At 43.7% G+C, this 139,042-nt stretch overlaps 1 protein-coding gene across 2 annotated transcripts; it reads left to right on the forward strand.

Moving 5' to 3' along the window:
• The first annotated feature begins 35,975 nt into the window (after positions 1–35,975).
• CSRNP2 (cysteine and serine rich nuclear protein 2) lies at positions 35,976–93,593 on the forward strand. Of its 2 annotated transcripts, none has more exons than XM_069230908.1 (6): positions 35,976–36,696; positions 71,564–71,666; positions 74,213–74,387; positions 76,356–76,615; positions 83,145–83,441; positions 91,566–93,593. In XM_069230908.1, exons 2-6 carry the CDS (start codon positions 71,658–71,660, stop codon positions 92,568–92,570), a joined length of 1,746 nt encoding a protein of 581 aa, XP_069087009.1. In that variant the 5' UTR covers positions 35,976–36,696; positions 71,564–71,657; the 3' UTR covers positions 92,571–93,593. The 2 variants fall into 2 exon arrangements, with proteins under 2 accessions (XP_069087009.1, XP_069087008.1); XM_069230907.1 differs by having other exon boundaries at positions 36,559–36,692; positions 71,560–71,666; positions 91,566–92,702.
• Positions 93,594–139,042: the final 45,449 nt, after the last annotated feature.

A 139,042-nucleotide genomic window follows, 5' to 3' on the forward strand; every position in this document is an offset into this window, starting at 1 on the left:
CCCACCTCTAGACTGTGAAGAGTCTTTGGGCCCACCCTCCTGTGCAGGTCTTTGAGGACCCTGAGAAGCCTCTTTATTTTTGTTTCATCTTTCCTTTGGTAGTGCTTTTTGGCCTTTTTCTTTTGGTCTCCCCCACTAGTGGTAGTTTTGGTTACCCTTGTTTTGACCCTGTGGTCTGCCTTCCTCCCCAACTCTTGGGGGGAACGTGTACCTTGGTCTACCAGGTACTGATGTAGCCCCTCATTGTAACAATTACTCAGCAGATTTTCTTTCATGAATAGGTTATAAGGCTCATTATAATCTTGTACCTTGTTACCAGCTAAAACCACCCAGCATTTTTACTGAATAGTCCACAAACTCTACCCAATTTTGGCTCTGGGTTTTTCAAGCCTCCCTGAACTTTGTGAGGTACTCTTCAGTTGTAAATCCAAAGCCCTCAATCATGGTAACCTTTATGAGGTCATAGGATTTAGAATCTGCCTCATTCAGGGTCAGAAGCCAATCCCTGCACTTCCCTGAGAATAAATCCCATAATAGTGTGCCCCGGTGTTTTTGTCACTTTTCCACCCAATGCAGGCTCTTTCAAAGGCAGAAAACCATTTTGCTATATCATCCCCTTCTGTGAAGCGAGGGATAACTCCTTTCGGGAGATTAAGATTGAAAGGTCTGTCTTTCAATACTTGGTTGCTGCCACCAGAGATGGGATCTAAGCTTAACTCTCTTCTCTGTTTTTCAAGTTCCAAAAGCTGAGCCTCCAGGGCCAGTCTTTTGGTCAGCCTGGCTAAGACCAGGTCTTCCTCTGTGGGTGCACTAATGCTGTGGTTAGAGGATCTACCCTCATCCTCTTTTTCCAGAGGGTCCTCTTCTCCCCCAGATACTTCATCATCTATTTCATCTGTGGGATGATTTTTCTTTTCATGCTGGGCAACCAGAAGCCTAAGCGTATCTGCACTGGGGCATTTTCCAGTATGAATTTGATAGAGTCTACAGAGGTTCCTTAACTGGTCTGAGCTATATGCCTTGTGATGGGCCAAGTTGTGCTCCTGGCTCTGGGTCCTTGGGGACTTTTTAAAAATTTGAAACCCCTTTTTGGATAAGGCCAACTGAAGCAAGGACTTTTAAACTTTTGTGAGTTTTGTAGGGACCTAAACCAAGGCCCTAAAAGTTATTTTAAAGATTTGCAAAACATTTCAGCCATTTGGAAAAAAATGCAATTAAGCTAAAGGCAATTTGGAGAATTATTTGTGTGCTCACAAAATTGTCGAAGTGGTATCAGCAAATGCAAAGTCTTTATCCCACTGCTGATACACCAAATGTAGGAGGCTAAACAGATTGGCAAAATATACATTCCACCGGACCTGGCTATCTAGCCAGTAGTGCTTCATAAATGTGTGGAGGGAAGCCCATGTAGCAGCCTGGTATATTTAAAAAACTAGCACACCCCATACCAGCGCAGTGGTAGCAGCTTTTGCTTTGGTGGAAATAGCAAGTAAGTCTTCTGGGTACTGCTTTTTTGCTAGCTCATAGCCCAATCTATTATCAGGTGGATCACATTTGTACTAATTTCCTCTTTTCTGCACCAGAGAATCAATGGTCTCTGTTCCGATCAATGTAAAAACTAACAGCCTTCTTATGGTCAAGACGATGGAGGCAATCCTCCTCCTTATTGAGGTGTGCTGGAGTATAGAAAAGAGACAAGGTGATGGACTGCCCAATGTGGAACGGTATAGCCGGTTTTGTTAGGAAGGCCATCATCCATCAAACCATTTTGTACAAGAAGAGTTAAACTAGCTGTTAGACGAACAGGACCTGGAGTTCACTCGCTCGCTTTGCAGATGTAATGGCGATGAGGACACAGTCTTGATGATCGACGGACTTAGAGGACAGCTATGCATCAGTTTGAAGAGAGTGCCGATCAGGCAAGTGAGAACCAAACTAAGGTCCTGCTGTGGCATCACAAATGCTGTTAGCGGGAACATGTGAGTGAGCCATTTCAGGAAACACAGGAAAGATAACTCCCAACTGTTGCTATAGCAAAGTCTTGCTGGGCTAAAGACAGATAGAATAACAAGATGTCAGACAATTTTGTATTCAAGGGATGGATGTTGCAGAGGGAACACCAGGCAACAAACTTCTAGCATCCAGAGTATACCCTTTTGGTGGATAGACATCTGGCTTCTAAGATGAACTCCAACCACCTAAGAAGGGAGATCAAAAGCCCTCAGCCGTCACAGCTCATTCTCCATGCATGGAGATGCACATTGATTCAACCCTCTTGCTGCCGCCGGAGGCCGCCCTGAATGTGTAGCCTGATTGGAGGACAAGTGCTCATGGACAGAAGTTCTGGGTACACAATGTTCTCTCCCAGTCCAGAACCACTAGTACGACTTACATCCAGTCTCTCTTGATCTTTTTCAGCACTCTGGGCAGGAGAGGCAGTGGTGTGTTCTCTGTAGTGCTGAACCGATCGACCCAGGGTTCTCCCCATCGCTGGAAGATGCCATGTGCCACCTCTGAGTGTAACCACCATTTGTGATTGAATAGGCAACATCGGCTGGTTTTATATGCCCTGGCGTTTAAATATCCCGCTGGCAGTCAGGAAAGTGCCTGGAGAGTTCAGCCACTTCCAGAAAAATACAGCCTCCTGGCACGTGACCCAAAATCATTAACATTTATAAAGCGCGCTACTCACCCGTGCGGGTCTCAAGGCGCTAGGGGAAAAAGGGGGGGTTATCGCTGCTCGAACAGCCAGGTCTTTAGGAGTCTCCAGAAAGCGGAGTGGTCCTGGGTGGTCCTGAGGCTGGTGGGGAGGGAGTTCCAGGTCTTGGCCGCCAGGAAGGAGAAAGATCTCCCACCCGCCGTGGAGCGGCGGATGCGAGGGACAGCAGCGAGTGCGAGGCCAGAGAAGCGGAGGAGGCGGGTGGGGACGTAGAAGCTGAGGCGTCTGTTGAGGTATTCCGGTCCCTTGTCGTGGAGGGCTTTGTGTGCGTGGGTGAGAAGTCGGAAGGTGATCCTTTTGCTGACTGGGAGCCAGTGCAGGTGTCTCAGGTGTGCGGAGATGTGGCTGCTGCGGGGTATGTCGAGGATGAGGCGGGCCGAGGCGTTTTGAATGCGTTGCAGGCGATTTTGGAGTTTGGCTGTGGTCCCGGCGTAGAGGGTGTTGCCGTAGTCCAGGCGGCTCGTGACGAGGGCGTGGGTCACGGTTTTTCTGGTGTCGACTTGCTTGGTCATGGTGAGAAGAGGGTCCAAGATGAAGCCGAGGTTGCGGGGGTGGTCTGTGGGGGTCGGTGCGGTGCCGAGGGCTGTGGGCCACCAGGAGTCGTCCCAGGCGGACGGGGTGTTGCCGAGGATGAGGACTTCAGTTTTTTCAGAGTTCAGCTTTAGGCGGCTGAGCCTCATCCAATCTGCGACGTCCTTCATACCCTCTTGTAGGTTGGTCTTGGCGCTGGCGGGGTCCTTGGTGAGGGAGAGTATAAGTTGCGTGTCGTCGGCGTAGGAGGTGATGATGATGTCGTGCTTGCGTACGATGTTGGCGAGGGGGCTCATGTAGACATTGAAGAGTGTCGGGCTGAGTGATGAGCCTTGGGGTACGCCGCAGATGATCTCGGTGGGTTCTGAGCGAAACGGAGGGAGGTAAACTCTTTGGGAACGGTTTGAGAGGAAGGAGGCGATCCAGTCCAGGGCCTGTGGTAAATAGGCGTCCTGCAAATCCAATGCCACCCACAACCCCACTTCAACCTGTTTGGTGCAATACCACATGGTGGTTGTATTGTCTGTGAGAACATGCACCCATTCCCCCTTGATAGTCGCGAGGAACGCCTTAAGTGCCAGGTGAATCACTCGCACCTCCAGCGGACTGATGCGGAGGTGCGTCTCTGACAGAAACCAGAGTCCGCTGATGTCCAACTCTCCCAGGCGGCCTTTGATGGGACTTGCCTGTCTGGGAACCAAGTTGATTCCATTCTCAAGCTTTTTAAAGACGGCAGGGCTACCACTCACTCTCTGGGCCTTTTGACCCCAACTTGCAACAGTTCCATTGCTCCTTTTGTGGCTTTAGCCGAGGCATCCCTTACCAGCAGCCTCAATGATTTTCACCCCTCCCAGTGACCCCACCAACCCTACAAAGATGCATACATCACACGTTTTAGAATTTGGTGGAGCAAGGAGAAGGGTCTGCTTTGGTCCAATTGTAGTTGAGTAGCCACCACTGTAGGTATTTCTCAAAATGCTCCAACACCTGTATGGACTCTGATAGATCCCCTTGGTGCAGAAACTGCTGATATTTTAGATCCCACTGCAGAGCCCACATGTGCCACCTGGTGTGATCCACTAGCAGGTTGCAGGAGGATGTCTTAGAGCCACTCTCACTGAGACCCCGCTCAAGGGTTGAAATATTGGGATCATAGCCCAAATTGACTCCTTTAGGTGTGAGGGAAGTCTTGGATGGCTCCAATAAAAAGGAGCTGTTGTGAAGGAGTCAATGTGACTTTAGTATGCTGATGGAAAGTCCCAGAAAGCCGTTCATCATCTGGAGGTGGCTTACGACTGCTTGAGGACACCCTGCCTTCAGAAGCCAGTCATCAAGGTCTGGGAAGACTGGTATTACCACCTCTGAAGATAGGCTGCCACCACCACCATCACCTTTGTGAACACTCAAGGTGCATTAATTAAGCTAAAGGAGAGCATGGAAAACTGTCCTACTGGCCTACTTTGAACTGCAGGTAGCATCTGTGGGACTGAGCATGGGATTGTGGTAAATAGGCGTCCTGCAAATCCAATGCCACCATCCAGTCTCCTGGATCCAGGGCATATAGAACTTGGGTCAGGGTGAGCATTTTGAACTTGTCCTTCCAGGTGAAGAAGTTAAAGGAGTGCAGCTTGAGGATAGGATGGAGACCGCCATCCTTTTTTGGCACCAGAAGGTAACTGGAGTAACAGTCCCGATGTCTCTTACATCCCTCCTGTGGGTTGGTAGACGTAGTATGATGGCCCTGTCGACTCTGAAGACCCTAATTGAACAAAAGGGGCTATAGGTCCCATGACTCGACTAATGCTATTACGCCGCTCAACTACAACATGCAGCCTGATGACTGGATCTGGCTGATAATTGGGAAAAGTGCCTGCTGACCAGCAGGGTGGCCGCAGAGCACCTGTCCGAACTCCTGATGGAAGGCGAGGGGTTCCCGATTGATGCTCCCTACATAGTTAAACACAAGGCTATAGGCTATAAGGTGGGTGTGAACTCCGCAGGGATTTATACCCAGATGAGACCTTCATATTGTTTGAGGAGACCTGGCTTGTTTTAATGCTTGGACCCGGACACTTTTTACATTGTGCTGGACTAGCAAACAGAGCTAGGGAAACCTGGCCTTCTTACTCTGCTGCTCTCAAACCTACACACACACTCTTGGAGTACTTTTGAACTGTGGTGCAGGCCGCCATCTGCTCACGCTGTAATATAAGGCAATGCGCTTGGACACCATGGGGCCTCCTCCACAGTCAAGTGTAGCCTGGGGCACTGACTTAGATGCTCCACTTGATGAGGACGACTGGGTGTGTGTCAATGACCTCACACAATTAGTTTTCTGTATTGAACGCTTTAAGCTAGTCCACTACAATTTCTTACACAGGACCTACCTTACTCCCAAAGGTTTGCACAGCATGACCTCCTCTCATATGGATAATTGTCCCGGATGTGGTAATAGTGGGGTGGACTTTTTGCACCTAGCCTAGCAGTGCTTGGAGGTACAGTGCTACTGGATCTGGGTAGTTGCGGAGATACAGAGGACTGTATGTTTGCACCTTGAACCTACACCAAAGTGCTATCTCTTGGGTAACGTCAAGCGGCCTAAGGGCAGGAAGATGGAGTACAAATTCTTACACCTGACACTAGTCCTGGCCAGATGCAGGATTGCCAATACCTGGATGAGGCAGAGGGCACCTGATTTTGACCGTTGGCATAGTGATGTAATGAAATAGTCCCTACCTGAGGAGTCACACATGAAGCTCAGCAAGTGAGATGAGAAAGTAGTAGAGGTCCTCGAAGTCTGGAGAGACCTCTGTGATGTATTTCTAGACCCAGATGCTGATACTGCCACTACAGATAAAGAAGGTTCTGACAATGAAGGGGTTAAGGGGTGGGAGCGAAGAGAGATGGCAAACCCTCTTTGAGGGGTGGTTTTTCATAACATGAATAGGTGTAAAAAAAAAAAAGGAAGTCTCTTGTTTGGTGTCTCAGAAATTGTGTATGGGCTGATTGGCCACTAGTGTATTCTCCCGAAACATCCACGATATTCTGTATATTTTCTTTCCCAAACACTGCTGTTTTGTTGTTTATGATAAAATTGAAAATAAAGGTTTTTTTTTAAATAATAAAAAAACAGTCCCGATCTCTGATGCTGGCACCCTTTCTGTGGTGCCCAAGGCCAAGAGAGCCCCACCTTCTCTTTCACGTGTGACAAGTGGTCCTCTGGGAGGTGTTGTGGAGTGGGTGGCATATCTGCAGGATGCAACGGGGGTAGGGAGTAACCATGTTCCACAATCTGGAGCACTCATTGGTCAGATGTGATGCTCCTCTACCCAGGGAGGTAGAAGGTGATGAGGGATCCCACCGGCGCTCGTGTGCTGCAGAGTGTAAATTGAACTGGGTTTGGGGCACCCGCTGGAGGTGGGTTTGGGGTTGGGGTTTGGTTAGAACATTGTCTGGGGGCCTGGACCCTGTCGGCTTGATTATCAGCCTCCACCTCGAAAGGACTGGGAGTCTTGTTGCTGCTGAGGTACATACTGATGATGCCACTGCTCGTAATCCCTGTCGGAACCTCAAAAGGGGCGAGTTTGTTGTGGGAACTGCTGAAAAGGTGTAGCTAAGCCTAGTGTGGCTTTGCTCTCTTTAAATCTGCCCAATGTTAAGTTTGCCTTCATCCAAAACAGCATAGAAGCATCGAAGTACAGGTCCATGAAGGATTGTTGGACATTGGAAGAGAACCCCATAGAGTGACTCCACGCCTGTCACCAAAGCACAACAATTGCCCCTACTGTACTACCCAGAGCGTCGATCTTTTCCAGGCCTGAGCAAATGGAGTACTTCGCTTCGTCCTCACCATTCAGGAGAAAGATTTGCAGGGTTGGCTGTATTTTATCCCGGACAGCTGACAAGATATCTGCCCTTGTGTACCACAACGCATACGAGTTCCTACCCAGGAGGCAATTGGTATTGACTGACCTAACGGCAAGGCTGGAAGAAGAAAACAGATGCTTGGCGAATGTCTCAATGAGCGTTGACTCTGTCAAGAGAGGTTGTGGGAGACACGTTAGGATTAAAGTCACTAGTGGATGCCTTACCACTAAGCTCTCCAGAGTAGGGTGTTAAAGTGAAAAAAACAGACCCCCAGGAGTGGGTCTATGCCATCTAGTAACCTGCCTATTTATCAGGGGCAAGATCCTGGCGGTGCTCAGGTTCCTGCAGGAACACATCATTAATGGCTTCATTGAACAGAAGCAAAGGTTCTTGGCTTGTTTGGCCTGGGGTGAGCACCTCAGTCACAACATTTACTTCTACCTCTGTTGTGGGCATAGTAAGGTCCAAAACGTCTTCCACCCTCTTAATGACTGTGGCAAAAGAGGCATACTCTTCTGTTGCCGTCGCCGGGTTAGATGAGGAAAAACCAGTGTCTGGAGTGGTGTCCAGTCCACTGGCATCCTGCAAGTCCAAAAATATGTTCTCTTTGCCATAATGTTCATCGCCATCGCCATTGGCGTCATCACCAGGAAGTTGTGAGGTTCTGTGTCAAGCACAAGAATAGGGGTGCAGTGAGTGATCCTGGGTGTGGGGGAGAAGCTGAGTTTCAGATTGCATAAAACTATTGGCTGCGGTTCCCACACTGGTGATGTCGGGTCTGGTGGCGAGGCATTGGGTTTCGGCATTGATCCCAGCACAGTTGCTGGAGCCAGCAAAGCCTGATTTGGACTTGAAGAGAGGTTGAGTAGCACATTTGGCTTTGGGGAAAGATACACTGGAGGTAACCTACTTGGAGGACACCCTGGATCCTTAGAGATTGAAGGTGCTCCGAAGGGATCTGGTGGAGATCCAAATATTCTGTCCAGGTCCATTTTAAACTTGTAGAGTTGTTGAGATGTTGCCAGTGGCCCAGGAAAGTCTGGCACATCGGGATCAATTGTGGAAATGGTTCAGGGTGAGGAGAACAACTCTTTGGCTTGGAGGTCTTGGGGATTGCGCAGGTCTGAATGGTGAGGTTATCAGGACAAAGGGGGCTTGTGCATCGACTTCTTGCACTTCTTGAATTTCTTTGACTTATCTGAACTCCTGGACTTTGAGGATGAGCAGCCCCAGGAGTAAAAGTGCAACTGCACCTTTGACCTCGACTGGGGCTGAGTCTTCTTCCACTCCACTGAAGTTCCATGACAGCAAGTCTGGCTTCACAGTGGTAGACAGCCTTCTTGTTCATCTTTGCGTAGCATTTGCACAGTGCCGAGTCGAACCTGGTGGCAAGGCACAATAGACAGACATTGTGCATATCTATTATCAACATTTGTCAGTTGCGGCCCATGCAAGGTTTAAACTCTGTCATTTTTGGAGGGGACATGTCCCATGCACACTGGAAAATTTGAAGGAAAGAGAGAAAACTGTCAGTCTGACAAGATTCAGTCGAACTCTGGATCCATGTTGGAAGATGGAGAAAGAAAGGAACTGACATCACAGCGTGGAGGTGTTGCAGATATAATGGCAGAAATGTCACACCCAGTGCGGGGTGGACCTCATGTGTAGCCGCACAATGCCACTGAATGATGTACGAGGAAATTGCTATTAAAAACTCTCTGGTTTCAGTCTGGCGCCTGGAGAAATTCAGAAGATGAGGAATTTGCAGTTAGAAGTCAGAATAGCACCAAGACTTTTCATTAGTCATTGTTGCACTCTAAAACGTAAGCCAAATATCTAAATAAATGCACTGGAAAGTTTCTAAATCTGCAACTTTGAAAATGTGTCTTTTTCTTTATTTCAGAATCGAAAAAAACGCCCTACTTGACTGGCCCAACATAGTACATTATCAGGCTCTTCTAGCACTCTTCCTCATTTGCCCCAAAGACAGCTAAAAAGATCTCAAATAGCCTCATCCATAAATCTCACTTGTGTCCAAAACGTTAAAATTCACTAATGTTGAATTTTGGTGGTGTCAGATCATCCGCCGGCACAAAGGCACTCACAGCACGAAAGTCTGGTGTCTCCATCTTCTCGAACCAGCAGGAGAACATGTGGCAACAAGAGGGAATGCAGCAGTTATTCTATTTCAGGACCGGAGGCTCCGATTATGCTGTCTCCTTCTTTACTTACTCCAAACAGCGGCCAATCATTTTACAGAAAAAACAATAACTACAAGCCCCATGAGGCATAAGCCCAGCATCACGTAGCCCAATCACCACCCATACCCTTTGTCCATAAACCCATGACCCTTAACGTCACTTCCTCTTTCTTTGCTGCTCCGCAGCAGATAAGTGACTTTTCTATTTTCTCTTCATAATTGTGTGTTTAGACTGTATAATCAGATTTAGACGTATCTAATTAATGTTGTCAGGTAGCGACACGATTCTGCTTGCGCTAACTCGTGTGTTTTTCCTTACATTTTGTTCATTTATTTAGCGGCTTTCGCCGACTTTTATTTTCAGCCCTGTGTAGTGGGAGCGGGAGCATCTACACGTCCGTGTAGTCCCTTTTCAATTGCGACGCTCGCGCTTCGCGCGCGTTTCGAGCCGAGCTCATCACTTTTGTTGAAACGGCTCAATACTTCTCCTGCTGCTTCCTCCCTGCTCATAACATTTCGGCTCCCTGACGCCCGGTTCCTTGTAGAACTCGGGTTGTAAAATATAATAAGGCTTCACCTAGAGTGTTTTTTCATTACAGGCAGCTCCCTCCACGCTATACTCAGGCTGATGATTGCCTGTCAGGGGCTCACACTCCCCCCTGTTATTGCAATATCAAACCCTTAATCTCTTATTATGGCACAATGGAGTGAGAATGAGACAGGGTATTACCCTGATGATTAGGGCAACCAACTAGAAGTAAACCTAGTTGAAGCCCTAGATATCAGAGTGCAACAGTCTGTTAATGACGCCCTGGTAAAAGCTTTGGGTCCCTTTTCAGGGCAATTATTTGACTTCGCCAAATCCCAGGGTTGGCATAGCGAACATCAATCCTCTTCTCAAGAGAAGAAATCTAAATGCAAAGCAAAAACCAAGAACCTAGAAGAAGTTGAAAACACGATCTCTGGTGTTCATGCTGACGCATTTAACAAATTGTTTAAAAAACATTCCTCCGAACATAATTATAGTAATTCTAAAGACCTAGGCCCTGATTCTTACCTTGGCGGGCGGCGGAGACCGCCCGCCAAAGTACCCCCGCCAGAACACCGCACCGCGGTCGTCAGACCGCTGCGGTGATTCTGGGATTTCCACTGGGCTGGCGGGCGACCGCCAAAAGGCCGCTCGCCAGCCCAGTGGAAATCAACCTTCCCACGAGGACGCCGGCTCCGAATGGAGCCGGCGGAGTGGGAAGGTGCGACGGGTGCTGTTGCACCCGTCGCGTATTTCAGTGTCTGCAAAGCAGACACTGAAATACAAAGTGGGGCCCTCTTATGGGGGCCCCCCACGACACCCCATACCGCCATCCTGTTCCTTGGCGGTATGGGGTGTCAGAATCCCCATGTCGGCGCAGCGAGCTGCGCCGCCATGGAGGATTCTTATGGGCAGCGGAAAACCGGCGGGAGACCGCCGGTTTTCCTCTTCTGACCGCGGCCAAAGTGCCGCGGTCAGAATGCCCTGCGGGGCACCGCCAGCCTGTTGGCGGTGCTCCCGCCAACCCGGGTCAGAATGACCCCCCTAGACTCTTCTCAGTCCTCTTCTGACTCCAACTCTGACTCCAGCGACTCTGACGCATCGGACCCCACTATCCCCAGCAAAAAACCTAGGAAAGAACCTTCTGCAGCTAAAACCCTAGATTTCGATCCCACGCAGATCATGCACCCTAGAGCCTCCAACCGGACCCCATCTCCTGAAGTAGCTCAATACATCCACGACAATGTCAGAAGAAGTTTTGACAAGGAAGTCCACACACGCCTTAGGGCTGAATGCCCTAGACCTGATGCAGATGAAAAGGTTACGGACACTCCAGACATTGACCCCACTATGGTCACATTCATGAAAAAAAAATTGGCAAACACCCCTAAAAAGGTTTGGACAGATCATGGCGGATTTGCCAAGACAAACTACTGGATGTCACAGGCCCCTTGACTAAAATACTGGACATGGCCTACCTTGCCAAACAATCAAATACACCCGTGGATACTGATGTCCTGATTGGCTGGGCCCAGAGATTACTTTGCCTACTGGGCAACGCAAACTGTGCGGTGTCGTCGGAACGTCGCAAATCAATTCTTATGAGAATCGATCCCAAATTAACAGACTTGGCAACCTCCGAAGCTGGCCCATCGGCCGATGGCCTCCTTTTTGGCTCGTCCTTTATAAAGGATCTAGCAAAATTTTGCGCTACTTTCTCTTCCCTGGACAAGGCACACTTATCGCTTAAGAAGGTCTTCAAAAGAAACCTTTTTGCCAGGGCCGGACGTTTTGGAGGGCGTATGCCCGGCCGAGGATCCTTCCAAAGCTCTCAATATTCCTACCCAAGAGGGAGAAGCAACTGGTATTCCGATCAATCGGACACCACCTTCTACCCCACTCGCAACCAAGGTGGACGCCCCAGATACAGATGAGGACCCCGCAGAGGTCAGCAGGGTGCGATCCAAGACTCCAGTTATTCAGGTGAGCATTATTCCTCATTCTCAAGTACGTCTTGGGGGCAGAGTGGGCTCATTCCTAGAAAACTGGAAAAAAAATTCAGGAGACCCCTGGATTCTACAGACAGTTACTGGTTTTCATCTAGAGTTTATAGGAACTCCGGTCCAAGCTTCCCCTCCAGCACAAATGTATTTTTCCCTAACAGATCAGACTTTTATAGACTCAGAGGTACAAGACCTCTTACACAAAGTAGCGGTGAGTTATTCTTCCCCGCACCCAACAGGTTTCTTAAGCCCCATCTTTGTCGTAGACAAAAAGGGAGGAGGTCACCGTCTAGTGCTAAATCTCAAAGAATTCAACTACTGGATTTTGTACAGGCACTTCAAGATGGAGGGTATCCACTTGTTACGAGACATTCTTCTAGAGGGAGATTGGATGGTGCGTCTCGACCTCAAAGGCGCTTACCTGTCAGTGCCCATCTATCACCCTCACAGGAGATTCCTACAATTCTTCTGGAAAGGACACTGTCTGGAATTCAATGCTCTCCCCTTCGGTCTTTCATTGGCCCGTGGTGCTTCACAAAATTATTGAGGCCCGTGATGGAACGGCTGAGATCCAAGGGAGTCAGACTCATAGTCTACCTCGACGACATCCTTCTGATGGCTCAGAACACCCAGACTCTCCTGATACATCTGGAATGGACAATCAACCTTCTGCAGGAATTAGGTTTCCTTATCAATGTGCAGAAGTCATTATTGACTCATCCCAAGTGATAGACTTTTTCGGATTCAGGATAAATTCCATCCTCTCCCTTCTTATTCTCCCACCTCAGAAAATTCGAGGCATCAAGAGAGAATTGAGGGCTGCTTTAGCCAACCAGATAATTTCCTTGAGGAACATTGCCAGAATAGTAGGTCTCCTGGCTTCTTCGATTCAGGCAATCTTCCCGGCCCCTCTCCACTACCGCGCCCTTCAGAGACTCAAAATCAGACACCTTCAACAGGGTCTCAGCTACTCAGAAATGATTCCCCTGACCGCCGAAGTGAAAGCAGAACTTCATTGGTGGCTCCAACACATGGAAGCTTGGAACGGCAGGGCAATTTTCGGCTCTCACCCAGAAATTGTGATAGAGTCCGATGCCAGCCGTTGGGGATGGAGAGCCCGGTGTGGCTCGATAGTAACTGGAGGTCGTTGGTCGACCTGGGAACAGACCCTTCATATTAACTGCCTAGAGCTCCTAGCGGGCTCCTTTGCCATCAGGAGTCTTTCTCCTCAAAAGTCGGACTGCTGCATTCTGCTACGAATGGACAACATATCTGCAGTGGGGTATGTCAACAAACTGGGGGGCACAAAATCCAGGATACTGGCCGAAATTGCCAAAGAATTCTGGCACTATTGCCTCAGCCATCGCCTGACTATCATGGCGGAATATCTCCCAGGGGACCAGAATACAATAGCGGACTGGAACTCCAGGTACCTGACAGACTTCAGCGACTGGAGACTAGATCCGATAATGTTTCAACAGATCTCCAGAATTTGAGGCCCATGCGAAGTGGATTTATTCGCATCTCGTATCAATACTTAGATACCAACTTTCTTCAGCTGCCGCCCAGACCCTCTGGCCCTGGCGACCGATGCTTTTCTTCAAGATTGGTCGAAGTTTCGGGGATATGCCTTTCCCCCGTTCGTAATGATTCCCAGAGTAGTCTCAGATAAGACGTCAGAAAGCGGAGATCATATTAGTGACCCCTTCCTGGAGAGATCAACCTTGGTTCCCACTTGCCCTTCAGTTAACCTGCGCCCTACCTCTTCTCATTCCTCCTCGCCCGAATCTCCTTTTGAACCCGGAGAATCATCAACATCCAATGATTGTTTCACTGAAACTAACATTGATGGCTTGGACGGTTTCAGGGCAAGATGGAACACCCCAGGAATTTCGCAGCAAGCTGCGACATTCATCAAGCAAGCCTGGGCATCAGGTACCCACAAAAGATATACATCTGCATGGCGAAGATGGACTAGTTGGTGTGATAGACGGGATATCAATCCCGTGGAATCAAATATTGAAATGATTGTTAATTTTCTGGCTGAACTAGCTGGCTCAGGCCTAGCTTATAGAACAGTCAACAACTTTAGATCGACCATTTCAGCTGGCCATAACCACCTGGATGGGAAACCGGTAGGTGAGCATCCTCTCGTATGTAAGTTACGTAGGGGTATTCGCTTATCCAATCCTCCCCAAACTAAATATTCTGTCTTGTGGGATGTCAACATTGTACTGGGGTTCTTGGAATCCTGGCCAGACAATGGTTCTTTATCCCGTAAACAGATTTCATCCAAATTGACAATGTTATTATGCCTCATCTCCTGCAAACGCGTATCAGACGTCAAAGCCTTGGACTTAACAGGTAGAGTGTACTCACCCGAAGGGGTTACTTTTAACATTTCCAAACGGACAAAGACTAATTGCAGGTCGGTATCTTACCCAGCATTCTCAGACAACCCAAAACTTTCTGTGGTTCAATGCTTAAGACAATATGAAATAGCTACAGAGCCTCTTAGACAGGATACCTCTGGTCAGCTACTCATAGCTCTACAAAAACCTTTTAGACCGGTCTCATCTGCTACCTTGTCTCGATGGGTTAAATGGCTAATGAATCAAGCAGGCATAGACATTAACGTTTTTGGAGCTCATTCAGTGAGAGGCGCAATGGCATCTAAGACATATGCTCTAGGTTCTCGTCTAGAGGACATTATGAAAGCGGCCGACCGGTCGTCTGAATCCACATTTCGAAAATTCTATCAAAAACCTGTTTTAGACGTTGCTTCTGTGGTTATTAATCAGCTTTAAACTAGCATAATCGGAGCCTCCGGTCCTGAAATAGAATAAAAAAAATTCTAGCTTACGCGTCAAGAATTTTCAGTTCTATTAAGGACACGGAGGCGAGGATTATCCCTCCCTAAGAAACAATGTTGTTAATATCAAATGATTGTAATTATGTTTTGATTGTATAATAGACATTATTTCTTCCCACCCTGAATTGCTATTATCATTGAAATATTGTTTCCCTGCTTTATTACGGGATATTACCTTATGTATATTTTTTTCTCAGGGTCTGATCAGAAGAACTCTTGAGATCGCATCTTTCCTACTCGGAGGACTTTGTTCACGGACCTGTTCTTCGGTCCATTCAAGAAGTTCGGTTCCAGAGAAGTTCGGCTCACACCAAGTTTGGAGTTTGAGAACTTTTGATTTTGACTGTTTGTGAAGGGACCTAACCAAAGAAAGAGGAAGTGACGTTAAAGGTCATGGCTTTTATGGACAAAGGGTATGGGTGGTGATTGGGCCACGTGATGCTGGGCTTATGCCTCATGGGGCTTGTAGTTATTGTTTTTTCTGTAAAATGATTGGCTGCTGTTTGGAGTAAGTAAAGAAGGAGACAGCATAATCCTCGCCTCCGTGTCCTTAATAGAATTGAAAATTCTTGACGCGTAAGCTAGAACATTTTTTCTTCACTGCATGATACTCCACAAGAAGGGAATCAATGAAAGGAATCACACTCTGCTGCATGAACCGCATTGTTTCCAATGTACTGGTTGAAAGAATACTACCAATGACAAAATGAAACAACATGTTTATGATGGCATCAAACTCATACCAGCAAAACTAACAGATTCGGGTGGGCTTTATGGAGTGGCACAGCAAGAACTTTCCCAGGTGTGGCTTCACTGTCAGAGGCTGTGTGGGGCTGTTTTGTTTCACCTTTAAGGTTCCACCTTCAGCACCCTCTAAGGACAGTAAAAGACATGTGACAACACTAATGTATGTGTACATTAATTTTTGCTGATCTGCTTTGCTGTCACCAGTTTCTGTTTAATTAAAAGTGGTTTCACATTATTTAATAGGATTTTTTTTGTTGCTCTTGAATGTGGCGCTTCTGTTTCTTAGCGGTACACTAAAAGCAGTACTATTATAATACAAAACATACAATATTTTAATAAAGGAAACTCACCATTAGAACAAGTCACTCACTAGTCATGCTCATATTTTGAGGATTTCATGGTTCTCCTGAGGCGAAAAAAAGGCACTCTTCAAATTCTTTAGTTGTCACCGCAACAGAGTCAGGTTGCCTTAGCAACAACAAATGAATACATCATAAACAACTTAACTATGACATCAGAGGAAATCCTGTTTGAAAACCAGACACAAGGCTTTCAACACAATACAGTCTGGTCCTGCATTTGAGAGGATATTACTGGCACCACGGAACGAAACTGCAGTCCTTACTGGGTTAGTACCGCTACTTCTTTGCAGGAGTAAGTGACTGTCAAATCGCACGTATCTGTGTTTAACTCAACAACTCTCGTAATACCGGATAGTTTTATCTAGTTGAAGCTGATGGTGATTTTATAACCAAAAGACGTGCAGTGTCATCTTCTCTAGAGTTTATTGTATCCTTTTATTTTTTGTAGCTGTCATTTTCGAAAGGTATTCCTTTTATATTGTCTTGTTGATAGAGTACGCAAATAGGAAGGTTTTCTTCCTTTTGGTTGTACAGCGATTTGTATCCCGTCTAATAAAATTGATTTTCAAGAGTACTATAGAGTTGCTAAAAATGTGATGACAATTTTGATAACTGCTCTAGTTGTAAACATTTTTTACTGTAATGAGGTTTCCATTTTAGCGATCGCTTTGGGCATGCAGGCAGATTTTTCGGATGTAATCGGTCAATGGCAACGGCAACGGCAAAGAATGAAACGACGCGACAATTCTGTGATCCACAAGATTCTACAGAGGTTCAGGGCAGATAAAATAACTTAGTAATATTGACAGGGCCGGCAAAGAACACTTTGTTTCTTGGTCTTCTGACCTAATCAAAAATAAAACCACGGACCCCGCTATTCATTAAGAGGTCCAACCAAAACTAGGAAGTTTAAATCGCCACGTATTATTGAAAAGGAAACGCAGAAGTGCGGTAAGTAGCTATGTCGAAGTAGCCTTTTTTCTACTGAACAATGCCAGCATTCTTCGGTTCAAGATATTATACTCTGGCACTGTTTCTTCAGCATAAAAGAAGTGCAGGTACTTCCCTCCTGAAAATATTTATCCATGTGATGCACAGCTGCTACCTTTAATGAATTTAAAAATATGAATCGAGCAGAACTAGCTATTTTTGATAATGAAAAATGCCAAACAATGCAGATTAATGCAGGCTTCATTAATTGACCTCTGTTCAAGTTGACTCATTTTTCCTGTGTATCGCACTCGAGAAGTTTGGAACGAAACAAATATGCCCTCAGACGTACTTAAATTGAAAGTTCGCCGTGCTGCAGCAGTTTACTGTAGATCTATGTTCTGGAACAGCAAGGAAGACTGTTAACTCACTCTGAGTTGAGACGGGGTACTTTCAAGCACCAGGCCTCTCCAATTTGTATATTAATGGGTGGGACTGGGCTTTCTTTGGGGACGGGGCACAAATATTGCACGTATTTGTCGGATTCAACTGAATCTCCTATTATATGCGATGATGCAGTACTCTTAATATGCCCAAGGTACTTGCAAATACTTATTTTAATATACTTTTTAGACATATTATTTGAATTTTATAGAAAATGTAATGCACTTACAACACACAAGACAATACAACAATCCATAACTAACACACTGATATTTTTGGCTTCAAACGTGCAAAATTAATATTCTTTTCATACAATTTCAAATCTAGTCCATATCGTCTTACTTTTTTCACAGATCTGTCCTCATATCATAAAGATTCATATATTCAAATTCTAATCATTTCATACCACCACACCCTGACTTGGGGATGATGTACTGATTTTGCTATGACTTAGATAACGTCCTGTTTTATATCTCAGGTATCCCAACAAACTGACGACTTGGCGTAGGTCGGTAGCTATTCCAAACCATGGCCAGATTTCTGCACATATTTAACACCAGTAAAGCAGTGATTGAGGTTATGTGCTAGGGGTTCAAATCACCTATTTTTCTCATTTTTACATTTTAGGTATTTATCTGGTATATGATAATTGGCATTTTACATTCAACTGTATCCTACTCGGAATTGCTCCCCTAACACTAACTAGACATAGTCAACTTACCTCCCACCACATTTTGAACTTTATATTGATTCCAGTGTCTTGTTGCCATTTTTGCATTATTAAGTTCAACAATAGAAGCAAGGTACGGTTTTTCAACCATCTATGCCATTTGCCTATATCTTTTAACTGTCTCTTCAGGGTGAATAGCTTGCTCATTATGACTGCAGTTATCGAAATTTCATTCAATGGTAAGGAGTTCATCCTGATTGCTAAATGTAAAAATGTGAATGGATACTGTGCATCTCACTCAGTTATTCACTGCCTAATCACATCACATATGATCAGCTGGCAGTATATATTGAGAACTTTCGCAGACAACACCATATCTGCCCAGGATGAAACCTAGGTGTGGAACATAAAGGAAACAACAGCGTCCCAATCTGATAGTTTGAGCTCTGTGTGGATAGTCTGTTTTTCAGTGTACAGTACACGAATGTTCTATTTTTGATTGCCTCAATTATGATCTTTCATCTAGTTAGTTTTGGGTGCTTTGGAAAGGAAAATGGAAATGGAAAAGGGATTTCTTTTGAAACCTGCTTTCTAACATTATCTTTATAATACAATTGTCAAACTTTTGGTCAGGACTAGGTAATAAATAATGCGTCTGATAAAAGTCAAATGCATCAGTGTGCTACATTCACCAGTTGGGGAGAGCTAAATCTCACTACTACGTAGACAGGCAGAGATATTTCATACCACACTGTGGTTTTCACCTGCGAGGATGAAATTGACAATCACGCTATCTACTTTTGAGAACAATTTAGATTGTAAATGACAGGGTAGTGTATTAAGCAGAAATGGAAACAGTGAACAAATTGACATTTCTATGGCTGCAACATGTCGGAGAGAGGAACTGGGGAGAGCATTACATCGCTAGAAAAGGTCAGCCATCATTGCAAACATTGATTGATGCCTTTGTGATGTAGACTTTTGGGCAAAAGTTCAAAGTCAATATTGGTAAATGCCACATGTTCACTGTGAGAACTCAATTTCTCATAGAAGGCAAAAAAGATCTATAGGCATCCCATTGGTATCATCCTTTCCTTCTTGATTCCTAGTCTCTAATTTGCGTGCATAAACAGAGGAAGCAGCTAAGCCAATAGTCCAGTTCAATTGAGAACAATGAGGATCATGCAAAAGGCAGGAGGGCAAACTATCAAATTGTCACTAAAAAATATAATGTCAAATTTAAAGATTGTGACTCTCTACAGGAATAGAATCTGATGCCATTAGAAAGCTCACCAGTCATGAAAAGGAAACAAAACATCTAAAACAGTTCAAAGTTTATTTCAGTGGAAAAAAATCTATAAAACATACACAAAATATAAAACACAATACGACCATCCATAAAATACATTCCACATTAAAAAAGTACATGTTAAAATACCTAATTCATCTGTAGTTCTAAAATATTAAAATGCTTCATTAAATCTACTTTTTTCCATCAGCTATACAATAAATATCTGGAAACTGCAAAAACAATCTGCTCCGTGTTATAAGTTCTCAAAATCTGAATAACATCTTACAGCCAACAGGTGAGATACAGGAATTAACCAAGCCTTCCTTAGATGGTAATAAGCTGGACAAAAGAATAAAAAATGCTCTTTGTTTTCAGGACACAAGTTACATGTAGAACAAGTAAGTGGAACAGACGACTCCTGCCATCTATTACATAATGTATTGACAGGCATAACCCCCTACCTAAATTTAAAAAATCAGGATCTTGCTTATAGTGGTTCTATGCAGTCCATAAACATTTTGAATTCCTGATCCTGTTTAGAATTAAGAAATCTATCTGGCAACCTGCCAACTGATGACTCCTCATGTGTCTGTAGCCAATACCTTGTTTTTAGCTGGCCCAGAATTCCCTTGGTTATCTGTTCTAGGTTATCCCAGACTATGTTCATGTCCAATCTATACATCCAATACTTTATGTAATTAAACATAGTAATGCATCCACGCTTCTCAGGGTTTTTTAGATTAGCAAATGCATGTTTATAAGGTGTCATAGATTTGCTGCTTCAAAGTCTAATCCAATAGACCAGAGGCTTGAATTTGACAAAATCTGCTATATTCCTTAGACCCAAGTCTAGATGCATAGGTGTTAGTGGAGTAATTTGTGGTATCTTAAGGATAGATCGAATAAACCTATTCTCAGTTTTCTCTTATCTCTGCGCCATACAATACTGTGCCAAGACCTCTTGTACGTCAGATATCTAAAGCAGGAGATATTCATCAGAAATTAGATGTATTAAATGTTATCACATTCATTGACCCCAAGTGCTGCAGTGCCATTTTACTTTTCATTATTTGAGGGACCCATGATAGTGTACTTGCAATCTGGACTCCCAGATAATTAAACGCCCTGATTTGTTCTAAGTAAGAAGATCCCATCTTCACCTTCCCACTGAGGGACCTAGGAGGATGAAAAACCTTAAAGTATGTTTTCAAAACATTGATTTCCAAGTATTACTGTTTGTAGGTGATAGAACGTAATTGATAGATTTTCTGCCGCCCCATGGGAGTTTTCAAAATCAGTAACGTATCTTCTGCAAACAGTAGGGCAGGGATAGTATGATCAGCCAGTTTGTGAGGATTTCCGTTACAGTCATATAGTGTGTTAATTACCCCATAATGGTAGAGTGTAAACAAAGTTGGAGCACGCACACAACCCCGATGGACCTTTCTCTCAACCCTAATGAGGTCCGTCAGTTCATCCTCTCTACCCCATCTCACTTGTGCAAAATGATCAATGTACAAGCACATTAACTGGCATCCCCATATTTCTGTGAGCAACCAATAGTTTTGCCTGAGGTGTCAGTAAAAAGGCTGCCTGTAGGTCAACAAACACTACATACAGGTGACCTTTGTCTAAATTATTGGTCTTCCAGAGAATCAAAATAAAGTGAAGCACCTGATCAGTAGTGCTTGTGTATGACCGAAAGCCTGCCTGAAGGTGTGACAACATTAATTTCCCTCCATCTATGTTTGAATTTTTGCCAATAACTGTCTACTAAATATTTTTGGGTTTTCTCTATCAAACTGATTGGTCTGTAGTTAGCTGGGTTGTCTTTATCCCCCATTTTATAAATTGGGATGATCTCTGCTCCTCTCCAGGATTCCAGTATCTCCGCTCCTCTAGCTATGGCATTCGGCAAGATATTTAATATCAAACCCCATACAACTAGTTCTGATCGATAGAGAATCGCAGGAATCTTGTTCAGTCCTAGGGCTTTCCCCATTTCCATACTATTTATATGGCTGCTGCTAGAGTCACTTTCATAGAAAAAGAGACTAAAGATGTGCTCTCTAGGTCACACAATATGTTCACCTGCTGTCCATTTGTATCTAAGCTACTCTCTCTTGTTCTGAACTGTATAAAGATTGTTAAAGTTATTTGCTCAAATGTGAGGCTGTATAGAAAAGTCTTCATCTCTAGTGATATTAGTGGATGCACTTGTGTGTCATCCCATGTATTTCCTTCTCTAGGACGTACTCCAACAATACCTCAGGTATTTGAAACCTGATTCCAATAACTTCCCAGCTAAACTTGTTGCTCCCCCTTCCCCATCTGTGGGTCAGTCAACCCTGCCAACATTTGAATCATGGTTTACCTTCAGAATAGTATGAGTGTTTGTCCCCTTGTCAATGATCTGTATGTCCCTAGATCTCCCCTCAGATCCACTAGCTAAATACTTGACAGGAGGGCGATTAAACGTGAACCTAATCCTCGAGCCCTTTGTAGGATAAGTATGTTGGCCGATACTTGCAAGTCCAGTCACAAGATCCTCATTGGCCATTTTCAGTTCTATATAATCAAATCGCTCATTAGGTAGGGAACAATGCTTAACAACGTAGAGATCTGATCTTATCAAAGAGTTGCAATGTTGGTAGTGCCTTATCCAATGCATTACTTTTTTTTTTGTGATTCATTACCTTCTTTCTCCCCTGGAGCTAACCTGGGTACACTAACCATGAACAACATTTTCCCCATGTCATTTCCCCCATTTGGGTCCTTGACATACAAATTATGCCCATGGTTAGGAACCTTTTGGCCAATTGTTTGCTCCCTCCTTTGATATTTCCCACAATACTGACAAAGGGTGGGGGTTCAGATAGTGTGTTAGAAATATATCTCTTCCCCCAGACTACTTTGCCTATAGACACTCCTTTTGTCCACAGGACCTAAACATTCACCCTCAGGGGGTAGTGTTTTGTGTCTGTTAATGGTTATATCTTCTACACATCCCATCTGGTACTCTCTAATCGTACCAGTCACCTTCTCTTTCGGCTCATTTTCCTCTTTTGGCTCACACAATTCATTTGATTGCGATCTGTCTTGCCTAAGACTTAAAACCAGAGAACATAGCTGGCCAATTTCATCCCTCATCAGAACAATTACCTCCTTAAGGCTCTTATTATCATCATATATCATATCAAATTTCTCTAATATCTAAAGCATCTCCAGCTTGAGTTGCTCTGTATGGAACCTGGCTAGTCAAGAACGAAAACATATATGACTTGAATTGCCTTCCTTCTTTGTCTGGTACCTGATCCTGTCTGAACTAAAAGTGACCTAGCACAATCAAAAAGCAACAGATGTCATAGGCAGCTGCTGAGAGGCAAAAATGTTGTCACTTAAAATATAGTAGAACTGCCCAAAGCTGTTACGTATGACTGTTACCTTTCCCTATAAGTTCCCACTTAGGATTTAAGAAAGACTAGAAAGACCAAGGGCCTCATTATGACTTTGGCAGTCTGACTGTAAGACCACCGCGGTGGCGGCTGCCAAGAGACCGCCATGTTGGTGGTCATCCGACCGCTCTATTAAGAATCACACTGTGAATTCAGCACAAAAAAGCCAAAATTCCGAAACCGCCAGGACACTGGAGAACAACAAAAATCCCCCCCATCAGCTTACAATCCACAAATCACGCCAGCGGTTCTTCCATGGCAGAAAACCACTGGCGGTGCGAACGACGGCAGTCTGAACTCACATCAGTCAGAACACCACTCAACATTGGATAGTTCGAATACCCCACACCTGACACACAGTCACACACCTGACACTCTGCACTATAACACACCCCTACACAGCCTACAAACCTTTGCAACCAAGACGCAACACAGAGCCATTGAGAAGCAACATTTTGCAGAGAAACAAAAAGCAAGACTAGGCACTAATGCACATCTCACCACGTACACATCCCACACCTGCACAACATACACAACACAAAATTTACTAACACACACCCAATACAAAACAACCACCACTCACTCACATCACAGCCCCTACAACTCATCACTAACATTTCATTCCACCTCTTTTTGTCTACACTACCTCACTGTATTTACCACCACTACCATGGCTCCACAAAAACACCCATGTTTCACTGATGATGAGTTGGGGGTCATGATGGATGAAATGATCAGGGTAGAGGCACACTTTTTTGAGGCAAAGGTCCAGCAAACATCAATAGCCAGGAAAATGGAGTCGTGTGCAAAGAGTAGTCGACAGGGTGAATGCTGTAGACAGCTATCCAAGCACAAGGGAGGACATCACGAAGAGGTGAAACAACCTCAGAATAGGTGCTTTACGTGGCATCCACGCACCAGCTGGTGGTACTCAAGACTGGTGGTGGGTTCCCACCTCCTCCCCCACAGTTCACATCATGGGAGGAGAAGGTCTTGGACATCCTGCATCCTGAGGGCCTCACAGGAATACCTGGGGGAGTAGAGTCTGGTAAGTCCCCACATCATTCAGGTCATCAAAACGTTTTGTCTTGCATGCTCCCTCGCCACCTTTTCCCACCTCAATTACCAAACCACTCACCGTCCCTCTGTGCCAAATGTACAAATACCACTCTCTGGCATGCCACATGTCTACTAAACTCACCTGGGTCCACAGTCCTTTGAAATGGTATGTGAAGTACTGGGACCTGACAGCACTGCAACTCTCAGAAGGCACTATTCTACCATAAAGAAAACCAGTACAGTGCTCTAAATTTTTTATGTCTTGCATGTGAAACTAACAAGTAATGTAACCCATCATTAATGCTCTACTATGAAACAGTTTATGGCAATGATGGCAATGCAATGACCCACTACCATTAATAGCAAAACACAGCTACAGCTGAGTGCCCTATCAAACTGGCCTCAGAGAACGTTTCTCACGATTGACATTGACTCACCTATAGCGGAAAACTAGATACCAAACTGGAGGCACTTGCAGTACATCCAGATAGAGGCCAATGTCAACTGCTAACTCCTGTACTGTGTGCCAACTCTGACACCATTGTCCAGGTTTCATTTGGATATATGATGGCATACACTTTACTAGGCAACAAATGTAACCACTTGCGCCATTAGTCAGACAACATAAAAGGGTATCAGCAGTCATCAAACTACCAACATAGTCAAACAGCTTTGAGCATGGTGTACCGAATTGAAAAATCTGACTCTCGCTTTGTTCGAACTAAGAATTAGTAGCAGCTGTCATTGTCATTTCAGAGGATCATGTAAAGGCAGTGTGTGCATCTCACACAACATCACTAGTACTCAACCTTAAACATCACTTGTTGCATCACTCACACAAACTGTGTGTTCCAGTTTTCTCACAAGACCCTTGCCAATGTCACTATGGAGAGGACACCAGAGACTACCACCACCCCTCTGGATAAAGGCCCCAGTGAGGACAACACCCCTGGATGTTTTGACACTGTCATGAAGCTGGCCCATCAGGGACACCTGCTAAGTCTACAACTGTCAGCCTCACCCTGCCCACATTGACTCCTCCCATCCTGTTGCATCAACATCATAGGCAACCAATCGCCTCCAAGCCTGTGTCCCAAGGACAGTCTCTACCACTGTGTGCCCCCAGTACAGGTACCGGAGTCACCTCTTGTCATCCCTGACAATGATGGTCCTGCCACCAGTGGGAGTGGGCACACTTTGCCAGGGGCACATGAATGAAGCGGTAGGGTGCGTGGGAGGGATGGTGTTGGTCAGATGAAGGAGGCTCAAAGGGATAGTACTGACCAGGACACCATCTCCCAAGTTTTGGGAGCCTACCAAACTTCCCAAAACATGATGGGCCAGGTACTCACTTGATAGGGGAAATCCAACAGCTGCGGAGGAACCACCACCAGGAAGCCATGCAGCAGTGGCAGGCCCAAAATGCCATCCTGACGTCCATTGCAGAGGTGCTGTGGGACATCAACACTACCCTGAGTTGGTCTGGCACCCAACATCAGGCTCTTCCACTAGCAATGATTCATCAGGCCCTTCAACATCTGCAGCTGCTAGTGGAATGAACGCCATGCCAGGGGAAGGACATGCCTCAGACACCCCACCCTCTGTAGCTGAAGAACCCCCCACAAACGTTGACATCCACCCAGACATCCAGGAGGAGCAGATGCCAAGACCAAACCCACTGCCAGGAAGTGAACCTATCCTGATTAGTTCCCCTTGTGTGCCACAGATACACCCTGTTTACTGTTCTGAAACCTAAATCCATTTTCCAATGGTTCAAGGACACTGGACTTGTGTCTCCAAAAGGTGTAGCAGCTACCCAGATGATTTCATCCACCATAACTGACCCCTTCACTGTTTTCATTGTGTTATTTTATTTTTCAATTACTCATGTAGCTGTACAGCCGCCAATAAATACCACTTAGACACTGGTCCTGTGTAAGTGTGATGTATCAACCATGTACAACTGTCATGTATGACAACACTTTTACCAAAATGTTCAGCTCTAATGTACAACCTTTGTTAGGGTCATTAAACGTCTACTCTATAACAAGGATATATTTGACATTGGGATTGTAATACAGACATGATAAAATTCAGCTGTAATGTACATCTCCACACATTTATTTGTAGATTGTCAATCAGTTGGTAGAGGAGCACTGCTGGTGACTTCAGAATGTCAGCTCAGGTGTCATACAATACTAACCCACAGGATTCTGAAGTTAGGTACATCTTAGTCCTACTACAACCCAAGAGGCAAAGAGATGGGTTCCATGTATCACTAGGTATAGCCTTATCACGTACCCATACCTTTGCTTCCTAAGAACCATACCGCATGATACACACAGAGATCAGTACTGATGTACGCAGACCTGGAACATTTCACTTACCATGATCAGACAACTGTAGGCTTGCCACTCACCTATATCAGTCCTCAGAGACATGCACATTGGTCTGCCAAATTAGTAACACACTGACAGCATGTACGAGGTAGGTCACGTACAACAGAAACCAATGTGATAGAAGAGGCCCTGGATTCCCCTTTATGACATGTGCCAGACACAAGTGGACACAAACATGGCACCATTTGTCCACCTCCAGTAACATAAGGGTCTTCTTGGTGGAAATCTACACTGCCAGCCCACAGTTCTGACAGTCAGGCCATGTAAGTCGCACTCCACAATCTCATGATAAACTGTACTTGGTTTCATCCATGTCCACTTCTCATGTCTGCCTGCAAATCCCATCTGCATGGGACACTGTCTGAGATCTCCAAACGAGGATGAGCCAAACAGAAACTCAGCTAACCTGTGATTGACAAAGATAAGGGATAGGACAGATTTGTACATATACATCACTTTGCTAGTTCATTAGGACAAGTGTGACTTTGCTTGTGCTTTTACAAATCATTGCACTGTATACCTAACTGTTCTCTACACATTACCAAGTAAAAATGTGCATGCATATCGGAGTCATTGGTATTGGACCAACCTTAGACCTCACAGATGGTGGTAAATAGGAGATGACATGCTAGGCATACATTAAACAATACACCATGGACTCCCATTTGTAAAAACACATCACATACCTTTAGTCAGTTGAAGTACAGATTGATCAGATCTGCCCTGATGTCTCCAGCTCCATCTTCATCATGCTCATCCTCACTTGGCAAATCTACATTTGCACCCCCAGAATCTGCTGGCACACCCTCATCTGGTATGAATGGTATCTGATGTCTCAGGGCAAGGATGTGGAGCATACAGCAGGCAATAATAATTTGACAGAACTTGCTGGATGAGTAGAGGAGGGACCCTCCAGATTTACTGAGGCTGCAAAATCTTGCCTTCAGGAGCCCTAAAGTCCACTCCACAACATGCCTTGTTTTTCTGTGGGCCTCACTGAAACGGACTTCCCCTTGCATGGTTGGGTACCTCACTGGTGTCAACAACCAAGGATGGATTGGATAGCCAGAGCCACCTGTAAGGAATAGGTACAACAACACAAACATATATCTTGAACATGCACATTTGTGATAGCACGAGAAAAACTTTACAGACACACATGACATCTATGACTTACCAACCAGTCGTGCCATCAGCAGTGGGATACTGCTGTTCCGCATGATGAAGGAATCATGGACTGATCCAGGATACTTTGCACATACTTGTGAAATGTACAGGTCTGCCAGACAGACCACTTAGACATTGATGGAGTGGTAGTTTTTTCTGTTCCATTATACCTGTTCATTGGCACTGGGGCGACCAGGGCTACATGGGTGCCATCTATGGCTCCAACCACATGTGGAATGTGTCTCAAAGCATAATACTCTGCATTCATATAGGGCAAATCCTCATGTTGGAGAAACCTGATGTAGCTGACCAGGTGTTTCGAAAATGCAGACAGTGCAGCATTCAAAACCAGACTGAACATGGGCTGAGACATCTCTGCAGTTAGGTATTCTGAAAGGAACCAGGAAGTGTGGCACTGACATGACTTGAACAATGGGAGGTATGCTTTTGGGATTGCGAATGGCAGGCATCAGATCTGGCTCCAACTGACAACATAGATCCATGATTGTATGCCTATTTTGGCGATAGATTTTCTATTGTGTGTCTCTCCTCCATGGTGTGCAGGTCTACTAGTGGGGCGGTACACTGGAGGTTGTCTTCCTCTCCTCATGTCAGGGTAACTAGGTGGTACAAAAACATATTCTAGGGAAAGGATTCAATCTATATATCATTACTATATTCACATGCATGTCACACATATCTCGATATGTCAGATGAAAAATATGAAATTTGATTTACAGCACACAGCTATGCATTTTATGACTGTTTCCCTGAATCAGATCCCCTAAACCCTCAGATGTACTTTACATGCATACATATGTGACAAGCAGGAATGGACTTATCTACCTAGTTTACATGTAAGACATAGTTGTTGCACCTATACTCCATTTATGTTGACAATAGGATGTTGACAATAGATTTTCATGGCCATAACCAGCCATACCTCTTTTACACAGCCTTTACAACTCACATGCACATTGAGACTAGTAAACATGAAGGCAGCACTTAAAACATGTTCGTAGAGACTAGTTAAAAGTAAATTTTATTTCTATTACTTTTCCATATATATAATTGCCTCAAAATGTCAGCTGCCTGACCTACTGTACTGGACATGAGGCAGTGACTTAACTCCGCCGGTGCATGTTGTCATGGCTATAGGTGGTTATAACAGTGGTGGACATTGCCAGTGGAACACATTGCTGCCTTTGGTGGACTTAGACCAATGGCAGTGTGCGCCAGCAGTGAGTGTCCTGTACTTGGCAGTCATGACTGCCATCTTCATCAGTATTCCTCACATGACTCCTGCCACTGCTGCCAACAAGACCTCCATGACCTGAGATGCTGTGTACTGCCTCTGGGAGCTATCATGATACGTCCTGCAGATGATAGGACCCCAGCCTTCACTCCAGAAGAGCTGGACAAGCGTGGATGGAGTCCTACCCCTGTATGAACAGCTATATGGTGCACCAGAGGAGTAGGTGAGTCCAATGGCATACCAATGTGTGAAAGGTGGAGCGTATGATGGTGAACATGAAATGTGCAGGACTGAAGGATTCACTCATCAGGTGTGGGTGTATGGACATGTGTACATGTGCACAGACAGACATACAGTACTGATACACAGTAGATAGTGTGTGATCTATCTTCCTTGACCCACAACATATTTTGCAGCATGAAGATCAATAAGAATATGAGAAACAATTGTAGACCCATTCCATGTAATGGGCAATCTTGTGGCCAGGTCATATGTTTCTAGTCAATACCTGTTACTGATCATGCATGTTGTATGGCTGATTTCACTTCACACATGGCCTGGCTGCTGATGGTAATTTGGTAAGGAGTTTGAACAGAGAGTAAGGGTATGTTTGCTTACTTGCTATGACTGAAATTCTTTTCACCACCTGTGGTGGGATGGTGCATGTTGGCATAACTTTCTTGTCTTGTCTGTGTCATTCATGCAGGTCAAACCCATCAAAAAACATGGGGCCTGCCTTTAAATAACTTATAAGTGCAGTTTCCCTTTGGGAGCAGATAGAGATATGGAGTTTGTGGTCTCTGAACTCACAATTTTAAAACACATCTTTTTGTAAAGTTGTTTTTTAAATTGTCTGTTTGAAAATGCCTCTTTTAGAAAGTGGCCATTGTTTTGCTTAAACCATTCTGTGCCTCTGCCTGCATGTGTATTCCACGTCTGGGTCAGACTGACAGATGGACTGTTGTGAATTTCCTCTAGACAGTGACACAAAGGGAGCTGGGGTGTAGCCTGCATATCCTGGTGAGTCTCCTGGGCTGGAGTAGGGAGAGGGGAGCCAAAACTTAACACCTGAAAGGGCTGTGCCTGTCCTCACACAATGCAGTCTCCAACCGCCGGTGTGTGTCTGGTGCTAGGCCTGGGCAAGGGAGGATCTTGTCAACCACAGAGACTTTCCTTAGAAGTTTGCCTACTTTAAAGGCAGAAAGGGGTAGTAGAAGTGGACCCAAAACCACAGATTTTTCGAACACTTCTCGATCAAGACGAACCTCTGCCATGGAGAAGAGCTGAATAGCTGGAGGAGGAGTACTGCCCCTTTGCTGTGTGTGCTTTACTGGGTTGGCCTGCAGTTGCAGCTTCTGCCTTAAAGAGGGCAAAGACTGGACTTTGCTGTGTATCCTGAGTGGGAAGTTTCGCCAAGGGTTTGGAATAGAGCTTGCCTCCTGGTGGAAGTCTCAGGGATATCAAAGACTTCAGCTTCATCTGCCTACAGCACTGGGAACTGTGTGTTTTGTGCTGCAACAGAAGAAAAACCACTGTGGCACCGTCAACGACGTCGCTTACTGCACTGTGACCTGACGACGCCACACTAAGCCATGCCTGATGTTGCACTGCAACCCTGGTCTCACCGACGCCGCCACCTGACGCCATCACCCAGCTGCTGCTTGCACCGTGACCTGTATGCCCGGCACTCCGCATCACCTTCCTCACACCGCAGCCTTGGCATCCCCAATGATGCCACTCCACGCTGACACTAGCGTCGTTGCCTGCACTGTGGCCTGTGGACACCACTAATGAAGCACACAAAGCACCGTCCCATTCCTCACTGCAGCCCCAGTCCACCGACACCAGCATCATCGACTCCAGTGTCGTCAACAGACGCCCCTGTCTGCACTGTGACCCGTGAGCACTGCACGGAGTCCGCCCTGCGCCACTGTCTTGGGCCTACCGACGACAGTGCTTCAGGAATGACAACGCCCGCTGCTTGCACCGTGACCTAGAGACACCGCACGTCACACCGCAGCCGTGGTCTCCCTGATGCTGCAGGATGCCGCTGCCTGCACCGTGACTTGTTGGCATTGTACGTCGCACCACAGCCTCAATGCCATCCACGCCAGCGCTCCTGACTTCATCACCAGCCCAGAGTACATTCTGGAATGCGTGCAACTTCAAGGACCCAACGACCCCCACACCGACCTCTGGAACCGACGCCGCACTCCAGAACTCATCTCGAGGATCGCGACGCCCTACAATTCCAAGGTACTGTTTGCGGGTCTTTCCGATACCATAGCTGGCCCGCAATGCCGCGGCCGGCCTGAACTGTTGGATTTGTTGTTCACGACACTGTGATAGCACCAGACGAAGCTATTGACTTCAAGGAACTGTATTTTTAAGTTAATTCTTGCTAAATTCATATCTTTATTACTGTATGTTGAATTCCTCTCGTTTTGGTCTTGTTTTACACAGATAAATATTGGCTATTTTTCTAAAACTGGTGTAGTGTCCTTTTGTAGTGTTTTCGCAGTATTACTGTGTGTTATGTGCTAATGCTTACACATTACTTCTGAGGTAAGCCTGACTGCTCGTGCCAAGCTACCAAGAGGGTGAGCAGGGGTTATTTCAGCTGGGTATCTCCCTTATCCTGACTAGACTGAGGGTCCCTACTTGGACAGGGTGCAAACCGAGTGCCAACTAGAGAACCCATTTGTATTAACTAGCATAAATTGATCAGGCCAAAAGTAATGTACAGAAATGTATAATCTTACAGTGCATCTATGAGACCAGTGCATTGTTATGGCATAAGAGAGCGTAGGAACAAAGAAGAAATTGAGTACACAACAAAGAACACTTAACGAACGGTCAGGAGAATTAAAAAATAAGTATTTATTAGCTGTGGTATGCAGCATGGACAAGACCCAAAGGGTGGCAGTGCACTCAAAATAATAATCAGTTATGTACAACAAATGAAAAATTCGGTAAAACCCAATAAAAGATATAATGTAAAATATATTACACTCTCCAATATAGAACATAATAGCATAGTATAACAAAATATGCAAAATAGTACAATCAAATATTTATTTAAAAAATTATAAATTATGCTGGGTGAGTAGTATACAATGTGACCAAAAAAAAGTTTCGATTGAGTGATCATGCTGAATCAAAGAAAGACCAACCTTCACATTGGAAAGCGATACCAGAAGAGCGGGCTTTTTAGATTTTATAGGTTTTTATTTTCAAGAACTCTGGCACTCATTATCTTTAGGGAAAACATTTTCAGATATAGCTGGGATGGATCAACTCATGTTATAGAGAAAGCTGACATTTTTAAGTATGATTTAAACCCAATGATTATTGTACAAGTCAGATCCATTCTCCCTTTGAGGATTTACAGGACCGTGGTGTGGTTCACAGTGTTTAAGCCTTAGTGCACCAACCTGATATAAAGCCTGCATGATGAGCCTATCATGTAGGTAATTTTCCTTTTTGTACCAATAGAGTGTCCAAGTACCTCTCTAAGACTTTAGACAGGAAATCAAGATTAGAGATTAGGTGAATGTAATTAAGATCTGCCTGGTACGCTACAGATTTTATTTTAATAAAAGCTACAACAGGCTTATTTTAAGTATACCCAAACTGGTACTTGGGACTAAATGGTACTGTTGAAACCAGTTTAGGAGTCAAAGGGCACACATGAGGTTACTGGGCTACAAGGGAGGAAATTTGGTCCATTTACCTGGGATGTTCTGGGCTGATTTATTGTGTGATCCAAACACAGAGTATCAAATACATCTCTTTAGCATTTTACTTTCAGGGTATTGAGAGGATCAGTCCAAGGCTCACTCAAGGAGGGGGTGTGGGATGAGGATCAGGGATCAGTAAATCACAAACTAATTATTAATAAATTGACCGCCAAGCCAGTGATTTCGTTTGAATAGGAACATATAGTCTATTATACTCACAAGACAATACTATACAAATGAACCTGCTACAGGTTTGGGAACATGCTAACTGCATTTTGAGATGTCCTGTTTATGCTTATAGGTGTAACACTAGGACCTGTGTTTGATTTCCCTTATACCAGTAGTGCCCTTATTCCTATTGGGAAGCACTAACAGCAGATCAGTATGTGCACATTGAAAGTCTTAAGCCACTACAGGTCTCAGCAGGACCTTTTATTTAAGAGTGTTGTGCAAAGGCCACCACTGTTTCTTCTTTGCCTATGCAGTCCCGCCTTTTTCCAGACACCTCTGCGTTTCACAGAGCAGCTGAAGTCCCAGCAGCTGCAGTCACTAGCATGGTCAGACTGGGACAGGAAAGAGGCCTGGGGACAAAAGTAAAAGTGGCCCTCATTAGTGAATCAGATAGCTAAAAAGGTGTCCCATGTAAGCCAATTGGGGCACTTTTTAACTTATAGACACGCTGTATAAGCATTTTGCAAAATATGAAGGATTGCATTGATTTGTGCTTGCTGCCAGCAATGTTTGTGGTAATATCAGGGAAATCAAAAGTATAAACCAGACCATAAAAAGGCACAGGAACAGCCACAAAACCGATCCACACATTGACCTGTCAGATCAGCCCTTGGCGTACTGCCTGATTGCCCAATAGGCCATCCCGAAACAACCCCCACTGTCTCAAAGGAGATGATAGCACACCCAGGTGTCACTTGGCAAGTGGAGCAGCTTTGCAACGAGGGGAAGCTGGAGTTGATGTGGGACTACAGCTGTCTTTGGAAGCCTCGCTCCACAATCACCAAGCTTCTTTTTTTTAGGGAGCCAAGGTCAAGGGTACACAGAAACAGTTTTGACAGATTGTTGCTTCTGAAAGGACTGAAGGATTGGTCAGTCACATGTTATGCCCAGTGCCTGACATGTGGCTTTCTCTTTCCCAGCTTTGGTAGCCTTTCCAAGGTATGAACCTGTTCTTTCTTTTAGGTATTGTAAGGCGAGCCCTGAGCATCAGGACTGGATTCTAAATTTGACTATTCACTGCTATGACATTAGTGGGAAACAAAAGTTGTTTTGCACTCTTGCTGTGTTATAAAGGTAATTCGGGCAAAGCTCATAAGACTCTTTAATAGCCTATGAGCATTGCACGGTCTCTCTGCCCCAATGGACAGCAGAGAGCACAACTTTGTATGTGGAGCAGAGAAGGCGCAGAGGATGGTTGGAGTGGAAGGCAGGAAACCAGGCATTATTTTATAAAATTTTGGGCGGGGAATGTAGATAAAGGTGAGAGGGGTGTGGGTGGAAGGACCACACCTGTTTTTTCCCAGGAGGAAGGGCAAATGCAGAGGGTGATTACTGTAGGTTAAGTTTGCCTGGATTGATTTTTTTTTAACAATTGTAGAGGAAACAGTGGAATTAGAATGAGAGTGTATTGTCGTTGGGTGGCAGTACACCTGATGCATTATTTTATATTGTGTGTTTGGGCGGGAGGATAGTGTTGAGCTTGGTGAAGGACTGTTGTGGGTGGCAGTTTATGTTTTTTAAATTTTTTTGGTGGTGGGAGGGATGACCATATGGCCGTGTATTGCTGCAGGATACTAGTTTTAATAAGAGCCAAGGCTGGTACTGGTGAGACAATGTTATGTATAGCCAGTACAGGACTCCTTATCTACATAATTGATGGCTGCAAATGGAGATTAAATGGAGGGACCAAAGACAAAGAAACATTAACAGGATTTTTCAAAGCCAATAGAATTTGCCTTTTCAATCTACTGGCTTTACCAATGTTATTTGGTGATGAAGTTTAGCATTGTCAAAAAAAGAATCAAGATGTTTTGAACATGTGCATTCGTCATGTGCATGCATCATGATGCTACAACAGCTGGGGACATGATTGGTGCGTGCACATGTCCCCATGCATGTTCATGCCTACCTAATGGTGTGAGTGCCATTTTGCTTTTTTTTTTTTATTTAGCGTTCCAAGATAGTCGAAGCCAAGAAGCAAACCTTAGAGCAGTAAATAAAAAACACATTGTAAATGTGTACAAAAGTGCATCAAGAAAAAGGAACTGTCAGGCTGGAAATGTCAGCAACTGGGGCATAAAAAATGTTAAATGAGTCTTCTGCTGGTTTCTTTTTTAAAGGCTGCCAAGTGAGCGTAGAGGAGCAGCAACAAGAAGAAGGGGACCAACGGGGAACGGGTGGTGGAAGCAGGATGCAAAGGTGGTGCTTGGGTCTCGGCTATAGGGGTCAGAATTTTTTTTTAAAAGGAGTGGTCTGACAGTCAAAGGCAGTTGCCAAATTGTACAAAAATATTAAAAAGAAACTTTTTATTATTTCAAAGGCTGCCACAGGAGTGGAGGAAGAAATAACAGGCAGTGGGTGTGGGAGCTATGGAGGCGCATGAGGCGGGGCTATGGATGGAAGAAAAAGAGAAATTTAAAAAAAATAAGCCAGGGAGGTGGTGGGGAAAGCAATGGATTAATTGGGTGTGGTGAGTGAAGAGAGAGCTAGAAAAAACATGCACTCTCATAGAGTGCTGAAAAGATAAGGAAAAAGTAGTTATCTGAACGTGAACAGTAGAAGGATGCAAGTCATCCATTTAAAAGGATGGTAAGGAAGCTATGCTTCAGAGGAAGTACAAACACAATAGGAAGGACAGCCGTTGAATAAGGAGAAAGCAAATGAGAGTGACAAGAAATCCAACCAGAGCTAAGCAATGGGTCTGGACTAAGCCCTCTATAGGTTTTTGGAATGGTCCACAAGAGATCATCAGGGAGAGAAGGGAGTACTGCTTTTGGTAGAAACTTGTCTAGGAAATTGCATATTTGAATGGCAGGTGGACACACGCCAAGAAGTGAGCTTTGATGGAATCCAAAGGCCTTTTGGAACCTGTTCATCTTCAGAGTTTTTCTGTATCTCGGAAAGTCTAAGTGAGGCTGAAGATGTTAGTTCTAGAGATTGGAGCTTAAGATGTGTTCGTCCTGAGAATCTTGTGGACAAGAAATTATTTAAAAAAGGAACTTTGCACTCTACATAAACTTCTGATTTGACCTTCCTCGTTAGAAAATGATACTATAGTTTTATGTTGAGGTTGTTAATGCTAATTTTACACGTTAATAAAAACAATAAAATATGTAGCCAAATCTATATTTTTCATTATACAAATTCTGTAATGTTTAAACGAAAAAGTACAGTCGTTGCATTACCGTAAATTTTTCTAAATAAATTAGAATTTAAAATTAAAATGGACAGTTTTACCAAAATATATGCGAGAGAGATTAGATGGTTTGCCTTTGGCTTTCCTCGATACTGCACGGGCTCGAAGTGGAAGCCCTGTGGACCATGGAGAGAAACGTCACTACGAGCCCAGAATCTCCTCTCACTTCCGCCTTTTGTATACCACCCGGGATCCCATAACCCCCTTCTCCCAGCTGGTGGGGTGCAATAGACTACATTTCCCGCCATGCCACTGGCTGCGTATTACGTCACCATCACTATAAGAGCTGGCAACGTAAGCCTTCGATCGATCCCATTGTTACATTGTGTGGAGAAGGGAATGATTTGGATGACTTGCAGAGGCAGGCGATGAGGGTTGCTTTTTAAATGATTGTATGTTTATTTTTCGTAGCCATAGGAATTCAGTCCGGAACGTCAGAGGCTTGTGCGTTCCGTCAAGGAAAACAAAAACGCCAAATTAAAAAAAAGCTCGTGTCTTTCCCCTGGGGTGACAGCGACCGAGGAAAAACAATTTAAATAAAAGCAGCACGTTGTACCAGGAAAAGGATGTCGGCATCAGACGTAGAAATCTGGGGAACATAAAGAAAACAAACGAGGGTTTTGCATAATCATCCCCTGCCTCTTGAAACATTTTAGATTTTTATGCCCTGTCTGCAATCTCCCGCAAATGGTCCTTAGGAACATATATGTCTATAGAGTCGTTCCAGAGAAAATATGAAATCTCTGGACCATGTCTCCTCGCACACAAGTAAATGCGATATATTTGTATTTATTTAAATACATGGCGGTGAAAATATCCCTGCTTAGTGCTTCTATGCGGACGCTCGGGTATGTTCAAAGTTTCTCCTTGCATCGCCACCTCCCCGGCAGACAACCCCGCAAAGAGGCTGTTTTCTGTGTTCCTGGACTCGCCCATGAAGAGAGCACCCCACCAAGCTCGTGATTTTCGAAGGCTTTCTGTTAAAGCAGCTCCAACATCCTGGGAGAGATCGCTACGAAAAACAAGTAGGTGCAGGCATTGGATGTTCCGTCCTTTCTGTTTCTTTGCAAAAGCTGCATTGGAGCGAGGCTTTGAGTTTCCTTTTAAATCCCACAGATTTGTATTCTTTGCACGGCGTTTATCTGTTCACGCCGTTGTATCTGGTGTAAGTAATTGGATGGTTTCGTTTTTACGTGGTCTCTTTTTGTAGAAGCCTGTGTTTGTGACAGATGCATGAGGTAACAATTGCAGCGAGGTTATAAAAAATAACCCCTATGTTGGTGCAAAGCAGTGAGGTAGAAAGAAATGCAGTGTGTGGTGGAGGAACACGCAGGCATTTCCAGTGCTCAGAGGCTGGTAAAACCAAAGGGGGCTCCGAAAAACGCAGTTTTGCACGTTGCACCCAGACATTACAGTCATTCTCAAAGCATGTGTGCTAAACTGATCAATATGTCTCCGCTTAGACTATGCTATAACATTGATCAGACAAGGATAATTAACGGTCCTCCGTGCTGGAGATAAGGACAGGTGTGTTTTGTGTGAGTTATCTGTGTCATTTGGAGATGAAGTGTGCATTTTACTCCCTTGAGTATCAGTAGGTTATTGATGGATAGTGTTTATTGTAACCTGGTTACATAATTTATTTAAAATCTCAGTTATTGGAATCCATTTAATACCCGTAAATTACTTCCCACACTTTAGCGAATTGTGAATTTCAACAAATAGGAAGCACCGATTTTTTTAAAACTTATATTATTGATGTTCTGTATAAATATCTAATGGACAATGAGTATTATGGTCCACTCGTTCTATCTCAGACTTGGGTTTTAATGACCTGTCCAAAGCAAGCACACATACTTTATGCTCATGTTTACTACCTACCGTTACTTTTTTCATTTCACTGCCTTGTGGCATGAAGGTATAATGTTAAATCATTGAACAGTGCTCGTAGGTTCAAGCAGTATATCCCAAAGAAGCAATTCTTCAATGGAATTTCTACATTTTTGAAAACTTTTTTTTAAAATTTCTACTCATTTATTGTTTTTTTAATGTGATATATATCACTTTTTCATGCTTTGTTGAGCTCTGTCAAACTCTATAACAATAACCAGCTGAACTAGAAATACTATCGTTTGTGTACGTATAAATACATACACGTATCTCTACTTATTCCATATATATATGTGATGCTTGTATGTATTTTCGATATAAGATGGTGTGTGTATTTTTGTTCAAAATAAATACCAGCATAAACACTGGATCTCCACAAGTAACTCCTCAAAATCCAAGAGAGAAAGAAAAAGAAACTGCAGTCAACACCAGCCAAGCAAGAGCAGAAAAAGCAAACGCTCAAGGCAAATCCATCAAAACCAACAAGGAAGCAAAGAGAAGTTTAAGAGCAGAAAAGTAAAGATTCATCAGTGGTCTTTCCATAGTAGCCCAGGAAGCAGCAAGCCATGGAAAATTGAAAGACCTCTACAACATAACAAGGAAACTCTCCGGCAGATACAGCAAGCTAGAAAGACCTGTTAAAGACAAATTATGGAAGACAATTATGAGTGATGAAGCCCAACAGCGAAGATGGGTGGAGTACTTTAAAGAACTGCTGAACCAGCCCATGCCGCAGTCTTCCCCCGGGCATACAGCTCGCTGACAAGGACTTGCCAACTGACTGCAGCAGACCAATCAAGGAAGAACTACGGCAAGCCATAAAACATCTGAGAAATGGGAAGGCAGCAGGACCCAACACCATTCCTGCAGAGGCACTGAAGGCAGACATTGAAACATCAGTGGTAATGCTCTACTGCATGTTTGAAAGGATCTGGGAAGAGGAAAGGGTGCCGTCAGATTGGAAGGAGGGATATCTTATCAAGATCCCCAGGAAATGTGATCTGAGTAACTGCACAAACTGCTAAGGGAAACCCTTCTATCAAACCCAGGTAAAGTGTTCAACAGTGTCATCCTGAACAGAATGAATGAAAAAGTTGATGTGCAGTTACAAGATCAACAAGCTGGCTTCCCCAAAGATAGATCTTGTACTTGGACAATGAGAAGGCATTCAACAGCATGGACAAAGAGACCCTTTGGAAACTCCACCACTACGATGTGCCAGATAAACTCGTAAGAATCATCAGAAACCTTTTTGATGGAAGAGAATGACCTGCAAGATAGTCCATGCAGGACCACTCACTGAGCTGTCCTATTGAGAATTGGAGTCCGCCAGAGTTGTTTGCTCTCTCTCGCCTTTTCTCATCCTGCTGGCCATAGACTGGATCATGAAGACATCTACAGCGAGGAGAAGAACTGGGATCAAGTGGACACCTAGGACACAGTTTGACGACCTGGACATTGCAGATGACCTGGCCTTGCTCTCCCATACCATTCTTCAGATGCAAGAGAAGACTGACAGATAGCAGCCACATTGGCACAACTTGGACTCAACATTCACAGGGGAAAAAACAAGATTCTAAAGGCTAACATGGCCAGCACACATGCCGTCACTCTTACATGCAATGCACCGGGAGAGGTTGAGACCTACGCCTACCTGTGCAGTGTCACAGAGAAGCAGGGCGGCACAGATGCAGGCAAGAATCAGCAAAGAAAGGGCTGCCTTCATTCAGCTAAAGAAGATCTGGAGTTCCAAAGACCGACCGTTGCAAACCAAGATCAGGCTTTTTAACATCAATGTAAAATTGATCCTTCTATATGGAACAGAATCTTGGAGGACAAAAGTGACCCCCACCAACAAAGTCCAGACCTGCCTGAGGAAAGTCCTCCTAATCCGATGACCAAACACCATCAGCAGCAGTGACCTGTGGCAGCCGACTTTCCAACTCCCTGCTCATGATGAAATCATGAAAAGACAGTAGGGCTAGATGGATCACATCCTCAGCAAACCAGCATAAAACATCATCATTCCTGACCTGGAATCCTTAAGGGAAAAGAGGAAGACCAAGAAAATCCTGGCACCGAGGCCTCAGGCTGACTGCAAGAGATGGGTTACACCTAGAGTCAGATTGAAAGAAAAGCCCAGGACAGAGGTGCCTGGAGAGTCCTGGTTGATGACCTATACCCCAGGAGGGGTAGTAGGCATTAGTATTTAATGCCTACTGACCAATACCCCTTTCCACATTAAATAGCTTTTTTTTCGTGATCTGAGGACCTCTGGAAGCATTTTTTAAGTTCATAGCCATTCTTTTTGGCCATTCAGTAAGGAAGAGAGGAAGGCAGTTCACCTATTTCATTTCCAGATTTCAAACCATTTTAATAGTGTTTTGCCTTAAGTTTCACTGCCCAAGAGACATAAATATATGCTAAGTTCTGTAAAATTGCTGGCAGTGAAAGGGACCCACTATGTCCCCACATGAGCCTAGCAGTATATTTGAGGTTTAAATCTGTTTATAGAACAAAAGCTTAATGGGGCAGAATTGTAGTAACACCATATCCGTGCATAAGTAGTTTCTGCTCCACTGGATACACTTATCTGAAAACCCGTCACACCAGTTACCTCAATCCCTAGTCCCTGGCCAGTTATACGTTTTTTTTATTTTTTATCTCTGGTACAATTCTGTCAATTCATGGCATAATAGTACCAATGGCATAATAATGGTAATCCTTGACTATTTTGGGCATCAATGGTCTAGTTATATACAGGCAGCCACCATTGATGTATTAAGAGCATGACTGGCCTACTTTTAGCAATCCTTGGCATAATGGTGGCCAACCCTCGCATAATAATGGCCATGTCTGATATATGGTGGCTACCCTGTCCACTATGGTGTTTATCCCTGGCACAGTGGTGACCCTGGTATAAAGGTGGGCATTACTGGCACAATACAGGCTTCCTTTTTGCTATTGTGAGCATCCATGGCTTATGATTGAAATACCTGGCCATTTGAAGTAGGTCTGTCCTCAGTCCGAGGAATCTTCTGCAGAGGTCCAATGTCATTATATCTCATGCGTGTTTCTCAGTTTACAGTGCAGCAGAGCTCTCCGAAATGTTGAAGGGAGGGTCATCACTGTATCACATGCAATATATTGCATGGTAATAATATCACTGCCTCTGCGTTGACTTACCACTACATTGTAAAGTAAGCATTTAATTACTATTCTTAATTCCACCTATGCTTACCTCCCAAAGATAAGTAGAGGCAGAATAAAAAAAAAAAAAGTCATTATGTAATCACCTTACATTGTGGTGGTGGGTTCATGTAAATACAATATTGTTGTTGTCTTTTAAAGTTAATCTCCACATAGAACTGCTCCGAAGGACATGACTATTTACATCCTGCTTGTGCTCAAAATTATAAAATACACAATAAGAATAGTGTTGAGTTTTTGAATATAGAAATGTGTTAAAATTTAATGCAGTGTTTGGAATTAAGTCCCTTTTAAAAGGCCCTGGAACATTTCCATTACACTGCTGTAATTTCTGTAATTTTGTGTTATGCTTCTTCAATAGTATTCCTAAAATTGCACTGTTATACCTTATTTTGAAGATTAGGTGCTGTTCAGAGCAACCATTTAGTGCAATTGCATGCAAACAACCAGAATACGAGCGGCTGCTGTTTGCGTGTGGCGCTTGTGTTGTTTGTTATTTTTAGCTCATAATGGATCCTTGGTTCTAGAATTATCACACCATTCATTTTGCAACCATTTATGTTTTTTTAAATACATTTTGTATATGGTACACTCGTTACTCCCCTGCATACATTTGGAAGCAAGGGCTGATGATTTTTAGGGAAGGACGATATAAAACATAAAATTGCATATTGTTAACAAGTAAATAATAAGGTTGTTTTTCACCTTTAAGTGATATCCTAGACAACTCAAGCTTCTCGCTGGAGTTGTCTAGGTTGTTGTTCAGAACCTATTGGTGAAGAACATTCCTGTTATTCAGTAAATCTTTATTTTGTGGATTACAGGCTTTATCTCATAGAAGCACTATATTCAGGCACCAGTCTTTTTTGTTGTTTGTTTTCCACTGTAGCGCTCATTGAGATGATTTTTTTGCAGGGCTTAAATTGGAGGCCATAACTATTTCCCAGTGCTTGCCTGTTTTTAGGTCGAGCATAAGCGCTCGACCGTGTGTATACTTTTAGTATACTTCTTATGGCTTAAAGCAATTTCATTCTTTTTTTCAGCATAAAATCTCGGGCATCTACTCCGCCTTCCCTACGGGCACCTGCTGCTCCCAAGCTCTTTGAGAGGAATGTCTCAACAGCTCTGCGGTGCTCTCACAGCTCTCGCCTCTCTCTCTGGAACTAGTCTCTAAATTACTTGCTACCCTCAAATGTGGCTTCCCCTTGACCCTGCCCCCTGCAATTTTAGCGCTAGGATCCTCTGTTATAGTTCCAGTTCAGACTGACATGTTGAATTTGTCGCTGTCTAGCAGCACCATCCCACACCAGTGGAAACATGCTATAGTTAAACACCTGCTTAAGAAACCCAACCTAGATGCATCAGTGCTTAATAACTACAGGCCCATCTCCTTGTTGCCAGCCTTCTCTAAGATACTTGAAAAACATGTCAGTGTTCAACTCTAATTTTCTTCATCCTTCCCAGATGGGCTTTAGACCTCTACACAGTACTGCTTTCTGCTTTGATTGGAGTTACTGAAGAGGTCAGGAAGCGCCTTGATCAGGGACTGGTGTTCGCTATTATTCTTCTGGATCTCAGTGCCGCATTTGGCACTGTCAATCACAACATCTTACTTTTAAGAATGAGGGAGATCGGAGTTACAGGGAGTGCACTGAGCTGGTTCTCCTCTTTCTTAGAGGCAAGACTGTGTCAGGTGCTAGATTGATCTTTTTTCTCCAGTTGCTTTAAGAGCAGCTGTGGAGTGCCACAGGGCTCTTCTCTTATCCCCACTTTATTTAACACCACATGTCTCCAATAGCAAAGATAGTGGAGCCATATGGCCTTTCACTAGTATCATACGCTGACGACACCCAGCTGGTGGTCTCATTCTCTACTAAGCATAACTCGCACGAGTCGTCACTCTCTCCCTGCCTTCAGGCAGTGTCGGAATGGATGTCTGAATGTAAACTGAAGCTAAATGGAGATAGGACATAGGTTATGATCTTAGGCCATTGTTCTCGCCCAGATCTTAATTCCCCTTTGTTTCACTCGCTAGGGGATTTGCCCCCTCCTAAGGGACATATCAAGAGCCTAGGTGTTTGGCTTGATCCATGGCTGACCACGGATCATCATGCTAAGAAAATTTCCTCCATTTGCTTTGGCACATTCAAACTCCTAAGAAAGGTGTTTAAAATTCTCCCACCCATTGCAAAGAGACTCATCATCCAGGCACTCATTATTTCCCGTCTAGATTATGGCAAAGCCTTGTATGTCGTTGCCCCTAAACATGTGAAAAAGAAGCTACAGATGGTACAGAACACCGCCGCCCAACTCCTGTTTGATTTACCCTGGCATGAATCTGCCAGATCGGCTCTGCATTGGATCTCAGTGGAACAAAAAATAAAGTTTAAAACCATGTGTTTTATCCACAGAGCACTACATAACAAGGGCCCCTCTTTTCTGCGGGCCTTTGCCTCTTTCCATAAGCCCTCCAGACATCTTAGGTCCCTTCGGCTGCTTTAGCCTCAGTCCCTCTAATAAAAAATCTAAATGGGGCAGAAGCTCTATGGCTTATCTCGGGGCCAAGTTGTGGAATTCTCTGCCTCTTGGACAAACCAGCCACGACCTCTCCTTCTGTCGCTCACTCAAATACTTTATTATTCCACTTTGGTTTCTTTGTTTGTTGCTGTGACTGACTATTTTTGTTATTTCTCTGGCGCTCCCATTTCACTGTGGGTGTTTTAGGCTAGTAGCAGTCTGCGTTTTATTGCAGCATTCCGTCACTCACATCTCCTCCCATGTCACAGTCATTTGTTTTGGCTTCATTCCAGTGCTGCCCTCATTTGCCTCTGGATCCTAAAATAAGCTTATTTTACAAAAGAAACACCCGGTCATTTAGCTCACTGCTCGCAAAAGCCACAGTATGTCCTTTCTGGTAGAATGTAGCTAAACCTAGAAACAATGATGTGAAACTTGCTTAGCCTCACATCGCATCTTGAGTCTCTCTCCAGGGCCCCTCGCTGCCAGCACTCATGACATCGCACACAGGGCATTGCTTATCTCCTTTATTGGTGCCATAAATCTTCTCAGGCTGCCCTGTTCATTAAAATGTGAGGCAAGAATGCTTGTTTTGTTGGTTCAGAGAGCTCTGCACTATGTGCCATTTTATTTGCTGATATGTTTTCCTGACACAGACAGTACAGTGCTGGTGATGAGGTGTGCAGTTTGTGACATATGTGCTAAGACAATTTCTTAAAGGGAATGCCATGGCTTTTGTAGGGCAGTGCTAGTGCAGAGAGACCAGTTTTTCTCCCCACCTGTCATAGTATTTGCCCTGATATACTGGTGTTAGTTCATGGCACAGTGTGGATATCCATAATACCTTGCCCATTCCAGATATAATTCTGGCTCTAACATAATGGTGGTAATCCCTGAAACATTATTAGCATCCATGGTGCATGCCACAATGGTGCATGCCACGCAGAATGTTGCTAATTGTTTGTAGGGTGGGTGTGTTTACCTGTATTGGTTCTATGGCATTAGGGTGCCCACCAATGGAATAATTCTGACCTTGGCATAATGATGGAAATTCCTGATTACACTTACTAATAAGGGTTGCCTGGGTCTTGTATAAGGTGCCAACACCATAGGTGTCTACCACACACCAGGCCAGCCTCCTGACAGTACCCAATTTTACAGGGTGTGATTTTTACCATCTCCTGTAAATCCAGGTACTATAAGATTGCACCCGTATTTACCTGGTACAAAAAAAAATCATACCCGGTAAATACAGGTGTGTTGTTTTTTGCCCCTATCTTTTAAGTGTATAGGGCATATTTAACACACAGAAATGTAGCAAATCAGCTGTGCACAACTGGTAGTGAGGGCCTAAGGAGTCTGTATGTATTACTGTAAAAGTGGATTGAACACAAGGAATTTACTGGTACAGGCAGAGAGAATAGGTATGCTTCAGAGAGCAAAATACTTTTCACAGTCACACAGAAAACCCCCACACTACGCCAGCCACTTTAGGGCCGATAGATAAGAGGACCTGCACAGTAGTTACACTTCCAGGTCATATGTGGAAATTGGGAGCAAAAGAAGCTAGTTAACTTGTTTGTGTGTCTGGCATCAGGCATTGATAATGCTCCTTTGCCTTTTTAGGTCGAGCGTGCAAGCGCATTTCCCTGTTGTAAGTATTGTGGGCTTTTAACCATGCCCATCTCACGCCCATCACTTTCATTCGTTCTTGGGCTTGCCTTTCAAAAATCTCTTGAAGTCATTCGTAATTGCTTTATGTGTATCCCACCTAGATGTTGTTTTTGTCACGCCTTTCAGACTGCCCCTGTTACATAGATTATTGCATGGAGGCCGATATACTTAAGTGAGGGCGAACTATTTCTTTTGTCTCTCCCCTTCGTGCTGCATAGCGACCATGGTGCGCTCAGCATGAACTCGATCAGTGGTATTGAAGAGCTGGTCATATTGCTCCCAGTTATCTAATCAGAGTTAGTTCTTGTGGCTCTCCCCTTAAAACACTTGAAATTGGGAACTGCTTTACATAAAACAGAAATCTTCAAAGGGAGCTGATACTACAAAATTCACTGCACTTGGGAAAACTCAACCCATAATGCTTTGCAAGCATTCTTTTTCACAACATTTTTCTCCATAACTCAGCCTTGTGGTGGTCCTAGGACAAAGGGACTGCCACCAAAACGTTCAGCGCGATGCACTCTTTCTGTCTAGGTCATCCCTGCGTTCTCACACTAGACTAGTGGGGACCCTTAAATAATAACCCCTCCTACCATTCAGTCTGTTTTTAAGCATTCTCACGGCTGGGGCTTTTGTTTTCTAGCTGGTAATAGCTTGTGTGTTTAAGGGCCTTTTTTTGTAATATCATTGCTATAGACCTGTTACCCCTGAAAATACGTAACACACTATGCCCTCAAAGGGCTATGTATATGGTTATTATGCATTATTTGTTGCAATTTAAAAAAAATATTTATTGCAATTTTCTTTTCATATGGTTATGCTCTCTAGGGGATAACTATGTAGCATCATGACCATGTTTTTTTATAAATGCTATTTTCATTGTGGTATCCTCTAGGGGCCGTTCTAAGCATTACAATCATATCTGTATATTAAAATATATATGTGGCTCAGAAACGTGCCCCACAATGCTTTGCAGGGCATTACTTTTACAAAACATTTGTGCTCATAACTCAGCCTGTGGTGGTCCTAAGACAGTGGGGCCACCTTCAAAACATTGATCATGATGTGCTCTTTTTGTCTACATCATCTCTGGGTCCCGACACTATGCTAGTGGGGTCTCCAAAATAATACCCCCCCCTATTCAATATCTTTTAAGCTTTCGTTTGGTTGGTTCGTTTTATAGCTAAGAGAAGTTTTGTTTTAAGTCCTTGGTTGTAATATTGCAATAGTCCTCCTAGCCCTAAAACTGCTCTCTAGGGGATAAGTATATGGTTACACCACATTATTTGTTCCTATTTTTTTTCATGGGGTTATGCCCTTTAAGGGCTAACAATGTGGTTACATGACCATGTTTTTTTTACTAACAATATATTTTCTTATGGTGCCCTCTAGGGGCTGTTTTGAGCATTACAGTCTAATGCCAAAAGTTTCTTTCTGATGAAGGTTTATATGGTAATTGTATATGTTTCAATAATATCTCCTTATTACAATTATGACCATAATTCAGGCCAACTTAACATCCTTATTACACTAGTACTGTTTTCACACTCTTCATATGTTTGGGTGACCCTTCTAGTTTACTTCTCTGTGGCTGTCTTGTATTTTTTTAAGGGGATTATTTTTAGCCAGCAACTCTGATGGGGGTGGTGAAAGTGGTATTCTATTGGAATTAGCATGGCAGAATTAAATTAGGATGTTAAATGGCAACATTTTCATTTTTCGATGCAGATACAGGATGAAGGTGAATGGAAGTGCTTCAGTTATGTGCAGGACCACTGGAATTATATGGCAGGAAAAGACAAAGTTATATGGCAAGATTGAACAATTTATGTGGCAAGAAAAGTCCAGTTTTGAATTTACAATGCCAATAGCTATAACTCAAGCAGATCCGAGACCTATTGCAATGCAAATACTTTTTTTTTTTTTTATGGCGGAAGGCTCTTGTTCATGGCCTCCAAAGCACGCCAGAACTGTTGTCTTTGCCAGTGGTTGATTGCTGGTATAATCACCATTTGTTTGAATGTGTTACATTTTGTCTCAAAAATGCCCCTTCTGAGTGTATGCCAAGTCCTCCTAATTTGCAGCTTTTTATTTTCACAACCATTACCTAGTCGAGAAGAGTGCAGACATTTACATGTCTAATGCTGCAAAAACGACACAATAAGAGCATATAATAAAGTGCTGGGTTACCCAAAGTGGGAAGACATAAGTATGTTTTACACTGTTTTTTAAAGACATCAGGTGGAACGTCTAGTTCAAGGGAAACTTTGAAAAAATACACTTGAGTTGTGCATAGATTGCTTTGCTAATTATCTTGAGTCCTACATCACGCTGCTGCTTAATTTCAATGTGTTTTGTGTCTCAAGGTGGAATACAAGTCTTGTCTGTGTTGTCACTCCCGAAATTTTCAAACTGGACCTGATCTCTACCACCAATCAGATTTTGACTTGATCTTTGAGTAAGATAAATCCCAGAGGCCGTGACTGTGCTTCTAGCGCATGATGTATTTGCAACTGATGCAAAGGAGAGTTTTCCATATGTATATTTGTGGGTTTTGCTGTCATTCAAAAATAACAGGCTGTGAAAGGAAGCATACATTGCAGCAGTGTTGACCGACCAAGCCTGTCCTCTTGGTGAGTGGTGCATACAAATAATTAGTCACCCATTTCCCTTTGAATTGAACTATACAAGTGGAGAACAAGTTGTTGCTCTGTCTTTATTAATTTGGGACTAACCCAAAAACAGACCTGGGCAACTTCCTGGTCAACATATCAGGCTTCCATAAACATAGAGAGTATATAGATTAATTTAGAATTAAATCAGGAATGTTTTTACAATGAGTTCATATTAAACATTAATTACAATATTAAAGATTATTGCTAAGTAACTTCTGTAATTGTTTCTAGCTCACACAGATCAAACATTAAAAATGTGGCTACATTTATTGTGGTGCACCGGAAAGCCCTTCACAAAGATTGACTCGTCACTTTTTAGTTTCTTATTGTTGCTTATGTGTTAAACTGGTAATAATTATGTCAAACCCTTGTCCATAGAGTGTTACCATGTAGAAATGATAAAATAATGAAGGAAAGCTGCTATAAAATGTACCACACTACGCCACATAATTTGCCTTGGTGCATAATTCAGTCATGCCTGGTGAAATAATTGGGTTCTCACCTGTTGCATAATTCTAGTGGTCCACTGTGCACAAATGTTTTGTTGCAAGTGCAGCTGGGTGTTTTAGCTCAGATATCTTTAAACCGGGGATGGGCCTGAATGGATTCTGGGGTGGAGAAGGGGCAAGGCTTTGCCAAGAGAAGCATTTATTATGCACAGAGGGAACATTCTTAAAACAGTGATGTGCTTTTAGTGAAAGAAAGCTACTTGTTCAGACTGGAAGAAGAATGCCTTTGTACAGCTCTTAGTTTAGCCAAAATTAATAGTTTGGGTTTCTGGAAAACAGATACAGTACAGACACTTAATCCTTGGTTTAAAGAAATGTTTACAGTAGCACAGTTTGAAAAAAATGACTTATAAATTGAATTATTATTTACAACATTTTGATAACATATCAGGCCCTTTTCTATGATTTATATCTGTTATATTGTCAATATTTCACTTATTGAAGATGCTTTCCCGAATTAACACTGAAGTTATTGCAATATTCAAATTTGCAGACAAAATGTTTTATTATTTTATGTATGCAGAAACAATTATTTAGTTGAATGTTATTTCTTTTTCCCTCTCATTACATCTACATACCATTATTAATGCATATTTATGTACACTTTAAGCTCATGTAATAATATCTATATTTGTTTTAATGTTAATCATGGTTATCTCTTTTCTATTTGAAAATGTAATAAAGAATTGATATTTTAAAAAAAAACAGACTGGGGTTAGGTGTGATAGTGGGGTCGGGGGTCAGGCTCAAGATAAACTTCAAAGTTTCACCTTCCTGCCAAATACTCATGTTTAAGGATAACACTGTGAGTACCTAAAAATGTGGGGAGTCTTGGTTACCACTAGCATGTTCCAATTATGTATTTTATGGCATTGTTTTTAAAGGTATAGCTGAACATAACTGCACTGTTTGAACTGCTAAATATGATCAGAGCGGCGGAGCTGCGCGGAGTACCGCCTCATCTGACTCCTTAACACGGAGGTTAAGATTTTCTCCACGATTCTGGCTGCCAAGCTGAGAAAAGTGTTGACCTCACTAATACATCCGGGCCAATGTGGCTTTATGCCGAATAGGAGTACTAAGCATTGTATCAGACGACTACATGTAGCTCTGGCTAGCAGGGCTGTATAGGCCGCTCCACTGGCACTCCTTCTCGTGGATTTCGAGAAGGTGTTTGATACGGTGGATTGGTCTTATCTCTGTGGGCTACTGGAGAGGGCCGGGTTTGGCCCGTGGTTTCGGGCATTGGTGAAACTCCTCTACTCTAACCCCACGGCCCGATGCAGGTGAATGGGGTGGTATCAGATCCTTTCCCTATCCGGAGGGGGACTCGTCAGGGCTGCCCTCTCTCCCCGCTTTTGTTTGTGCTGGCGATGGAGTTGCCAGCTTCCCAACACCTTTGTATATTTGGCTGGGCACCCTCGCGCTTCAAAAATCAGTTTCTCCTGCTGAGCACACCAGTCCACCCCACGACGCCATTTGGTCCTGGCCTTCCAGTTCGCTGCAGTGTCTCTCTTGGCCACCAAGCAGGCCACCCCCACAAATGTCCGGAGTGCTCTGCTGAGACTCACCCCATCAAGTACCCCCAGAAGAACTGTTAACGGAGCAACTTCAACCTCCATTTGTATCACTTCCGAGATCTCTCTGAGCACTGCTCCCAGTAACTGGCTTTCTGCGGACAGAACCACACCATGTGAAAGAAGTCTGCACTGGGGCCTGCACAACGGGGACAATCCGCCTGGGGCGATACACCCGCTTTATGCAACTTGTCGGGTGTGAGGTATGCCGCATGTAGAAAGTAAGTCTGCACCACTCGGAGCCGGGCGGTCATGGTCAGGGATCGCGGGGCCATCAATGCAAGGAATCTAGCCTTATCAAAGGGGGGGGGAGGGGATGTGTAGCCCAGCGAGTTTGGCGGTGGTTCCAATGTGTGCTTCAACCTGTTCTGCCTTGGACCTGCCTGATGTGTTATAGTAATGGTGCCAATTGTACCAGTGACCTGTTGGTTTTGTTTGTGCTGTTCTATATAATACTAATAAAATTTAAAAAAAGTTTTATAAAAAAAAAAATATGATCAGAGCAGCAAATTTTATAGAATAATTATGGGAAAAACTATATCATTATGGAGGACCTGTTTTTTATGTAGTTACTTATTTTTACTCAGCAGGCAGCACAGAATAAAAAAGTTTGAAGACCATTGCTGATATTTAGTTTAATAGGAAATTGGCAAATTTGCTATTTCACTGCCCAGTAAGTAGATTAAGATGTCTGTTGTGACCTGATTATTGTACTACAGACTTTAACTCCAACTTAATTTCTCCGAAGAGGTGTGCAGCATTCGAAAGTGCACCCAATCCCTGAGTTAGGTTAAAAACTCTAAGGTCCTGATTCCGCCCTCCACGGATGGGAGACTCTATCACAAACGTGACGGATATCCTATCCGCTGTATTGCAAGTTCATTATATCCTATGGAACTTGTAAAGCTGCGGGCGGGATGTCCATCACGTTTGTGACGGAGTATCCCATCCGCCAAGGTCGTCATCAGGCCCTAAGTTTTAAAGGTCAACATGCTGCTGTTTGAGATGTCTATCCCTTTGAGCATCCTCCACCGAGTGCGTGTAAATGCAGAAATTAGATTTCACTAATTTTTTTTCTTGGTCTCCCTGTTAGATTGCCCTGTATAATGTTGTGTATGTTCCTGCATAGCCTTTTGAAGTTGCGTGGTTGATGTGGTATTGGCTGGAGTATGGGTTATGGGGAGGTATGAGGTGAGATCCAAAGGTGTGCTTAAAATATGGTATGGGGATGCCGCTGTGTGTAAGCATTGGATGTTGCAAAGTGTGTGAGAACAGACACAGTTGCTCAGAGCTACCCTTTTTGTCATCAGAGTCATGCCATTATGTGACTGGAAAGATACCGATTTTTAGTGCTATTCGAAATTCATGGTGGTTATCAGATCTTATTCATATGTAGATATAGTTCCAGACCTTGTGGTCTGAATGGTAATGACCTTCAGCTAATTTGTGACTTTTTGGAGGAATGAATGGTCAGAAGAGGGGCTAGTGTAGAGTTTAGTGGCCTGGGTTTGTTATAGTGATTGAGGTGGTATGGTTTAAAATATGTACTCCCAATCTTGGTGTGCTCTTCTATGTGTAACAAAGAATTCAGCCCAATTAATTAAGTGAAATTTTCTCTATTATATAAAAGCTCATATTTGGCTGCTTGAGTGCACAATTCAAAGGCCCAGCCACATTTACTAGGCAGCTTGCTTAAGATGACTGTTTTAACGATCATTAAAACCCTGCAAAGAATTTGTCCTGTCAGGTTTATAATTAACTAGCAGATTTCTGGATATTGGGTTCCTTTTGCAGTTCGATTTTATGGGAGCTGGGTAGTGGAGGAACTAGTCTCCATGAATGTCTGATAGATTTGTGGAGCGTGAGCAACTCTGAGTCCAGGCATCCCTGCACTGAAGAACAAGGATCTTTGAGCAGTCAGAGAAGAAATTACTAAGTACCTAACATGTATTGCACTGACACGTTTTAATGTGCTCGTGGGAATGAGCCACCGAAGAATCTTATCATATGAGCATCTCGAAGATCGGGATATAGAATGTTCCAGCGCTTGGGGGACGGAATTCTAAAAGATCCTCCACCACACCAGGACCTGACAAAACAGAACATGGCTATCAGATTTGTGCCGAATTCGCAAAGGAACATAAAGTATAATCAGATTATGCAAAAAAATGGGTGGCCTGTTTCTGTCTGGCTTTGTTTGTAATAACCAGATTTGATTTTTAAATTGGACTCTGTTATGTATAGGAAGCCAGGAAAGTTGACAGAGTTAAGAGGAAAAGGGATGTGGGGGTAAGATGTTCTAAATCAGGTAAGCTACTGGATTTTCTTCCTGCAGAAGTCTCCTGACCATGGATTTGGAGCCCCCTAATAAAGGGAATTTGCATAATCAAGGCAAGATATGCTGTAAACTTGCACAGGAGCTTTGTGAGTGGAAGATGGCAAGATGTCTAATACTCCTAAAAAGCACAGAGGGGCAAAGCAGTAAGCTGAGATTGCAGAAATCTTCTGAACCAATTTGATCCTCAGGTTTCTGGCCATCTTCACTGGCAGCGCAGGTACTCAAAGTTCAAAAGGTGGTTCAGTAAGTGGGAAACAATAGATTGTGATGTGCCAAAAATAAGTTATTTATTTGGGTCAGCTTTTGTTATTTTAATTTCTATTCGTGTTTGTTTTTTTTCTTTTTGTATGTTGATTTGTTTTGTAACATTGACCGAGGCCTACTTAAACCTTTTGTCCTGATGATGATCCTACAATTATAGTTAATTAAAACGATATTAACTTTTAATACAGACCCAATCACTTTTTTGAAACTTTGAAAGAGATGGACTGTTTCTATATGTTGTACACAATGTGTCACTTCTGCCTGAGCACGTTTTCCCTCACATGTTCTCACCCCACTATTATTTATGTATTTATTGTATAATTTACATGATTTATTATGAAAATATTATGAAAACATTGTTTTGAATCTATACTCAACATTCAGTGAGTTTCACTGCCATCACAGGGAACACTATTCCTTTGAAAGTTCCCTTTGGAATCCATAGTTTCCATGGTACCATAGAATATAGTATGTGAACTGGTGGAAAATGCTGACTTGATGTGCCAGGGTCTAAAACAAATTACCCAGAACTGTTTTCATTTAGTTTAAACATCAACATTTGCAGACTCTTTAACTCTTGTTATCCTAAAGTCTATTCAACAAAAGCATTGACAGGTTTTGGATTCTGTCAAGTTAAAAATTAGCTACATAATGTGTATTGCCTGAGGGGGCCAATGTATAAATGCATTTCACACTTGGTTAGTGGGTGCGGTTTATGTTTTGCGGTGCTCTAATTGCCATAACTTCAAGCCTTAATCAAAATTGAACTAACAGGGAGATGCCCATCTGGTTAAATGCTCAGTTTCCTTTTTGGCTCTCTGTTTGTACCCCTGTTCAGACCTAGTAATAACATTGTGCATTCTAGCTCAAGAAACATTGCGCATGGTCAGATCTTTGCCTAACAGCTGGTGACTGTTTAGTCACATTAAATAAGTGTACTCCTGTTATTTTTTTTCCTGTTCACGTTATGAAAGCACTCTCAAGGATTGAAATCTAAAAGAATGTAGAGAATATTAAGTGGAGGGTGGTACGATCGTGGCTATGGAGTTCATTTTATTCTTTTTGCTATGTTTTTTCATGTGGCCACTTCGAATTCCTGGCAGGAAAAAGTTGAAAGTCACCAGGTTTGTGTTACAGATACTGGTGTGTCTTTAGAAGAATTTGTTTTTAGGTTACACAGCAGGTACACAGTTGTAATATATCCGTGCTGAGATGTTCAAATATGCCAATCCCAGGATTATAACCTATATGCACCAACATCTCCAGCAGTTAGCACTCCTCCTTGTCATCCTTTTCACTATATGAGGCTAGTATGTAAATGGACAGTTACTATATTATGAGTACCAACAGCGGACAGCATGGTCTGTCTCTTTGCAAAGGAAAACGTCCAAAAAACGTGAGACAGCTGAGCTGTTGAAAGCAGTTTCTGTCCATTAAACAAAAAACTGGACCCACACTAGTTTTTTCAAATTGAGTACAAGTCCACTCTAACAATAAAAGGCTTCACTACATAAGTAGGGAATTAACAGGTAAGACTTTGTTGTAGAAATGGCAAAATATTTTGTCCCTTTCTAGCTTGGTGGATAGTACTGTGCTAATCCTGTCCTTAACTTTGCTAGAAAAACAGACATTTGAGGTGAGCAGATTAGGAGTGTCGCTGGTGTTGTAGGGTGTTCAATACAGGAGCTGCTCTCCACCCAAACTTCAGAATGATTTCTATCTATCTATGGCCTTAAGTTAACCTAGTGACCGAAATTGCTATGAGCCCACTACTTGGGTCACTTATGGAAATTCCATTCATACTTACCATAAACTCCTAAATGGGTGGCATGATGAGGGACTGCTTGATAACAATTAGTTCAGTTTTCTGAAAGAGGATCACCCTAAAATTCCATGCATAGATCCCCCTCGCACCCCCAAGATACACAAAAATCTGGTATCACCATCAGGGAGACCCATAGTGTCCTCTAACGGTGGCTTAGTAGAAAATACAACTATCTTCTTGAACCATTTCTTATCCCCATATGTCTTAGGGTTGAGATCGTACTGCCAGGATAGTACTGATTTCCTTAAACGAATACACATTTCATGGGAAGAATGTTATCATATCTACACTTGTATAGACCAAAACAAAGGGGTTGAGGCATGTCTTTATTTTTTCAGAAGCCGACCAAGAATGTATTTCAAGCATATATCTATGCTCGAACATATGATGTTGTTCTGTTTAGAAAATAACATTTTCTTGTTTGTAGACACGGTGTGGACAGCAATGGGTACCTGCTTCTCCCCTAGGCTTGCAAATGTATTCCTGGGCTGGTGAGAGAAGCAGGTAGTCTAGACAGAGTCCAATGAGAGGTATAAACAGCATATACCTATCTGGATCAGATACATTTGCGATTTATTCCTGATCTGGGATGGGGATGTTACACTTGCTATTGAGTTTATTGGGGTACTGGGACAATCAATCTAAATCTGGCCTTTACCTACAAGAAAAGCAATACTGATTTTGAGTACCTGGATATTGCCTTACGTATAAAGGACAGCAACCTGGTTACGTCCCTACACCATAAAGAGCAGATGGGAATAGCATCCTACATGCTAGGAGCAATCACCCCTGACCATTAAAATGGAGTATCCCCTATGAGGAACTCTTGAGGGTGAGACGTAATTGCTGTACCCATGAGGATTTCACAAGGGAAAGTGCTCTCAATTTGGAAAGATTTTCTCAGAGGGGCCGTCCATATAAAATTCTTAGGCAAGCCCTTAATAACATCAAGGATACCACCCAGGAACAGGCACTGTTTGGCAATAAACCCAGTAGGAAAGAGTCTAAGGCTATGACCGCAACCAGATTCATCACCACTTTCGTACCAGGTCAAGAATCTGATCAACAAACATTGTAATCTGGTCAAAGTTGATCATGTTATTGGGAGTGATTTGGGGGACGTCCCTGCCATCACATACCGAAAGTCTAGATTGAAAGGGGACATGGTAGTACACAGCTACACCTCCTTGAGAAGAACCAATTGGCTATCTCCAAGCCAGGAGTCTATAAATGTTGGTCATGCAAGGCGTGTGGCAGTAGGAAGAGCTGCAACTCTAATCTAATACCTACAGACAGGAAGCAAACCATCACAAAACAAATCACATGTACATCTTAGTTTTTGGTATATGTACAATAATGTCCATGTAACCTGCAGTAAGTTGGTAGTACCAAATTGCAGGTTAAGAAGAGAATACTAGAACCTAACAATGATCCAAGCTACCCCATAGCAAGGCACTTCTATCAACACCATGAAAGTAAGAGCAATCACCTAAGATACTTTGGTATCGATAGAGTGACCGAAAACATGAGCTGTGGCTATCGAGAGAGGGCTCTGGGAGTAATGGAATTGCGTTACATTATTAAGTTGAGTTCTAAATTTCCACTCTGATTGAATGAGAAGGAAGAATTGGCTGTACACATAGGCGATTGAGTCATTCATGTGGTCTAGTAGTATCTATTGTCGGTTTATATCCATAGTCACTATTCTGCACTTTTTACACCCACTGAAATACGGAGGGGCTTCTCTATTGAGGGCGGGTTCTTGTGATAAGAGATACGACTGGCACTCAAGATAATAATGAGGCATTATGACACCATGTACAACTTTGGGGTTCCCTGTTTCAGGCCTAGCTTTTCCTTGGGGCAAACATATTGGAACATGTTACCACATTAAGAGGCACTTGCCCAGTATGTCCACACAACAAATATTATTTATTGATATTGACTTGACATTTTTTGGTATTGACGTGGACCATCACTCTTGTTTGGTTATGGACATGAATCATTGATTAGGAAATGCATTATGAGAGACATTTTGATGAATTGTATTATGTTTTGTATTATGTTCTACTATTACCACATTGGTGGCAGGCTTTTGATCACATTATCAACCCCTTCACTGCTAGGCCTTTTCCCCAAACCCCCAGTGCTAAGCCTTCTTTGGCTAATTGTGGTAGTTTGTGCTTAGGCCCCCCATAACCTTTTGTCCACATAAGGTTTCCATGCCAAATTTGTGTCCCCCTCCCCCCCTCCCCAAAACATCCTGGGATTCTAACTGTACCCTGGGGTTGTGGATCCCTCTGGAGCGGACTGAGAAAATAGCCTAAATACAGCTAAATGTGTGGGGTTTTGGGGAAAAAAGTGCTGTTGAAGAAAGTGTCTGTTTTGTTCCCTGCCAATGGCATCAACAACGGGTTTGCTGTGCTAAAATAACCATCGTTCCAGCTTTCAGGAACAGGCAGACTTGAATAAAAAAAAAAACATTTTTCAGTCAAGGTTTGGCATTTTACTGGCCCGTTTTCCCTATTTCTGTAGTTTCAACCTTCTTGCAGTTAGTGGTAGAAATCGGTGTGAAACCAATGGTGGATCCCGAAAGCTATACATTCCTGGAAAGTAGACAAAATTCTGAATTCAGTAAGGGGTCATTGGTGTAGATCCCTCAAGGTTTTCCCATAGAAAGTAACAGTTGAAATTAAAAAATATTGAAATTGAGTTGGAAAAAAACAGTTGTTTGTGTCTACATTTTCATTGATAACTTCTTCTGACTATGGCAGATTTTCAAAAGCAACATATTGTTACATCCGCTGGAACCTTGTGGTGGTGGGGTTACATAGGGCTTGTAGGTTCACCTAGAACTCTGTGTACCAGGAGGCAATAACTGAGCTGCACCTTCCAATGGTTTTTTATTGTGTATTGGGTATATAAAAATTTATTTGGTAAAACATAGAGAGTGAAAAATAAGTGTCAATGAAACATATGTATTTCCGAAATTGCCACAAGATATGGAGTTTAGACGCAGTGGTTATTTGCACATTTCTGAATTTGGGGATACCTATACCAGCATGTGAATCACAGGGCATTTCTCAAAGTGACTTCTTTCTTACACACTATCTTATATTTGGAAGGGACACAAATTCAGAGACGGACAATCGGTAGTAACAACTGTCATACTATCCTGTGTTCCCCTAAATCGTCCAATTAAAATGGTACCTTACTTGGGTGGGTAGGCCTAGTGCCCACGACCGGCAACGGGCCAAAACGCAACATGGACACCGCACATTTTCCCACAAAAAGTGAATCCTTTTTTGCAGTGTGCCTAGCTGTGGATTTTGGGTCCTAGATCAGGCGGCACCTAGGGAAACCTCGCAAACCTGTACATTTTTGAAAACTAAACATCCAGGGGAATCAAGGATGGGGTGAATTGTGTGGCTGTCACCAGGTTCCGTTAACCTGAATCCCTTGCAAACCTCAAACGTTGTTTAAAAATACACATTTTCCGCTCATTTCTGTGATGAAAAGTTATGGAATCTGAGGGGAGCCACAAATGTCTTACCACCCAGGGTTCCCAATGTTCTTCTGATAAAAATGTTATCCCACTTGTGTAGTGGGCCAAGTGCCTGCTACAGGGAAGGGCCAAAAATGTGTAAAAAGTAAGGGGGAACCAAATGGGTCCAAGAGGGCAGTTTTATTTTCCATGCGTTTTTAGTCTGACTCCGCTTCGGGCACCCCCACAAGTGGGGCAGAGATTTTATCAGTACAGATGGGGCAATGCTGGGTGGTAGGAATTTTGTGGATTCCTGAGTATTCCGGAAGTTTCCCAGCGGCAGAAAGACTGTTGCCCCCTTCAGTTGGGGTGGAGCATAACCATGCCGATGGTGGCAGGCAACTCCCATCCCTCTTTTTTTTTATTTTTTATATTCTCCTCTGGCGTCTAGTGGGTCTTCCTCCCCCCCCAGGTCAGATCAGGGGTTGTTACCTATATGCCCCCAGAGGGTGGGGGCAGAAAGACTTTGGTCCCTATTTATGTGGGGAGCCCCACACCTCTTTTATAAAAAAAAAGAAAAAGTTCATGATGTCGAGTGGGCTTTCTGCACCCCCGGGGTGCGGGGCAGATTGGGAGTAATAACCAGTGCCTATTTTTCAGGGGAAGCAAGAGCATTACGGTGCCTGTTCCGGGCAGCCCCCACCCCTATACTTTGAAGAAAAAATAAAATAAATAATCCTTAATTACCTAAGGTAATTATAACTTGTGCCTTCGCCATGCACAGTTTGTTACTCCACATTTTGTGGTTTTATGCAAAGAAATTAAGAACCTAACTATAACGTCCCTTTGTTTTTTTTTGTGTGAATTTCTATGGGTCTTTTAACAAATAGTAAATATAACTAGTACCAATGGCCTGGCCAGGCCCAGCAGTCAACCCTCCTGAATGCACTCACACCCAAGTTGCGCATTGCTTTTAGCCTTGCGTAGCATGAGTTTGGATGCAGTGGGTGTTGGGTTTTTAAAAAAACTTTTTCTCAGGATCCGTGCTTCCACCTGTGGATCTGCAGATCCACAGATTGGATGAAAAAAAATAATTGGGCAATTATTTGCCCACGAGGACCCCTCTGAGTCCTATGGGATCAGGATATCTGTATCCTGTACTTTTAGACTCTTCTTTTCCCAGCCCTGAGCTGATACGACAAACAAAATGGCAACCGCAACTTTTCCGTCAGGTTGCAGCCAGATTATCAGGGCCTTGCTTTTCGTCCAGATCTGTGGATATAAATCCAGATTTGTGGATCTGCAGAGTTTCCACGGCCCTATATATCTATATTTTTTTTTATTCTAATATCTCAGACTACAGAACAGATTTACACCAAATCACAAGAAGCGTGCTTTCTGTACCAAGCACTATTTTTCTGCCAAAGTTGGTGTAATTCTGTTCATTGGATCACCCCAAAACTTTCCAGACAGCAGCTGAAGTCACTACCATTTTTGGCACAAAAATCATTAGGAAAACAAAAAACGATTTTTCTGTAGAAACTAGGTCACTAGTTCACTAGAAACTAACTATCACTACTTAGTGGCAACAGCCACTAGGTAATGTGTGTGTATATATACAATATTCAATAGGAGATCCTAGTTACCCAGCCAAACACACAGACCATCTTTGCTAATGTCTTACAGCCCCCTATGAGGAGAGGGATGAGTCGTCAAGTCAAACACAACTAGACCCTTCCTACTTAATATCAAAGCCATCAATGCCTGCCACATGTATTCTGGGATCATTACTTTTCTTCATGACCGTAAACTGTGAAAAGTGGAGCTAAGCTGTGTTTAAACTAGGCCAAACATGACTGGTAACCCATCCTTGCCTTTGGATTGGATGTTTTGGGAGATGTGCAAAGGTTTAACAGTTTCAACTGCACTTACTTTACTTTCTCTGGTATCTCACATCTTCTTTCTCAATTTAAGTAGAAAGATAGATATATATATATATATATATATATATATATATATATATATATATATATATATGTATATACTTACATATATCAGAAATATTTCCCACTGCTATCTGTGTCTCTCTGAGCTCGACAACAGGAATGGGTTATGTTGGTCTGTGAGCCAGCAACTTATGTTTAGGCCTCAACGATTTCCTACAATAATCAAATTAGGAATTGATTTTGAGCATTGAAGCAGATTTGCGTACTAGGTATATTAGCTGTTCAAATATTAGGCTTCTGTTGATTGCGACCTCTGCTCATTAGCTTTAAATCTACACCATCAAAGAGGCAAAGTTAAAGGTCTCCAAAATATAATTTTACTTTCTATACTTCAGGATATGATGGTGCTGTACATTAGATGAATTAACCCTATATAGATTGGCATCTGCTTCCCTGTATACTTTTCCAGAATTCTGTCCTGTATCAGGATTCAGTGTGCTTGTTGCCAGTGAAAGTTGTAATCCAGCCTTTGCAGTGGGATTGGTAATTAGAGAGCTTGAAAGTACTTGAAGATTTAGTATTGTCAGATTATAGTATGGTACCAGTTTGTCAGTTGTATAACCAGAGAATCTGATCTACAAGTGTTAAACGTTTTCAAGTGTAAATTACAACGATTTGTCTAGAGTGTGTAGTCTTGAGATGCTGAGAGGTGTTACTATGAATGTTTAAAACCTTTCTAGGATTTGATTTGATTATTGTGCTAAACAACTGCCCCTCATCTGTTTGAGCCATCTTGGATACTCCTAGGTATATGAAAAGGGGTTAAACGTATAAATGGTTTATTATGCAACAGACAATTTCTTGAAAGGCTCTGTTAACAACACAATTTTTCAGTTAACTTTGGATGCCAGGTCATGTAATTGCCGCACAAGAGGAACCTTCATCTAAAATCTATTGGAAAAGAAATATTTTGAGACTTTTTTGTTTTCATTGTGGATGGTTTCATTGGAATATTGGCACTGGATGGAGTGCATTCCAGGTTACAGGGCACTTGACTCTGAGTAGCCTACCTTACTAGAAGAAACATCTAATTCCCTTTTTGAGAGCATGGGTTTGTGATAAATTCCAGTCCTCCAGCAGAGTTCCGCGAGAAAACCGCGTGCTAGACAGCCTTCCAGTGAGATTTTTTTAACGCGGGCAGTCTCAGGAGGTCTCTACCACTCGGTTGTATGACTGAACCACGTATTCTGGAACAACGCATTCCTTAACACGGTTGGAACCACGACCGCGTCTTTTCTACGCATGCCTTTGCCACACATGCCTTTACAACTAATTTTATTGTAAAAGCATGCTTAGTAAAGGCACATGTGGAAACTGAATGCGTGGTTCTGTCACACAACCCCCCCTCTTAACCTAAAAAAGTACCCCAAACCTCCCCACCCGCCCTTAGGCCCAAAACTACCCCCATCCTTAATAAGTAAACTACCCAGACACCCCCACCCACCCTAAGACCTTCCCCCACCCCTAATAACCAAACAACTCCGACCCACCCCACCCACTGTAAGCCCTAAATAAAAATAAATACCCCAAACACTGCCCCTAAACACTAAACTATCCCTACACCCCTCACCCGCCCTGAGCCCTAAAACCTTCCTGCACCCCTAATAACTAAACTACCATGACCTCCCCACCCACCTTAAACCCTAAAAAAAAAACTACCCTGACCCTTCCACTGCACCTAAAAATTTAACTATCCGGACCCCCCCCTCCCGCCCTGAGCCCTAAAACCATCCCCACCCCTAATAAGTAAACTACCCCGACCCTCCCACCCAACCTAAGCCCTAAAAAATAAACTACCCCGACCCCCTCCACTCCCGCCCCTAACAGAGAAACTACCCTGACCCTCCTCCCACCCTAAGCCCTGAATCCGTCCCCACTGCTAAAAACTACCCCCAGACCCTGCCCCAACCCACCTCACTGCGTCCTCTCCTGATCTTTTCTCCTCTTTTGATCCTTCAGCCTCTTCTCTCCTCCTGCCGTTCCTTAAACCATCCCCACCCCTAGAAAATAAACAACCCTGCCTCTAAAAAAAAAAAAAAAACTACCCCGACCACCCCACCCACCCTAAGCCCTAAAAAAAAAACTACTCCAACCCCCCACCTTCACCTCTAAAAAAAAAAATAAACTACCCCTCCCACGGAACCTAAACACTAAATCCAGCCCCACTTACCTCACTGCGTCCTCTCACGATCCTTCCTCCTCTCCTCCCGCCCTTCCTTTAACTTTTCATTCTGCCCAGTTAGATGGGCCGCATCTCTAAAGCCGGTTGTCGTGAACGAGGACAGTGTTTTTAAACATGCTGGTGGCAAGCCAGAAACAGTGCATCAGCTGTTAGCGGTTCTGCGCAAAGCGCTATTGCACTTAGGCGTGGATACAAGGTGCTGTGGCACCCATTTCTTCCGCATAAGGGCAGTGACGGAAGCGGGGAACAGAGGGTGGAATACGTCTAGCATAATGAGATTAGACAGGTGGTCTTTTGACTGTTATCAGTGCTACATGTGGTGGGAGAGTGAGCAGGTTTAATCTGGAGTATGTGTACACCTTTTATTGTGTTTTTCAGGTTCTGTGCTAGGCCCGGAATTTGTGGGAAACTCATTTGTAAAATGGGCAGAGAGGCAGGCGAGGGGGAGCAATCACGACTCCAACATGGGCTTGAGTTAGAAAAGTTGTGTCCCCAGTGGCATGGAAAAGAGGGGATGAGGTGGAAAGAACTTTTGCAATGTTTAAACAGAATTATGATTAAGGGGCAATGTTCAGATATTTTGCTTTTTCTCGTAGGCAAGAACGATTTAGTAGTTGAGAAAGGAGTGGTCTTATTCCAAAAGATGACTTATTGGAAATACAGAAACAGTGGTGGGGGCCCACTTTATGTGGACTGAATTTATACCTAGGAGAGCATGGTGGGGGCAATAAAAACAACGGTGATGGAGAAAACAAGAAGAAAGAATAATAAAGAAATAAGGGATTTTTGTAGACAAAGTGCGGTAGGTAAGTTGGAGCACAGCAATCAGGTATACAAAGCCTTGGATTTTTTCTGTGGTGATGGAGTACATTTGTCTTCTTATGGCACCAAGCTTTACTTGCAACAGATCAGGGAGGTGGTGACACAGGACCTTTGCATGCAATAGAAGTTGGCATGGGTTAGCCAAATTTATTGTTGTTGTCAGCTGCAATACAGGTGGAAAGGGAACGGGTAGACAAGCACACACCTGGGCGAGGCAGGAAGTTTAAGGTTCATTAACAAGTTCAATTAGTTACAGGTTTTAATACTTGTAGTTAAACTGCATGGGAGGTTGAAAGCCTCAAGGGAGGAATCGTAACACAGAAAGAGGGTAGAGCTTTGCAGGTTGAGTTGTGGGGGGAGGGGTGGGTCATTTGTAGGGGCCCAGGGTTGGTTAATGTAGGTAATTCACATGCCTAGTTAGGTCCAGTTTTGTAAGGCTTAAGGCCAGGGTTATTTTATGTGACGTGCACCTGTTCCAATAAAGCAGCCTTTTTCACACAAATTAAGCTGTCAGTGGTCTGTGCTGCTCCCCTACTCCCCAATTGGGTCTTGGAGGGCAGCCCACCACAGTGAGGTCTGCCCCCTGGGTGAATTTAGGAAATGGAATTTTCCAGCGACTGCTGTTTTTTATTGGGTATTAGTTGGCTACCTTTGGGCTACTTGGGCTCTCTAGGATATATAGGAGGCCATTTCAATATGCCAGCCACCATTTTGTTTTTGTTAAAATTTAGCACGGTGGCTGGCAGTAGAGAAGGAGTTTTTCTCCACCCTTCCTTCCCTAGAATTAAGGATAGCTGTTGTGATTGTGAGATAACTAGTTATTGGCTCGGTTTTTGGAACTGGTGTGCAGCGCAGTTTAAAGAGTTGTATGGTTGTTGCTTGAAGCAGGTGCATTGGTGGTTGGCCAAGAAGTTGCAATGGGTTAGCCAAGTTTATTGTTGTTGGCAGCAGCAATATAGGCGGAAAGGGAACGGGTACACAAGCACACGCCTAGACGAGGCGGAAGATTAAGGTTCATTAACAAGTGAAATTAGCTACAGGTTTTAATAGTTGTAGTTGAACTGCATGGGAGGTTGAAAGCTTCGACAGAGGAATCGTAACACAGGCAGGGGGTAGAGCTTTGCAGGTTAAGTTGTGGGAGAGGCATTTGTATGGGTTGGACGTGGTTTAATATAGGTAATTTGCTTGTCTAGTTTGTTAAGCTTAAGGCCAGGGTTATTTTATGTGATGTGCACCTGTTTCAATAAAGCAGCCTTTTTCACACAAATGAAGTGTCAGTTGTCTGCGCTGCTTCCCTGTTCCCCAGGAGAAAAGTGGGAGATTTCTAGAAAAAAATCAGGAGAATGTATTTCTCCCATTGTCTTCTATTGGGGACAGTATCAGGTTACTGTTATGTATGGGATTTACAAGTCTGCTGCTGCAGGTTCAGATATTAGATACACAAATGCACGTTTTGCCCCCTTACCTGTCAGTAGCACAGAGGAAGAAAGCACTTGGCAGGTAGAGAGAATGTGATGCAAGTGCTGTGCACTGGCCTTCAGGAGCAGGTTACTGGCAGTGCATACTCCGAGCTACACAAGACAAGGCCCGGTCAGCTGCAGTCCACAGAGAACTCAGGTTTTTACATGCAGGAATTGTGAGGCGAGAGACCAGCCTTGAAAATCTGTAGTCTCTTGTCCGAATCGGGAGGGTTGGCATGTTTGCTGCCGCTAATTGTATCCTTCTCTGTGTGTATCTGAACATCTTTACATCTGACTTTGCCTCAGTGCCCAGCTTTCTACTTATGTCTGCTGGTCTGATGCCTTCATCTGTTGACCACCAATCCCGAAAGCCCACATATTTGTCTCCCCACAACTGTTAAAGTTTGGGTTCTCTTCCGTTTTTACTTTCATTTTACGAGTGGCCTCTATAATTAATCTTGTTGAAGCTCATTGTTGCTTCACCTGTGCTTTTCATGAACTGGGTCAGTAAACTGTAATTTAGTTGAACAACTCCTCACACTGGATTCCACTGTCCTCACTTCTTGGGTCACCGATGCCAGTGCTGATGTCATCAAACTCCATAGGCTCCTCAATTATTGGTTCTCTACCACAGCGCAGACACTGACCTCAGCCACTGCAGCATTGTATTTATGCCATTTCTTATTTACTCAGTGACAAGATAGGTACAGATTATTGGAAACAGATCAAAACATCCTTATGTTGTGGATACAGTCTGGCTTCATGTTCGGAAACTATTTTGGATTAGCAGCACTACCAAATGTAACAATCAGAGAGTGCTTCCCTGACCTCCTTGTGAAATTGGCCAACAGTGAGAGCTGTTCCTCTTGAAGACATCATGAGTGCAATATGTGCAAAAGATGGAAAAAGTGAATGGTTCAAGCACAAATCAAACTTGATAAAGAGGTACATTAAGTATTCTAGAACTGTGACAATCCCACATCTACCCTTTGTGTGGCAGTGTTGCTTTCGTTGGCTTGATAGTGGTCTTGCCCTAAGAAAAACTTTCTTCTTGGCCCCAATAAAATATATCCAGAGGTAGCAATGGAGACTGCTGCAACCAGAAATATTAGCTGAACATACAGGAGGGGGTGGCAGGTATGAGAGCTCATTTACTTTGTTACATCCATGCAGATTTGGCAAGAAATAGGGTCAATTAGGTATCCAGGGTTAGAAGCTGTTAACACTAGCTGCCCCTTGGAGATTGTGACACTGTCCTTGGACTTCTGGTGTGATCTCTCAGCACCAACTTTGAGGTGGCTAAGGGGTGAAAGGTGCGAAAGATTCACCCATTTTATGTCATTGAGAGTCAAATATACGTGGTGGCATTTGTCACCTCTCACATTTTGACTTTCTTGGGGTTAGATGTAAGGGGTATATTGTTTTTGGCCTTTATTTGAAAAAGGGGAAAAAGTAACATGCAGAAGTTTTTTTTTTTTCTCTAAATATGGCAGCATCAAAAAAGCTGTGCTAAGATCACACTCTTGCCATCTTTCAGGAGCAGGCAGAATTGTAAAAAAAAAAAAAAAAGTACCTTCGGTTTCAATTTTCTTTTTTTTAATGAATAGTCAAGTTTTCCTATTTTTTAAAAGTTTTGTCTACTTGCAGTTTGTGGTGGAAACAGGTGTGAAATCCACAAGCAAACCTGGAAAGCCATGCATTTCTTAAAAGTAGACCGACATTCTGTGTTCAGCAAGGGGTCATTTGGGTAGATCCCTCATAGGTTTTCCAAAGAAACTAACCACTGAAATGTAAATATGATGATAATAAGTTTTTTTTTTTTAAATAAAAGAGAATCCGTAATAAACCTTTTCATCTGTAATTTTTGGCCCCACGGACTGGGCCACCAAAGTAATATACTGTTACGTCCATTATACTATTTTAAGAACATCATCATCCTTCTATATTTTGGCCACTTTTGAACATGAAAGTACAAATAGAAATACATTTTGAAATGTTGTTACGTAGATATAAAAGTGCTACAAAGTGCAGTCTGCAGAGCAAAAGTTATAATAAAGAGAATAATTTACAAAGCAACATGGCTAATTCCTACCCCAGGGTTATATAACAAATGCCTGTCAACAAAAACCTCAAATGTGGGTCCCACTATATTTACAGGTATGAGTTAGTCCACCTCCTAAGCTATCCTATTGTTCATCGTTGGAGATAAATTCCTTTTTTGGATAGATGTAGATGCTATTTCAGGAAATATGCCTTTTTCTATTTGTAACCAATTCATCATCAAGACCATATGTTTCGAATAGGACAAGATGGAATCTACAAATGAACTGGCAAAATATATTAATAAATTAATACCACCATAAAACAATTCAATACTTCAATCTTGAAACACCACATAAATAATAAATAGTAATGTGAAATGTGGCTATTAAAAACAATATAAAACAGATTAAGGGCCCATTACCAAAACATAAGGCTACTCCTAGGGTCTTCTCTGGCATGGCTAGTATAGCTCTTTTTCCTAGAATCCAGGCAAAAGATAAATACATGGTCAGAGCAAACACAACTAGTCTGCTAGTATCCAGTTACAAACCCTAAGGGCACTAGGGTAGTTCCTCACTCCAGTACACAAACACGGTACAAATCCATTCACATCTTGGTTTATTCTAACCAGGGCAAAAGAATAGAAGGTGCATTATATTCTCAGTGATATTGATACAGCTTTTGCAGAAAGGGGTACCTCCATAGGTGGTGCCCCATTTAGAACTGATGGCATTTTACAATAAGATGCCAATTCTAAATTAAATATAAAGAGGTTTTTTTTTTTTTAAATGGGAAAATGTAAACTAAGAACACCTCAAATTTGGGGATGGGTTGTTGATAGGAACTGGTCAGTAAGATTTGCGATGTTGGTCGAGCGGTGCCCCTGTTACATAACATAACCCCAATAGGTCTTGATTAATGTGCTTTGCATGACTTTCCTGATGGATGAAGGGCCATACGACATAGTCTGCAAATGCGATTTAATGAACCAACCTTTCAAATGGGAAAAACGCTTTGTTTTTATATTGGTATTCAAGTCCAGAACCTTGAGTAATTCAGCTATATAAAGGTCCAATTCTCAGTGACACCAAAGCCTCGCGGAGTGGTTTCAGAACGGTTAAGTGGTCAGTACTTTTATGACCAGTATCAAGAAGCCTAGACAAATTGGAGGAGCTACAAGGGAGGTTAATTAACAGTTTTAAAAAATTAGTCTCCTTTGCTGCCGAGCAACTCACATTGGAAATGCCCCATAATTTAGCTCCATGTAGTGCAGTAGTCTAAGCTTTTGCTTTCTATACTTCTAGAGCCATGTAAACTGCTTTAGACTACGTATAGCTACGCATTTTCAAAATAGCTCCTGCTCTGATGTACAAAAAGACTGTTCTTCTGTATCTGGGAGGACCATGATAAAGAATTAGACACCCTTACACCTAAGTAATCAATTGTCTGTACTAACTCGAGGCGGGAGTTACCCAGACAAGATTTGCCTTTCCTGTTTTTATGGCGATTGTAGACCATATAGTTGGTCTTCTGAATGTAGCTATCCAGCCGTCTATCATTTCAAAAATCTTGGAACTTATTTAAAAGGTTTTGAAGGTCTAAGGTGGTCCTATATATTAACAAAGTGTTACCCGCAAAGAGAGGAGGGGGACCTGTTTGTCCCTCAATTTCGGTGAGTTGTTGGTGCAACAATTAAAGTACTCAACAGCACCACTTATATACGTAGAAAATAAAGTGGAAGCCAAAACACAGCCCTAGCAAACTCCCCCTGTGGATCAGTATTGGATTATTGAGTTCTCAAAACATACCCCATCTTACTTGGGCATAACCAGAATGATGAAACCTAATAATGGTGTCTAAAATGTGGAGAGGTACACCCATTGATCTAAGGACTTTCCAACTATGTTCCTAGGGATCAAGTAAAATGCTGGTCTTGGATCTACAAATGTCATATATAGGTGTTCATTTACAAAAGTAATATGTTTCCACACAGAAAGTGAAAGTTTAAATATTTGGTCAATAGTGCTGACCTTGGGGCGAAATCCTGTTTGGAAGGAAGAAAGAATTTGAACATCATCCATCCAACCCTGATGTTTTTCCAATAATTACTTGCAAAAGATTTTTGTAGATTATCAAGGAGGCTTATTGGTCCATAATTCCCATAGTCGTCCCATCACCCTTTTCTAGGTTGGTATAATATATGCCCCATGCCAGGAAGCAGGTAAATCCGCTCCATTTACTATCTCATTGGCTAAACAATCAATGTAGGGGTCCCAAATATTGTTCTTGGATTTATATAGGTCCCCTGTAATCTTATCGGGTCCTGGGGCCTTCCCCACTTGAAATGACTCTATAGCCTTCCTTATGTCAAGCAAGGCAAATGCAATGCAGTCAGCCTTGGTATTTCTGTTACTGGCAGTCTTAAATTGTGATCTTTTGGGTGAAATACATAAAGAGCATTATCTCAGTATAACTCAGAAAAGTGCTTGGGCTAAAGATGAGGTTGCACAAAGTGATCAGTTAATGTACTGATTCCCAAACTATCATGGCCTATTATCTGCCAGAATGCAGTATTATTTCCATTCTTGGCAACTTCTAAGAGGTCCTACCAACTGGCCTCATTCCAACTACGTTTTGTAATAGTCAAAATATGTTTAAAAGAAAATCTAGCTTCTCTGATAACTGCTTGGTTGTGGGATTTAATAGCCAAAATAAATTTGGATTTAGCCCATCGACACTCTTTGCAAAACCATGGAGTGGCTTTATGGCTTTGCTTAGGAATTTTGATGTTAGGATTAAAAAAGAGATCTTTTAAAGAACCACACAGTTTTGACTGTAGATCAATCAGTGCTGTGTTCTGCTAGGATGGGTGCTTGAGAGGGGCCAGAGTAGCAGAGAATATGTCATAAATATTAGCCAACAGAACAGGATTTCCTGAAATGCTTGCCCATTTTACACATTTTCTGTTACTGGGAATAATAGGCTTTAATTGGAAATCCAGGGCTGAAAATGGGCAGATCTTGGAGAATTTCGGTGGGTAGTGATAAATCAAGAGCTTTGTGGTCACTATCCACCTAGAAATTATCTTAAACTCACAAAATTTCCACCAAATCCTAGTTTCTAAAATACAGTAGTCAATTTTGCTTTTCTGGTTACCCTTTCAAAAGTAAATGCTCTGCCCCTATTTGATTTATACCTCCTGTCAAAAGGCCACAGGACAAGGTTAGTGATGCTAATTGCATTGCAGAATGTGCCAGGTTTTGGTAGGTTCAGTTTCCAAGGTGGGATCTCCTGGAATCTCATCCTGCTATTTGGATAAGTTAGACATCCATTCAAGGGGTTTGTAAGTGGTATTAAAGAAAACAGATGATCATCGTGAAATTTTAATGTTTGGGACTCTTTATTTTTTTGGATCTCTGCAAATATACACATTAAAAATTAACAGAAAACCCATTAGGAGACCTAATATGAATGCCCAAAATATCAGAAAATTGAATATTTAGTTTAACAGAACAACACAGGGATTTTTTTTATCAGAATGATCAAACCACCTGAGAGCCTCCCAATGTTAGAAGATATCACATCTGTACTATAAGAAACATGTCCTGCTCTGCGGACTAGAGTCCTGGCCCAGGATTCCTGAATTTAGACAAATATAATAAGAATCCATAAAGGTGTTCCAAGCAGGATCATAGTTTTTGGCATATGTGTGTAACATTGTAAGAGAGGATTTGAATACTGGAATTACACAAATCATTTGCAGTGGCAAAACAAGTGATTGATGTTGGATCAAGTAAAGGAGAAGAGGTAGATTTGGTCAAATAATTTGAGAAATCTAAGTCCTGGTTGCTAATCAGTGAGGTACAATAGAAGGGATTACGCTTTCTATAAGATTTCTGATAAGAAATAGGAATGTTCCCATGAGGTTATTAGTAACAGAAATAGTACTATCTGTTTGTGGCAAATCTTTATGCATGGGTTCGAGATTGGAAAGGTAGACAGACGGAGCTTGGTGGTTGGCTATCTTGATGTCTTCAAAGTTCCGTAATACTACATACCTGTTGCTACAAAGGAGAAGGTATTCAGTTGCTTCATTTTTCTTATGGAGGATAGCTGGTATGTTTGTCGGCAAAAGAGTTTACTTTGGGGGCCTGTTTAAGGGGAATTGCGGTGGCAGTTGAGGTCTGTTTTTTTGACTTGGTGAGAAACTGGGTAATTGTAGGTGCGCCTAATGTACCACTCTAATCTTCTGATTCCCTCATTGAAGAGGAAATTCAGCCTCTTCAATGCAATGAGAATCAGCTTCCCTTATTGTGTAGTTCTTGGCCCCATGTCGCAGAGGTTTTTTTACCTTAGGAGATCCTTGCTGGATCTACTCTGCCTTTCCATTCCCCATATGAAATGGAATCAGGAACTTCTGGTCTCAAAAATATATTACTTATCAACTATAAGAGAGAACACTTAATGTACAATGTAAAAAAAAAAAATTGAGAATCTAAAAGAAGATACCAATACAGTGTAAAAAGAAAAGACAAAATAGGAGACGTAAAACGAAGAAAAGTAAGGGAAAGAGAAAAACACACACTTGAAACAATTAAGAGAAAAGCGTAATTGATGGGGCACGGAATATATCCACTTAAAAAAAATCTATTTAAACACGTCCAAGTAACGGCCTTTCCACAGACCTCACTTTTGAACAAAAAAGGTGCCACGCTTAAAAGCTTTAAAAAACTTAATAAGTGACTTGATGATTTATATGGAAAAATATGGTACCTAGGTGGTGAGAACATATGGTCCATGAGAGGTGGCCTAGCCACTTCAAGGCGAAGACTGGCCTGCCTTTGGCCTGGGGGTGTCCCGTGCATCCTGTGCAGCGGAATTGAAATGGCGCGAAAGGGACTTGCTCCTTCTCCCCTCCTTTTAGTAGTGTTGTTGCCACTTAGGGTCTGTTGAATTCTAGGTCTGCAAGTCTCCCTTTCCCCGACTACACTCACCCTCTCTGCACCCAGAAAGGCTCAATCATACCCCATCAATGTTCATTGTGGTTTGACAAAGTATCCTGGTACAGGGGATTGGCAGAGCAACATCCTCCATTTACTGAGCATCAGCTTGCAGGATTGTAAAGGGATGACGGTGAGAATCGCCTGGTCACCGTTCCCACCTTTGAGTTACCTGGTCTAGTCGAACCACTGTATCTAAAAAAAAAAAAATTGGAATACCACTTCACCAAACTGGGCAATCCTAGACACAGTGCTTTATCTCATTGTGCTTCACTTCCAGTCGAATTTTTGTGGCACTTAAGTACAGTTTAACGCCCAGTAATAAATGCTGAATGATAAACTGCACTTGTATTTTTTGTGTACGGAGTGAAATTGATTTAGGTGTGCATTCTAAGGTCTGCTATGTTTTCTTAAAGGTAGTGAGCATAGTGACAGCAGTCACAGAGGCTGAGGTGCTCATGCTTCTTCGATCAGCAAACCAAACCTGAGGCTGCTGCCCGTGCATCAGGAGTCCATGAGTCAGGTAAGGTGAGGTACTCCATGTTGCAATAACGTATTTCTTATAACTGGCACAATCGCCCCCTTAGTCACACATACAATTTTCAGATAAGGGGAAAACAAGATTTACACCGTTTTCAAAATCCTATGGTCCTATAATTGGCACCAGTGACATATTTTAGTTGTAGTTTACTATTTCAACCCAGAGTGCTCTATGATGCAGTAGCATTGCGCTGACATTGTTATGTATACTTTGTTGGGTTACAGTTAATCTCTAAACTTGCATACTCTGTTGTGGCTTGTTGATGCTACAGGGGCAGACAGAAGTGAAGAAAACTGACGTCTTGCACACGGTTTTCAAAGCTCTCCTAAAAAAAAGTATTTACAAGCAATCTCACAGATGGGCAATGCGTACAACATGTGTGAGACCACACATGTGGTATTGGGATCTACCTACACAGAGGTTTTCTCCATTTATGATACTTCCTCATGGTTTTATGGTACTTCAACCGGACGGGTTACAAACAGTTGATTTATCCCTGGAAGGAGTGTCCTTTGTTACTGAAGTCGTGGTGTGTGGTGCAGAGCACCTTGCTACTATTTTGGCAGATTATGAAGAACTCCGGCTGCGATTCTTACTCCTTTCTCCGTTCCCTGTGTAAAGAAGAAGACTGCTGCAAATACTCAATATTAAAAAACTAACTTTTTGAGGTTTTAAAAATTCAGATTGCTGCTGTCTTTTAAGGACAAGACCTTCTCTGATAGTTGGATCAGATATTTGCACCTCACGCCCAGTAGAACGTGTACCAGTGGGAACTGGAGGGTTAGAAGGGGCCACATCTGTATTATGAATAAAAGGTGAGAATCATATGTGAATATGGAGCGCACTTATTCAGACTTGGGTGTTTAATGTAGGTAATTGCAGCAGACCTCGAGGGCTGTAGGAGTGTGACCTCTGCCCTACCCACAGGCACTGAATAAGGCAGTGAGATATATCTGTACCTTTCCCATGTGCTAGAACCAAGCTTTATTTTTGTAGTTTCTTGTTATAGGTGCTTAACAAATTAAAGTGGGTTCATGCTGAATACCGTGTCTGTGCAATCCAATCTGTAAATCGGCTTGCAGCTACCTGGCTGCTTCATCATGGATTGCCGAATTTGTAGAGAACATGATTCCCGTTCTTGGCATGGTGGTTTCTGTGAATTTGTTGGAAGGTACAGTAGGCAGGGATCCGTGTGAGCCTTTGGTTTTTATTTTTGTCAAAGGATCCTCTGTGCAGTGAGTCATGTGAAATGGAGTGGGAGCTGGTGGCCTCTGAAATATACCCTGTGGGTGTACGCTGATTCATAGGTTCAGTACTACTAATGAAAAAACGTGTGTGAGGATGTGCACCAGCTGTTCCCTTGGTGAATAAAAACGCGGTACAGGCAAGCTTATTAAAACATAAATACATCGTAGCAGGTTCTATTATTAGCGTACCTTCCCCTCTATTCGTCGTCCCTTAATTCCGCCATTTCGCTCCCACTCCCTCTTTCCCGCCGATATGCTGGCCCTCTTATTCCAGAACACACACAGCTGGTCGACACGTTTTTCAAACCGTTCGACTGTGTTGCCATGACCACCATTTCAGGGACCTTAAAGCTAATGGACTACTTTATGAGAGAGGACGGGTATTTGTTTAAGGGGGTGGGTTCATTCGGAAAGGGTATTTCCTGTTAAAATATAGAGCTGCAAATGCAGGCATGCCTACCCTAAGCATCGTTTTAGGCTATTGTGTGTAGCCATTGGCCTTAAAGTTGGTACCTTGCCCAGAATGGAGTGGCACCTTCTTTAGTCTCGAGACAACTGAATTAATTATATGGAGACAAAACTTGGAGGGGTCACTGAGCAAAGAAATCCTACATATTCTAGCTCCTTATAAAACAATTTATCTTGGTAGTTTGATACATCCCCCTAAGTAAAATTGACCTTGATTAACATTTTTTTGAGGAAGACTGATCTGGGTAGGGAATCACAAAGAAAATGTACATGTGTATGTTCTAGTCCTTGCATCAACTTTTGTGAAAGCTGTACAATTGTGTTTTTATTCTCGGAGGTATTCGACACTCTCATTTTCTTTAATTTGCATTGTAACAAAATTCTAGTCTATTTTTTATCTACCTTATACTTCTTTCTAATGATTGTAGTATAATTGGAAAGTGATACACAAATCAGCTGTCCCACAGGATGTGTAAAGGATTGCCAAGTGTGCATCCATCATCACCAGTTCAAAAAGCAGTTTAGAAAGTTACCACAAATGCTAGGTCTCAATCTGTTTACCCTTTACACTGGTTACCACCTTGATTAGTTATTGGGTAAGGGTTTTGAAAAAGAGGTCAGGAGAGTCGCAGTACACTCATGTATGTAAATGCTCAGGTTTTCTATTATGCAACCACAGATCGATAATTCACATACAATACATGAGAGAAATGAGAGCAGGACAATCAATAAATTATCTGTGTGCGCTAAAAAAAAAGAAAATCGGACTGCTGCAGGATGAAATTGACATTTTCCTCTTGACTTTCTTTGCAGTCCATCCTGAGACAAATGGATGCAGTCACGAGTGGAAGTCTCAAGAGAAAGTTTGAAGAAGTGGATGTGGGGTCACCTATCTCCACTCCCAAAGACTCAGACGATGAGATCTCCAACAGTGACAGCGTTGACAGCTGCGATAGCCTCAACCCTCCCACCACCACCTCACTTATCCGTAAGTATACTGTTATTATATCTTTGCTACTCTAACTGTTGTGCAGTGTCTGGAATGGGTTCGATAATTGTTCTTTGTTGTTCGGCTCCCCAGAGGACCACCGTGTGCTCTGCCATATTGTAAAATTGCAGACTTCTGTTGAACTGAATCTTTTTCGCTGATGATGTCAAACCACTATTAAACAATCCCTCATTTTAAAATACTACCCCTATTTGTTTCCTCCATCGGCCAATTACCCAGTTAGAATGCAGCCTTTTGACTGAATAGATCAGACTGGTTTTAGTGAGCCAGTGGCTCTGGAGTACTAGCTGCAGTCTAGACTGTTACAAAAGATCCACACATGGGCAGACTCCATTTTGAACAATAGGAGCATGATGGTGCTGCTGACAAGAGACCTGGAAAACAAAACTTTATGTATATAAAACTGCACCTTTGCAATCAATTGAAATCTTTAGGAAAATACACATTGACCAAGTGTTCTGTGTGAATAATGAAAAGGAAAGTTATTTTATATTCTCTATTGTTAGTCTTACCTTGGTCACTTGCATGTTTGTTGGCTGGAATGGGTGAAAGACTGGCATATATAAAATATGATTATCTGGCCTGCATTATGATGTACAATGAAGAGGTCACTTGATAGTCTTGCACAAACAGTAATTTTAAGGTGACAATGTTGACACCAGTGCCATAAATTATTTCAACAATACAATAATGTAGCTCTTTTTGAACCTTTCAAAAGTGCCTCTGGTTTTAGCCGGCATCCTGAAGCCAGCGGTAAAGGAAGGACGGGCTGTGTTGCCCCACCTATCCCTCTCCAGGCCTAGCGCCTGTCTGGCTCTGCATCCTTCTCTGCTTTTGTTAGCCGAGCTAACAGGTGTATGGTTGGATTGTTAGACTAGCTATATGCTGGGAGTGGGGTGTGGTGTTTACTGCAACCGCCTTCACTGCTGGTAGCTGTTCATCATCTGTAATAGAGGGGAAGGGAACGGGCTTCACCTATGAAGCATGGAAGTAGGAGAGCCGGGTGGAGCTGCCTGCTTCATCCCTCCTAGCCTGTCACTTGTGTGGCCCCAACTCTACCTTGGAGGACCACAATAAAAGGAGATGAGAGGTGGAAATGCAGGGGCCGTATGATGGAGTGGAGAATTAAAGCCATACTTTTTCCAAATGGGAAATTTTGTAAAAGGTTACAGTGGCCATGATACGGCAGATAACTTTTTAATTAATTTTTAAGTTGCGTAAAAGCACATCCCTATTTCTGCATTTGACACGAGGTTAGTGGCATGTATGACATCGGAGCTCTGGTGCATTCAACTAAGGTTCAGCGCTGATAGAATAGTAAACAGATTCGTTGTGCGAAAAACATGAAAAGAGCTCACAAAGTGCAAAATTTCACCTTTGACGATCAGGCTGTGAGTTGCAACTTTACAAGTGTTTTTACCAGGGACTAGATTTACGGCCTCTATCTAAATAAAGAAAAAATGGTAGGCGCAAAGGGAGTGCCCTGCTTTAAATTGAAGGCAAGGGTTCATTTATTTCTAGGACTAGTAAACAGTGGGTTAAACACCCACCTGTTCAAGATTCTAAAAAACACACTTCTACTGCCAGTACCACTGAATACAATTCTGTAGAACGTAATTGTCGACTGTTTTAGATGACCGAAAACAATTTACAGATTAAAGAATAGATGGTAGGATTATCATGTATTTAGGATTATCCGAGGTAGCCAGAGTTTATGGTCTACACAGTCATGACTGGGCTCTCAAGCGCCACTGCAACCTCCTCAGAACCCATAACAACACCAAGCGCCAATCCCCCCCTCCGACCCCCTTCCCCCCTCCCCCCAAGAGCCTCCTGCACCTGCCACACTGCCCTCGTTTGTTATGCTTTAAGAAAGAAACTTATTTGTGAGCCTTTTCTAAGTAACTATTTACTTTTTCTCCTTCATCTCTCATTTCCTCCGTTCAGCAACTTCCATCTTGAAACGTCAAAAACTGATGAGAAGGAAAAATGTCCGTTTCGACCAAGTGACAGTGTACTACTTTCCGCGGCGCCAGGGTTTTACCAGCGTGCCCAGCCAAGGGGGCAGCTCACTTGGCATGGCACAGCGCCACAATTCAATCCGGCGATATACACTTTGCGAGTTTGCACAGGAACAGGAAGTAAGTCACCGAGAGATCCTCCGAGAGCATCTCAAGGAGGAGAAACTGCGTACACGGAAACTGAAGGTACGTTTGCACTAACAGCCTTCCTTCATGTCGGAGTCAGTGGAATCAAGTCATTAGGTGCAGGCTTTGCGCACATCTACTTTTTTAGGTTTTAGCCCCCATTTACTTCTCTGGTAGTTAAACATAGTACTTAAGTTCCAAAAATTAAACATATTTGAGCTAACGCATTATACATTTAATCAATTCTACATCCCTTAATATATGTTCATTGTATTTGGATTCCTCTGTACGTGTTGCAGATCGGACATTATAAATGTAGTGTATTCCAGGTTACTTGTGTTAATTTCAGTGTTTGGCATGATGTATCATACTACAATTCTGTGAGTTCTCACCCACAATACAGTAGTTTCACTCCTAATGGAACTCAGCGATTCTGCATAGAAGAGATTATTACAATGACAGTAAAATTATTAAAACCTGTTGGAGGAGGACCATTTATTGTTTTTTCAAACAAAAGAGCATACACAGTTCGTGCATTATATCAATATAAACCCATAGTTTGTGCAATGCATGCTTTCTGAAATAAATAAAAAATGCACCAGTAATGTGCGCTTATAATGCCTTTTTTATTTATTTGCTGAAAACTGTCACCTCCCCAAATGATGCAGTTTTTCATGATGCCATATTGTCGTTTCTTTTTTGTTTCTTTAGTTGTTAACGATGTTTTAATTTTCACCCTGTAATTTGATTTGAGTGTTTTTAGATTTTTTAAATGCATACAGTTCTTGCTCTTTTGAAAGGCGAGGTGTTAATTATGCCGAAGTAATGCTCTCCATCTCCTGCTTCTAGAAGCTTTGTGCTTTGTTGCGTCCTACTAAGAAACAAACACTAAAACTACATATTGACCTGTGTTCAATAAAAAGAGATGACGTGGCCTTAGGCTCCTCTAGTGGCTTGACTACAATGATGGTTTTCCCAAAGATTTGTTTTCAAAAGCCCTTTAAATTGGTTATATTTTGTTTTCCACCACAAATCGAACGTGTGATTGTTTTTCATACTAGCACTGAACTTCCTCGTATGCCCATATACAATTTATCATACTTTAAAACGTGTAAAACATTTTTCTGTCACCTAACCTTACAGTGTAACATGACACCAGGTTTTGAAGGTAATAATCAGTTTTGGCTTTCAACAATGGAACCTCCATTTTGATTTTAACCATTTGTTGGAATTTAATGCCGACCAAGTGAGTAACGCCCGTGAGTGACATTGGTTTTTTTCAAGTCGATGGCTACCTTAGCTACCCTATCAACAAAATCGCTAAAGAACTGTAAGACCATCACAACTCCAGGCCCCACTAGAAAATCGCCCCTTCCGTTGAAGCAAAAACATTCCTTCTCCTTGGTGGACTGATGTGTTTGTCTGGTAAAGTTATTGTTCTGCACTCACTGACTAGATGTTGTGCAATTCTTGACTGATAGCCAGATAGGTTTGCACAATCTAAATCCCAATATATTCTGACTGCCATTTTGGCAAAAATTTAAGAGTATGAGAGCTGACAAGAAGGCATTGCAGTACAACAGTGTGCGTTTATAGTAGCACTATTGTATTAGATAGACACTACTTGTTTTTTTAACATAGATGATGTAACATCATAGTTTAACTATGACTCGACAGAAAATGTATAATTTAAAATTCTGCCACTTATTTTGACACCTTTTACTGGCATGATGGTGATCAGGCGACTAGAGTTCAAGGGAATGAAATTTATGCGGGAATGAACCTGGTGTCACTAGCTTAAAATACCTCTCTAACTCTGCCACTAAACCACAGTGAATTAGGTGCACCCAGTTTTATATCTGCTTAATAAATCTTACAGCCTGTTTACTTAGAATCTGTTTACTCAGCCAATAGCAAAGATATTTGTTTTATACAATTAAAGCTTGAGCAAAAAAAAGCAGCAAGGAGAAAATAACCTCTAACCAAACCTCGAGGGTAGATGCCCAGAAATAACCCCAAGAAACCTGCTGCCAGTGAATAAAGGACTTTTTTATGGTACTTTAAAAAAATTGAGAAGATAAATATCTATCATTAAAAAATAATCTACTTTCCAGTTTCCTACTCAGTATGAAAAAGGAATCGAAGGAATTCGATTTTGGGGATGGGTTTTAGGATGTGGGCTGGTGGTGTAGTGTGGTGTCTATTTCATTCCGTCATTCATTGAACCAGGAAAGCATTCATGGAGGTACGGCTGATCTGCAAATGGTGAAAAAGATCAGGGATGTTCCAAAAAAGGCACGGACGTCAAGCATTTAACTTAAATTCCATTAGCTAGTGCTTAACTTGTTTTAAAAAAAAATAGGTGGAGGAGCCCAACTCAAGAGCTCACAACGCTTCCGAATGCCAGTGTTGCTGAATACAACCACTGTTGATTCCACCCCATGCCTCCTTTTTTACAACTCTACATGTCTTGGGTCTTTCTGACTTTTGCAGGTTCTTCCCTGCTTTCTCCCCTTGTTGCTATTTTCCCTTTTGTTCCTCTTCCCTTCTTCCTTTCTCGTTCTTCCTCTGGGTCAAGGCTGATGAAAATAAGCCCCCCGTCTCCAAAAATGGCTGCCAGTGCCAACCACTTGCAGCCAACGACACAATTAATCACTACTTTATGATGTGGATGCTTTACTACAGTCATCCCAAGAATGCAGCATACCTGATTTAATCCTCCAGTGATGGGAGAGCCATTGAAAGAGCAGCTTTTCACTGGGGGATTCCAGACAATGGTTTCTGATGGGACACAGGAATTGGACACCTCATTGGCGAGGTAGAAGATATACAATTTCTCCATATTCAAAACTAATTACCTTCTTTCCCAACCTAACCGTACTTTCCATGAAGGCTTCAAACCTTCCTGACAGAGCTCATCCACAGGCAGCTTAGAATCGGTTTTCCATTTGTGAATGCAGGTCGCGCATCTGCTTCCCTTTCTGCATCTCTTGTCAGGCACAAGGAGCGCATTCTCGCGGGAGTTGCTTCCTCTGTCTCATCCAAACAATAAGGAACCTGCAATGACTCCTCGGAGACCGGAGTGTATTCCTCCTTTATTTTCAGATTGCTTTTATTGATTTTTTTCGGATCTGCCAATAACACATGACTCTAAGTATAGATTGACTACGGATGTAATAATGTTACTCACCTGCTATATCTAGTGGGGGTACTTAGGTGTGCTGCACAATGGAATGAAGTGTGTGGTGTCTGTTTATAGTCTAGTCGCTACGGAAGGTAATACTTTGATATTGGAGACACCTCGTAAACACCTGGAAAAGAATGGCTTTTCTCATTGATTTTTTTACTAATACTTTGAGGAATTCATTTAGCTTGGTAATTGCCATGCCATTGTTTTTAAACTAGAAATGCCTATAACTTTCTAGACCGGTGATACTGCATATTGTGTATTTGACCAGTTTTTTTTTTTTTAAATGTGTATTTTGTCCAGTTTCGGGTATAATCTCGTGTTTTTACTAGCTCTAAGATTCAATTCCCTTTGTCAGTTTCTGATAACATTCCGTGGCATGCTTCTAGGTGCAACACAAACCAAATTATAATGACAACAGAGAACAAGGGCACATAATGCAGTTAACAATTACAGTCAACGCCAGGGTAAAATAAATATTTTTTAAAAACTGGGGAAAAGTGTCTGTAATTATGTTCTTCTTATGCAAATATAGTCTTCCAGGTAGCTATTAAAAACAATAAAAGCTGTTAAGTGTAAACAATTTAAAAAATAATAATTGGAAAGTGGATTCCAGGGCTGAGCTCCTCCTATCTGGGGGTTCGACGATCAGCCTTCAAAGCTCCGTTTAGCTGCATCTTGCTGCTTTATAACTATTAATGTTATCCCATCTTTAGATTCATCTTTTATCATCTGTCTATAATATCAGGGATATAACAGGCATAATTTCCCTTTGCTTTTATGTTTATGCAGTAAATAGAGGTTATTTGGTGTATTTTTTCACCAATATGTTTTTGAACCCTTATAACCAGGTTTTGTCATCTGTAGGGCTGGCTTCCCTCTTGCTAAAGGTACCCGGATGGTCAATACAATGGTTATGTTTGTGAAATGCATGCTAGACTCATCTGTACCCACTTTATTCTACCTTTGTTCCAGTGAATGACCCTGTCAAAGTTTCCTCGTTGGTGGTGTTCGGCTTTTACAAATGGTGGTGCCTAGATATAAATGCCTGATGTGGTTGCACTTTATTTCCTTCCTGCATTTTGTACCTTCCTCTACCTCCAGTTCTACACACGTTACCTCCACTGGTGCACATGGCTTCTTGCCTGCCTCTACCTTACAAAGGTCTCTTCCCAAACACTGCTCAAACATATCCCAGTAACTTCTTTCACATGATAGCTCTTCCCCTAAGTCATAGTAACTGCACCTTGCACAAAACGTCTATATCCTCTCTTGCAACCCAAGTTGTTGCTCCTCCTTTTGAGGACTCCTATTCTGATGACAGTAGATCCTCCTAATCAGTATCAGCCTCTCACTTCATCCAGCACTGTAGAGAGAAAGCTATTTAAACATTTCATTTTACCGAACTATTGAACTCCCCTTCCTTGGGTTAGAAAGACAGACATGTATGGAGTTATCAGTTCTGGAGTACACCGGGGACTGTTGGATCACCTGTTCAGCCTTTGCCTCGACTCGTTTGGGAAGCATGCACAACCTTATTAGATACAGGACCCTGAACGGCTTTTTGGGTATTTCTTGCAAAGCAAAGACCGACCTCCACAATCCCAGTTAGGTTTATTACAATAATCACTTTTCTGTAGGCCAGAAATGTCTAACTGGGGCTTAGAGGGTCACATCCATTAAAGTTCTCAAGATGTTCACGTAAGCTAGGTTTGGGGTCGATTAATCTAAACAGAAGCCATTTGCATAGCAGCTTAAGTATACGTAGCAAGGATCAGGCCTTCTCGGCCATGAGCTGGATACATTGTACTATGTGCTGATTATAGGTGCAGCTATCCAAAGGAACTATACTGCTTAAGTCGATCTCAGAGGAGCGACAAGGTGGGGGCACCCCCCCGATAATAGAACATGCAGCATGAAGGTTGCACTCGCCACTAATACCATCACCACTGCCTCCTCCTCTCTCCCTTTTGCAAAGGATCTTGTATTCCAGGGTGTAATTTTTTTATGCCATGGAGTCTCGTTCGTTGAAGCGCCCTTCCAAGTGTTGTCTTACTATTCATCATCATAATGCTGTGCAAGACAGGGTGTGTTTCTCCTTCCAGTAAGTTGTTAAATGACACTTGGGACTCTCCCTGTTTCCTCCTGTCGCCTGTCTAGTTAGCGATGTTAAGTGTCAGTATCCCCTGGGTCTGGAGGTTTCGTCACATAGGCGGCTAGATACAAGGACATCTCCAAGGAACATGATGCAAGGCCACCAGCCTGGTTTCTGCACCGTTCCGTTTGCCTGGCCTCGCCTCTTTGTTTACTTGGTGTTACTGAGCAACCTTCATGATGTTATGAGTAAGATGCATTCACATAATTATATTATGAGTAAGATGCATTCACATGATCATCCACACGCTACACATATGCTGGGAGCTTGCCTCCCAATACAAAGCTCTGCACTTGTTAAGAATGTATTGGCTGCAGTACATTGTTAGTGACCCATACGGCATAAAATATTAGAACACGTTTCAACCACTCACCGATGCATTCATAAAATCTCTTCATGGTTATCCTCAGGGCACAATATTCAGCTAGAGACAGTGAACACTTTATAGGCAATACCGTCCCCCTCCCAGCTACATGACTCAAAGTTTTCAAGGCAAACCTCAAAACCGTTTTAGAGTTGTGTCCAGTTACATAAGTAGTATTTTTTTTTTTTTTTTTTGCATAATCCTAGACTAAATCTAGGTACTGCCCGGGTACTGACATATCCCAGGTTGTATAGCTAGTAACATACTTCAGAGGGTTCATTCTTTAGCAGTGATTGTAGTGCAGCCTGCAGTTCTCCATTTCTAACTCGGGCTAGTCAAACACACTTTTCAATCTCACCAAAGCTTTATGAGGTTAGCATTTTTATGTGGCTTGTAGCAGTTTAATTGATCTAACACATTTTGGTGGATATCAAAAATAATTTAAAATTTGCCTGTCAATTGCATAATCTCTTCTCACTAGAGTCTCTGCCGTGGCTCTAGTAATTTGCATTCATTTAACTCGGTCACATCTGGACTGTGCTGCACAGTCGGGAAACATACAGCAGCACAAGCCTGTGAAGTAAAATATTGTCAGTGCTGTAACGAGCAAGAAAAAACCTTAAATAAACCAGCTTTTCGGATGACAGTAGTGAGAGTCGTTTGTATAGAGGCCACACCATAAAGTAAGTCATCGTCAAACAAGCATTTTTATTGCCTAACCCAGTGCTACTCCATTCACTTGCTGAATTAGAACTAGTGATTGTAGGCTGCTCACAGATCTTTGCTCCAAATAGTCAACCCACTGAATTTTACCAGAAAGAGCTGACATTGCTCTTTCCCACAGGCGCTGAAATTCTCCTTGTCTTTTCCACCATGTATACAGTTGACCAAGAACGGCACAGTAGAGTCTGAAGAGGCTGAGATCCTGACCCTGGAGGATGTGTCGGATGATGACATCGATGTAGACAATGTTGAAGTGGACAACTATTTCTTCCTGCAGCCTCTGGCCACTAAGCGACGCCGGGCTCTTCTTCGGGCATCTGGCGTTCACCGGATTGATGCTGAGGAAAAGCAGGAGCTAAGGGCTATCCGTCTGTCGCGAGAAGAATGCGGCTGCGATTGCCGGCTGTACTGTGACCCTGAAGCATGTCCATGTAGTCAGGCAGGAATCAAATGCCAGGTGGGCTATTGTCTGTATCTCCGTTTTGTTTTCTGTAGTTATATTGTTTACTTCACCTTACCCACGATCGGAAAAAGCAATGTTAGTTTTCCATGCTGCAGGTACGTTTACCAGTCATTAGTGTAAGCAAATATTAGGTATTTAGTGTTCTGAATGTCCAAGTCATGAGTCGAAAATGTGAAGTAATTAAAATAGTGGTAAATTAAACTGAATTATTCTAAAAAGCGTAATAATACTCGCCCAAACGAATAATACTCACCAGAATTGGTTACATAAATGCTTTGATGGTCAGAAAGAATTCAACATAATTTCTTTATATACACCTCTAAATTTCCGAGTTGGTGTGCATGTGGTAAGCCCCTTAAGATGACCATACAGAACTTTAGAGGGGGTGCATGTTAAATACTGTGGATATCGTAAGAAAATTAAAGGTCAACCAGGGAAAGACCCTAGCTGGTAGTACTCCTGGACCTGAGTGCAGCTTTTGATACCGTTGACCATCAGGTTTTGGTCCAGAGGATGAGAAACATAGGAATAGAGGGCCGGGCTTTAGCATAGCTGACCTCTTTTTTAGAGGATAGATCCTTCCAGGTCCTTGACAGATCCCACTTCTCAGACAAAATCCAGAACATCTGTGGGGTGGCTCAGGGCTCATCACTTAGCCCCACTCTTTTTAATATATACATGGCTCCTCTGGCCGAGCTGGTGGAATCCTCTGGGTTATCTTTAATTCCCTATGCAGATGACACGCAACTGGTGGTTTCATTTGCCTCCAAGTCCACCCTAGACGGGTCCTCTCTGTCCTCTTGCCTACAAGCTGTAGCTGGATGGATGACAGACAGTAGGATGCTATTAAACGGGGATAAAACGGAGCTGATGATCCTGGGCCAAAATCCTGGTCCTGGCAAACTTCTCACAATCACTAATACCCTGGGGGTTCTCCCTTCCCCTAAGAAACACATCAAGAGCCTGGGGATATGGCTAGATCTTTTCTCACGATGGAACAGCATGCCAGGCACATATCGGCCACTTGTTTTGGCCATCTAAGACTCATAAGGAAGGTCTTTACTATTCTCCCCCTGCTGGCTAAAAGGCTAATCATTCAGGCATTAATTCTCTCTAGACTTGACTATGGAAATAGTTTATTTCTTGGTTTGCCCTTATATGTCAAAAATAAACTACAGAGGGTTCAAAATGTGGTAGCCTGTCTGTTGTTAGACATCCCTAGAAGGTCCTCTGTTAAAGCAGGGCTATCGTCCCTACATTGGTTACCTGTGGGGCAGCGCATTTAATTAAAGGCTTTGTGTTGTATCCACAGGGCACTCTACAACAGGGGTCCCCCTATATTGAAGACCCTGGCCTCCTTTTATAAGCCAAACAGAGATCTCAGGTCCGCCTCAGTAGCCATGGCTACCCTACCCAGAATAAAAAAAATCTAGATGGGGGGGTGCCACGCTGGCCTTTCAGTGGGGCCAAACTGTGGAACGCCCTACCCATTAGCCTTCGGCAGACTGGCAATGAATATAACTTTCTGAAGCACCTAAAAACTTGGTTGTTCTAGTGCTGATGGCCCCCTCTCTGTCTATTTCTGGTCCTGGTAATTTAGCGCTAGGAAGCCTTATGGTAGCCATGCGCTCTATAAATTATATAACATAACAGGTGTCGAGTAAACTTTCCTCCGTGTTGGCTAAAGTGGTTCCTCTTAATGAACTGCCCATTTTACTGCACAATTCAAAACTATATATATAAACTGGAAAAAACAAAGGTTGAAGTAATGTTATAGTTAGTTGTGATAAAACTATCTGGTTTTGTTTAATAAAAAAAAAAACGACTTAAAAATCCTCTGACAAAAACAAAGGTTTACTCTATGCCATGCACCTCTGTACACATTCTTCTTGCATCTATCACTACACTACATTAACTCTAATTCCCCACTCTACCTTGCACTGTGTTCTGAGAAATAAGGTCTTTCATGTCATGAGCGTTATTATGAATTAGAACTTTAAGTTATAACTATAACCTTATAATTTCTCAAGTTTGTATAGAAAGAAAATGAAAATTTTCCTAACATAGCTTTAACCTTTGGTGTTTTCAATAAATTTAAATGATTTTATTTTTTTAAATAAAAATGGGTTTGAAATTGTAATGTCAAGTGTATTTTAAATAAGTGTTGTTAAGTACATTGTTTTGTAGTAAAGGATAGTATTGTACAGTGTAATGTTGTAGAGCAGCGTGACATTGTGTATAGTGGAGTGGCATGGTGTGTCGTATAGAGTTATGGAGTATCATAGTTGGGTAGCATGTTGTACAGTGGTGTGTCATACAGTACAATTGAGTGTCATACAGGGGAATATTGTGGAGTGGCATAGAGTTATAGAATGGCACAAAGTGAAGTAAAGTGCTGTACAGTGGAGTGTAGGGGCATACAGTATGGTACTGTGTTATATAGTGGCATGTTGTTTAATAGAGTATTGTAGAGTGGAGTGGCATAGTTTGGAGTGTCATATAGTGGTGTAGAGTGGGCTAAACTGTCATACAGTGTAACAAAGTGGAGTGGCCAGCATAGGGTGGACTACAGTGTCATATTGTGGTGTGGAGTCTTGTGTTGTACAGTGCGGTGGAGTACAGTGTAGTGGCATAGCATAGAATAGTGTAAAGTGATATAGAGTGTAGCTGCTTATCGTACAGTAGAATGGTATGCAGTTTCCTAGAGTGTTGGAAATTGTTGTAGAGTGCAGAACAGTGACGTGGCATAGAGGAGTACAGTGTTGTACAATGAAGTGAAGTAGAGTAGAATGGAGTGTGGTACAGCGTGCTACAGTGAAGTAGCATACAGTGGCGGCTTGTGGAGGAGTGTACAGTGGAATAGGGTAGAGTGGAGTGGCATCCAATGGAATAGATTACATTGGAGGGGCATACACAGGAGTCATGTAGAGTGTAGTGATGTATAGTGGAGTTGCATATAATGGAATAGTGTAGAGTGGAGTGGCATACAGTGGAATAGTGTATAGTGAAGTGACGTCGAGTGGAATGGCGTACAGTGGAGTGATGTGTATTGGAGTGTCCTAGACTCGACTGGTTACAGTAGAGTGAGGTAGAGTGCAATAGTTTACAGTGGAGTGGGGTTCAGCAGACTAGTATACAGTAGAGTGCCATCCAGTGGAACTGTGTAAAGTGGAGTGGAATAACATAGATTGATAGTGGTGTACATTGCATTGCTGGAAAGTGGAGTGGCATACACTGGAGTATTGTATCGTGGGGTAGGGTGAAATAGAACAGAGTGGAGTGGCATAGAGTGGAGTTGCATACAGTGAAATAGCATAGAGTATATAGTCATACAGAAGAGTGGTGTACAGTGGAATGGCATACACTGGAATGGCATAGAGTGGAATAACAAGTTAATGAAGTGTCAGTGCACTGGCGTAGAGTGGGGGGGCGTACGTGAGGGTAGTCAGAGACTGAGTGGCATACACTGGAATAACATGGACTGGAGTAGCATTGAGTGGAATAGTGTGGAGTACACTGGAGTGGGGTACAGTTGAGTTGGGTAGAGTGGAATATCATAGAATGAAGTGTCGAACAGTGTATTAGTGTACAATGAAGTGGGATAGCATATAGAGGAGTGGCGTACAGTGTAGTTGTGTGTAGTGGAGTAGCATACAATGGAATAGTTTGATGTGGCATAGACTGGAGTGGTGTAGCACACACTGGCATACAATGGAATAGCGTGGAGTGGTGTTAAAGTGAGTGTCGTAGACTGGAGTGGCGTACGGATGTAGAGTAAATTTGTCAAGAATGTAGAATATGGTGTGCAGATTAACGCACAACAGCGATTTCCGCTGGCTTGCGTTTCTCCAGATTTATCAAGGAACGCAGGGCCAAGCAGTGGCCTTGTTTTACTTTGTGACTGTAAATTAAGTATTGCGTTGCCAATGGGAGACCATGCATGATGCAGAGATAAGGCAGTACAATACATCATGTGTCCCTTAGTTATATTTTGTGTGACGGTACACCATGGTAACTTAGCAGTATTTCTGAGGTTAATGCCAATGACAAGGCGGTATGTAATTTGGCTAATGGTCGCCTTTATAAAATTAAAAGGCAGGCATCGTTTTTCTAATGCACTTTACCTGTTTTCTGGGATAGGGCCTTAATTATAGGCAAGTAGTAGGTTTTATTTATAATCACTACCGATTACCACTTTATTAAAGTGTTAGGTAGGGAAATTAATTTATATTTTTCTAGATAGTTTAACAAAATTCATGGAGTACCGCACTTTTAAAAATAAATATATCCTTTTTTTTTTTTTTTTTAAAGTTTCACTCTACTCTCATTATTCCAACAGTACTCCGTCCACTTTTTTTTAAATAAAGAATTAAATAGGTAGAAAATAGAATTAATAAACACTGTAGAACACTATGTTTGTGAAATATATGTTTTAAATTACTTTACATACATATGTTTTTTTTTAGTACTGCAGTACCTCCTTGGGAGTACAGAGGTACTTCGTGACATTTAAAAAAAAAAAATATATAGAAACTGTATATACTTTTTCCTTACATATTGCCATATTCATCATGTGGTAATAGGTAGGGGAAAATTATAAAACCTAATACCTACCTTAATCTAAACCCTGAACCCAAAACACAGAAAAAGTTCACTTAAAAGCAACATGGCTATCTTTAACTTTTGCAACTGCAGTCATTAGCCAGTCACATAATGACTTGTCATCAATCGGTACTGCAGTACTTTTGCGAAATACTGAGAAATTGCTGACAACAGCTATCGCTAAATTAAAATATCTTATAACTTAAAAAATACTTATCGTACTTAACTATAGTACCCCAAAGGATCATCTACACACCATAATTTATATGTCTGACAAATTTCTTTCAAATCTGTCCAGCTGTTTTCACGTTCCACGTGAGAACAAATCTTATGAGAAATGCATTGGTTACAAAACACGTTTTGCAACACCATCTTTATTTCTTCTTTGCACCCCTTTGACGAATCTCCGCAAAACTTTGCATACTCCACCAATGTAGTACAAGCATTGGCAAAGCCAATTTGTTTTACCTTTGTTTTTCTTTCTGTCTAACTGGTTGTTAAATATTAGAAAAGTGTTATGATAATGTTTGTTTTAAATTTGATCAACTGTTAATGGTTTATCAAATGTAAAACAAACATTATTACATTTTTCTAATCTTTGTAATCCATTTAGGGAGAAAGAATAAACAAATGCAAAACCTATTGGCATGCGGTGAACAAGACAGAAGACGGCATGCGAGAAAGAAGACAGCAAAAAAAGAAGACGACATGCAATAAAGAAGAAAGAAGACAGAAGACGGCATGTGGTAATGAAGAAAGAAGACAGCGAAGAAAGAAGACAGAAGACTGCAGACAGTAGAAAGCAAAAAAACAAAAGTTAAAGTAAAGTTATAGTTAGGTGAATTTCAGTGACAAAATTAACATTTTGAACTAAAAAAAAAAAAAAACACAGAAATTCACCAGTTATAGTTATTAGAGCTAACTATAACTTGCGCCCTTGCCATGGACTGCTTATGACCTCACATATTACATCACTCATGACATAGTCATGACCTAATTTATGACATGAGTGATGACATCTTAAATCAACTCATTGTTGACATCACTGATGACATCATCCAGTGAGTATGCTAGTTTGTTTTATCGTTTAGTTAGTGGCGGGTAAGTACCATATTACTTTTCTACCTAACTTTGTACAACCCCGGTAAAAGCAGCCAACCCCACACTACGCAGGCCCTTTGGTTGGGCACAGTGGGGGGGGGTTGGCCACAGGGTCTGCTGCCAACCCCACACTGCGCATGGTCATTGGCCGTGTGTGGTGGGGGGTTGGCCACTGGGCCTGGCCGTGGGTACCTGAGACCCTGCTTTTTTTGTGTGTGTGTAGTGGGCTGCCTGGCCTCCCCTCTCCCTGAACCGATCATGGCCCTGAGTATCCTACTCTTCCAAATCTTAATGTTGGCCCCGGGGGATGGGATCCTTAGGACTTTTAAAAGGCTTGTTCAGGGGAGCCACATGCCCCTCCCCACCCCCTAAATATGATTTTGAGCCAAACACCCCAAGGGCCCTGGACTTTTATTTTAGAAGCATGATCCTGTTAAAACTACCCTGCTCCACATGTTTTTATCTTTTTTCCAGTACCAGGAACTGAGTCTCCGAGTCCTGAAATGACTGCCCCCACATATTTGTTGATGTGGTGGGAGCCAATCCGATCCTTTGATCTGTTGACTCTGCAGGTCCTCCACAGTGTGATATATACATACATTTTAAAGCTTAATTGCTGTTCAGTTTTCATATGGAAAAGTGCATGGGTACATGTTTTAAGACCAGCCACACCCCCTCCCCTTTGTTCTAGGCCCTTGCTTGATAAATCACTCCAAAACGTACAGGAAGGAGGCTGAGGTAGATGAGGTTTTTTTTCCTTTATTTTTTAAAGGTTTTGTGAAGATTCGTCGACAAAGTCATTAACGGGCAGTCGAGTTACAATTATCTTAGGGCACGAGTTATAGTTGAGGTAGCTATTACTGGTGATTTTCTGCAGATTTTTTAAAGTTTAAACTTTTACATTGCCACTGAAACTTTCATCTAATATAATGTTACTTTAACTTTTGTTTTTCAGGAAATAGATAGATAATATATTCTCATAGATAACCATGCACCTTGTCATGGTTTCTCTCTTGTTTCCCACTCCATCTCCCCTCTTTAAGGCCCTTTTCCTAAACGTGGCACTGTGTTAGACAAGGTAGACTGTCAGTACACAACATTAGCCTTCATTAGCCTGACTTTAGAACTGCAGTTTAGATTAGACATCACACCCTTCCAGAGTAGGGCTGGACAACCAAAAATTAAATGATTTTATGAGAAACCGAATACCCAAAGATCCGGTTGGACACATAACTTTTCAGATCCTGTTGAATAAACAGCAACGGCGAAGCTGCATTCCTTTGCTGTGTCATTATGTCTTTGACTCTCAATCTGAGGCATAGTTTAATTCTGAACTAATTCTAGTACTTGGGCGCTTATGCAAACACCAATGTCTGACACTTAGTGCTGATTTCTGATGGTGGTTTTGAGTGTGGGACTTTGCACCCATCTTCAGGGAGCCAAACAGAAATATTTCCATCACTGATTCATATAAGAGAAGGAGAATGTCTCTTCTGACTAGCCTGTCTTATGAGTAAACGTCTCTTTCGGCTGACATGGATTGATCACAGTTATGGTCTGAGTAAGTAATGTTTACTACACATTTTCGCCCTAAGGCAGACTCATCTGAGGATCTCTTTCTCCCTGTCTTAATACAATGAATGGTGAATGTTGGCAGAAAAGATGGATGGATAGTAGTGTGGCACAGAACAAGTATTTAGTGAAGCCTATTCTTCTGTGTGGGCTTGCAGTTTACCAGCTAGTAAAAGTGTGTTGCAACCATTGCCAGTTATGTTGGCACCCTACTTTAGAAACCCTGCTTCTTATCCCAGCCAATCTCTAAGAATGTCAACCCTTTCTCGGGTACACCTTTCCTTTTCAACTCGCCTTACTCTCCCAGGCAGTCTCTGTCCTTATCTTAATTTTTCTCTCTGGCCGCTAACCGCTTCACTTCCTCCAATTTCACACTGCACCACATCTCACTCTTTTTCATACTTTGTTCTTGGCTGAATGTCCTTACTCCCCCTTCCTATTTGTCAGCAATCCTTATTTCGACCTCATTGCTGATCTCTGCAGCTTGATGTCTGCCCTAGTGAATACTGTCCATTTTAATCGCAACGCCTTGCTCTTTTTCTCTAAATCATTGCCACCAGACAGATGACTCGCAGCCCCAGTGTACCCCACATAATCCATTGTGCATCCATTAGGGTATCACCGTTGACCATGGCCAATCTGGAAATTGTAAAATGTAGATAACAACTTTCACAAATGCCTTGCCTTTTAGCCGTCCAGTAGAAAAATAAGCATCTCCGTTGTCTTCCATGCTGGCTAAGCCATCCATTCCCCATTGTTTTCATTTAGCTTCCATTAACATGAGATTTTTAGAATGATTCATGATGAGGTAAATTGTAAGCTTGTTCTTTCTTTTACTTCCAGGTTGATCGCATGTCATTCCCCTGTGGCTGCTCGAGGGACGGCTGCGGGAACCTGGCAGGACGCATTGAATTCAACCCAATTAGAGTCCGAACTCATTACCTGCACACCATCATGAAGCTGGAGCTGGAGAACAAGCGCCCGCCAGCCAGGCTGGTGTCCCCAGAGGAGGAGCACTCTCAAGTCTTTACTGGCGGTCACTCCTGCTCCCTATCACAAGAGACTCAAGACTTCCAGGAATTTATTGCAGAGAACTGCCATCTGGAGAACGAGACTGCTGTCCGCCACTTGCAGAGCGCAGAGGAAATGGCGAGGCTGAAGGAAGAGGAGGACGAGGACTCAAGCGGCTCCAGCCTCAGTCTAGACTCCAGTGTGGAGCGTCTCAGTGTCTGCCTAGTGGAAGAACCTCTGGCTGGGTCTGGGGGAGCCATTGACAACTTGGCTACTACGCCTGTTCTACTTGATGCCAAGTTACCCCTTGGTTCATCTGTTCTGTGCTTCACAGGCAGCTCTGATCAGGTGGCATCCTCAATAGGGAACCAAACTTTCCTAAGCAGTGCTCCTGTAGTTTATTACCAGATTGATCAAAACTCGGTTTTAGGAGTGAGAGAACTGCAGGGTTTTGAGCAATCCGAAGACACTTCTGGTGAACTAAAGGACAAAGATGTGACCAGTTTCCCAGTTTTTACCTCCTCACCTAATCACTGCGGTACCCCTGAGGAACAAGCATCCATGCCTTCACATGAGACTAGCCAGGAGTGCCTGGGAGCAGACACAGCATATGCAGAGGACTGCAGGTCTCCAGTGGCAGTGACTACAGATCCTGACTCACTTTGCCCCCTGAGACACGTGAGGTTGCCCAATCAACTTGGAGATAGTTGTGGCTCTGAAGCTTCAGCAGGGGAGCTAAGCATTCCAGAGCCGCAGCACGACTCTGCCTGCATCCTCTCTGAAATCCCCAAACCCCAAGTGGAGGATTTGTCAGGAGGGAGTGCCATGGCCTTGTGATGTAACTTTTCTTTATTTGCAGGAACCTTGCACACTATATGTCCCTACCAGATGTCCTATTTATGTAAGTTTAAAAAAAAGTGATGTTTTAAAATTAAGAGCGAAATAGCTTCTTTGTCAATTTTTAATTTATTGTTTGTATTTTTTTTTGTTATGGTAATCTGCTATAATGCGGAACTAACTTATCAGTAAGGAACTTTTTAAGTGTGACATTTGCCAGAAATACTGAAAGCACCGGTACCAAATCCTGTCAATCTTTTGGAAGGTACGATAAGCATGGGGGGAGGTGAAGATGGGATCTGTGCAATGGATAATCTAGGATTTGTGTGTGTGTGTGTGTGTCGGGTGGGGGCGGGTGGGTGGGGATACTCGTTTGCTTGGCAATCATACCAAAGGAAACCAGTTTACCTTTGCACAAGCCTGACAAGCTGAAAGTCTCTGGAAATATCGTAGAGATGCCATATTCTCAGCCACTATTTGGTGAAAAGGGTTGTGGAGCTGTGGCTTTTCAATGTATATTTTTGTTGTATTTGCATATTTATAATTTTTAGCTAGGATATTTCCCTTACAGTCATCAGGGTTGACATTGCAGACGATTATACATTGTGAATAATCGCTAAGTGAAATGATGGTGTGCATGAAGGAAAGCAGATTTCAGAGTTCCAAAGCAATTCATCAATGTCTCTTAAGTTCCAGCTGTAATATTTAGGAAATCTACGTGAAGAAGAAATTAACATTTTATTGGAGGCGTAACAAAAGACTGTGAGCATGCATGTAGGATAATGTAGACAGACACAAAATAAATTTGTCAACCAATTTTGAAATGTACAGCTTGTTTATTAACCCTAGCCAATGGTAGAACGGATGCAATACGCTGCCATCGACCCATATTAGTCACCGCCTGGCAGCCGCGTTCTGCTTCAGCCACAGTTTGTAAGTTCATCTTTCGGGTATGCCTAGATGTAGACTGCATCGATCCACGTGAGTTGACAGAATTCTAGCCACAAAGGTTGTGGTATCCACAAAAAAAAAAAAGAAAATTGTTTTCTCAGCAAGGAGTATGTTTTTACTGGCCGAATTTGGCCTGCTGTTTTACGGGCGTCGCCAAATTTTAAGAAGTGCCTCAATAGAATGGTGTAATCCTCACATATTGGTGAAGGATACAAAGTTGGAGGTTACTTGATCCAGCATTTTGACGCACCAGAAGAACCCCTGTTTTTGATGGATTTGAGATATTGCCATTTTATCGACATCATTTTGCACTTAAGGAACAGATAAGTGAATTCAATTGTTACTGCAAGATGGTGATTGGTCACTTTGTAGTATAGTTAGATGTTTTCAGACTAAGTACGAATCCTTATGCCAGTTAATTCTGATATGTCATGCAGGAAGAGGTACACTTGTGCTCGCAGAGTAATTTCCTTCTATGATGCTGTTATACCGTTTTCATCAAAGTCAGATGTTAAAGGACTATAAAATAAAAAGGGTTTGTGTAATGTCTATTAAACGTTCACATTAAGATGCAAATGCTTCCACTGTGCGTTGATTTTAAAGCAAGCTTTGACAGAACGACCAGTGAAGAGTGGGGAACTTGATTGGTATGACATTTTATTTTAGTGCTAGAAAGAACTGCCCAGTACACCAATTATAGCTGCGATAGAGAACTTCCATAAATGCCGAATGTATCCTCAATGCTAGCAAATAGCTTACCCAGCTCTTTACCAAGGAGACATCCAGTTTCCAAATGTTAACCACTGATATTATGAAAAGATAAGGGCAGTTGTCCATTAGAGCATTGTATTCTACCGCGTATAAATGTCAGCGACCATTGTTACTTGCAACCATTTTGTGAACGTCTAGAACAGGTTCCTAACAAAGTGCAAAGTTGCCATGGTTTTAAAGAGGAAACTCTAGAACCCTCTGTTTTTCTTTAATTTTTGTATGCAGAGAATTGTCTGACTTGCTGGTTAACGACTAAGCTGATCGCTGGCAGGAAAGGCGGAACGTCTACCTCAAGAGTTTAATAAATTATTGACACCTGCCTCACTGCCTGCTAATGTTGTTTAGATTCGACCATTGGGTGGTGTTTGTGAAGTCTTGAGCCAATGTTTGGTTTAGTGCAATAAACCATTTAACAAGCCAAGTCTGTGGTAATATGTTGGGCTTGTAGTAGTCCCAAGTGTTCCTCCTTTTTGCAGGCGGGGCTCAAGGGTCTGTTTTCATCTATCACAATTGGATATTTTCAGCTTCACAGATAACAATGATGTGCTGAGGTATTAAGTTTCAACAAATTTGAAGAACCTCAGCTTTATGGCAGAAGACCAAGATCACTGCTGATTTGTGGAACTGGAAATAATGGCACATTTTATTTAGGGTATGGAATTCTGCTACAGTGGTAAGGGCGTAGCTCTGTCTCCTAATGCAAATCACCACCCTTTGTACTGTCAGTTGTGTCTCTTTACGTATATTGCTTTTCTTGTGGTAGGTCCATTGTTGGTTGTCTATTTCCCACTAGCTTGACAGTAATTGCGGAGGGCAAGGTCAATTTTTGGTAGCCCTGCTTTTATATTTATTTATTTTTTAATTCTGTGTGGCTGCTGTTGTGTTTTTAGGATTCCAAATTCTCATGTTCAAAATCACACCTAGGCTCCCTTTGAACCCTGCTTGAGATTGTTCATGTGGAGAGAAAGCATGCTTGATTGCCACAAACGTGAGTGATCCTTGCAAAAAGACTCCTCGGAAGTGAAACTCTCTCAGCATAGTTGCTTGGTATGTTTCTTGGTTGTTCCCCACCAAGCGCCCCCTACTTCTCTGTAGCTGTTGAGCTTCTTTTGGCCTAGTTTTGGTTACAGAACAATGACTTTGGACCCTGGTGCTAATGAGTAAGTCGCTATGGTAATGGGTCCCTGGCTACATAAGTGCAATATGACGATAATATACATTTTTACAAGACAATCCTGTCCATTGGGCCAGTTACTTGATTTGTGGATTTAAGAAATAATTTTTTATAACGTGTTGAAATATGCATCTCATGAAAGCACAAACATGCATGTCAGATGACAATACAAAGAGCACCATGCATAGCAGTTTTTCACTTCTCGAGCTGTTGCAGAAATGTCAACCCTACTTTGCCTCTGCCTGGTCACCCCACCTTTTTCTGCCATTGCTTAGTCCTGTTTTTGTATTTGAGGTTTTCTGAAATGTTAACTTTGGATGACCACCCTGTTGCCTCAGTGGAAGAGTTTATTGTGCACTTGGTTTAGGAAGAGGCTCCAATGAGGCACATAGTGGCTGTGTCCACAACATAATTAGCATGTAGATTTTCTCAAGTTCAGCTTTTCAAAGGTTAGGAGGCCAAAATTCTACCTTCAAAATTCATGTCCCTTGTTTTTCTGGAAAGTATCCAGCTGTGGAAATGGCCAAATAGGTCAGTCTTAACAACTTGAATGCTACATTTTTTATGTTTCTCTTACCTTTCCTCTTTAATGCATAGTTCATACATCATAACCACCAGGGGCACAGATAGACACATTTGAGCAAAGAAACACATTTCTCTAATGCTCTTTGTGTTGGTACCACCTTACCAATATCAGTACACCATCACATGTGTGGTTAGTCACAATTCCCTAGCTTGCACTTGTACCCAGTTGACCATGTTCTCTTAGTCAAGAATCCACTAGTTAATCCTTCTCGCCCCTAAATGACCTATTAGATCCCACACGGATGTTATTGAAACACTGATTGATTTTAAACTTCCTCTAAAAACTTATTCTCATCCTAAAACCCCATACACAATTTTATCTGGAAGTTAGAAATGTCAGGTTTCAAATGCTCATTTGCTCTCCTTAATTACCTTGGTCTTTTACCAATCATGCACTCTTTTAACAATTAACTTGGATTTCATATTATTCTCTTGAACCATACCAACTCATGTTTCCATGGTACTCAACATTACAAGCTGTTTCACATATATTAAATGATGTGGATAATCCTTTTGAACAGTCAGTTTGAAGTTTATACAATAATTGCCAATGCTTAGGTGAAATCCTGGAATAGTTAATGGACTGTCTGTAATGTCTGAGCGAACGCTACAGTGTCTCTAGAAAGGCAAATGTTGTCAGGGAATTTTTAAACCTGATGCAAGTCATAAACCAATATAATATATCCAAAATTACATTGGCTGCTACTCTGGGCATAATTTTTAATCTTGTATGAATCTACTCTTTCACATCTCCTTTTTTAAGCAATATGCCTCAAATGCTAACAGAAGGTCTACAGATTCTAAAGCTAAATATATAAATGTTCTCGGGAATGCTGTGTATCTTCTCTAAAACTTGTACCAGAGTATTTGACTGAACTGGGCCAGTTCTTTAGAAAGTCAATATATATTTGTTATCCAGGGACATCTATGGGTGACTAGTTCTTATACAAAAAATAAAGGCAGTTAGCTTATTAACTCTGCATTTATGTCCCATCTGTATTGATATCCACTGAACTAAAACTCATGCTGATATTGGTAGCAGGTGCATTCATGACATCTAGTGCAGTCGTAGGTGGGTAGTGACCTTTTCTATTATTCGTGAGGGGATTACTGCAGATAATTCTAATATTTTTGCAGAAAGGGGAGTATTTCCGATGGGGAAAACTATAGTAATTTTCTCTCTTTATTTTCTCTATGTGAGATACTTTTACTTTTATCTTTCCTTTTCAGGTGTTTTCAAAGCTACTCTTCTTAATTAACAGAAACAATTTACTCTTATTTCTTTACCTCAGTTTGTGTTTACTTTGTAATTAATTACATCTAAAATTATATTCCGTTAAATTCTTTTTTGAATTGTGCGACCTTAAATCATGTTCCATTCAGTTTTTCTCTTGATACAGTTTAGTTTCTTCAGCGAAACCAACTTGTTCTTCATGGTTAGCCCCCACTTTTGTTATTCTAATGCTTTTAAACAAGTGTTTCTTTTTAATCTAAATTCCAAATATCTTTGTATTTTATAATGATTGCTTTAATGTGTAATCCTAATATCCTGTCACTGCAACTCAGAAGTATAGCTGTGTATGTTTAGTTGTTTTGTAGTCTTCTTTATCTTGTTACAAGGATTCGTGAGATTCAAGAAAATTAAATTTCTAGAATTTCAGCATCAGGACAGCAGTTGTATTCACACATTTTACAAACATGTTAACCTTTTTACCCTTTAAAGAAACATTGACGTTTGTAGTACGTCACTAGGTACTCAGACTTGGAAATTCACTTCTTACTTCAACATAACAGGATAAGTCAACTAAATTCATAATGGGCTACGCGCTCCAAATTCTTACATAGTTGACGTATATGTGACCATTTCTCTGGACCTACTTACATAACTTAGTAGTCACATGGTTCTTCTACAGTACACTTCTCAAAAGTGTGCATCAAGCTCCCAAATATAGCGGTTTGACTGAAAAATGGCAGCAACTCTGCAGGTCTGTCCTGTGCAGGTAAAAAAAATGATAAATCTGCAGAGATTTAATTGGTATGATGTCCTGGGTCTCTATCAAAGCCCAAATAAATGTCCTTCGATGAAAACTGACATTGTGGTTGTTAGGCGGTTGTACATTCTACAAGGCCGAAAACAGCTAACCAGGGTGTTTTTGAGACTATGTGGTTTCTTCTTCTAGTCCTGAGTAGGAATAGAACATTTCAGAGCTATTTTGTTACACTTATTGTGTCATTAATGCTGTAATTTGTTGTAAAACAAAGACTGTTGAACACATTTGATTTTCCGTTTGCCAGATCTTCACATTTGGGCCTGTAATTGTAGTAAGCTGCTAAGCAGGCCTAACATTTTGCTGTTCATTTGATAGTCCATACGGGAGAATTTTCATGCAGCCCTACTTTCCATCATGTACTCTTTTTGCTTTCTCCCCTTATTAATGGTGACTGTTGGCTATTTTTTTTAAAACCTCCTCCTTTCTCAAGGTCCCTCCAGAAAATGTTGGTATATATTAATGTGAAATATCAAGCTTGCCTTTATTGCAAATTTGTTTTGTTGTTGGCCTTGTTAGGTTTTAAATTGTGATAATGCTGTATTTAAAGAGAATATTTAAATGTAAAAATAAAAAAAACTGCTGAAACTGAGAAAGTGCATTGTTTGAATTTTGTTCATTTAATAAACGTGCTTAAGGTTCTCAACCACGCACGCACAACACAAGCTATTTCTCTGCTGTTGGATAACATGAGTTAGTTACAGTCTCCCAAGAGCTGTGCGCCTCAGGGTTGTCCAGGAAATACACTTTTTTTTTGCTAGTCTTTTACCTGCAAAAGATTTTCCTAAACTATTTTCAGAATATTTGACGGTGAAGGCCTGGTTGAGCCAGCGGAGATCCTACTGTTCATGGTTGGTGGTATGCAGCAGAGCTGTAATGCCACAACCAGGAAGCTTGCTGTTGGATTTCGTTCTGGAGAAACATCAGGTGTGCTCGCCAGTGCCAGCGCGAGAAAGAGATGAAGTCATCCGGAGCGAGTGAACAGGACTGCTGCCTTGTAGAAGAGTTTTTTTTCCTCCGTTTAGTATATATCAGAAGCCTGAGGGACAACTAATACTCTGCGGGACAGCAGAGGGAACGACTTAACGCCCGGGGTTGCTATCGAGAGAAAGGTGGAGATAAAAGGGTAGAAGGTAAGGCTGAAGCCAAAATTGACTTTTAATCCATTATTACTAGCTCCTTCCTCAAAACTGGTCATGGCACTTAATTACTTATTAACATATACTAAAAACCTAAGGGTAAAAGAACAGGCTGAGGAAGAGATTTTTGGAGACTCAAAAGGACATTAGCACCTCTGAATCGAATGCCTTTAAAACTACTAGTCTAAAGAGAGAATCCAAATTGAGCCCACAATAAAGTTTAAGAATTCCAGTGAGTCTAAACATCCTCCAGTTCCAAGGTAGTAGATATTGAGCCACTGAAGATAACTCAATCACTCAGATCATTCTTCCAGATGGTAGAAGGGTGAGCATGTCTGATGAGACAAAGGATACAGGTAACGTGAGCTCACATTCTTACCTCTGGTTGATAGACATGAAGTGGCAGTCAGTGCCACTGAATGGAGTGATGGAGAATGCTGGAGCCACAGCGGGCGTGGGGATGAGGGGTTGGCGTGGATACTATGGGCAGTATGGAATCATGCCATCCGATAGCACCATAGGTCAGTCTTGAAAATAGATTTGACATGTTAACCACCCTGGGAGATAAGGATTCAGTAGCACTGCTACAGGAGATACAGGGGTCACCCTAAATCCCGGTTCTAGTAGAGGTTGATTCTATTCACATACACAGAAATAAGCCCATTTCTACATCCACCACATCATGGGTTTATTGGTTGAAGTAGCTCTAGCGTCTTTTTCTTTAGAATTAGCTTTAGAGCCTCACCAGGCAATTCAAAGGAATCCAAGAAGTGTACTAGTAGATAAAAAAGCTATAGTGAGTATGCAGAGACCCTGTTAAATAAAACCCTAGCAGACAAAAGCCAAGAAAAAAATGTAGTTTGTTTTGAAACCCACACAGTTAAGGAACATATCTTGGAAATTGCCTTAAAGAAAAAGTTTTTAAAGGTAGATAATTCCACCTCAATAATCGGTTCAGATATATGCAGCAGTACAGAAGACAAGTAGTGGGAGTTGGGCTAATGGATGGGAGAATTGCAGCTAATGGGTAATAAGGTACAAATGATGTTCCCAGCCATGCTCAGATTTATGCAGCAAAACAAAATGTTTAATTTCGGAGATATAGAAGAGGCAGATGCTTTATTCTCTGAAATTAAGCAGCAGCAATGATAGTGGAAGACTAAGGCATATGACTTATTTTTTTTTACCTAGAGATTAATAAAATTCTGAATATATTTTTAAAGTTTCATGTCACGGTTCTGTTTCAGTCTCTCACTTTAAGCCTGTTTAACTATTGAGGAGTGAGGGTGTTAGAAGTTTCTCGTGGAAACTGACTTTAGTGCCATTGGGTAAAGGTTTCAACTATTAAATTCTGTAGATCTAAGGAGGTTGACTGTGAGCAGCCTGAGATCTAAGAGGAAACAAAATGCAAGTGCTAGAATACGTAGGAGACACAAGTCATCTGGAATGCATGGCACTTAAGATGGGTTCAGCAGGTAGTTTGTTCAGACCAATTTGGTAGTTCTAAGGGTGCAGCAATTTTAATATACAGATTGCTGAGGTGGAAGCCCTACAGTGAAATACAGAGTCATTAGGGCATTGCTAAAAAAAAATATATATAATAATGAGGTGATGGATTAGTGTGAGGTACTATGGTCCTAATGTTGAGGACTGTGTCCTTCTGGACGCTTCTTTGACATCTCTTACGATTTCAGGGGCCATTAATTATCAGTGGAGATTCCAAATCTTTGGTACCAAGGTAAATAGATTTACGAGCAGGTCAGCTATTAATACCCCCAAAGACTCTGAGATACATCCTTAACATGACCTGGGATTGTAGATATCTAGATAGAATATATGGGTGAGCAAATAAGGTACACACACACACTCTAAAACATATGGTCAGTTTGGAAGATTAGATTTTTCTTAGTTGGCACACTAATCCCAGAGATCTCAAAATCAGATCTGATTGGCTGCCACCACCAACTAGGGAGTGGTGGCAGGCTAGGGAAACAAATTCAGGATTAGACCCAAACATTTATTGGATCTATTGACCTGGCAGAACAAACATAGACTCTACTAGAAGAAATCACTTTTTCTTTTTTCTTTTCAACAACATTTTCCTTGGTTTCTAAAAACATACACGCACATACCTGATAGGACTCATGAGACCCACATGTACAGTGGTATTATTTGCTAGTAACTACTTTCAATGAACAACCTACAAACCCCTAAAATACTCCTCCCCCTTGAGCCATGCAGATCCGTGATTGGATATGTTCGGCATACGCATAGTCCAGGTGGTAAAGTCCAAGATAACCATAAACCAGTTATGTGAAAGAATGTATTCACTCTGTCAGGTTTAAGATACACTCTGCAAAGTGTATAAATGTTGATTTAAATCTAGGATTCTGGACACACTCAGGATTCTTGCCCAATCAGTCCGTGAATCAGAGTCCCCAAATCTTCCTCCAGTTTTTCACAAAGTCCAGTCAAGGGGGCAACATGTCGGACCTCAGTGCCCTATAAAGACATGTAACTGCTTCATGAGTGCCAGAGGTCATACATATGAGATTACAGCTCTGCTGTGTTGGAGGGGGAGGTTCTGCCTTTCCTGCCACTGCCCTACTGAGTACAAAGTGACCTCCTGGGAGTTCAAATTCCATCTGCAGTTCCTCAGATGGGATTAGCTCTCCTCCGAACAGATCACCCATTCGCTCCATGCCTAAAGCTTATCAGTCTCTCAACCCTCTCCAGTTTCCTGGTGGGGCTGCACCCCCAGTATCTGCAATGGTATATCAGGGGAGTATGGAAACCCAGTGTGAGTCTTTTGCAAACATCTTTACCAACACTTCCTCATTATCCCAAGTTCATACAAATTCTCCCCCCATTAAGGAGCAAATGAAAGTCTCTAAATCAAGGGAACAAAGGGCCCACTTTGCCTCCTGGCATCCCCCTTCCAGCTCTCTGTTGGATAAACTACTGAAGCTGTCCCGCCAAATAATAAGCCTCAAAATTCGGTACTGCCAGGCTCCTATTTGTGATAGGGTGCAGTAGGTTAGCTAGAGCCACTCTTCTGCGGCCTGCACCCCAGATAAAAGCAATCAGGAAAGAGTCAAGGTTTCTGAACATATTGCGATTCACTGAGTGGCAATGCCGAGAAAAAAATACAGAAGACTGGGAAGTGTCACCATTTTGGTAACTGCAACACGGCTAGCCACCGATTGGCAGTGACTTCCAGAAGTCTACACTGAGTCGGGAGCCCGAATAGCTGCCCCAGCAGCAGTAAGCACACTTGACCATGCCAAAGTTTTCGATAGAGTGAACTGGAGGTACATGTGGGCTGTTTTAAATCGGTAAAGCCAGACTAATTCTGGTTCTATAAAAGGTCCATAATAGCCAGAATTTTAATAAATGGTAACTTGACTCCTAAACTCAATATAGAAAGGAACTCTGGCACACAGGCCTTTCGGCCCCATTTCTGATCAATGTATATATTGAACTCTTAGTGCAAGCAATCAGATTGGAAGATAATATAGTCTCATTTACATGCAGCTGATTCAGTAATAAGGGGGCACTGTAATCAGACAACCTGATAGTTTATACGTCTCAATATGGTAAACAAGATAACTAAGGTTTTTAGAGAAATATCAAGATATATTGTCAAGAAAGAAAAGTCAGAAATCATGGAATGGAATTTAGACTGTAATGGTGACGTGATCCAACAGAAACTAAGATATTTCAATATTACTATAACACACAAAGGGGGTTATTCTAACTTTGGAGGAGGTGTTAATCCGTCCCAAAAGTGACGGAAAAGTGACGGATTTACCACCAGCCGTATTACGAGTCCATTATATCCTATGGAACTCGTAATACGGCTGGTGGTATATCCGTCACTTTACCGTCACTTTTGGGACGGATTAACACTCCTCCAAAGTTAGAATAACCCCCAAAGTCACTAGTATTCCAGTAAAGAACATTTATAGAGTGGCAAAAGACATTGGTAAAGACCCCAAATGATTAGGAAAATATCCCACTATCACTATGAGGGAGAGTAAAAGCAAAACAAAATTAATTGTTCATATGGAGTTCAAAACGGGCAAGGTTGTCATGGACATAGTTGAGGAAGAATCAGATAAAGAATGGATTAGGTCTTCCTGATTTTCATTTAGATTGTTGGGATTTTCAGTTTAATATTTGTAGGCTTCTAATTATATACCCAGGAGACAAAAAGTTAGGGCTGTTTTCAAGAAATGTTGAAGGTACTATGCCAAACTAATTATCTTTATAAATTTGGTACTCCGAAATACTTGTAAAAACCAAGATTAAAGGCTTTAAACACAGCAGCAAGTCTAAAGTATGGGGTGAGAAAAACAATTGCATTTATGTATGCTTAACTACTTGAAGATGACAATACATGACGGGTGCCACATAAATTCTGCTACGAAGACTTGCCTTTTATGAGGTCCATTTTTTTAAATAGAAGAACAACTTTTATTCAAGTTTTCCCTATCAAACATTGCTCTCAACAAATCAACACTTTGATTACATAATCCACTTCCCCTGCTCGACCCATAGTTGTCTCGTCCAACTTGGCCAATGTCACTCTACTCCTCCGCACTTTCCAGCCCATAACAGTCCCACCACTACCCCAAACTCTTTTGTACTTGCGGGGACCCAAGCCCCATCAGTGTCCTCTCCCCCCCCGGGGGCCACCCATGTCATCAAGATTACCCAGTGTGGCAAGCCTAGGGTTTACCTCAATATGTTGCCTCACCATCCTAGACATCATGGAGAGGATATGTGACAAAGAGTGCTGCATAACCATACCATGTGATTGAAATCCCTCTTGGACTCTGAGCAGCAGGGCCCTCCGGACATGTTAAGACGTGAGATATGCTTGATTTAAATATTTAAATTGGATGAGGTGGAGCCGTGCCAAAATTGCCAAGGTATGGGGAGCAACACATGCGGCACGCCAATCCACCTCAGCCAAAGGGCCTACCCAATCCTCCCATCATTCTCTAAAAGCATCCAACTCAGTGGGTGTGTGCATGCATGAGCAGGATCTTGTAAACCTGGGAGATCCCTTGCCCAAGTGACCAATCCGTACCAGAGCCTCAAAAGAACTATTCTAGAATAAGGTACGTCCTGATAGGTAGAACTGCAGATACTAAAATAATTGGGATTTATGCATATGAATTTAGGCCCATATTTATACTTTTTGATGCAAAACTGCGCAAACTAAGTTTTGCGTCCAAAAGTATAGCGGCTGGCTTGCGTCATTCCAGAGCGCCAGCCGGACGCCAAATTTATGGAATCCCGCAAGCCGGTGCAAAGGATGGGCTAGCATCTGGGAAAATTATGTCTGCCCAGTGGAGGTGGCGGGAAGGGGGTTTTGCACCAAAAAATTACGTTAGGCTGGTTAGAGGCAAAAAAATGCCTTTAAACAGCCTAGCGTCATTTCCTGACACAAAACCATCCATACCACATGACTCCTGTTTTATAAAAGACAGGAGTCATGCCCACCACCCCAATAGCCAGAACAGGGGACAAGTGTCCCCTGGGCATGCCCACTGTACCCAGTGCCGTGCAGAGGGGCCCATTTCAGGGCGCCCAATGGCACTTAATTAAAAAAAAAAAAGTACCTATACGTACCCTACTTGCTTGGGAAGGGGTCCCTCATCCCCTGGCGTCCCTCTGGTGTTGGTGGGGGTGTTCCTGGGACTTGGGGTGGGCACCTGTGGGCTCTTTCCATGGTGTTTGACCATGGAAATTGGTCCACAGGTCCCCTAACGCCTGCGCTGACCCAGGCGTTAAATAATGGCGCTAAGGAGCCTTAGCGCCATTATTTAAGCCCGCCTCCCCTCCTGCACCTTTTTTAAATAAATAAGGGGCTTTGAGTCATTTTTTGGACGTGAACGCCTACCTTGCATCTCATTGACGCAAGGTGGTTTCACGCATCCAAAAAATGACTTTAACTCCAATATTTTGGCGCTAGACAGGTCTAGCATCAAAATATAAATAAAGAGTTACATTTGCACTGAATTTACTTTAATAAAATGACACTAATTCAGGGTATAAATATGCCCCTTGGTCTGCAGCTCTCGAAAGGCGCTAATTCCAGTCTTGGTCCAGATATCACTCAAATGTGATATTCCAACTCGGTCGTATCCGTGGAACCCTTCCAGCACCGCCACCCATCTACTCGCCCACAGGGGAGTCATCGGATTAATCTTGTGGTCCAAGCCCGTCCAGTGTAATGCTGCTCTCCATATCTGAAAAACAACCTTGGTCGATTTGGGTAAATGCATTGGGATAGGTGCTCCATAGAGAATCTGTGTTATGTTGTCCAGTCCTCTCAGGGCTATTTCTCCCTGAAATGCTGCTTCTTCCCAACCCCCCCCGTAGCTAGTCATTCAGTGTCAGTAGTTGTGTTGCTCACTAGTACAGGTGAGTGTCTGTCTGGCTAGTCCCCCATCATATGTGACCCTAACATATTTATTAAATGCCACTTGGGGTGGCCTACCGGCCCAAAGGAACTGAGACACTAGGGAAGTCAGCGTAATGAACCAGAGTTGCAGAATCTGAAGGGGGAAATTCTGTAAAGAGTAAAGTAACCGGGGGAGTGTCATCATTTTAAATAGGGCAATCTGGCCCTTAAGGTTGAGGGGCAGTTTACCCCACCGAGACAGGTCTTCCCTGGTCCTATACAGCAAGGGGCAGAGATTGAGACTCAAAGTCAGCTTAGGTACCCAAGATAGGTGTACACCTACAGGGAGTGCAGAATTATTAGGCAAATGAGTATTTTGACCACATCATCCTCTTTATGCATGTTGTCTTACTCCAAGCTGTATAGGCTCGAAAGCCTACTACCAATTAAGCATATTAGGTGATGTGCATCTCTGTAATGAGAAGGGGTGTGGTCTAATGACATCAACACCCTATATCAGGTGTGCATAATTATTAAGCAACTTCCTTTCCTTTGGCAAAATGGGTCAAAAGAAGGACTTGACAGGCTCAGAAAAGTCAAAAATAGTGAGATATCTTGCAGAGGGATGCAGCACTCTTAAAATTGCAAAGCTTCTGAAGCGTGATCATCTAACAATCAAGCGTTTCATTCAAAATAGTCAACAGGGTCGCAAGAAGAGTGTGGAAAAACCAAGGCGCAAAATAACTGCCCATGAACTGAGAAAAGTCAAGCGTGCAGCTGCCACGATGCCACTTGCCACCAGTTTGGCCATATTTCAGAGCTGCAACATCACTGGAGTGCCCAAAAGCACAAGGTGTGCAATACTCAGAGACATGGCCAAGGTAAGAAAGGCTGAAAGACGACCACCACTGAACAAGACACACAAGCTGAAACGTCAAGACTGGGCCAAGAAATATCTCAAGACTGATTTTTCTAAGGTTTTATGGACTGATGAAATGAGAGTGAGTCTTGATGGGCCAGATGGATGGGCCCGTGGCTGGATTGGTAAAGGGCAGAGAGCTCCAGTCTGACTCAGACGCCAACAAGGTGGAGGTGGAGTACTGGTTTGGGCTGGTATCATCAAAGATGAGCTTGTGGGGCCTTTTCGGGTTGAGGATGGAGTCAAGCTCAACTCCCAGTCCTACTGCCAGTTCCTGGAAGACACCTTCTTCAAGCAGTGGTACAGGAAGAAGTCTGCATCCTTCAAGAAAAACATGATTTTCATGCAGGACAAAGCTCCATCACACGCGTCCAAGTACTCCACAGCGTGGCTGGCAAGAAAGGGTATAAAAGAAGGAAATCTAATGACATGGCCTCCTTGTTCACCTGATCTGAACCCCATTGAGAACCTGTGGTCCATCATCAAATGTGAGATTTACAAGGAGGGAAAACAGTACACCTCTCTGAACAGTGTCTGGGAGGCTGTGGTTGCTGCTGCACGCAATGTTGATGGTGAACAGATCAAAACACTGACAGAATCCATGGATGGCAGGCTTTTGAGTGTCCTTGCAAAGAAAGGTGGCTATATTGGTCACTGATTTGTTTTTGTTTTGTTTTTGAATGTCAGAAATGTATATTTGTGAATGTTGAGATGTTATATTGGTTTCACTGGTAATAATTAATAATTGAAATGGGTATATATATTTTTTTGTTAAGTTGCCTAATAATTATGCACAGTAATAGTCACCTGCACACACAGATATCCCCCTAACATAGCTAAAACTAAAAACAAACTAAAAACTACTTCCAAAAATATTCAGCTTTGATATTAATGAGTTTTTTGGGTTCATTGAGAACATGGTTGTTGTTCACTACAAAATTAATCCTCAAAAATACAACTTGCCTAATAATTCTGCACTCCCTGTAAATACAAGAATTTTAGACGCGTATGGGGATTCCCAGGTGCCAAGTCTTGCCTTGCTTGTCTCCCATAATGGGGACTAGGAGGGATTTGTCCCAAACTCGTGCGTCACACTGGATCCAGGCGCAGGCCCCATCCATCTCTCTCTCTTCTCAACCCCCCCCCCCCCTTTTTGAATACAGTGATGTGTGCTTCGGTTGGGTATAAATCCAGAATGAGACCAAACGTTATGGCAAGTATTCTTATATACACTTTACAGCGTGGTTCAATCACTCGAGAGACCATTTTTATACATTTTACATAATACATTGGACTCTAGAAAGTATCACCAAGATGTCCAAACATTACGAAGACAGAACAAGTGTGATCAAACACAAGCCAATGACATACACATGTTCATAAAACGTCCTGCCTTAACAGACTACTCGAATAAAGTAGGTAAGATCAATATCAAAGTATGCCAGAAAGAAAGCAGGGTAAGCCCAGCTCTAATGATTTTTGGCATTACCGATGAAGTTGAATGCACACATTTGAGCAGGGATGCCAAGAGATTTCTGTTCTGAAGGCCAAGTGCAGCAGCGAACAAGCCCTGCAGCTAAAAGTGTTGGCAGACCACAGCAGATTGGTTGCAGGCTCTGCTCCCAAAACTTTTACGAACGGCTTTCATCTGTGTGCATCAGGAGTTGGAAATTAAGTACATCACAAAAAAACATGAAATTCACTGGAAAAAAACACACAGTGGCTCTGGCTGAAACACAGATTCACTGAACCACACACAACATACACCATCACAAAACAGCAATTTGCAAACTTCACAGGAACAAAAAGAGCTAAATATTCAACAACATGGCATACAGCACAACTTATTGTGTGTGTTGTGTGTATTGCCAACCATGACTGGTGAATTTCAGTGGGTTTGTGTTTTTGAGCCAGGACTAGAACTCTGTTCTTAACTGTAGTTTTGCAGCATGAATCTTTTTCTGGATCCCATGCTGTGCATTATTCTGCCATCTAGTGGTTGGGTCTGTAACTGTCGGTTTTCCCCTTATTTATTTTTTAATCTTCCCCTGGACGTCCTCACCGCCATTAGGTCCTTGGTCCGTCCCGTATGTGACATCAGATGGCGCCCCGGACGTTTCAGTGCATGGTAGCCATCATCAGATTCTTTTTTTCCTCTGTTGGGCCTGGAACCAAAGGGAGAGGATGCTAAGTTTTTCTGAAACAACATCGAAGAATCACATAAAAGGTGAGTTTTTTTGGAAAATTACAGAACGAGAAACCGAAGGAGACCAGTAGAGAGAAGGGAACAGTTACTCAGGTCCCCGCCAGAATTTGCACGTGGCTGGAGAATGAAGCAAGGTAGGGGTAATGGAAAACACTCTCTTTAAATTCTGCCTGAACTGCCTCCACAAATTCGCACAGCACAACCCGCACAAAGTAATCTCTGTATGCCGAGAGACCATGAAGACAGCAAGACCTGCCCTGTAATTGTGCCGAAGTCTCCCAGGGTGCTCTGAACGCAGAGGGGGGATGACCATGCAGCAATGTACAGCCAGAAACCAAAGGCATCTCTGAAGGACCGAGGCCTCTCCAGCAATGATGAAGAGCACGCCAAGAAAACGCAGTGAAGAAAGTGAGGAAGGATGTGAAAAAGAGACCTGAAAAGGTAAAAAGACCGCTGAAAATCTTGGAGGCTAAGACCCCTGAGAAAAAGTTGCACAAGGGCACCCACGAATTTCAAGAAAACAATGATCGAATGTCAGTCACAACAAAGGAGGCCCACAGAGCCCAGACCAGGGACACGGATGAAGGCAGTGTGTCGAAACTGACAAAAACCACTGCCTCGAAAGAAACCCCGAAACCATCAGAGGAAGAGCTGCCTACTCTGAAAAAGAGACCATCTTCGACCCAGGACATCGAAAAGGCCTTAGAATTTGAGAAGAGACGGAGATTAAAGGCAGAAATGGCGGCGCTCCTTCAACACAAGAAGGAGTTCGACAATGCACTGAGGGAATTCAGGTTTCCAAGTAAGCCCTCCACGGCCACAGATGTCAAAGAGGAAGAGGCTGCTTTAGAGGCCTCAGCGACACTGAAGCCCCAAGAAGAGGAGGAGGAATTCTCCGACCCCGAGGAGGAGGAGGCAACAGAGGGCTTCAAGGATGAATGCAATGACCTTGACACAGAGAGCCCAGAACAGGAGGTCAACACTTAACCCTCGAGACGTTTTTCTCCTGACATTACAATCTACAATAGCCTGGTAAAGAGGGCACTTGAAACTTAAAGAGTGCCTCTAGAGGAAAAGAAAAGAGACTCGTGTTGTTTCCTAGAAACTCTGATGCCATCAAGTAAGGGAAATCTGTGTCTCCGAATGCTACCCAGCATACTGGACCAGGGCATGGAGGCCTTCAAAGAACCTGCTTCAACAAAAGGTGTGACACTAAGAGCGGAAAACAAGTCTAAACCTTCTTTAAAGGACCCCAAATACATAGAGGGGAACACAGTGGCAGACTCTATCATTGACACTACCGCCAGAAGGAGGAGTAAAGCACACACCTCCACAGGCCCTTTTTCTGAGAAAGAAAGCATGAGGCTGGACGTAGTAGGGAGAAAGATGGAAAGAGAGGTTGCAACACAATGCTGTATAGCAAACTCCAATGCTCTCATCAACAGATATGGCTACCAACAGTGGGACAAGATCGAGGAGTTAATGAAGAAGCTCCCAGAGGATGATAAGAAGATAGCAAAAGCCATCATCTAAGAAGGGAAGAATATCGCGAACACTTGTCTGAAATCTGCACTTTATGCTGCAGATACAGCTAGCAAATGTGTATGGGCACAACTGTTAGAAGACATGCTTGGCTCAGGATCTCTGGAATCAAGCCAGAAGTTCAGGCCTCCATTATAAACAAACCTTTCCCTGGAGATGCTTTGTTTGGTTAAGCGGTAGAAAAGCCCTTACAACAAATTAAAAAAGGACCATGTGACATCAAAGGCAATAGGCGCTTCCCAATACAGAGGCACCTTCAGGAGAGGAGCAAATAGGCCCAGAAGCCCACAGGAAGTGGAATCCTTTGCAACAGCTGCAGCAACAAGCCCAGGGCAGTACACACCAGACTAGTCAACATGCCGGATACCAACAGTGGCAACATTCCGCAAGGCATCCCTTTCGTGGTAGAGGGAGAGCTAAGGGACAAATCTCCAGTGGAGGAGCAATCTCCAAGTGACTTAGAAATAGCCTTAGACTCACACACAACACCAGTGGGGGCGGAATAGTGCAATACCCACAAGAGTGGGCAAAGATCACCACAGAAAAGTGGGTTCTAAACGTAGTATGCCACGGCTACTGTATAGAACTCACAGGCCATCCACCACCAAATCCACTGAAAAAGAACTGGCACAACTAGGGAAAAAAGTAAAAGATCTCCTACTAAAACATGTAATAGAAAGGGTGCCAACAAAGGAGTTGAACAGGAGAAACTACTCACCCTACTTTCGGGTGCCAAAACAAGACCTTACGCTAAGGCCAATCCTGTACTCAGATTTATAAACAAATTAATTTGCACACAAAACTTTAAAATGACAACACTACAAGAGGTAATCCCTCTTCTATAAAAGGGGGACTACATGGCAACCATATTCTTAAAGGACACCTATGTACACGTACCTATGAATCAGGCATTCAGAAAGTACCTCAGGTTCATGCTCGAGAAGGTATACTATCAGTTCAAGGTCTTACCCTTTGGCATAAAGTCTGCACCAAGGGTTTTTACGAAATGCCCGGCAACAGTTGCTGCATTCCTAAGAAGAAAGGGGATTCATGTCTAACCTTACCTGGACAATTAGCTAGTAAATACATATACAAAGGAAAAATGCCAAAGGGACATTCAAACAGCAATCACAACCCTACAAAAGCTGGGGTTTCACATAAACCTTAAGAAATCATCCCCACAGCCACAACCGGAAAAGATTTTCCTAGGGGCAAGACTGGATGCAAAGAAAGCATGAGCGTATCCTACTTAGAAGAGAGTACAGGCAATCAAAGAGCAAATTCGCCTTTACCAGAGGGGGCAATCTCTGACAGTGAGGACAGTCATGAAACTAATGGCATCATGCATTCCCCTCATAACCCACGAAACACTCCACATGTGCCCATTCAAAGAATGGCTATACAACAACTGGCCACAAGGAGTTGGGAGGATCTAGTAGGTGTAACAGCAAGGGTGCAGAAAAAGGTTCAATGAGGGACATCAAAAGACAAAACCCTGGGGGAGACCTTTCAAGATAGCAACTCCATCAGTGACCATTACAACAGATGCGTCTCACAAGGGATGGGGAGCACACACTGGCAACTTGAGAATTCTGGGCCAGTGGAACGACACAGACCCAATGATGATATTCATCCTAGAGATGAAGACAGTGCTACTATCCCTGAATGCCGTTCAAACATAAGTAACAGGGAGAACTGTACTGACCCAGACAGACAATACAACAACATTTTACCTGAACAAACAGGGGGGCACAAAGTCCTTCACCCTAAGCAAACTAGCCCAAGAGATATGGAATTTGGTGATACTACAAGGATCAACTTACAGACAGTCCACCTGCCAGGGAAGGACAAAATAGAGGCAGACAGAATAAGCAGACAGGAAAACAACTCACACGAATGGGAAACAAAGCAAGAATGCCTAGAAAAGAAACTCAGTCTACGGGGAACACCAACAATCAACCTGTTTGCATCAGCAGAAAACAGAAAATGCTGACTCTTCACCTTCAGGTTTCACCACCACCAATCATAAGGGAATGCCCTGTCACTAAACTGGTCAGGGAGATTTGCCTACACCTTTCCAGCAATTCCCCTAATACCAAGAGTACTGGAGAAGGCTAAGCATCCAGGATAAATATCATTCTAACAGCCCCACCTGGTATTCAAACTGTCCAAAGGACAATTGATCAACATCAAGGTGGAGCAGGACCTGCTTACAGTGCAGAAAGGGCAAGTGTTCCACCCAGAACCAGCAAAACTCAGTCTGGCAGCCTGGCGCCTGAATACATAGAATTCGGACACCTAATCTTAACGCCCCGTACCATGGAAATACTGAAGGAGGCTTGAAAGCCAACACGACAATGCTATGCAACAAAATGGAAGGAGGTACTTTCTATGGTGCACAAAGAACAATACCTTTGAGGAAATACCTAAACAGTACTAACCTATCTCACACATTTTTTGGACAGTGGGATTAACTACTCATCTCTCAAGGTCCACTTGGCAGCAATTGTGGCCTACACCAGGGGAGCATCATGTAAAAGTTTTTCACGTCACCTGCGATAAAAAGGTTCCTAGAAGGTTCCAAAAGAATTGCTCCCCAAGGAAAGCACCAGGCCTGAGGTGGAGCTTGGTATTACCAGAGTTAATGACAAAAACATTTGAGCCTATGCACAAAGCAGATCTATGTTATATCACAAAAGAATACTGCCTTCCTGATGACAATCGCATTGTTACGGAATGTAAGCAAACTTTAAGAGATAACAATACAGGAACCATACATACAAACAAATTCACAAGGAGAAGGTAGTCCTCAGAACAACTCTCCATTCCTGCCTAAGGCGGTGAGCAAATTCCACATCAAACAAAGCATCCAGTTGACAGTATTCTTTATGAATCCACAGACCCAACTGGAAAGAACATTAAATACTCTTGATGTAAGAAGTGCCCTGATATACTACCTACAAGAGACCAAACAGTTTCGCAAGGGGAACCAACTGTTTGTTTCTTATGCCAAATCCAGCAAGGGATCACCCATCACAAAAGGAATTATTGCACGATGGACTGTGGAAACAAAACAAACATGCTACACCTCAGCAGGAAGATTTCTACCCTCTTGCCCTAAAGCACACTCAACAAGAAAGAAGGGCGCAGCCCTAGCATTCATGGCAAAAGTGCCCATAGACACTATCTGCACAGCAGCAACATAGGCATCCCCACATACATTCAGCAAGCATTATTGTGTGGACATACAAATGCATAAGGAATTTCAGGTGGGAAAGAAGGTATTACAGCACCTGTCTGCTAGATCATCATTTCATCGCAACTAACCCAAGGAAGGGGAAAACGCTGCATAATCTAATGTACAGCATGTGAATCTAGAAAAGGATTCATGCTGCAAAATTAAATGGTTACTTACCAGTAGGAGTAGTTTTGCAGCCTGAAGACTCATCCCACCCACCTCCCCGGAAATGAGAACAAGACAAACAGATGGGAAAGAGAAACTGTTCTTAAAAAAAATTTTTTAAAAAAAAGAGCAAGAGAGAGGGAGAAAGAGAGGACAACAAAAACCAAGAAATCAGAAAGAAAAAATAATCTCAAGATGGCTACCACGCACAGGAACTTACAGGGCGCCACCTGACGTCACACAAGGAACAGACCAAGCACGTGCAGGGGAAGAAGAAAAAAAAAAAGGGAAAACTGACAATTTCAGACCCAACCACTTGATAGTGGAATAATGCACAGCATGTGAATCCAGAAAACTCTTCAGGCTGCAAAACTACTCCTACTGGAAAGTAACCATTTTGTTTCTTCAGTGGGAAATACATATGTGTGAAATGGCATGCTGTTTATTACTGTTGTTCAGTGTGGGGGGAGCAGTGACTCATAAGAGACTACACCGTAAGTTATGTTCCTCTTCTCCTCCCTACTTATCCGGTGGCATCTGAATGTCTTGCTCCACCACCTGTTGGACCTTTAGAAATCACAGTTTCAAATGCATTATCTGTATCTTCCCTTCTTAATTGTTCCTTCATAGGTTCGAGGCTCTGCCTCATCCCTTCTCTAGACCCAATCTCTCTGTGCTCATATCCTCCAGTCACTATTCCGGTGTACAAGTAATGCTTGATGCCCTTCCTGTGCCTTCTATAACCCTTCTGGCCCAGTAGTAGTTATTCAGGCATGGTTAGATGTGGATAGGCTGGATGAATGCTTACCCATGTAAGAGTGGACCTACATAAGGGAAACATGATAATGTGTGGGGCACTATGATGCACATACACATCAATGAGGGTTAATGGTAAACAGACGACAGCCAAGAAATGTTGCCTGCTCAGGTCCGATTTTAGGCTAGAGACATCTATGTTTTGAAGGTCAATTCGATACCCATGGACCTCTCAACACATTCAATTCATTGTTTTGGATACCGATTGGTAAGCACAGTACCCATGACACGTGGAACAATTGAAGTGGGTTGTTTAATGAAACCCATTTGCATAGTGAGTTGTGAAAGATCGCTTCACAGCATTCCGTGCTTCACTCGGGGAGGTTTTTAATTAATTAACTTTCCGTCCTACATTTCCAATGATATCAAGCTTCTTTGGTGCAGGCCCGCTATTGTGTTCAATGTGCAATGTAGAGGGGATGTAGTTTTTCCAAGCAGTACTGTTTTGCATCACATATACATCAAGCACCGGAAACTTTGTAGGCTCAACAGATTGGCTCCATAGACATATTAGAGTGCCATCGCAACCAAAGTGCTGTTGTAGAGATACACATTGTAGGAAGTTGGCTCTGTATGCACTATTTCAAAGTAAGGAATAGTATGCACAGAGTCCAAGGGTTCCCCTTAGAGGTAAGATAGTGGCAAAAAGAGATAATACTAATGCTCTATTTTGTGGTAGTGTGGTCGAGCAGTAGGCTTATCAAAGGAGTAGTGTTAAGCATTTGTTGTACATACACACAGGCAATAAATGAGGAACACACACTCAGAGACAAATCCAGCCAATAGGTTTTGTTATAGAAAAATATATTTTCTTAGTTTATTTTAAGAACCACAGGTTCAAATTCTACATGTAATATCTCATTTGAAAGGTATTGCAGGTAAGTACTTTAGGAACTTTGAATAATTACAGTAGCATATATACTTTTCACATAAAACACAAATAGCTGTTTTAAAAGTGGACACAGTGCAATTTTCACAGTTCCTGGGGGAGGTAAGTTATTGTTAGTTTTAGCAGGTAAGTAAATCACTTACAAGTCTCAGGTTTGGGTCCAAGGTAGCCCACCGTTGGGGGTTCAGAGCAACCCCAAAGTTACCACACCAGCAGCTCAGGGCCGGTCAGGTGCAGAGGTCAAAGAGGTACCCAAAATACATAGGCTTCAATGGAGAGAAGGGGGTGCCCCGGTTCCGGTCTGCCAGCAGGTAAGTACCCGCGTCTTCGGAGGGCAGACCAGGGGGGTATTGTAGGGCACCGGGGGGGACACAAGTCCACACAAAAAGTACACCCTCAGTAGCGCAGGGGCGGCCGGGTGCAGTGTGCAAACAAGCGTCGGGTTCTCTGTAGGTTTCAATGGGAGACCAAGGGGTCTCTTCAGCGGTGCAGGCAGGCAAGGGGGGGGCTCCTCGGGGTAGCCACCACCTGGGCAAGGGAGAGGGCCTCCTGGGGGTCACTCCTGCACAGAAGTTCCGTTCCTTCAGGTGCTGGGGGCTGCGGGTGCAGGGTCTTTTCCAGCCGTCGGGACTTTAGGTTCAGGCAGTCGCGGTCAGGGGGAGCCTCGGGATTCCCTCTGCAGGCGTCGCTGTGGGGGCTCAAGGGGGACAACTTTGGTTACTCACGGTCTCGGAGTCGCCGGAGGGTCCTCCCTGAGGTGTTGGTTCTCCACCAGTCGAGTCGGGGTCGCCGGGTGCAGTGTTGCAAGTCTCACGCTTCTTGCAGGGATTTGCAGGGGTCTTTAAATCTGCTCCTCTGTAACAAAGTTGCAGTTCTTTTGGAGCAGTACCGCTGTCCTCGGGAGTTTCTAGTCTTTCTTGAAGCAGGGCAGTCCTCTGAGGATTCAGAGGTCGCTGGTCCTTTGGAAAGCGTCGCTGGAGCAGGTTTCTTTGGAAGGCAGGAGACAGGCCGGTAGGACTGGGGCCAAAGCAGTTGGTGTCTTCTGTTCTTCCTCTGCAGGGGTTTTTCAGCTCAGCAGTCTTCTTCCTCTTGTAGTTTCAGGAATCTAAATCTTTAGGTTCAGGGAAGCCCTTAAATACTAAATTTAAGGGCGTATTTAGGTCTGGGGGGTTAGTAGCCAATGGCTACTAGCCCTGAGGATGGGTACACCCTCTTTGTGCCTCCTCCCAAGGGGAGGGGGTCACATCCCTAATCCTATTGGGGAATCCTCCATCTGCAAGATGGAGGATTTCTAAAAGTTAGAGTCACTTCAGCTCAGGACACCTTAGGGGCTGTCCTGACTGGCCAGTGACTCCTCCTTGTTATTCTCATTATTTCCTCCGGCCTTGCCGCCAAAAGTGGGGCCGTGGCCGGAGGGGGCGGGCAACTCCACTAGCTGGAGTGCCCTGAGGTGCTGGAACAAAGGGGGTAAGCCTTTGAGGCTCACCGCCAGGTGTTACAGCTCCTGCCTGGGGGAGGTGTTAGCATCTCCACCCAGTGCAGGCTTTGTTACTGGCCTCAGAGTGACAAAGGCACTCTCCCCATGGGGCCAGCAACATGTCTCGGTTGTGGCAAGCTGCTGGAACCAGTCAGCCTACACAGATAGTCGGTTAAGTTTTCAGGGGGCACCTCTAAGGTGCCCTCTGGGGTGTATTTCACAATAAAATGTACACTGGCATCAGTGTGCATTTATTGTGCTGAGAAGTTTGATACCAAACTAGCCAGTTTTCAGTGTAGCCATTATGGTGCTGTGGAGTCCGTGTTTGACAGACTCCCAGACCATATACTCTTATGGCTACCCTGCACTTACAATGTCTAAGGTTTGGCTTAGACACGGTAGGGGCACAGTGCTCATGCACTGGTGCCCTCACCTATGGTATAGTGCACCCTGCCTTAGGGCTGTAAGGCCTACTAGAGGGGTGACTTATCTATACTGCATAGGCAGTGTGAGGTTGGCATGGCACCCTGAGGGGAGTGCCATGTCGACTTACTCGTTTTGTTCTCACCAGCACACACAAGCTGGCAAGCAGTGTGTCTGTGCTGAGTGAGGGGTCCCCAGGGTGGCATAAGATATGCTGCAGCCCTTAGAAACCTTCCCTGGCATCAGGGCCCTTGGTACCAGGGGTACCAGTTACAAGGGACTTACCTGGATGCCAGGGTGTGCCAATTGTGGAATCAAAAGTACAGGTTAGGGAAAGAACACTGGTGCTGGGGCCTGGTTAGCAGACCTCAGCACACTTTCAATTCAAAACATAGCATCAGCAAAGGCAAAAAGTCAGGGGGTAACCATGCCAAGGAGGCATTTCCTTACACACATGTATTGCCTTTATGGGTTCTCTGGTCATTATTGCTTGGCAAGAGCCTTTGTGTAGACCCAGTTGGGACATCCACTAACCAGTGCCCTATTTGATATAAGCCACAAATTATGAAAGTGTTAGGAACCTATCAAAATAGCTCAATTTGCTGTACAGCAAATACTGTGTCCATCCATCCATCTTGTGGATCATTGATCTATGCTTTCAACCCATTTTTCACAATTAACTGAAATCCAGGTCTGTGTTAATCTTGTTGGCCAGTGTCTCTGAGGACTGTAAATGTTCCCTGGTAATGTCTTTGGCCGCAGTGTTTTTCCATTCTGCCTTGTTGCTGAAAGTCTGTGAAGTTGTGGCAGCCACAGTAAGTGCCAGTCTTTCATTAGCACATGTTTATTTGTAATTATTGGGAAAAGATGCCTGAGAGCAGGGAGTGGGTTTCCTATCTGAATTGTAGACTAACTTTAGATGGTGGAAAAGCGGATGCATTTGTAAGGTGCAGTTGTGGGAAAGGCAGTTCTGAGCAACTTGCAAAGAGTGGCTGAAACAAGTGTGCAGGGACTGCTTAGTGTCAATGTAATTCAGTAATCATTGGGATATGGCTTATATATGACTTCCATCATGGTGGCTGTTCTCCAATCCAACCGTTACAATGACGCCAGTATGACTCCGTAAACATTGTGGGGTATCTATGCAGTGATTAAAAGCTGGTTAAACAACCAGGTGTTCAACCAAATTCTTCAAAACAAAAACAGTGTCCTTGATTCTATGTCAGGACCGGAGGCGAGGATTATGCCTTGCTTTCTTTCTTTATTCTCATAGAGCAGCTTCAACTTTAACCACAATAAACTACAGTTCCCAAGAAACGTAGTGAAACAAACTACAAGTCCCATGGTCCCTGCATCAGGGCCTGCTCAATGACATCTGAGTCGTTCCCCTAGTGATGTCCTCTTTCTTTCCTGCTCGCATCAGCTAAGTACACGTTTTTCTCTCATCCTCTGATAACTTTGGTGATTACGGTGTTTGTGCTTTTCAGCGGGCTCCTTCGCAGCGCTAAATAGGGCCGCAGAAACACATTTCAGAGTTCCTGTTGCAGCAAACTCAAGCCTTGGGGCCGCGAGAGCGCGGTACAGCGTTCTTGCCGCTAGGCACGTAGTGCTGGCTGCTGATCCGATGCATTTGTCAGTTTCCAGACCTGAAACTGACAGCTGTGTCACTTCAGCCTCACACCGTTCTGAGCCCCCGAGCCGCCTGGAAGCCTTAAGCCCGCAGCATGTGGGTCTATTAAAGGCACTGTGTGCTTGTTTTGCTGAAACTCAGAGGCAGTTCTTTCCTCTGACGCCCACTGAGCGCATTTGGTTGTCGGTGTTTTTTACGCCAATTACTGCCTAAGGGGCCCGGCCCAGGCGTTAATAAACAATTTCCATTCTGCCCTATATACATACCGGGCGTGGGGGCCGCAGGAGGGATTAGGCCTGGATAGCGCTTAGCATGAACAAACTTGCTGCTTGGTAGCTCCAAATCACCTCATGCAGCCCACCAAGGTTTTTTCCTGTGCCTCTGGCCCACACAGTCGCAGGATTGCAGAGTAATATATGGAAGAGGAGTCCCTTCAGGTGCTCCCAATAGATGATTAATTTTGTCAGGCAGTGGACGCCTCAATACACCAGGCAGTAGCAACGGTGATGGAACCTTTTGACCGCCGTTTGCTAGAACTAGCCTGCGCTCGCCCCATACCTATAAGGGGTGCCCAAGACAACCTCCCATCGGGGGTTTCCCTTTTGAAGCGCCCACCTCAGAAGCGCAAGGCAGATAAATCTGAGATCTAAACGTTTTCGAATCCCTCAAAAAGGCCTTTACTAGGCCAGAGCCTTCTGCAGAAGCCAGTCCTCAGGGTCCATTAGAACTTCATCTGCTGTCATATGATGCTGATTTACTAGACAAAGTGGGGCCGTCCCGCCCTTGGCGTCCTTCTCCCCTAGAGGACTCCAAAGTTCAGGAGCCTGTGACAGACTTGCTGGAACCCAAGGATCTTATCCATCCACGCTCTTCAGAGTGGTTTCCCTCAGAGAAGGTGGCCAAATACATGGCCAGCCGCCTCTGCAAGCCCTTGGATAAGGAGGTCAGAGACTGTTTCAAAGCAGAATGTCCACACCTGACACTCCCCGGGAAGGTGGCGCTAACTCCTGAGCTGGACCCTCGCATGGCCACCTTCCTCCAGAAAAACTTCAAGGACCCTATGAAAGGGATTGATAGATCATGGTGTTCATGCCAAAATAAATTACTGGACGTCAGTGGGCCTCTAACAAAGATCCTCGACTTGAGAGAGGAGGCTAAGGCCACAAATTCTCCCATTTCACCAGAAATCCTATCAGGATGGGCTCAAAGGGCAATCATATTTTTGGGTAATGCCAATTGCACGCTCTCCACCAAGAGATGGAGTTCCTTCCTCCTTAAAGTGGACACGAAACTGGGTGGCCTGGCATTTACGGAAGCTGACCTCGCGGCACAAGGGGGACTCTTCGGAGAGCCTTTTATTAGGGAATTGGGCAAGTCTGTGGCAACGTTTACCTCATTGGATAAGGCACAAACATCCATTAAGAAGATTTTGAACGCCAAAATTTTAATCGGGGCCGGCTGTGGCAAAGGGCGATCGTCCGGCTGCTTCTATATCCTGAGCCCTCCTAAAGGCTTCCAACATTCACAAGATCTGCCCCGTCATGGGGAATTCTTCAGCTCCAGGAGACCCTACAGAGACTCTCCCCTTACTCGCAGACCCCACAAACATCACCTTCAAGATCCTCACCCACGCACACAAAGCACTTCACAACTCCGGACAAGCCTACCTGAACCAGCAACTCAACCTCCACGTACCCCACAGGACCCTACGCTCAGCCCAGCTCTCTCTTGCAGAAGTACCCCTCATCAGGAAAACCAGAAAAGGAGGCAGCTCCTTTTCCTACCTTGCAGCCACCGCCTGGAATGCCATCTCTCTACACATCAGACAAACTACCTCCTTTCTTAGCTTCAGGAAGGAACTGAAGACATGGCTTTTTTAAGAACCACCTCACTGGTAAATGCTACACTCCCCCCACCCCCCCACCCCCCCACATCCTCCCCCCCCTGCCTTGAGACCCTAACGGTTGAGTAGTTGCGCTATACAAGCACTGATTGATTGATACAAATATCGGGGTTCAAGAGGCTCCTCCAGGCTGCAACTTCAAGCCCATTCAGGTAAGGCTCAGCACTTCTTCTCACTTAGATCTAGGAGGCAGGCTGGCATGGTTCAAACACAATTGGGAAAAGCTCACATCAGACGCATGGGTTTTACAAACCATTCAGGGCTTCCGAATTGAGTTCTATGGTACCCCGGTGCAGCTGGTTTCCCCACGCCTACTGCAGTTTGCCGTGGATCAAGCCTCCTTAATCGAAAAGGAGGAGCAGATCTTCTGCAAAAGAATGCCATAACCAGGAAAAGAGGGCACCCCAAGGGTTTTCTGAACAATCTCTTTCTGGTGGAGAAGCGGGATGGGGGACAGCGTCTGGTAATCAACCTCAAGGAATTCATTGGCTGGTTAGTGTAACGCCATTTCAAGATGGAGGGTATCCATCTTCTACGGGACCTCCTGAGACCCAACGACTGGATGGTTCGCTTGGATCTTCAGGACGCCTATCTGACAGTTCTGATTTTTTCCACCCTCACCGCAGGTTTCTGCAATTCCAGTGGAAACACCACGTTTACGAGTTCAAGACCCTGCCTCTCGGCCTGTCCTCAGCTCCATGGTGTTTTACAAAGGTCCTCCAGCCAGTGATGGAGAATTTGAGAGCCCAAAGCTTCTGCCTTATAGTGTACCTGGACGTTATCCTCATAATGGATCAGTGTCCACGCCGTCTGTCAGATCAACTCTAGGTGGCAGTCAATCTTTTAGAGGACCTGGGTTTCGTCATCAACAGATGCAAGTTCTTATTAGTTCCTGCTGGTCAGACCACCTTCTTAGGTTTTCGGATAGAATTGGTCGAGAAATCGCTGAGCCTCCCTGCGTGAAAGATTGCCAAAATATGCCGGGAGCTCAGGAAGACTATAGAGTAAAGCTCCACTTCTCTCCTACAGATCGCCAGGATAGTTGGCTTACTATCCTCTTCAATCCAGGCAATTTTTACAGGTCCTCTCCACTACAGGGCCTTTCAGTGCCTGAGGCCTCTCACCTGTGCAGCGGCCTTCAATACATAGAGATAGCTTCCCTCACAGACAAGGTGGTGGATGAGATGAAGTGGTGGCTGATGCACATGGAGGCCTGGAACGGTCGTGCCATTTTCAGTTCCGATCCTGAGCTGGTAATCGAATCGTACGCCAGCAACTCTGACAGGGGAGCGCGTTGCGGGGACTCTTGTTCAGGTGGAAAATGGTCTGACGATGAGTGGAAATTGCATATCAATTGCCTAGAGCTCATGGCAGGTTCCTTCACAATAAAATGTTGGACAAAGGAGCGGATCCGTTGCACTGTCATCTTGAAGATGGACAACTGATCAGCGGTCAGGTATATCAACAAATTGGACGGATCCAAGTCAAAGATGTTGGTGGATTTAGTTAAAGATCTCTGGGAGTTTTGTCTCAACAAGAATATTTCGGTAACAGCAGAGTATCTGCCGGGTGCCTCCAATTCCGTAGCGGATTGGTACTCCCGACAATGGTCGGACTCGAGTCTGTGGCATCTAGACACATTGATTTTACGCCGCTTGGATGCCCTTTGGGGTCCTTTCTTGATAGACCAATTTGCATCCAGACAGGATCACCAAGTGCCTTGTTTCTTCAGTTGGAGGCCAGATCCTCTTGCAATAGCAGCAGATGCCTTTCTACAAGATTGGTCAATGTAACAGGGGTATGCGTTTCCCCCATTCGCGATGATCACAAGATTCACAGCACATGTTCACAGGCAGAAAGCCAAGGTGGTCCTGATCACTCCTTATTGGAGGTCACAAGTCTGGTTTCCGGTTCTTCTGGAACATTCTTGGGATTCTCCAATCCTTCTAACCCATGTTCCGCATCTACTCAGGAATCTCCTGGGCAACTATCACCCATTGGTGATATGCGGCCGAATACCGCTTATGGCCTGGTGGATTTCAGGCAACGCTGGAGAGTCCCAGGATTATTGTAAAAAGCTGAGAACATGCCTGCAGTGGCATGGGCCGCTGGAATGAACAAGCGTTATAGGTCAGCATGGTTTAGATGGGTACGTTGGTGTGTTCAAAACAACCAAGATCCCCTGGTTGTGCCAAGAATTTCTTGGCCTCCCTGGCAACCCGGAGGTTGGCATACAGAACAGTGAATTCTTACAGGTCATCTATTTCAGCGGGCCATCTCCCTCTGGAAGGCTCCCTCTGGAAGGCTCCCCGGTAGGTGAGCATCCTTTGGTTTGCAAACTAATGAGAGGCATACATCTGACTTTGCCACCCGAGCCATGTTACTCAGCTGTTTGGGATGTGAATCTTGTTCTCAACATCTTCCTGTCTTGGCAAGGGAATGATTATTTATCTTACAAGGAGCTATCAGCCAAATTAGCCATGCTTTTGTGCCTGATCTCATGTCGTAGGGTATCGGACATGAGGGCTCTGGACATTCCGGGCCGATCTTTCACTCTGGACGGTGTGACATTCCATATTTCCAGACGGACCAAAAACAATTCGAAGGTGGTCTCTTACCCGGCCTTTCATGGTTCCCCCAAACTGTTTGTAGTGCATTGTCTCAAGGCATACAAGGAAATGACGGAGGAGTTCAGACCTCTGGGGGAGAGACAATTAGTTATCTTATTCAGGAAACCTTATAAGGCAGTCTCCTCTCCCATTATTGCAAGATGGGTTCGGTGGATAACGCAAGAAGCGGCATGGGCCGCTGGAATGAACAAGCGTTATAGGTCAGCATGGGTTAGATGGGTACGTTGGTGTGTTCAAAACGACCAAGATCCCCTGGTTGTGCCAAGAATTTCTTGGCATCCCTGGCAACCCGGAGGTTGGCATACAGAACAGTGAATTCTTACAGGTCATCTATTTCAGCGGGCCATCTCCCTCTGGAAGGCTCCCCGGTAGGTGAGCATCCTTTGGTTTGAAACTAATGAGAGGCATACATCTGACTTTGTCACCCAAGCCGTGCTACTCAGCTGTTTGGGATGTGAATCTTGTTCTCAACATCTTCCTGTCTTGGCAAGGGAATGAGTATTTATCTTACAAGGAGCTATCAGCCAAATTAGCCATGCTTTTATGCCTGATCTCATGTCGTAGGGTATCGGACATGAGGGCTCTGGACATTCCGGGCCGATCTTTCACTCTGGACGGTGTGAGATTCCATATTTCCAGACGGACCAAAAACAATTTGAAGGTGGTCTCTTACCCGGCCTTTCATGGTTCCCTCAAACTGTTTGTAGTGCATTGTCTCAAGGCATGCAAGGAAATGACGGAGGAGTTCAGACCTCCGGGGGAGAGACAATTACTTATCTTATTCAGGAAACCTCATAAGGCAGTCTCCTCTCCCATTATTGCGAGATGGGTTCGGTGGATAATGCAAGAAGTGGGAGTTAACATCGCGATATTTTGAGCTCTCTTAGTACGAGGAGCAATGGCCTCCAAAGCTTTCTGCCTGGAAGCCCAGTTGGAAGACATAATCAATGCAGTGGTTTTCCGATTCCATGTTCAAGCGGTTTTACTTCAAACTGGTATTGGACATGGCTTCGTTGGTGTTGAATAAGCTTTGAACAGGCATAATCCTCGCCTCCGGTCCTGACATAGACTGAAAAACTTCCTAGTAAACATGAAGGAAAGTTTAAATTCTGTTAAGGACACGGAGGCAAGGATTATTCCCACCATTGGCTTGTCAAGACCATTACCCAACCCTTAGATTATACTCATGAGAATTTTGCTAACAGTTACAACATAAGGTCTAAGTAATGTACAAATGTTTTTTCCTCAAAAGTAAGTGCTCTGAAGGAGTTCAAAATTACGTAAGGTTACAAAATGTCTTTGCGCTGGGTGGAGTTAGTTTTTTTGCGTATGATTACATGCTGGGCTTCTTTGGATTATCGTAATGTTATATTGCTGTAGATAATCGTTGGCAATAGCATACCAGGCTCTCTCTTTGTTTAACAAGGATGGAGGGATCCAAACAGGAATGAAGAAAAAGGAGATCAGCTTGCCTTCTTGCATTCAAGAAAGCGGATGTCACTAGGGAAACGGACCGGATGTCATTGAGCAGGCCCTGATGCAGGGACCATGGGACTTGTAGCTTGTTCCCCCACGTTTCTTGGGAACTGTAGTTTATTGTGGTTAAAGTTGAATCTACTGTAAGTGAATAAAGAAAGAAAGCAAGGCTTAATCCTCGCCTTCGTGTCCTTAATGGAATTGAAACTTTCTTTTATATTTACTAGGAATGTTTTCATTTTTGTGGCCTCCTCGGATAAAATGTTTCACAGTCTGGCCGCTTAACCTGTAACACCTCGGCACCAAATGTATATCTTTGGTCTTAAGGGAACGTCGATAAACCAATATTGTCACATTTTACAGATCTACCTGGGACTGCTCCTTAATCTACATCCTACTGATCTACAGCAATGTAAACATTAAGTTGGAACAATCTACAGCAATGTGAACATTAAGTCGGAACCTGTGATTTTCATCTATCATTCCGTATGGAGCCAATACCACTGTGGGAGTGGTATGATGCTGATAACCAATGATACTCACAACCATGGTTACAGGATTTTGCATAAATTGTAGCCTACAGAAGGTGTGGCTTGAGGCCCATGGAGTAAGCAGCGCCGGAGAAGAGCTCCAGCCTGGGACCCCCGCTAAACACTGATCCTGATGGTATAGACCGACTACCTACGTACCTTCCCCTCTACCCAAAGGCCAGGAGGAGGGGGGTGTAGTGAATCCTAGTCTGTTTCAATGGGATAACAGGAGTTAGCTTAGCCTTTGGCTTGCAGACTCGTGCCCCGTCACCTAGTGACTTTTAACCTACTTAGCTTGCTCTGTCTTAGCCCATTTAATTATTTAATTCATCTAAGATGGCTGCCTTATTTATAGTTAGGCCATTTGTTATGCTTTGCATTATCAGTGCCACCGCGCTAAGGCGTCAAGATCAAGTGACAAAGACAAACAAACAGTAGGTGTTCACACTTAGGGACTTTCCCTCTCTATACTTTCGAGGGATTTGTTTATAATAATTTCCGCCCCAAGCATGTCTGTTATCTATTGTTTGGGAACACACCTACATCAGGGATCCTGGTAGATCTGTATAAATACATCGCACTTTAGACAGATAATCTGAGGGATTCCAACCAGAGGGCATCGCCACCATTGCTGATATCGATGCTGCACGTCGTCTTGACGCTGACCCATTTTTCGTGTCCCCACGGAGTCTGAGATAGAGACCTCATTCCAAGGTAACGAGGGTTTGGGGCTCCTCTCATGGTATTGACATTGGCAGATTAGGTTTAACAAACCCAGCTCTCCTTTAGGTAGGAGGTTAGGCCTATCATGTGAGGTTATTAGGGCATATTACACCTCTTATGTCCATTACATGCTATTGCAAGATGGTGGGGGTCTTTGTAATAATGACTCTTTTCTTCACAATTCTGTTTCTTGCACTGTTCATTATCTTAATCATTGCAGCCCATGCAACATATCGCAAATAGCAGTTGTGTTAAATAAAAACTATTGAAACTTTACTGCATCTTCGTTATTGCCTGTGTTTGGTTGAGACATAATGGCCCATATTTATACTTTTTTTGCGCCGCATTTGCGTCATTTTTTTACGCAAAAGCGGCACAAACTTGCAAAATACAATTGTATTTTGTGAGTTTGCGCTGTTTAAGTGCCAAAAAGCGACGCAAATGCGGTGCTAAAAAAGTATAAATATGGGCCAATGTATCTGTGAGAAAGGGGTAATCTCAGTTTAACCACGACACTCCCTGAGATGTCTTGTTCTTGAGTCCATGCTTAAAGGCTGCCACAAATCACCTTTTACTATTGGTATTGTTTTTGGTGAGGTGCTGCTTGTGAGCCGGAAGGATTGGGACGACAGTTGTGACTTGTTGTAGGATAGGCATAGTCGCCTACAAACATAAGTACTGTCATCCTTAAATCAGCAGTCTTGCCCAGAGCAAAAGACCAAACTACGATAGGGGCACGAAGAGCAGAGCTGAGATGGTTGTATCCAGGACGAAACGGCTTGTCGGGCCGCCTCACTCCAAAATGGCGGGCGCATCGGAGCAGGTGGCACTTGGACCGGGTGCGGCCTACAAAATCTGCTCAGCATGACAGGCCCCATTTGAGATGTCTGGACCTCATCACCGAGGGAGCGGTCCTACAGCCGGACCGCAAGGAGAGCACTGACGGCACCGCTTTCCTTTCGCAGCGGTGTCGACCAGAGACGGATGCGAAGAATCCGGTGAAACCCCCCCCCCCCCAATCAAGTTGGCAAGCAGGGAGGCTGAGGGCGGTTCTCCACGGGGCAGCTTTCCACAGCCTCGCAGAAAGAAGGGGTGCACACTGCGCAGAGACAGAGGGGGGCCTGGACACGTCGGAGGACCCTGAGCTTGGGCTGCAGGCGGTGGAACCTGAGCGCTGCTGAGGCATAATCCGCACCAGGCAACTCGGAACGGAAACCCATTTTGCACGACCTGTCTGAGGTCCACCAGAGAGTCGATTTAAAATGGGCAAAATCAATAAAAGAAAAGACATGACCGGTGATCCCGGAACATATCAAGACAGCCCTCCCCCCCTCCAACCGGGTTGATGCAATCCACAGCTGCAGGGGGCCTGGCGGGGGGCCCTTCGCTGGGAGACATCATGCAGGCTATCATGTTCTCCAGGGAAAGTCTAGAGTCCAAAACCGATACGCTAGCGGTGGACCTCAGACTGCTGAGATAGGACCAACACCGACTGGGAGAAAGAGTAATGACAACCGAAAGAACCGTGGAGGACCTTAAGCCTGAGCTTGTGGCGACTGGGGACCGAGTAACTGCCCTTGAGAAGCAAGTGGGGACCCTCTCGTCCGCACCAAGAACAGATCACGGAGGAACAATATTCGGGTAGTTGGCCTGCCCAGAAAACTTGAACAACTAAACTTACCTGCATATCTGGAGCGATGGATAGCAGAAGCGGTGGTGCCAGCAGGCCTCTCACGCTTCTTTGCCTTCGAGAGGGCACACATGGTGCCGGCGAGGGTTCCTCCTCTGGGGGCCCCACCGAGGCCGGTGGTGGCTCGGCTACTGCACTTTAAAGACCGCAATCATATACTTACACAGGCTAGGAAGGCAGGGGAACTAAGAGTGGGCAACAATATAGTGCGCATTTTCCCTGACTTCTCCCGTGAAGTGCAGAAACAAAGAGCAACTTATCTGGAGGTCAAGAAGCATTTACGAACATTAAATATCCAGTACGCTATGCTGTTTCCCTCCACACTGAGAGTATCGGACGGCAAGGTTTTTTCGCACACCCCAAGAGGCAAGAGCCTGGCTAGATGAGCGAGAGTGCCCCACAGGAGCAAGAACACCCCGAGGGCCCGGACCCAGAAGTAGTCGGCCCGAGCTTGTGGACCCAAGCGGGGGGGGGAGCTCGCCCACCTCGAAGGAGAGCCGGGAGGAACGACAGTGAGCCAAGGTTGCTGTGGCATCACTGAGTGGAGGGGACACTAGCCCGAGTTCCCCGGTGACACAGAAAGTAGCACAAGTGTCGGACTCCGACGCTTAGTCTGAGTGTTCAGCAGCTACGAGCATGGACCTACCGGTGGTGACGCCAGGAACTTCTGAGGATATAATATGACACGACGCCCGGGTGCCACGAATTATCTATGAAGCCCTGGAGCAGCGACCTTTCCGAGTATTGATATAATGCTGGGTAGCACGGTCCACAAGATTGAAACAGGGGCCACCCTGGAGCTGGTAGCTCCACCTGACAGGAGCACCCTTTTCACCCACCCAATAAGCATTGACTTTGGTTAGTAATAGTTTGGATGGGGGACTGTTTTCACACCTGTCCTGGGGAAGGGGAGTTGGGGAATTTTTTGTTAGACTTTGGGAAACCCGCCAAATACCGCACCTGTGGGGGAGATATGGTCCTAACTACTGCTGCCCTGATGTGGCTATATCGAGCAAAGACATAACAGTGCTGATCATTCCCTATGAGTAGTCTACAAGAATACAAAGTGATCTCTTGGAACATACGGGGCATGCATAATATGACTAAACGATACAAAGTATACTCCTACCTACGTAGGAGGGGTTCACATATAGCGATGCTACAGGAGACTCACCTGACGGTGGAGAAGGGCATGGCGCTGCAGAGGAGATGGAGGAGCCAAGTATTTTGTACAACCTACTCAGCATATGCAAGGGGTACCCTAGTTTGGATAAGACCAGGAGTACCGTTTCAAATGACCAACACACTAACTGATCCAGACGGGCAGTATGTGGTGGTTACAGGCCGATTGGGAGGGAGGGACCTTGTGATGATAAACATATTAGCGCCTAATATAGATCAGGGCACATTTCTAGATCAGCTATTGCACACACTAGCTCCTCACTTGCTACACAGAGTGCTGATTGGGGTGATTTCAATTGCGTGGCTAACCCGGGGCTTGACAGATCTCACCCTCCCTTGCAGGATTCTTCAGTGAATGCCCTATCTAAATAATTCCTTGAGTGGCAATCTGGATGGCAGCTGTTAGACTCACAGAGGACCCTTAACCCCCAGGCCAGAGATTATTCTTACTATTCCACAGTGCACGATCTGCATGTGCGACTGGACACCTTCCTGTGCACGCCAGACGTCCACGCTCAGATACGGGACATGGATTATTTGGTGAGAATCCTCCGATCACAATCCCGTACTACTGCATTTGCCATGGACACGGGCTAACCCCTGCATACCCACCTGGCGCCTTAAACCCGATTCCCTTGAAGACCCTACATACCGTGACCAAATAAGGGGACATATTATGCAGTACTTTGAGGACAATGCGGCTACGGCCCCCTCCCCTCAAACATTATGGGAAGGATGCAAGGTTGTGATATGAGGACGCTGTATTGTGGCGTCAATGGGGTTTAGGAAAACCTTATTACGGGAGGTTGATTTAGCTGAGAAAAAGCTCCAATCTGTAGAGATGGTGACACCGGAACGCCCTGAATTGCAGGGGGAGCTTCGGAAGGCCAGAGAGAGGGACGCAAGTTTACAGAAAAGCTCAGCTGCTTTGATTACAAGAAATACATGGCAAGAGCACACGCGGAAAGGGATAAGGTGGGCGCGTTACTGGCGTGGTTGGCCGACCCTGCTAAGCGGGGTTCCCCCATCACAGAGATTAACACACCTTCTGGGACCAGGCTCTACAGACAGACCGAAATCAACCATCACTTCCTCGAATACTACACCTCATGGGAAGGAAGAGGACATACGAGCATTCCTGGATGCACTGCCACAACAGCGCCTTAGCGAAGCGGAGAGGGACGTACTGGGGGGCGACACTGAGAAGTCAGAAATTAAAGATGCCATCAAAGGATTGGCTAGGGGGAAAACACCTGGGACAGATGGCGTGCCAACTGAGTTTTATGCCACATACGCACAGGAACTGACCCCTACACTAGCACACCTGTACAATAAGGCACATGCAACGAAACACCTCTCACACTCCACAGGTGAAGGCCTGACAATCCCTTTGCTAAAGCCAGGCAAGCCACCGGACGACAGCAGGGCTTATAGACTCCTCTCCATGCTAAATTCAGATTACAAGATGCTAGCCCGTATATTGGCAACAAGCTTACTCCCCCATATGACCCGATTGGTACACCCTGACCAGGCGGGCTTTATTCCTGCTAGGAACACTGCCCAGAACACACGGCGTGTTATCCATATCGCTGACACCATTGCCCCACTCATAGGCGCAGTAGCAGTCCTGGCAGTGGATATCGAAAAGGCATTCGACAGCCTGGAGTGGGATTGTTTATACGCGGTGCTGGCCCGTATGGGCCTGGGCGAGGGTTTTATCAACTAGACGAAGCTGCTATACACAAATCCCACGGCAAGAGTTAGAACTGGCATCATCATATCGGAGCAGTACTCAGTAGAGAGGGGCACCAGGTAGGGCTGCCCTCTAGCGCCGTTATGGTTTGCTCTGGCGATGGAGGCGTTGGCTGCCCAGGCACGAATGGCCAGCTGGTATCGGGGGTTGATGCAGGGCGCTCAACGGCATGCAATAGCATTATACGCAGATGACCTGCTTCTATTCTTACAGAACACTGGCCAGGAGCTGGAGGGAGCTCAGAATCTGCTGGCACTGTTTGGCCGACTGACAGGCTTGAGGGTCAGCTGGAAGAAATCATTCTTGTTCCCCCTGCCAGCTAACTGTGATCCGCCTATGGAGCTGGGGAACGTAAGGTGTGAACCCCACTGCATGCCCTACTTGGGAGTTAAAATGTATCACTCCAGATCCGACATACTAGAGGGCAATATAGGGAGCGCCATCAGGGCCTTAAAAACCAGCAGGTGTTTCTGGGGTTCGCTCCCACTCTCAGCTGGGCAGATAGCGATCATCAAGATGGTAGCACTACCAAGGCTATTGCATTATTTCACAGCCTTGCCGGTTTGGATCCCAGTGGCGGTGTTCAGAGAACTAGACTCTATGCTTATGGCGTTTATCTGGGGTAGAGGGAGACATAGGGTGGCACTAACCAAGTTAAAATGATCTCGGCTGAGGGGGGCTGGCGGTCCCAGACTTCGAGGCCTTTTACTTGGCAGCCCAGCTGCAATGGCTGACCCGATTGGTGGCAGAGTGTGAGGCCGGGGAGGAAAGCGCGGACATTACAGCCCCCCCAGGTCGATACTGGTAAGAGTGTTTTTTGGCGGTGCAGTCATGGGTCCCGAGCTTGGGCCGGAGGTTGGTGTTCTCTGCCGGTGTTGGAGATGCTGTCTCCGGAGAGCAGGCTTGGCCACGCCAAATGCACCCGAGATCCCAGTGGCTTGGCTTTAGTGGTTGCCCCAGGCGGGAGATTGGAGGGGACTGTTATCTTGGGAGGAGGCAAGGGCCTTACAGATGGGGGAGTTATACCGAGAAGGTAACCTCCTGTCCTTTGAGGACTTCTGACAAGAACATGACCTCCCGCAGGGCCATTTCCTGATGCACTGTGCGATCACACGCACCATTCGAGTGCACTGGAAGGCGGGCGGCGAGGAACCCATTCCTCATCGTCCCTGCACCTATCTATTGACATCGGACGTGTTCAAGAAAGCCGTCACAGGCTGATATATAGAGCAATCTGCGCGGGAGGACAAAGGCCCCTCGAGGACCTGCGAAGTAAATGGGAGGCAGACTTGGGGACCCCGATATCAGAAGGAGATTGGGCCCAAATATTGGAAAGGATGCCAAAGATATCCAGAGATGTTAGATTTCAGCTCATACAATGCTACGTTTTACTTAGAGCCTATCTTACCCCACAAAGACTGCAAGATCATCTCCAGGTACTAGAAGCGAAATGCCCCTGATGTGGGGCAGAGGCAGCTGACTTTATGCACATGATGTGGTCCTGCCCCCAACTGGGGGACTACTGGAACACAGTGGTGAAGAACGTTGCGGAAATCATAGAGTGTGACGTAGCATGTACACCTGCCCATTGCTTGTTGAATTGGTTTCCTCATATCCCCAAGAATAGAGCATCTAGTAGATTTCAGGACCTCACATTTATACTAGCTAAAAGAGAGTTAAAAAAGAATTGATAATGTCCAATGGGCCCCTATCCTTCAAGTTGGAGGAGGGAGCTGAGAAAATGGGCAGAGTGCAAGAGATTAGTCCTACACACGGAATTCGGGAAGGGGAGAGGCACTTCTGAGCTGAAGGAGGCCTGGGAACAGCTTATAGTTACATTACATGCTGAATATTCGCACTCCTGTGCAGATGTAGCAGAGCCAGATGCTACACCCACCAGATGACGAGACAGTCCCACCATACACTCGCCAGATAACTGATACAGGAACTAGGGCAAATGCCGGATACATTCAACTAGTATTCTTTGCGTGACAGCCAGGGGCAGCACGGATGGTAGAACAATGGGGAATTTCAACACAGTGTGTGGGTAGGCGGGTGGTGGGGATCGGGGGGGGGGGGGGAGTTAAGAGTTACTTAAGTTACACGTTATTTCTCCACAATATATTGTTGAGGGGGATACCACATTATTACGCACTGCAACTTTAGGCAACGGTACCTAGACACCACCAGAGAGAAGAATAGGGACTCAGATTTGAGGTACACTGGGTTGCTCTCTATTAACGTACCATTTTTAGAAGAATATCCCTGTTATGCGATTACCGTCAAAACTAAGACTTTTAATTTGTAATGCATGTATATTGCCATTCCTTTGCTTAATGTACCTATATGTTTGCAATGAGAAATCAATACAATTTGTTTAAAACATTTTTTTAGCCTACCAACATTTTGAGAGTCTTTAAAAACGCAGCGGCACAGTAATCTAGGTGAGAACCAATATTGGCCCCTGCTTTTGTCGTGATGCCTTTTTCCTCAAGAAAGGGGTGCAGTTTTGCTAGGATTCAGAATAATATCTGCAAATGTCAGTTGTCCTCCACTAGTTTGACTTGCTCTCTTGTAACCAAGGCTGCACACCCTTCATGAAAATCTTTAGATTGCTGGTGTCCTCAACAATGTTGCCAAACTAAAAGGTGGGGGCTAAATCTGGTTACGTTGACCTGTAAACAGCAGCCAACATTGTGCACAATCAATAGTTCTTGACGTCTATTCAAAGATCACTGCACAGGTTTAGTCTCGGAGTGCGGCCGCTCACATTACAGCGGTCCTGGTCGGGCTCCGAGACGCCCAATATTAACAACTGGAGTTGTTTTTGCTGTTTAATAAATCAGTGGTTTTTTGTATGGAGGCGTCCTGGTGCTCTTGGAATTCAGAGTGTTTTTGTTTATATATATATATATATATATATATACATATATATATATATATATATATACACACACACATATATATATTTCATTTTTTATTTTATCTAGCGTCAGTCTGAATATCAGAATGTTTTACTGACAAGAATATGCAATACATTTGAGAGCTCAAAAGATGTATTCTCATTTTAGTTTTCTAGAGCACTAACCAGGCGCGGCCCATCCTTAAGGGCAGAGGGGCCACGTCCCCCCACCTTTTGCCCCTCATGAAGAGTGTCTGTCAGGCTGAACAAAGGTCAGCCTGACAGACACTCTTCATTTTTAGCTCAGTCAGGCAGGAGTGAGACATGCGCGATTTGCGCAGACTCCTGGCTGCCTGAGCTGAACTTTCCTAGGCTGAGGAGGTCACAGCTTCTATGGGCGTGACCTCCTCGGCTCAGCAAAGGTGCCTCGAGGCCCTCCCCTGGGTGATGAGGAAAGCGTCACCCATTGACTTCGACCTGGGCGCTTCAGGTTTAAGCCCTGAAGCGCCCAGGGCGAGTGTCAATCAGTGACACTTGGTCACAGAGTGGGGTGGGATCAGCAGTCTCACTGACCTCATCCCACTCTGTGACGAGCTGCCTTCCCTCATTGGCTGACCTTAGGTCAGCCAATAAGGAAGGCAGCAGTCCCAACCCTCCTGGGACAAAGGGAAAAGGGAAGGGTCTCTCCCCCCCTCACCCCCCCTCCCTCCTAAAGCTGCCGGCTGCCACTGGCACTAACCACAATTCCTGTGACAAAATTAACCCCCTCACTTTGTTCATCTCAAAATTAAATTAGTTTTACTGCTTTGTATTCATTAAGATGACTTCAGGTGTGTCACACTTCTATCATAAAAACAGATTGCTTAGCTCTCTAGTTGTTCATTAGACCACAGGAAAGGCTGCTTCTGTTGGCATAACATGCACTCTGAATGTCAGACTTTATTCTGATATGGCGGACGTAGATGGAGTAAATTCATAGTAAATATGCTCTCGTTTTTGCTGCTTTGCCCTTCTCTGCACTAGAGAACTCCACAAAGTCCACCCAATGCTCCTTGGTACGATTGATGTAAAAGCTCTGGCCTCTCTTGAGGTCCAAGCAGTGCAGTCACTCTTACTCTTTTGACAGGTGATGTGGCGCAAAGAAGGTCCGAAGAAATTTGCCTTGCCCATCGTGCAAAGGCATCACCACCTTTGGTAAGAATGCTGCTCAAGCCTGTAACACCAATTTGTCCTGAAAAAGGTGGCAAAAGGAGGCTGGAAAGAGTGGTCCAGAATCTCACTTTTTCGGCATGCCAATGTTATTGCAACCAGGAAAAAAAAAACAATTTTTAAGGTGAGGGGGTTGCAATGGGCAACTGTGCATTGGCTGAAAAGGGTTACACGTGAGGACCAAACTAAAATCCCACTGTGGCATCACAAAGGCCTTTGGCAGAAACAAATGTTGCAAACCTTTAAGAAAATGCATCACAAGTGGGGATTTGAACAAGGACAGTTAATATGAAAATGTAAAATGCTGACATTTAACAGTGCCCACAGCCAAGTCCTTTGTGGGCCAAAGAAAGAACAAACAGTGATACATCTGTCAGTTTGGCCTAAAATGGGTGCATCTGTCATGTGCCGGACCATCTGTAAACTTTTCCCAGCATCAAGCTGTCCATTTTGTGAACGGACACCTGGCTGTCATGATCAGATCAAGGTCTTCATGAGAAAGATAAAAATAGATCAACTGCAGCTGCTCAATCTCCATGCTTTTAAGTGCCTCAGGCAAGATCCTGCCCTATGCTGTGATGGAAGATCCTCTTGAAGCAGCAGCCTGATCGATGGACAGATGCTCAGGCCCAGAAGTTCTGGGTACTACACGCTCTTGGCCAAATCTTGAGCCACTAAGATGACTCTTTCCTGGTGGTTCCTGATCTTCAGAACTCAGGGCAGGAGAGGTAGTGGCGCGAAGGTATACAGTAGACCTGTGCTCCACTACATTTGGAATATGTGTCTGAGGCAGAGCCATCTTGGGAACGCCAGCATGCTAATGTCGTGACTCTGAGTGTTTTCTGTGGTGTAGAAGATATCTGTGCAATTTTTGTGTGTAACCGCCATTTGTGATCAACTAGGCGTCAGCAGCTGAGCTCATCTGTCCCAAGGTTTAAAGACCCTGCCAGGTTGTGTGCCACTAAGGAAATGTTCTGCTGCACAGCCAGTTCCATAGGTTCAAGGCCTCTTGGCCCAGAACCCAAAACCCAACCCTGCCCTGCTTGCTGCAGTAGCATATTATGGTCGTGTTGTCAGGGAGAATCTGTGGCAGCCTGCTCTTGATGGTAGACAGAAAGCCCTGCAAAGGAAAACCAAGAGCCTGCAGAACCAACAGATTAATGTTGAGGTGGGACCCAACTAGATGAGAGCCCTCTTGTCTCTATCTCTCTTTTAAGGCCTCCCAAGCCCAGTTAGGATGTGTCCGTTACTGTAAAGGCTGGGTGGGGTAGATGGTGGGGTCTGCCACTGGTCCAACTGCTGTCAGACAGCCGACATTGTAGATCTTTTGCAGCTTTGTCCAATATCTGAATGTAATCTGACAGGTTCCCTGGTGCTGGGCCCACTGGGAATTCCAATGCCACTGCAGAGCCCACTTATGCCATCTGGCATGGTTGTCAAGCAGGCCAAGAAGCCTCAGAACTGTCCCCACTGAGACCCAGCACAGGGACTGAAACATCAGAATAATAGCCCGAAAGTCCTGGACTTGTTGGTCCAGAGGAGACAATTGAAAATGCACTGTATCCAGAATGGCACTATTGAAAGGGAGCCTCTTCAAAGCAGTCAGGTGGGCTTGGGCAGATCCCTTAATTATGTCAAGAGGTTTGCCATCATATTGAGTTAGACTGCAACTAACTGGCAAGCCCACCTTCAACAGCCAGGTGAGGAAAGGGAAGATCAGCAGTCCCAACATCCACAGATGAGCAGTGACCATTACCATTGTAAGCACCCAAATGGCTACTGGTGAAGCCGAGAGGGAGTACAAGAAAGTGAAAACGCTTGTAGCCCAGTTTGAATTGCTGGTAGTGCCTGTGGGATTGCATAGCAGGGATGGGAAAATAGGCACCATGTAGGTCGAATGCCATCAGCTAGTCTCCGGGATACAGTGCAGTGAGTACCGGAGCCAGTGTAAGCATCTTGACTTTGTCCCTGGAAACAGGAAGGCATTGAGAGAGCAAAGATCTATGAGAGTGCAAAGATTTAAGGACAAAGGCTCTGTCCTTCAGCAGGAGGTAGTAGCAGGAATAACATTCAGGCACATATTTATACTTTTTTAGTGCCACATTTGCACTGCTTTTTGACGCAAAAGCGGCACAAAATTACAAAATACAATTGTATTTTGTACGTTTGTACCACTTTTGCGTAAAAAAATGACGCAAATACGGCACAAAAAAAGTATAAATGTGGACCTCAGTCCCTACTTCAAAGGCCAGAACCCTCTCTGTGGCTCATTTAGCAAAAACAGCCTGCACCTTCAGATGCAAAATGGACCGATGACCCTTGAAGAGCTGCTCTGATGCAGGTGGCAGGTTTGGTGGTTTGAAAAGGAAAGACAAGGCATAGCCCTGTTGTACAATTTAGAGGATCCACCTGTACAATGTAATACTCTGCCACTCCAAAAGGAAATGGTTGACTGTCTCCCCTGAGGGGTGGCTGATTGTTACTATGGGCACACTAAAGAAGTTTGAACTTTGTTGGTGGAGGGGAACGGTCTTAGGAAGCCCCCAATAGCCTGGTCTTTGTGGGCCCACAGCCCCACCTCAAAAAGATTGGGAAGCCTGTTGTGCGGGTGGTGAGGCCCGACGCTGTCATTATGCGAAGACCTGGTGATATCACGGAGAAGGACAAAACTGTTGGGGGATTGCTGGACTGGTCCTGATAGGCCCAAGGAGCATGCCACAGCTCTGCTTGCCTTAAAAAGCTCCATGGTTGAGTCTGCCTTTTCACTCTACAAGTAGGTACTATCAAAGGGCATGTCCATTAAGGATGTTTGAATATCCCCTGAAAACCCTGCAGATTAATACATGTGTGGTGTGAGAGCATCACACTTGCCCCAATAACTATTTCTACACATTCCTTCCTTTCTAGGGCCAACAGGATGATGAACCTGGATGTATCTCAGCCACCCGGACAAGGAAGCCCATAGGCATTCTGAGACTGTCTATAAGATCTCACCAACCATATCCCAAAGTGTGTGGGTATAACGTCCAACGAGGCAGCTAGCGGTGACTAAATGCAAGCCAAAGCTGGCAGAGTAAAACGTACATTTAACAAATGTTTCCATACGTTTAGACTCTCTGTCAGGAGGAATCATAGGAAAGATTGTTGGGTTGTCCCCGATGGTGGACCACAGGTGGGATGCGGAGTTAAAAAGACTGGGTTGCCTGGAGCTGGTCAATGGTGATGCATGATCTGTCGACTGACCAGAGGACCAAAACACTTTGGCCCAAGTGCCCAGTAGGGTGTTTGTGAGGGCCATCATGAATGGTAGAAGAGTTCTGGTCAGTGCCTGACCAGGCTGAAGGACTTTTGTTAGGATATTTGTTTTCACCTCCATAATGAGAAGGTGGAGGTCACAGAACTCAGCAGCCCTCCGAATCACAGTGGGAAAACATGTACTTTCATCCTTAGGTGGTCCAGGGGGGGGGGGTTGGGTGGCACCAATCCAGTATCAGATGAGGTATCCAACCCACTTCATCCTGTAGGTCCATAAACCAAATGTTTCATAGTCACCAAATGGCTCCCTCTGGTTGGAGTCTGAGACAAAAAATTGGTGTATTGTCTGTGCACCTCTGCGTGGTAGAAGTGTCCAAGTCTGAGGGATTGAGTATTGGTAGCACCACATCGTGATCTAGGCACGGCCTCAACTCGAGAGGAATTTAAGTCTGACACCACCATGGGTTGTGGCTCCTCTTCTGGTGGCGGTGGAGCATAGACGTCCGTAGGGTCGGTGTAGTTTGGTGCTGAACCTGAAGCCTTCACTGACACCGGTGCGGAACCCAAAGCTGGATGGGGAGGATCAGATAGAGGCTCCTGCAGATCCACATATTGGCCCTCAAAAGGCTTTGACATGATGTGTTGTCACTAGCAGTCCCAGGAACTCTGGATGTATTGGGACCAAAGAAGAAATTAGTTCCTCAGCAGAACAGAAGGAAAACCTGGTGGCATGGTGATGCCCTTGCGCCTTCTCTGAAGAATGAAAGTGGTGGTAAGGGGCAGAGTCCTGCTAGTTTTTTTTTTTTTGTATAAATCAACTTTATTGAAAGA

The sequence above is a fragment of the Pleurodeles waltl genome, chromosome 4_2 (genome assembly GCF_031143425.1).
Source record: "Pleurodeles waltl isolate 20211129_DDA chromosome 4_2, aPleWal1.hap1.20221129, whole genome shotgun sequence".
Lineage (NCBI taxonomy): Eukaryota > Metazoa > Chordata > Amphibia > Caudata > Salamandridae > Pleurodeles > Pleurodeles waltl.

Bases quoted from the DNA above. Each gene is read 5' to 3' on its own strand.
- CSRNP2 (XM_069230908.1), top strand. The intron at 76,616-83,144 runs GTACGTTTGCAC...CCATGTATACAG, and splicing joins TGCGTACACGGAAACTGAAG to TTGACCAAGAACGGCACAGT. The intron at 83,442-91,565 runs GTGGGCTATTGT...TTTTACTTCCAG, and splicing joins AGGCAGGAATCAAATGCCAG to GTTGATCGCATGTCATTCCC.